This window comes from Lithobates pipiens, unplaced genomic scaffold (assembly GCF_037356315.1).
Source record: "Lithobates pipiens isolate NorthernLeopardFrog02 unplaced genomic scaffold, aLitPip1_a1.2 Scaffold_18, whole genome shotgun sequence".
NCBI lineage: Eukaryota > Metazoa > Chordata > Amphibia > Anura > Ranidae > Lithobates > Lithobates pipiens.
Window position 1 is genome coordinate 292,559,587 of NW_027507758.1, and position 126,432 is coordinate 292,686,018.

Sequence of the window (126,432 nt, forward strand, 5' to 3'; positions counted from 1 at the left end):
GCAAAGACAACCAAGTTTATAACAAAGTGGAATCATTTAAATATCAACAGTGTAAACATCTAAATGTTAGAATCAAAAACACATATGCAGTGTTTGCATTGCATGTGAAAAATATTGTGCAAACAGAAAAAAGTTCATATGCAGCCAAGTTTCATCAGAAAGAGTCCCATGGATGAAAGGTGCATTGGAAATGATGATCAAACACTTGACAGCGTGATACCAGTCACCACAAACAAAATGAAGGCTTACCAGAAAGCCAGCAACCCACCTGACTCAGGGAGGTCACAAAGCGCATGGTTGGTTGATCTACTGAAAAGAATTCCAAACTTCTCTCCCCAGCAGCCTTGGATAGTATACACCAGGAGGTTTATAGCTGATCAGGGCATGTTAATAAGAATCAAAGCCGGAGTGTATAGAGAAACAAAAAGACTCCACACAGTGTGATATTGTCTCCTCTTTGCAGTTTAATAAAAGTAGTGCGCTTACAACAGATTGTAAAGTTCAAGCTGAGATCATATCGCAATCCAAACGATTCCTTTATTAGTTATACTTGAAAGTCATATAGCAGATATTTGAAAAAGGATTTAATGATCTGAAATCCTATTCTTTCTGTATTGAACTGTATTGTAATGCAATTGCACTGTCCCCCTTTTAATTGTAAAGCTCTGCGTAAACTGTTGGCTCTAGATAAATACTGTAATAATAATATGCCAGGCATCACTAAATGGAGGACCGCGGTCTGGATCCAGACACGCGGTCATGCCATTTAGGAGCCCTTTCCCCCAGTCTCCATCACTGTCCCCCTTCACATCATTCCCTCCCACACACAGTCAGAGTAGTGTCCTCTGCCCACCTTCACTCTCCCACCTTAGACAGAGTGGAAAATGGGAGGCAGAGCATTTCTGGACAGAGTGTGGGAGGCTTAGTATAGCACTGAACGGAGCGCAGGAGGCAGAACCTTTCTGGACCAAGTATGGGATGCATAGCATTGAAAAGAATACAGGAGCAGGAGTTGCCAGGGTTAACTAGCAGGTGATTGGCTGCAGGGTGGTCCTAGCAGCCAATCACCTGCTGTTTAATAAGAAAGCTAATCCCAGCAGCTCCTGCACCAAGTGCGCCCCACACTCGGTCAAGAAATGCTTTGCCTCCTACTCTCCGCTCTGTCTAAAGTAGGAGTATGAAAGGGTCGTGGGACACTACTAATTCAGGGCAGTGCTGTGGGGGGGGGGGGGGGGGGGGGGGGATGTTAATATGAGGAGGGCAGAGCATACTATTGGTGGGGGGGGGGTGATGATGTGGGGGGGGGGAGAGTGCTGTGGGAGATGTAAAGGGGGGCAGTTCTGCTGGGGGGTGATGTACTGTTAGGGAGGGATGTGAAGGGGAAAGAGGACAGTACTAGAGGAAAGTACCGTGGCACGGGGGTCATGATTTGAAGGGGGGGGGGGGGGTTAAGGACTGCTGTGAATAAATGGTGTCTGTGTGTGTGAGAGTGATGTGAACAGGGGTTCAGTATATTATTGTAAAGGGGGCCCAGGAACACAATTGTGAAGGTGAAACTGATGTAAAGTGGGGGACTGATGTAAAGTGGGAGGTCACTGAATTAAAGGACCGTGATCTAGAAAGGAGGAGGTTGAACAAATATTCAATTCGGACCTTTGGTGGAAGAAAGATTTACTGGTTGAATTTTATTTCAATATCCTTGATTTATGCATTTATAATAGGTTTGTGGACCAGTTGCAGTGCATTTATGTGCCATTTGGTAAATGCAGCATGCTGTACAATTTTTTAACTGCACTTGAAAGTACCACAATTGTGTAAACTAGGCTTCCTAAAATACAAGTTTCTTGCATATGCATTCATACGCATATGACTGCATCTGATGCAAATGTGCCCTTAACCACTTCCCGCCCGGCCTATAGCAAAATGATGGCCGGGCAGTGGGTCAGTTATCCTGACTGGATGTCATAAGACATCTTTTCAGGATAAGAGCCGGCGCGCGCAGCGATTGGTGGTGCGACGTCAGTCTGATACACCGTAACACTGATTTTGGTAGAGAGTCTCTGATGGAGACTCTTTACCATGTATCAGCTTTTCCTCACTTGCATCTAACGGGTGTGAGTAGAGGAGAGACAATCTTGCTGCGACCACTAGGAATGACCATCAGTTATGCCACCCATGGCCACCAGGGATGCCAATGCTCATCAGTAATGCCTAACATAGCCTCCTTACAGCGATGCCCATCAGTGCCACCCATAAGTACCCATCAGTGCAGCCTTTCAAGTGCCCAGTGTCTCCTATCAGTGCCAATTTATGGGTGCCACCAATAAATCAATGCCCAGTGCCATCTATCAGTGCTGCATATTAGTGCCCATCAGTGCCACCTCATCAGTGCAGCCTCATCAGGGCCCATCAATGAAGGAGAAAACGTACTTATTTACAAAATTTAATAACGGAAACAACGCAAAACATTTTGTTCAAAATTGTTGGTCTTTTTTTATTTGTTCAGCAAAAATAAAAACCCCATTAGGTGATCAAATACCACCAAAAGAAAGCTCTATTTGTGGGAACAAAATGATAAAAATTTAATTTGGGTACAGTGTTGCACGGCCACACAATTGCCATTTAAAAAGCGACAACGCTGAAACTGAAAATTGGCTTGTGCAGGAAGGGGAGAAAGTGCCTGGTATTGAAGTGCCTAAACAGTTCATTGATAGAAACTCCCATGTTTTAATTCCTCCAGATTCACTTTATTTAAAAAAAATATCTTACATATTCTACCTTTTTAGCAATCTAAAGGTGTATGGAAACATTAAACAAAGGATATCAAATTAAATGGTGTCTGTACCATAATAAGAGTCACCAAGCACAGACTAAAGCAATGTAAAAAGACAAAATTAAAATTTATTATGACATACAAAAAATGAACAGTTTCTGTACAGGTATCTTCAGTAACGCACAGATATATAGAGACGATCTCTGAGTATAAATATACATGCAGCCATATTGCTGTATCAGATACAGGTCTAAAAATATCAGCTGAAACACTGAAGTCTTTCTTGCCTGAGCAGAATAATATGTATACACACATGGCTCTTTTTTTTACCACTATTCTAGTTTGGTATAAAATGGCAAAGATGTAAAAATATCAACACATAGAACAGTTGTTCTCTATACAGCAGCACAGTTCTTGTCCCAACCAGGTGAAGAGAAGTGAAAATGATGGGGAAGAATCGATGCGTAATGTTCTCTCTTTGCTTGGAATCTCATATTGGTTTCAGTTTGCGGGTTGTATGCTTTATCTCTTTCCCTGGTTTTTACCAAAGCCATCATAAAGGATACCCTGGTGATCACAGCCAAACATGTATATATCTATCTGTGTTATAAATTGAGTTCTCTAGGATATGATTTTCTGAAAAAAGTCTGGCTCAAGGAAATAAAAAAATAAGGAAATACATAGATACCGTTTGAGACAAGAAAATCCGGGAATATAAATAGCAAGGTTTTCATACTGAATGAGAAGAAGCAATGTCTGCACCGGAGAGGAAAGGCAATGATCCGGCACAAGTGTAATTCCTGTTAATCACCATCCCTTTCAATTGTAAAGTAGTCTGATCAACCATTATCTGGGTGCAAGCTCCATCAGAAGATAAAGTTCTTTACACATAAACATGGTCTAATCAACGTATGTCGATGATGAGCTTTTAGTCCCAAAGTTTGATGAGGCCATCCCATCCACATGTGATAACTTTAGATGTTTCATGTGGGTGCCATACTGCACCTATGCACACTTTATCATGAGCTTTCAATCTGCTGTACAGTTTAGTGGTCTTCCAATCCCAGATGTTCAGCTTTCCATCAGCATCACCGGAAACCACATAACTTAAAAAAAAAAAAAAAATCATGATTAAAAGACATCAATGCTATATTAGAAATCAGCAACTCAGCTACCATTAAAAGAAATTTAGCAAAACAGTATGTACTTATAATGCAAAAGTGAATATTTTTACCATCCTTTCACATAGCAAAAAATGTGACTGAACTGATGACGTCTAAAAATAAATAAAAAATTAAAAATAAAGATGAATACTGATTCAAGTTACATCAGTTTAAGGCCCTGTTCACACTTGCAAATGGGGCAGTTTGTGATTAGATGTGGGAGAAGACCTAGTAGTGGGGTTCCTTGCAATAAGCAGCAGATGTGAAGTCCCAATAAAAGCAATTGGAGGCTGACAGCTCCCACAGCTATTTGAGGCTGCTCACTTGTAATTGCTCATGGAGAGATTACCTGGGAATGGCTGGCTCTGGACAGAGACTGTCATCCATTTACATTCACAAGGTATGACTTGCAGTCCAGGTGAAAAAAGGATGAATGGAAAAGCCTGTGTGAAAGGGCCCTTGCAAACATAAAATGTCCTACCTGCACCTTGCGTTTTTAACCTGCATCAACGGTGCATTGATCATAAAGTTTAATGGCACCATTTGTTGGCCTGTACATACAGAATATAGTGGTGTAAATTGTCACATTCCTTTGTCAGCAGTTTGTGTTCAAATATGAGGCGTGCAGCATTGCACTGCAAAGGTTCATACATGGCCTCTGTCTGTATTCTAATGCCCCGTACACACAATTGGAATTTTGGTTGGAAAACACTCTGATGGTTTTCCCGACGGAATGCAGATGGGATTTCAATCAAGCGGTCTTGCATACACACGGTCACACCAAATTCCAATCATTAAGAACGCGGTGACGTACAACACATACGACAGGACTAGAAAAAGGAAGTTCAATAGCCAGTAGCTTCCGTCTTGTAGTTGAATCTGAGCATGCGTTGAGTTTTTGCATACACACAATTGGAATTGCCGATGGAAACTTTTTCAGTTTGGAAAAATTGATTACCTGCTCTCAATCTTTTGCCGACGGAAATTCGGCCAGTAAAATTCAGATGAAGCATACACACGGTCGCATTTTCCGACGAAAAGCTCTCATCTGTCTTTTGCCGGCTGAAATTCCGACCGTGTGTACGCACATAAGAAGTGTCACTGCCTGTGAAGAAACGACATATCCTTGGGTCTCTCAGTCTAGTGCTGGTCCAGGTGAGAGATAGCTACCAGTAGTTAGATCTGACAGCCATAAACACACAGAGCATTCACAGACACACAGAGCTCACTGATGCAGCTGAAAGATTTTTCTTTATTACACCAACACTCCCACATTTGTGATGTGATATAGAGCCGATGGCAACGCATGTACTGCAAGTGGTACATTCCAGAACAGGGAGGTTAATAAGGACAGGCTAGCTGTAGCAAACCATGGACATAAGGGAATTAATCAGTCATGATGTCACAAACCACAGGTAAGGCAAACCGCACAGGCAATAGAACTATATTAATACCTAGTAAAAACCAACAAAAATACAGTGCGTCCGTAAAGTATTTACAGCTGTTCAGTTTTACCGCATTTTGTTATGTTAGAGCCTTATTCCAAAATAGATAATATTCATTATTTTCCTCAAAATTCTACAAACAATACACCATAATGACAACATAAAAGTGGATTGTTTGAAATCTTTGCAAATATACTAAAAATAAAAGAAACTAAAAAGTACCATGTACTTAAGTATTTACAGCCTTTGCTCAATACTTTGGCACCAATAACAGCCTCAAGACTTTTTGAGTATGATGCTACAAGCTTGGCACACCAATTTTTGGCCAGTTTCTCCCATTCTTTACAGGACCTCTCAATCAGGTTGGATAGGGGAGTGTCGGGGGCAGTAATTTTCAGATCTCTTCAGAGATGTTCAATCAGGTTCAAGTCTGGGCCACTCAAGGACATTCACAGAGCTGTCCCGTAGCCACTCTTGTCATCTTGGTTGTGTGCTTAGGGCCGTTGCTCTGTTGGAAAATGAACCTTTGCTCCAGTCTGAGGTCCAGAGCTCTTTGGAGCAAGTTTTCAACAAGGATGTCTCTGTACATTGCTGCATTCATCTTTCCCCTCGATCCTGACTAGTCTCCCAGTTCCTGCTGCTGAAAAACATCCCCGGCAGCATGATACTGCCACCACCATGCTTCACTGTCATGGTATTGGCCACGTGATGAGCGGTGCTGGTTTCCCTCAGACATGATGCTTGGCATTCAGGCCAAAGAGTTGCACCTTTTACAGAGGAGTGGCTTTCATCTGGCCACTCTACTGTACAGACCCAATTGGTGGAGTGCTGCAAATCGCTCCCACTGTTAATCTCCAGCAGCTCAGCAGCACACAATTTGTTCAGGAAAACACTGATGTTGGATCTTTCCTAGTTTGTAGAGAAAAAAAAACCCTGCTTCACCTCCAAACTGCTTGCTGACAGCAAGCAGTCTGGACATTAGGAGATATCCCAAGGTTCTGTTCTTGGATCTCTCCTATTTTCAATCTACACCTCCTCCCTGGGTCAGCCGATAGCCTCCCATGGCTTCCAATATCACCTCTATGCTGATGACACCCAAATATTTTTCTACTCTTCAGCTCACTCCCTCCCTCTCCTCATGCATCACTAATTTACCATCGGATAGATCAGTCTGGATGTCACACCACTTCCTCAAACTCAATCTATCCAAAACCGAAATTATAATGCTTCCTCCCGCTGATCTCTGTCCAAAATCGATGGCACAACTATATGCCCATCCCCCGCATGCCAAGGTCCTAGGTGTAGTCCTGGACTCGGAACTCTCCTTTAAGCCCCATGTCCAATCACTACCCAAATCTTGCCGCCTCAACCTCCCCAACACCTCCAAAATACACCTCTTTCTAACCAATGACACAAAGCTCTTAATTCACTCCCTAGTCATCTCTCGCCTTGACTACTGAAACTTCCTTCTCATTGGCTTACCTCTACATAGCCCATCACCCTTTCAATCCATCATGAATTCTGCTGCCAGACTCATCCACCTTACCAATCGCTCTGTGTTTGCTACACCTCTATCAACACCTTCACTGGCTTTCGCTCGCCCAATTAACTAAGTTCAAAATACTAAAAACTACTTACAAAGCCATCCACAACTTGGCCCCCAGCTACATCACTAGACTAGTCTCTAAATACCAACCTAATTGTTCTCATAGTTTCTGGTTGTTGGCACTGCAGCTTTTAACCAGGACACTGGCCATCTGGTGTACAGCCTTTTGACTACAAGAAATCTGTTTTTCAACCAGGCATATTTCTCGGCTTGTGCAACTTCAATGTGATATTCGACTTAAATATATCTCTGAAGAAGGATCGTTTTGAGGTTTAAACATGTAAGGCGTCCACGCCTGGAATGTAGAGTGGTTAGCCCCACCAACACTGTTCTTTTGGGCAACCACCGTTTACCATCCATTACCTGCATGTTGGGTACCTTACTGAGTGTTTTTATTTCCTGTCATTTGCATATGCTTTATGAGATATTTCATGCTTGTTAAATATTTCCTAATAAAATATTTTGTACTTTACTTACCTGGTCTGTTCCTTTGATAAATCCGTGGAGGTGTTTTGGTATGTGCCCTAGGGCACTACTAGTTCTACTTTTTTTTGATTACAGGGATTGGACAAGACCCAGTATATATCTATATTTTTATTACACATATATATATACACACACACACACACACACACACACACACACACACACACACACTCCTCCAAATACATTTTTCATTAATAATCACAATCAGCAAACCAGAATCCAGATACATAAACATATATTATAGCCAAATATTCACACTTCCTGCCCCTCCATCTCAGCAGCATCCCTACTGGTTATTTGATAAATGGCCTCAAAACTAAAGGGATGTGGGATAATTCTACTTGATAGACCCACTGAGCACCACCCCTCTCAATTGTAATCCAGAGCAAGGTGTACTGGCACAAAGTTACAAGATATTGATGGCCAGTATCCTCTCCTGTGGAGACCAAGTACACTGAACTGTAACCACCTTCAACTCAACTGGTGAGGCTGGCATCAGTGGTCATCTTCCAAACCCTTAAAAGGAAGAATTTCAACCTCTCCAGATTCTGAACCATCAGCCACCAATTTTGGCTCTGCAACACCCTTCCGACAAACCAATGCACAGAGCCTTCCGACAAACCAATGCCTGGATCTTCATGTTCCAGACAGAGAATGATCCTCTACAAAAGGCCTGGAGCAGGACTGTACATAAGGAACTTGCTTCAACCTAGATACAACTTCTTAATGCAGAATGTATTGAAAGAAAATCTGTAACGGACTGCTTCTCGAGCAAAGGTTATGGAGGCATATGGAGATGGTCACCCCCTGCGTCTTTAGCAAGTCCAGCACCGGGGGCTAGGAGCTTTGTGAACAGTCGGAAACTGTGGCCAGCCTGAAGGACAGTCACAAAAAAGAAAGAAAAAAAAAAAACACAACCTCCTACTGTGATTGCAGAAATCTTTGATGAGCCTGGAAAAAAATAGCACATGAAGATATGCATTATTGATGACTACGGATCTCAAAAACTACCTCTTGCAGAGGAGTCATCATTGAATAGACTGAGCTTATCTGAAACAGAAGGATGCCCAGCGGTTTGAGATCTGAAGATAGACCTCATGTCCCAATTTAGTTTTGGAACTGCTACCATTCAAGTATATCTGTGTGCAAACATGTATAAACCTGTATCTTTATGCAAACATGCGTTTAAGCATGCTCTTACTAAACTGCACCTGGCCCCATACAAGTTTAGCCAAGTACATAGGCATCCAGTGCAGCTTCTATGCTGCAGACCAAATGCACGCTATTCTGGAGACATAACTCCTTAAAAGTGCAGTGATACTTGTACTTTCTTGGGTACATGGGTGTATCAACAGACAGTTGTACAAGCCCCCAGGATTAAGTAGTAAATATACCTTTATGCAGTATATAACCATGACTTGTCTGGTCACATAGTTCTCCCATAGAATGTTTACATTTCATTATGTAGCTATGAGCTGAAGCTACGTCTCAGAGGCCAGCTCTGCCTACAAAGGAGTAGGCCATATAGAGCGAACCAGCACCCTCTAGTTGCTGGAGGAGACAATGCAGCCAAATACTCCAGAGAAGTACACAGAGCATGAATAGCACACTGTTCCCAGTGGCCACTGGGAGGACAGAAAGTCAGATTTTTTTTTTTAAAGATAAACTGCAAAATGCAGACTTGCCATTCCCGCTGCAGGGCTCTGAACATAAGGAGTCCAACCTTCATTCCATCACGGTAGCCTTAGTCATAAAAGACCTTCAGAAACTTTGTCCCCCTCAATCTGAGGCCCACTCAACTGGACCTGTATAGCACCCTGCAGGAAAGCATCCTGGTCAGAACAAACACTGCACAGGGTTCAATTACACAGGGTCCACCGCCATAAGGCTGCATTACAGGCAAACCTTGAGGAATCTTCTCTCTCATCCAATGAGGCTCGGGTACCATCCATTTTGGCTGACAGCTTTGTCAAATGTATCGAAGTCCTTGATTCTCAATAGAATCATTCCAGACCTCCAAGTAGCACATGCATCACACCTTACAGACACTGAAAAAGAAAAATCTGAGGTACTTCATGTGTGGGAGGACTTGCTTTTTGATTGATCTGCCAGTGTCCATTCACCTATAGGTGGCGTATAAACCACATAGTAATTACTGTGGCTGCTCTATGTCTCGTGATGTACGATAAAGAAAAATATTTTAAATACACCACCATGAGAGCCCTTTTTCCTCTCCCTATATAGCACCATTGGAGTTTAAAGTACAGTCTTTACATTGAATGATGTCAGCAGTGACTTGGATTCCACATTTTAGACCCAACGTGGGATATTCTTGAGATTCTCTCTCCACTTATGCGCATCTGACTGCCTAAATAAGGGGTATACTGAATCTGGTGAGTGTGTCTGCATGCTGGTGGAGAGAAGAACTTCCTATACTCACTGAGGACGATATTTGCACTTGGGGTTACAGGGTTGTATATGGACTTCACTATATATTCAGTTTTTGAAATTGTTGCTGTTCAATGTACTTTTTTGTCACAGTGGTGATATATGATCAATATACTTTTATATTCACAGGAGCGCAGTTATTTTTATTTTATCTATACTGAGAGGTGCTTATACACTTTACAATGTGCAGCTCAATACACATAGATCTGAAATGGCATATAGAGGAACCCATGCTCTCCATTTTCCTCCTGCAGCATGTGAAAGCCTGCTTCTCCTTCTCTCCCTCCCGTGGCTTCAGGAAGGATGGAGGGTGTGGGGGATGTGTCAGGATGGAGAGGAGGAGCCAGTAAATAAAGTCATTTATTGACCCTTCCTTTTTTTGAATAGACAGTCAGTGATCGGTACCAATCACTGACTCTGTCCATTAATAACTGAGGCATTGTAAATTGTGTTTACTATGCTTCAGTATAGGAATGAACGGAAAGCTCTGTACAATCTGCTTTGTCCCCCCCCCCCCCCCCCCATGGGACTCCTAAAATGCTGTTAAATATAATAAAAAACTATAGGCACTAGTGGGGTGGGGGGGGGGGGGGGGGAAACTACCAGGGTCATAAAGGTTGCACTTGTGGCTGGACCCTGTTGTTCCACCACTGTGGGGGCACTGCAAAAGATGTGAAAGGGTCCTGCTGTGAGACTGTAATAAAGGGTCCTGTGACAGGAGTAAAGGGTCCCTGGGATCAGTGGGAAGGGTCTCTGCTCTGGGAGATATCTGCACCCCTATGCCAGCCTAACACCGGGACAGTATATGTTAAAGATGTAAAGCCTAACTGAATGACATTAAGTTTGCTAAAGCACTGTGTATCATTTGCCATTTTTAAAGTGCAAGTCCATCCTAAGATTTAAATCCCTGCATCTGCAAACATCCACATTCGAACACTAACCTATCTAGTCCTGTAAAGAACAAATCTGTATAAATAATTTTTCTGAGGCAGATCCAGTCTCCAGCGACAGCAGCTCTGCAGAGGACATGGCCAGCAGCAGCTGTGAAATGAATATTGACTGACGTCACCCTTAGACTTACTATGGGGCTTCCGTTGTCAGACATGTCCTCTGCACCCGCCCTTACAGAGAAGCTGTGGCTGACAGCTCAGTTTGGGATCGGGTCGGATTGACTGCAGAAAGGCAAGTACACTGATTTCTTCTTTACAGGGCTAGATAGGTTAGTGTTAGATCATGGGTGTCTGTAGATGCAGGGATTTGAGTTTTAGGGTGGACTTCTACTTTGTTTTCATCTTCCTTTCTTATCCTTTACTGCATCTCAGTGGTGCTGATCTGTAGCCACTTCAATTCCGGTCTACAAGCTTTCACTTCAGTGATGGCTACTTGTACTACCAAAACAGGTTTTCCCATAGTGACAACCATAATAGAAAATAGTCTTTAGCAGCAGGTCTGTGTGGCAGGGTGAGAGCACAGCAGCACATTTGGGAACAAGACCGGATTACCGGGTATTAACATAATGTTAAAGTGATACTAAAGTTTTTGTTTATTTTTAAAGGAGGAAAAAAAAAACATTTTATACTTACCTGCTCTGTGCAGTGGTTTTGCACAGAGCAGCCCAGATGCTCTGCTTCTCAGGTCCCTTGCCAGCACTCCTGGCCTCTCCCTCCTGTCAAGAGGCCCCCCAGAGCAAGCAGCTTGCTAGGGGGCACCTAAAACTGCAGCGCTAGGTGTCCATTCAGACACAGAGCTGCAGTTCGGCCCCGCCCCCTCTCTCCTGATTGGCACCTGCTGCTCTGTCAGCTAGCCAATGGCGCTGCTGCTGTGTCTCAGCCAATCAGGAGGGAGGGTCCCGGACAGCCGAGGCACTTGTGCACATCGATGGTTAGAGGTGGGAATCAGGTAAGTATTAAGGGGGGCTGCTGCACACATAAGATTTTTTTATCTCAATGCATAAAGATAAAAAAACTTATGCCTTTACAACCACTTTAAAGCTTATATAAGATATGGGCGAGTTTATAAATGCTTTAGGTCCTGAGAAAAACTGCGTTTTGCATAATATAAACTAGTGAAGTCAGATGTTAGTGAACGCAGCCTCTATACTTCCTATAGCAGAGTTCTATTATTTGGTAAATAATTTAACATAAGATGTATTCATTAGTTTCCATTTTAACAAACTGATTCTTAAATTGTCCCAGTAATCGTTGGAATGTAAAATAAACATAGTATGCAATTCAAGATGACAGGCCTGCAGAGACAACTAGATACAAAAAAAACACAAAAACAAAAAGTAACAAAATTACCTCATGTCTGGTGAAAAGTCTACTTGACAAGCATAGCCTGCAACCATATGACCCTTAAAAATCTTCTTTTTATTCAGCCTGAACCTATTTTGTGCACCAAATATTAAAATTTGGTTGTCCATCGATTGACATGCCAGCCATTTACCTGTAAATGAATTTGAACAATACAGTAAGACAACCAAAACCATAACCATCTATTAAGAAGCAATGCAACAATTATAAAATAAAAAAATATATGCATATCAAAAAACTTAAACTAGACTACAGAACCCAGGTGTGGTTAGATGTGACATTGCTGTGTGTAGCACCCTCCTAGTCTAGGTGCTGGGATTTTAATATTTAGATTAATGTAATTTGCTCTTCTGACTAACAGTGGGCTAGAGGCAAATCCATCTGCAGCATTCTGCCTAACCGAACACTGCAACACATTAGTTAAGATTGCTCATTTCTTTTTGGCTACCCCTTTGTGCTAGTACAGTCAGGCAAGGGTTCAAACGAAAGGGATCACTGGATAGTGATCGGAAGAGCTTTGTCTACCTGTCCTTCACTACAAGTGACTTTGCTTATGCTCTTTATTCCTGGACTGCTACACAGGAAGTCTGCCATCTGCTCCCCGCAAGAGACTTCACCTACTACTCAATTCTAGATCAGCAAGAGTCCTTAAGTTGTGCAAAGCTTTGTTCTGGAGTATCCTACTACAAATCCCCTACCCTATCCAAGTTCATACAAACTAAATCTACAAAAACACCCCTAGACTGGTATTTGACTACATTGAGATCTGGCTGCAGAAAATACTTTCTACCTGGCTGCCAGTGAAGAATTGAGGACTGTCTGGGTAATACTCAAGCAGTTCCTACAGTCGTAGTGTTACATGTATTCATGTACTGTGAAAGTGTGAACCCAAAAGTTGCCATTGGAAAGGGGATCCCCATTAAAAGTTCTCCCTTGCATTTCAGTTCTGGTGGCAAAATATTTTGGATTTCCCATCATTCTATTTCCGTAGAAATGGTCACCAAGACAAATACAAATACAGTGGGTGAATCTTGCCAGTGGGGGCACAGACAGCGGTAAAAAAAATAAAAAAAACTTGACAGGGGTTTTAACCCTTCTGTACTCTATTAAAAAGCAAAACATTTCAGCTGTATTTACTGTACATTCCCATTGTTTCTGCTATCTCATTGATGGGTTTGTTTGGTGCCCTAATGCCCTTTTTTACATGCACGTCAGCTCATTGGATTACATATGAAAAGTTCACAGCGACAGCTTCCAAAACCAAATTTCACACTTTAAATCAGTAGCTGATCTTTTAAAGGCTTATTGCTTATGTTCTCAGTGATTACAGGCACCTGCAGCTTTAACTGCTTCCTGGGCATCCCTTTGCTGGGCTAGTTGACAATCTGACGCTTTTAGGTACTGCTAGAGCTTGCCTATTTCTTACCACTCCCCCATATTCCTAATGGCCCATTACAATGGGAAAAAAAGGAAATCCACCGCTCCAGGCTGATCCACCGGGAAAACTGAATGCTCTTCCTCCAAACAGGTAGAGGTCCCAGGTGCAGGCTAATTGCAGAAGAACTCTGGATAGCCGCACTCCGGATCTGATAAAGTGAATTGTGCCTTTATTGTTTCAACTAAAAAACCTTGCATCACACAAATCGCAACAGCAAAGGAAAAAATTCATAACAAAAAATACTGAAGCGTTTCACGCTAAAATTAGCGCTTACTCCACTGCCTCACTGGACTATATGAATGCCTGGAAAGGGGCAATAAAGCTTCGCCAAAACGATTGACTGCAAAAGTTTTCAGAGCAACCTGGTATTTTGGCCTGCGTGTTATACCAGCCGGCAGTTCTATTATTATAATTTTTTCAAAGTAATAAGATAGGGGGGTAAGTCAGTGTACCAAACGTAGCTTGGGATTTACTAATGTGTCACTTTCCCAAAATCTGCCCACTTTACCTTGAATTATACTTACCATTAGGAGAAAGTGTAACAGCTGGCATTGAGTGCATACTTGGCTCTGCTATGTATTTAAAATCCACAGGGATATCCCTAAAAAAAAAAAAAAAAAAAAAAAAAAAAAAATTATGAAAAAAAAAAAATGGAATAGTGGAATAGTCAAAAGGGTATACAAAATTCATAGTTTTATATATTGTATGATCTGACAAGTTGACTTTTGTCATTTTTGTTAAACATTTTCATATCTGGCATGTCATTCAAAGAAAGGAAGTCACTGTAACCTGACCGCAATTAAAAATGCTTAAAATATTGCAGTATTGAAAGCAGCCTTATGTTATTGGAAGTAAAACTGACAAAATTAAATTGCTGAAGGAACAGAATCCAACTCCGAAAATGAGCTCAAGCTGTTTCAAGTGTAATTACAGATGCAAATGCACACAACACTGGAATGGCAAAGAAACAAAATCTAGTTTGTGCAAATGAAAAATAAGGACCATATGCTGAAGAAAAGCATATGTTTTGAAAGAAAAAAAAGGTGAGAGTCCCAATGATAATACATTTTTTAAAAACTGTACCGATAAACCATGCAATCATTTGTATAACATATCTCTCTGGATTTCAGAAATTATTTCACCATGAGACTTACCATTCCCAAACTCTCAAGCTTTTATCATCAGAGGTGCTTACAAAGCGTCTGTTCTCATCCACAAACGTAATGGTGTTGACAGCTCCCAGATGCCTGTCATACTCTTGGACAATTTCTCCTGTCCGAATATCCCACTGGAAATTTAACAGACAGTCATTACATGAACATAGATTAACGAAGTCCTGATAAAGCCAACACAAACAAAATCCATGTTTTTTTTTTCTAACGAAGAAAGCATTTGCAACATACACACACCTTAAAATAGTTAAATGAATACATTTATACTTTGCAGTAAATACAAATTAAGGATTGTTATACGTTTATCCCCCATAAGCATCTAAATGACACCTGAAGCTACATGGTAGTTAGTACAAAAATATATATATATATATATATATATATATATATATATATATATATATATATATATATATATATATATACACACACATATACACACATACACATACATAGTAGGTGAGGTTACAAAAAAGGACATAAGTCTGTCAAGTCCAACCAATGTGTATGATTATATGTCAGTATTACATTGTATATCCCTGTATGTTGTGGTCGTTCAGGTGCTTATCTAATAGTTCTTTGAAACCCTCGATGCCCCCCGCTGAGACTACCGCTTGTGGAAGGGAATTCCACATCCTTGCCGCTCTTACAGTAAAGAACCCTCTACGTAGTTTGAGGTTAAACCTCTTTTCTTCTAATTTTAATGAGTGGCCACGCGTCTTGTTAAACTCTCTTCCGCAAAAGAGTTTTAGCCCTATTGTGGAGGTCACCAGTATGGCATTTATAAATGTAGATCATATCCCCTCTCAAACGTTTATTCTCCAGAGAGAATAAGTTCAGTGCTCGCAGCCTTTCCTCATAACTAATATCCTCCAGACGCTTTATTAGCTTAGTTGCCCTTCTTTGTACTCGCTCCATTTCCAGGACATCCTTCCTGAGGACTGATGCCCAGAACTGGACAGCATACTCCAGATGCGGCCGGACCAGAGTCTTGTAGAGCGGGAGAATTATCGTTTTATCTCTGGAGTTGATCCCCTTTTTAATGCATGCCAATATTCTGTTTGCTTTGCTAGCAGCAGCTTGGCATTGCATGCCATTGCTGAGCCTATCATCTACTAGGACCCCCAGGTCCTTTTCCATCCTAGATTCCCCCAGAGGTTCTCCCCCCAGTGTGTAGATTTCATTTATATTTTTGCCACCCAAATGCATTATTTTACCTTAAACCTCATTTGCCATGTAGTTGCCCACCCCATTAATTTGTTCAGATCTTTTTGCAAGGTTTCCACATCCTACGGAGTAGTTATGGCTCTGCTTAGCTTAGTATAGCCTGCAAATACAGAGAATTTGAACTATTTACCCCATCCTTCAGGTCGTTTATGAACAAGAAGAAAAAAAAAAAAAAAAAAAAAAAGAAGGATTGGTCCCAGCACAGAACCCTGGGAGACTTCACTACCCACCCCTGACCATTCCGAGTACTCCCCATTTATCACAACCCTCTGAACTCGCCCTTGTAGCCAGTTTTCAATCCATGTACACACCCCCTATGGTCCATGCCAACGGACCTCATTTTGTACAGTAAATGTTTATAAGAAACTGTGTCAAATGCTTTTGCAAAATCCAGATACATCACATCTGCGGGCCTTCCACCTCCTCATAGAAGGTTAATAGATTGGTTTGGAAAGGACGATTGTTCATGAATCCATGCTGATTACTGCTAATTATACCGGTTTTGTAACTAAAATCTTGTATATAGTCCCTTATCATCCCCTTCAAGAGCTTGCATACTATTGAGGTTAGGCTAACTGGTCTGTAATTCCCAGGGATGTATTTTGGGCCGTTGTTAAATATTGGTGCTACATTGGCTTTTCTCCAATCACTTGGTACCATTCCAGTCAGATTGTCAGTAAAAATTAGGACCAATGGTCTGGCAATTACTTGACTGAGTTCCCCAAGTACCCTCTGATGCAAGCCATCTGGTCCCGGTGATTTATTAATGTTAAGTTTCCCAAGTCTAATTTTAATTCTGTCCTCTGTTAACCACGTAGGTGCTTCCTGTGATGTGTGATAAGAATAAACACTGCAGTTTTGGTTACTGAAGCCCCCCCCCCCCCCCCCCCCCCCGATTCCCTCATGAAGACTGAGGAGAAGAATAAATTAAATACCTTGGCCATCGCCCATCCTTTGTAACCAGATGTCCTTCCTCATTCTATATGGGGGCAATATGGTCTGTTCTTCCTTTTTTACTGTTTACATACTTAAAGAATTTCTTGGGATTTTTTTGCTTTCCTCTTCCGCTGTGTCTTTCGTGTTCCATCTTAGCTGCCCCAATTGCACCCTTACATTTCTTGTTGCATTCTTTATAATGTCTGAATGATAATGATGATCCCTCAACCTAGTATTTTTTGAAGGCCTTCTTCCTTTGCTTTTTTTTTTTTAAACTTTCTTTATTTAGATCACATAAGTCCAGAGGGGTGGAACAACAATTACAGGGAGCAACAAAGACATTCATTTCTCACATAGATATATCTTATATCCTATAAAGCATATTCCATTTTCCTCTTTTATATAAATAAAACCAAATTATTTAATTTACACATTGCATATTCCAATTTATATATATTATCTATCTATTCCATTCTTATCCATTATAATTCTTATTTCCCCCAGTTATAACTCCCCCAGACTTCCCTCATCTTATCTTTTTTCCCATTGCCCCAACTAACGAAAAAAAAAAAAAAAATTATTATTATTATTATTTACCCCCTTCCCCCACCCCTCCCTCTCCCTCTATCCCCTCACCCCCCCCCCCCCCCCACAAGAGACAAGTACTTCCCAGCCCCCATAGGGGGGTTCAAACGCATTCAAGTACGTGCGGACTCACTCCTCTGCTATGTTCCCCATCAGATTCTTCCCTTCCTCAGAATTCATAAATGAGTTCCAAGATCTCCAAGTTTCATCATATTGATCCTTTCTATCTTGGGCAGAGAGAACTAGGTCCTCTATGGCACCTACGTTTCTTACTCTATTTAGCCACATTGCAATTGAAGGTGGTCTGGGGTCTTTCCATCTGAGTGCAATTCCTACCTTAGCTGCATTAACTAGATGGCATATCACCGATTTCCTATATGTTTGTAAAGGTATTTCTGTGCAATGAAGCAAAAAAAAAGGCCGGATCTTCTGGGATCTGGTATGATGTAAATTTTTGAGAGATCTTTTGTACTTCTAGCCAATACTGTCTTATCTTAGGGCATTGCCAAAATATATGCATCAAAGTCCCCCATTCCTTTTTACACCGCCAACAACGGTCAGAAGCCTCTGGAAAGAACTTACAGAGTTTTGACGGGGTATAATACCACTGAGTCAATATCTTATAATTAGATTCCTGAGTCCGCGAATAGATCGATGAGTTCAATGCCAGATATATAATCTTCTGCCGTTGTGTGGGTGAAAAAGTCTTTCCCAGGTCTTTCTCCCATTTCTCAATTCCAGGCATTTTAAAACCTTCTGGAGGGGCAATCAGCAATTCATATATCTTAGAGATTACCCGAGAAAGGGGCTCTTTCTCCTCAAAATATATCTCAAACTTTGTCAGTTGTCTTTGATAGTTCGTCGCCGGTCCTAACGATTGAAAAAAATGTCGCAACTGTAATGCCTCCCAAAAATGTATTTCATATCGACCTCCTTGTTGCGTCAATGTGGCGATCGAAGGCCATGTTTCCAATTGTAGAAAGTGCGATGCTTGGGTATAGCCCCTTTCTATAAGTCCCTGAAATGCTCCTGGTTCCATTCCCGGTAAAAAACTAGGATTACCCAGAATGGGAAATAGTGGTGAGTTTGTTGTAGAGAATTGAGGATTTCGACAGATCTTAGCCCCTATCCGCAACGTTGGACCTATAAGTGGGTGTTTTTTAAGCAATTCTGGTAATGTTGTACAACACCAGATTGCTCTGCGTAGGGGTATTGAACTGCATTTTTGTTCCATTTCTGTCCATAATTTAGATTCTGTATGTCTACACCAGTCTATCACTCTGCCAATATGTACTGCCTGGTAATATTTAAACATATCTGGTACTGCCAGGCCGCCGTAACGTTTAGGAGCTCTCATGATGTTTCTATTGATCCTTGGTCGTTTGTTTGCCCATATAAATTTAGTGAAAAGAGTATCTATCTAGCGGAAAAAAGGTGTTGGAATATCTATAGGTAAGGTCTGAAATAGATATAACAGTTTTGGCAGTATGTTCATTTTTATAATATTACATCTGGCAAACCACGAATGTAATCCCTGTTTCCATTTGTCGAATAGTACCCAAATTTCCTGTAGTAACGGGGGGAAATTTACTGTAAAAGTCTTTTCCATCTTATCTGGTATATATGTACCTAAATACTTAAGTGCTACATTCACCCATTTAAAGCTATAATTAGGCCGTATAGTCTGTTGTACCCCTATGGGCAGAGCTACCCCCATTGCCTCCGATTTTGTATAATTTATTTTTAGATTTGATATCTCCCCATATCTTACAATTTCCTCTATAAGGTTTGGTAAGGAGATGTTTGGTCTGGAAAGGGAAAACAAAAAGGTCATCCGCATATGATGATATTTTGTAGTTATGCCCCCCTATTTGGAGTCCCTGGATATCCGGGTTTTGTCGGATTTTATTCAATAGTGGTTCTAATGAAAGGACAAACAATATGGGTGAGAGAGGGCAGCCCTGGCGGGTTCCATTTGAGATCTGAAATGGTTCTGAAAAAACTCCATTTACCTTCACTAAAGCCTGTGGGGAGGCATATATCCCAGAAATCCACCGTAGCATACCCTCTCCCACCCCCATGTGTCTTAATACCGCGAACATAAATCTCCAATTGACTCGGTCAAATGCCTTTTCTGCATCCGTACTTAAGACACTCTGGGTTTTTGTTTGGTTGGAAAAGTGTACCAAGTTTAATACTTTGATTACGTTATCTCTCGCTTCACGCGAGGGGATAAACCCTACTTGGTCCAAATGTACCAGCTGATGTAAGTGCGATTGTAGACGGGAGGCCAATATTTTAGTGAAAAATTTTAAATCCACGTTTAGCAATGAGATCGGCCGGTAACTGCCGCACTCCGTCGGATCCTTCCCCTCCTTTGGAATAACCGAAATATGTGCCCCAAGCATATCCGGAGGGGGTGCGGCAGTCCGGCCGAGCGCATTGAAAACCTTTACCATATGTGGGCCTAATATTGAAAAGAAGTTCCTATAATATTGTATTGTATATCCATCCGGACCTGGTGTCTTCCCTTTTTTGACTGATTTTATTGCTACACTTAATTCTTCAACAGTTATTGGGATTTCTAAGCTGTTACGGACCGGAGAGGGCAATCTATGAAGACCTCCCGAGGCTAAATAGTCCTCCACTTTGGCCATGGGGAAGGAAGGGGATGTCAGATTATAGAGGGCCGCATAGTATTCTTTGAACCTCTGCGCTATATCTTTAGGCATTGCAATTAGCTGTCCATTTCTTCCCTTTATATTGGGTACATAGATTGTCCTCCCCTTCTCCTTAAGCTTCCCCGCCAACACTCTACCACACTTATCTCCCAGTTCATACCCTGTTCTCTTCCCTGCCTGTATCACCGCTTTCGCCTTATAGCGGAGAAGGTCTGTCATCTGCCTCCTCAAATGTGCCAGATCTTTCCCTAGGAGTGGTGTCTGTACTTTCTTATGTTGCGTTTCAAGTTTTTGAATTTCTTCCGATATTTTTATTATCTGCGCTTCTCGTGCTTTTTTCATTTGGGAGCCATGTTTAATCAAAATCCCCCGCATGACCACATTATGTGCCTCCCATATCATGCCCGGGTCGCTCCCCGGGGTGTCGTTGGTCTGAAAGTATGCCATCATTTCCTTTGTAATAGCCTCCTGTATATCTGCTTTCTGTAGCAGACTTTCATTCAAAGGCCAACTACGTCCCGAGGAGCGAGCCAGGCTAGACAGGGAGATCTGCAATGTAACCGGTGCATGGTCTGTCCAGGTTATATTTCCTATCGTCACCTCTATTACTGACGTGAGTAGATAGTGCGGCACAAGAAATAGATCAATACGGGAGTATTGTTGATGCGGGTTGGAAAAAAAAAGTATAATCCTTTTCTCCTGCGTGAAAAATCCGCCATACATCTACCAACTGCATCTCCTGCATCTCCCGTTTGACCCTCTTCCTAACACCGTCTGGGGTTGAGGATGATCCCATAGAGGTATCCATTCCGGGGTCCAAGGAGACATTAAAGTCTCCTCCCAGAATCAACTTTCCTTCTACAAATTCTGCTAGTTTTCTCAAAATTTTATTTAAGAAAGCATCTTGTTGTGTGTTTGGTGCATATATCGTAGCCAAAGTTACTTTTACTCCATCAATATGGCCTTTAAGAAATAGGAAGCGTCCATTCCCATCCACTCGTTTGTCCAAAAGGGACCAAGATATCCGATTAGATATGAGAGTGGACACCCCCTTAGATTTTGCTTCTTGATTGTGTGCATGATAAAAACACAGGGAAAAAATTTGTTCTGAAGTAAGGGGAGTCCACCTGTCCTAAAATGCGTTTCCTGTACAAATGCTACATCTGTACGATGACGTTTCAAATCATTTAATAGCATCCTTCTTTTTTCAGGGACATTAAGTCCCTTAACATTCATAGAGGTCACCCTTATCCCCTCCATCCGGGGGGAGGGGGAGGGGAGGAGAGAGAGGGGGAAAAAAAAAAAGAAAAAAAAGGGAAACCCAAATACCCCTGAGAGAGACACCCCCCTCTGAGCCTCCGACCCTCTGGCTCAGGTGGGTGTAGACCTAATTTGGGGTTCGGCCTGGATTTGGCACAGAACCGAGAGCTCTGTTCCCAATCCCCTCCACCCGGTCCTAAAGCCCCCATCTAGGGCTTCCTTTCCATGTTACCTCGCCTTTTTACCTATACCTACATGCCTTCCTTCCTTCCCCTCCTCCCATTGCATCTTCCACCCCACCATCCCCCAAGGGGTAGTGATAATCTTCTCCCACATTCCTCTTTCTTACCCTTTCCCATTTCTAACCCTCTCTTGCTTCCTCCTAATTACAGTTACCGTAATTACAGTTCTAGATTCCCTAGAGTTCCCATCTTGTTTAAGCTGTCGGTATGAACAGATCTGGTATGTTCTCCCCTTTCCCTCTTATTTATTATTTATATCTTCCCTCCAGATTTTCCTGTTTTTCCCGTTTATTCCATATATTTCAAAACTTTATCAGAATATTCCCCCTAGTATTCCATATACACATACCAAATTGTATAGTGCCACCTAAATTATGCAAAAAAAAAAAAAAAAAGAAGAAGAATACAGTGCTAGTTTCCTTATTTCATAACATAATTACAATCTAATGATATAATTACAATAGAAACAATAATACCACTCCTCATATATTCCATTGCACTCTGGAATTTTTTCTTTCCCCGTGTATATATACAAACCTATCCGTTCCTATAAACACACATCTGTGTGTGCGTACACACTGACATCAATAATAAAAAAATAAAAAAACACCACCCCTCTTTACCCATTGCCTCCCCCCCCCCCCACCTCCTGAAAAAAAAAAAAAAAAAAAAAAAATGATACCACAGTAATATAATATTACTTTTCACAGCAAACACACACCAAAAAAAAAACCCCATTCCTCTATTGTGTCCCTGTTTATCTTCCCCAAATACCCCATATACTCCCCCTTCCAGTGTAACCACCTCCCACCCCTTCCTCCCTCTTATAACTCTGTTCGCCTACTACCTCCATTTTCCTGCCCCAAATGAACCAAACCCCCCAAACCAAAACAAAAAAAACCCAAAACAAAAACAAACCAAACCCCCCCCCCCCCAAAAAATAAGGAAAAAAGGGGGGGGGTAAAGATAGAGACTAACCTCCCTCCCCCCTTGGAAAGGGGAAAAAAAAAGGGGTTGCTTCCTTCTTCTCGGGTATATAAAGGGGTGATATCTGAATTCTAAGGTCTGAAGCATTAACGGGTCAACTATCCATCTCCCCACTCAGGGAGAGCCCGGGTGAACACCCCGAGTGCCCCCCTGGGGGGGGGAGACAAAGGAGAGAAAACCCCCCCCCCCTTAACCCCCCTTCCGGGGAAACAGGAAAAGGGGAAGTAAAAAAAAAAAAAAAAAAAAAAAAAAAAAAAAGGGGGGGGGGGGGGGAGTCCGGAGGGAGCAGCCCCTTTTAGCTAAAAAAAAAAAAAAAAGGAGACCATAATAGAGAGGCATCCCGTCCGAATCCCATATCTTCCCTTCTATTTAAAGCGAGATTGTCCTTTCTCTTGTCAGTCCATCTTTTTCTGGAATACATGGTCTCCCTTCTCTACTAGCGACCTTATTTCTTAAGGTGTTTACTATTGGCTGCAACCAGTTCTGTATCCCAAACGTCTCCACTTCAAGGAAGGCAAATAACTCTGGGAGTTCCGACGGGTATCGCAAGGTAAATGTCGTTGAGTTTTTTTTTTTATAATTAACGCAATGGGGTAACCCCGCCTATAGGACCCCCCCATCATCTTGATTTTATCCAAAAGTGGGCGCAACATTGCCCTACGCTGCAGGGTGGCCCGTGAGAGATCAGGCAGTATTTTCACCAGGGCCCCGTCCTGTTCTAAATCTCCACTTTCCCAAGCCTTACGGCTTATTAACTCCTTCTGTGCAAAACGGAAGAAACGACATATCACATCCCTTGGTCTATTTGCGTTTGTCACCGGGGGACCCGGGGCTCTATGCACTCTTTCAAATTCCAAAGGTTGAGAGAGGGGACCGGCTAATTTTTCACATATTGAAGAAATTGTAGCCTGCAGCATATCCCGTCCTATAGCCTCCGGGACCCCCCTAAACCGTAAGTTCTGACGTCTACTACGGTCTTCTAACTCTTCCAGCCGTAATTGCATAGCAGAGACCTGGGAGGTTTGTACATTCTGTACCTGTTCTAGATGGTAAACTCGGTTTTCCAGGGAGGACCATGCGGTCTTCCCACTCACCAGTCTCTCTGTCAGCTGCTGAACTTCTACCTGTACTGCCTTGAGCTCTCTGCGGTGCATCTCCTCCAGACGAGCCACCATCGCATCCATGTCCGTTCGAGTTGGCAATGCCAGCAGGTCTGCAAGGGTAGGGAGAGCTTGTAGTAATGTTCTCAGGTCCAGCTCTCCCTCTCTCCCTCCTTTTTGTCCCTTGTGTTCAGCATGTTGTTCCTCCATGTCACACTCTGCTGATACAGTGGAGGAAGACCACACCGGCTCTCACTTCCTGGTGTGTCACGTGCACCGCTCGTCCCTCAGCGTTCTCTGTATCAGGCTCTGCTTGTCTCCGTGAGGCTCATGTACGGGGGAAAAACAATTCGATCTCAGGCTGTGCTGTCTCCGCTGCCTCTCTTCTATTCATCCCCGTGCAGGTTACCGCATGTAGGCTACCGCCTCATGGCTTAGCATCCCAGGTAATCAATCACCGTCTAATGACCAGGTGGAGGGTCAGGGCTCCCAGAGCGTGTGTCTCACTCCTCCACCATCTCCAAGCTCCGCCTCTCCTTTGCTTTTATATGCATTTTTATATTGGAGTTAAGCCATCCAGGGCTTTTGTTCACTCTTTTAAATGTATTACCCAATGTGATGCATTGGCTAATGCTCTTAACGCAAACCCATTTCTCCGCCATGTTCTTGGTTCCTAAGATTTTATCCCAATTTATGCCTTCTAACAAGGTTCGTAGTTTAGGGAAGTTGGCTCTTTTGAAATTCAGTCTTTGTATTCCCCTTATGTTTCCTTTTTATGCGATTTATACTGAAGCCAATTGACCTGTGATCACCATTTCCTAAATTGCCCCATATTTCCACATCCGTGATGAGGTCTGTATTGTTGGCAATCAGCAGATCCAATAACACTTTATTTCTAGTTGGTGCGTCTACCAACGGGACCATGAAATTGTCCTACAAGACATTTAGGAACTGGCAAGCCTTAGACAAATGCATGGTTCTCTCCACCCAGTCTATGTCTGTACAATTAAAATCCCCCATTATGATAACACTTCCAATCCTTGCTGCTAATCCAACTTGTGATAGGAGATCCATCTCCCCCTCATCCCTCAGGTTAGGGGGCCTACATCCTACTCCCAGTAAATATTTTTCCCTTAGCTTCATCCCTTTGGAGCTCTACACATAAGGATCCCACCTCCTCCCTAGCCCCCTTAGTGATGTCATCTCTGACATTCACTTGTACATTATTCTTGAGATATAGACATACCCTTCCCCCTTTTTTACCCTCTCTATCCCTGCGATCAAGGGTATACCCTTGAATGGTTGTCAGCCAATCATGAGAGCTGTTGAACCAAGTCTCTGAAAGTCCCACAAAATCCAAATCCTTCTTTTACAACAGTATCTCTAGTTCACCCATCTTGTCTGCCAGGTTCCTGGCATTGGTGAATATGCCATGTAGTTTATACCGGTCCTATACTATCCTCTTATTGGGCGTTCCGAGATTGCAACTAAGACTTGTTACTATACTTACCTTGGGTTTATGTGCTTTAGTCAAGCTACCACTAATATTGCCCCCTGGAATATGTTCCGTGCTGACTATCTCCAACTCTTGCCCCCACCACCAAGCCAACCCCTCCCCCCCAGTTTAAAAACCCCTAAAGTAACCGCAGGCTTTTTAGGGTGAAGTAGCTGTATATCTGTATTTTACTAGTAAAATCCAGCATCCCAGTTCCTGTAGAGTAGACCAAGATGCAGTAATTTTAGGGAAGTCCTATTGTCTTTAGTCCACATATTTTTTTCAAATATGTTTTTTGGAACTTTAAGTGTGGGGGGAGCAAACACATTCCTGAACTCTGCCCCCCTTCTTTGGTACCCCAAAAGGTGCAATTCGTGAATCCTCCTAACGTTCATGAAGGAGGTCATCAAAGCTGGAAATTAGTGAAAATGAAAAGAAAAAAAAAAAAAAAAAAAAAGACACTGAATACCTAGAGCAGGGAGGGGGTTATATGCTGACTGAGGATGGCCCATGGGGCTTAGCCAAGTTTTATGTTCTCCCTAGTCCTACGACTGCAGAGGCGGTATAAACCAATAGTCAAGATTAAGGAGGTGCTGTGTCCGTCAATGAACTAAAGTAGAAATGTGCTTTTGATAACAGCTGCGCAAATATTGTGCCACAAATTACAACCAACATTTTATTCACCAGGGTCTCTGCTTTCAGAAAATACATACTGTTTGGCGATTATAAAGAATTCTTTAGTAGAAAAGTAAAAATTGCTAATTTTTATATAAATATGTGAAAAAATTCAAAATTGCCCTTGTAGGCAAATAGTTAAAATGGGCCCCTTTAATCCAAAAAACCGAGATCGGTAAAGTGAGAAAAAAATAATCTGAATTTTATTCCCATAGTTCATGCTGTGCTTTTACCATCAATATTGATACTTACTTGTACTATTTTCTTATCGGACATTCCAGCCACAAACAAACTCTGTTTATCTTCATCTGGATTGAATTTGACACAGTATGGAACTTTTCGGTTTGTAAACCTGGAAATACACTGACCTACAGAACAAAACAGAAGAACATCAATATATTTCAATCTACAAAATATCCTGTGTCTGATTACAGGGGTTCTCCATTTACTCTGATCCAACTGTGTTTGTGTAAAAAGCTTTAGGATTTCTACAGCAGGCTAAACTGCTTGGACCCTTTTATCAAAGGCAGCAATGAAAACACAAAGGCAAAGCATTTCAGAGCCTGGACCTGTGTTGAGACTAAAATGGGGCAGGAGTTCTGAGTACTCCTAGAACCTCAGAACATTTGTTTTACATACAGGAAACAATCTGCCTGGAAATAATCAGTGTAGCAACCATCCTAGACATCAACTGGCTCAAACCGTTTTCACCATGTGGGTTTGATAAGCAGCAATTGGTACACTATAGGTTTCACTTTACAATTTTCTTAAATCATGTGATATTTTTGCTGAATGATCTAGAATCCAAGAGGAAATTAGTTCTACCAGCTAGAAAAAGGAAAAGCCTCTGTGCAGATTACAACAAGATTTGTGTCAGTTGTACATCAAAGGTTAGTAAACAAAAGGAAGGTTTTGTAAGGCACTTTTCATAAATCAGACGCATGGTGTTTATACACAAAATGTGTACCCACAATTTCACCTATCAGGTGGGAAACATATCTGTACTACCAGCTACCCTTAAAGCCCATGGCTCTTGTCTCAAGTAATAGAAATATGTACAGGTAATCAGACTTCTAAAATAAATTGATATATTGGAACAATCCTTATAAACCTGTCCAGGACGACGATAGTCTCCAAAATTAATATAAAACACATGCAGTTTTTGCACCTACTGGAGACTACTTTAGACAAAGTGAAAACGTACCCATTTCTAAAACATTAGGGGCCTCCCTCACCAGCTTGTATGCCAATTCAATCTATTAGCACGGGACTATTCTGATTTACAGTGAGGTTCATAAATATTGGGACATCGACAATTCTAATCTTTTTGGCTCTATACACCACCACAATGGATCTGAAATGAAACAAACAAGATATGCCTTAACTGCAGACTTTCAGCTTTAATTTGAGGATATTTACATCCAAATCAGGTGAACGGTGTAGGAATTACAACAGTTTGTATATGTGCCTCCCACTTTTTAAGGGACCAAAAGTAATCAAACAGATTAACAATCATCCATCAAACTTTCACTTTTTAATACTTGGTTGCAAATCCTTTGCAGTCAATTACAGCCAGAAGTCTGGAACACAGACATCACCAGACTCTGGGTTTCATCCCTGGTGATGCTCTGACAGGCCTCTACTGCAACTGTCTTCAGTTCCTGCTTGTTTTTGGGGCATTTTCCCCATCAGTTTTGTCTTCAGCAAGTGAAATGCATGCTCAATCGGATGCAGGTCAGGTGATTGGCTTGGCCATTGCATAACATTCCACTTCTTTCCCTTAAACTCTTTGGTTATTTTCGCAGTATGCTTCGGGTCACTGTCCATCTGCACAGTGAAGCTCCATCAAATGAGTTCTGAAGCATTTTGCTGAATGCGAGCAGATGATATTGCCTGAAAAACACTTCAGAATTCATTCTGCTGCTTTTGTGAGCAGTCACATCAATAAATACAAGAGAACCAGTTCCATTGGAAGCCATACATGCCCACACCATGACACTACCACCATCATGCTTCACTGATTAGGTGGTATGCTTTGGATCATGAGCAGTTCCTTTCCTTCTCCATACTCTTCTCTTCCCATCACTCTGCTACAAGTTGATCTTGGTCTCATCTGTCCATAGGATGTTGTTCCAGAACTGTGAAGGTTTTTTTTTTAGATGTAAAACAAAGCAAAAAAGGAGGGCCAAAAAGGGCTGGGAACTACCAACCCAGGGATTTTTACCGGTATCAGATCAGTGGAATCTGCAATCGGATATTAATTGCTAAAAGTATTTTTATTTATCCAACATACATCAATAGTTAACAAAACTACATTATACAACCATAAAACCAATAGTGAGGCCGGATATATACATAATACATATATATATATACACATGAGGCCGGATATATACATAATACATATATATATACATGATACATAAAAGCATGAATGCTGGGCTGCGATTATTCAACATGTTTCGCTCATAGCTCGAGCTTCATCAGGAACTGGCGCAGCAGCAGATCATAACTAATAAAGTAAAAGGACAAAGAACAACGTATATTTAGTTCATAAACATTGTTTCCAAAATTAGAATACAAATTTCAAAAACATTATTTTCAAGGTAAGTATATATGGAAAAAAGTACAAAAAGTAATATTCATATTTAATCAATAATTGTAGATATATCAAATCACAAGTACCACATTCCATGAGATGATAATCAGCATATTCAATTAGATAGAGATAGTCGTGAAAAGTTGTAAAGATATCATATCATTTCTCTTACCAATTGGGTCAAAATCTCCCAGGTCTATGAGTGTATTTGCCAATAATAGTGAATAAAAAAGAAGTTGGAAAAAAGGTTCTCATTCCGGTATGGAAGAGGTATATAGATGATATTTTTTTCATCTGGACTGGGACAGAGGAAAAACTGAACACCTTTGTTGATTTACTGGGGGTCAATACATTTAATCTGAAATTTACCATGGAAAAAAAAGTCAAACTTGTTTGACTTTTCTTGACATTCAAATTTCTGTCAATTCCAAGGGTGAAACTGGAACCACCCTATTCAGAAAACCCCTAGCTGCTAACACGGTACTGCATGCCTCCAGCTCGCACCCTCCACCCCTAATTGCTAGTATTCCCTATGTGCAATATCTCCGCCTGAGGAGAAATTGCAGTAATGATACTGATTTTGAGCTGGAAGCAAAAAAATTACAAACACGTCTATGGTACCGTGGCTACAGTAATAAATGTTTTAAAAAATCTTACTTAAGGGCAAAGAAACAGAATAGGTCTACCCTTATACATAGCCAGAGACCCCATAAGACCAACGAAGGTGTTAGGTTAATTACACGCTTTTGCGGTCAGTACTCCCAAGTACGCAACATTTTAAACAAATACTGGTACCTCCTCAGAGGAGATCCAAAGGTATCCAAACACATAAAAGAATGTCCAGAGATCACCTTCAGAAGATCACGTTCCATGAAAGATACTTTAGTCAGAAGCCATTACACCTCTCAAACTCAAGTAATTACCGTACCAAACAGAGAGGTTCAAGATCATGTCACAAGTGCAAGACATATCTTTTCCTCTGACTCAATTTTGCTACCGAACAAGCGTGTCTATAAACCCAAATTCTCTGTTAACTGCCAATCGGTAGGAATCGTTTATATTACGATTTGTCAATGTGATGCCTTCTATGTGGGTAAAACCAAACGTCCATTTTTTTCACCGCATCAGGGACCATGTGTCCCTGGTCTGGTCCAAAAAGATGGAAACCCCTATTAGTCGTCACTTTGGACTTTTCCATAATTTTGATGACAGCTTGATGCATTTTTTTGCACTGGAACACATAGCCCCAAGGGACAGAGGAGGATGACTTCAATCAAACTTTATTACAGCGAGAGGCTCGCTGGATTTTTTACCTTAAAGTGGGGTTCCACCCTAAAGTGGAACCTCCGCTGATCGGAACCCTCCCCCCCTCCGGTGTCACAATTGGCACCTTTCAGGGGGGAGGGGGGTGGAGATACCTGTCAAAGACAGGTATTTACACCCACTTCCGGGCATAGACTCCCGTGGGAGTCTACGCCATTTCCTGTCCTGCCGCGCTGTCTGCTGGGACACACACGGGTCTCAGAGACAGCACGGACAATTCCTATTGCGCTGCGCGACTCGCGCATGCGCAGTAGGGAACCGGGAAGTGAAGCCGATTTGCTTCACTTACTGATTCCCTCACCTAGAATGGTGACGGCAGCAGCCGAGAGATCGATCGGCCTCGGCTGCCGGCATCGCTGGAACCTGGGACAGGTGAGTGTCCATTTATTAAAAGTCAGCAGCTGTAGTATTTATAGCTGCTGGCTTTTAATATTTTCTTTTTGGGTGGAATCCCTCTTTAAAGCAACTGAGGGTACCAAAGAATGTAATTTTATTTTTAAAAATAAGAGGGGAAAAAAATTGGCTTTTTTTTTGCCACTACTGTCAGAATCCCCCGGTCGGTAATATTTGAATATATGTTACTTTTCTATTCATTTTGGCCTTATTTATAAGAACTGCCAAACATGACGCTTCCCCTTTAATAAACTGGTCTGTATGGGCGTCCTGGGGACTACACTGGCCTGGCCCCGCTAATCAATCAGGCATATAACCAGTGTGTCCCCAAACAGTTCGGGAAAATAGCTCACTCCTGTATGTCGAATACCTATCCAAATTATTACCCATATACTGTGCAAGTCTCTACTATTAAAACCATCCATTTTGGGTTTAATTTAGTTTATTTTATTAATGCCTGCTTTTCATGTTTGTTTTTTTATTTACATTGACACCAGATTTTGAGACGAGGTCCCGCTGGTGTTGCTGACGCTATGGATCATTTACCATACACTATTTAAATTACAAATCATTACCTTAATACCATGCAATAGTCTATTATCAAACCGTTTGTTTCGTGTTTTTTTTTTTGTTTTTTTTACATGCCTTCTTATTTACATTGAATTTTGATTTGAAGATGAGGTCCTGCTGCTGTTGCCGACGCTATCTGTGTCATCTGACACCTGTGGGCTGGTCTCTAGGTATTCCTTATGAATACCACCCACAGTATGGGCATAGAGACAATCAAAGATGGCCGCGGGGCGGCCGCTGATGCGATCAGCGTCATCCGCGCATGTGCACTAAGATACTGGCGCTTGATTCGACACAGAGTGAGCCGCTTCCCCTCTGAATCTGCCCACAGCTCGGCGGTGACGTCAGACGCCGCCGAGCTGGAGAAAACGTATTATCTCATCCCCCTGTCAGTTGCCTGTTGGCAATTGACAGAAGATGAACTGCTGAACAGGCTATCTCTAAGCTGGTGCCACTGAACATCACATGACAGGTATGCTGGCTCCACAAACATACAACATTTGCCTACGATTACCAAAAGATAGATTCTTTATTATTTTCTTCTCCTTTCTGTAACTACTCAGCGTAATTGAATAGGCTTGTTCTCCTCAGCTGATGGAGTTTACCTTATCTGTTTATTACAGAGAATATTGAAGTAACTATCTGGCAACACCGATGTTTATTTTCATATTGCCCATTTGAAACTAGTATGTACTAATATTGATTCAACTATTCAGGTAATTTGATTCTTATATACCGTATATACTCGAGTATAGGCCGACCCGAATATAAGCCGAGGCCCCCAATTTACCCCCAAAAAAACTGGCAAACTTATTGACTCGTGTATAAGCCGAGGGTAAGACATGCCTGTCCATCCCTGTGTGTGTGTCCGTCCATCCCTGTGTGTCCGTCCATCCCTGTGTGTCCGTCCATCCCTGTGTGTCCGTCCATCCATCCCTGTGTGTGTGTGTCTCCATCCATCCATCCATCCCTGTGTGTGTGTGTGTGTGTGTGTGTGTGTGTGTGTGTGTGTGTGTGTGTGTGTGTGTGTGTGTGTGTGTGTGTGTGTCCAGCCTACCTGTGTCCTGAGCCTTTGTCCCGAGCCTCCGTCCCGTGCCGAGCCTCCTTGCCTCCGTGCCTCGCCGCCGTGCCTCGCCGCCATGCCTTGCCTCCGGTCCCGTCCCGTCCCGTCCCGTGCCGTGCCGTCCTGTGCCTTGCCTCCGTCCCGTGCCCTCTTCGTTCGTCGGCGGCCATTGTAAAATTCAAAAGCTGCGCCGCCGCCTTCGCCTGTGATAGGCGGAACACTGAATTTCCCAGCAGCCTGTGTTCCGCCTATCACAGACGTCGTATCATCCTCGTCCGTAGTACGAGGATGATACGAAGTCCGTGATAGGCGGAACACAGGCTGCTGGGAAATTCAGTGTTCCGCCTATCACAGGCGAAGGGGGAGCCGGAGGCGCGGCTTTTGAATCAGAATGGCCGCTGTCTGTCTGCTCGACACGCTGATCGAGCGGGCAGACAGCGATGACTCGAGTATAAGCCGAGGGGGGCACTTTCAGCCTCAAAAAAGAGGCTGAAAATCTCGGCTTATACTCGAGTATATACGGTATACAAAATCCCTTCCACTTTGAACATTATTAGGATCAATTATCATTGTCCAATATACCAAATATATTGTTTTTCTCTAGAGACCAAATTTTTGGGTGACGCGTCGCTTTTTGTTTGTGCACTTACTGGCCAATGGGTGCATTGATTGCACCTTTTTTCCAACTTCTTATTTATTCACTATTATTGCCAAATACACTCAGACCTGGGAGATTCTGACCCAATTGGTAAGAGAAATGATTTGATATCTTTACAACTTTTCACAACTATCTCTATCTAATTGAATATGCTGATTATCATCTCATGGAATGTGGTACTTGTGATTTGATATATCTACAATTATTGATTAAATGTGAATATGACTTTTTGTACTTTTTTCCCATATATACTTACCTTGAAAATAATATGTTTTTGAAATTTGTATTCTAATATTGTCCTTTTATTTTATTAGTTATGATCTGCTGCTGCGGCAGTTCCTGATGAAGCTCGAGCTATGAGCGAAACATGTTGAATAATCGCAGCCCAGCATTCATGCTTTTATGTATCAAAGTGGGGTAACCCTGGAGATGTTCTATACTATATCCGGCCTCACTATTGGTTTTATGGTTGTATAATGTAGTTTTAACTATTGATGTATGTTGGATAAATAAAAAAACTTTTAGCAATTAATATCTGATTGCAGATTCCACTGATCTGATACCGCTAAAAATCCCTGGGTTGGTAGTTCCCAGCCCTTTTTAGCCCTCCTTTTTTGCTTTGTTTTACACATAATTCTGGGATGTGGTATCCTTTTCATTCAATCCCCTCTTATTAATCTTGAAATTAGTTTTTTTTTTAGATGTTTGGCAAAATCTAATCTGGCCTTCCTGTTTTTGAGGTTCACCAATGGTTTACATCTTGTGGTGAACCCTCTGTATTCACTCTGGTGAAGTCTTCTCTTGATTGTTGACACATAAACCTACCTCCTGGAGAGTGTTCTTGATCTGGCCAACTGTTGTGAAGGGTGTTTTCGTCACCAGGGAAAGAATTCTTCAGTCATCCACCACAGTTGTTTTCCATGGTCTTCCAGGTATTTTGGTGTTGCTGAGCTCACCAGTGTGTTCGTTTTGAAGAATGTTTCAAACAGTTGATTTGGCCACACCTATTGTTTTTGCTATCTCTTTGATGGGTTGTTTTTGTTTTTTCAGCCTAATGATGGCTTGCTTCACTGATACAGACAGCTCTTTGGATCTCATAATGAGAGTTGACAGCAACAGATTCCAAATGCAAATAGCACACCTGAAATTAACGCTGGACCTTTTATCTGCTCCTTGTAAATGGGATAATGAGGGAATAACACACACCTGGCCATGGAACAGCCAATTGTCCAATTACTTTTGGTCCCTTAAAAAAGTGGGAAGCACATATACAAACTGTTGTAGTTCCTACACCGTTCACCTGATTTGGATGTAAATACCCTCAAATTAAAGCTGAAAGTCTGCAGTTAAAGAACATCTTGTTCGTTTCATTTCAAATCCATTTTGGGGGTGTATATAGCCAAAAAGATTAGAATTGTGTCGATGTCCCAATGTTTATGGACCTCCCATTGTTTTTGGACCTGACACAAGGTAACTGACTTTGGATCCCCTCCCTTCTCTAGATGCCACAGCCATTGAACACCTGGCAACATTTATTTCTCAAGAAATTGAGGCTACCATTTAATTATTGCCCTCTGGTAAAAGTACTGGCCCTGACATGTTTATAGATACTTTCTATGAATCGTTTGCCAGAGATCTCAGATCCCCTTCTCGAACATGTCAAGATTCACGGGATCCCTCTCGGTCTCCTTTCTGAAGATATCAACTTGGCATTAGATTAGATATAAACTATTATATAATCACAATGCAATAATAGAAAAATAGTGGCCGGCAGCGGGGGCAAGTGACACACTGCATCTGGTGGCCGGCAGCGGGGGCAAGTGACACGCTAAGTGGCTTCTACCGATTCTTCATTGGTTATTTTAACCATTTCAATATATATTACAGTGTAATAATAGAAATTGTGCACTCTAAATCATCCTGACACTATATCAACCATGGTGTCAGGATGATGGAAGTGCTAACACCAGCCATTACCCGACAAATCATGCCATTCTTCCCCCCTCCCCTCCTTCACTTGTCCCAGCAATAAAGTTTTAACTGGGAAGAAGCAATAAAAATCTGATGGAGTTTCTAGACTACCTAATAGACTACTCTAATAAACAAGTTTTATTGCTGTTCATTCTCTTTTTGGAAAAGATTTCCCCCTACTGCTTGTCCTGTGACAAAACTGCCATTTAAAAAAGAAAATGAGGAAAAATCTCCCGTACAGGGATGGAGAACTCTGTCAGGTCTACTAATACTTATCAACTTAGAAGGAAATAAGCAAAAACATCTGAATCTAAACCAACAAGCTTATAATACACCAATCTACAGCTTTTAATTTTAATAGTAATGTATATATTACCTGTTTCGGTGTCCCACAGCTTGAGATAGCGATCATAGGCTGCACTTAGAAACTGCGTCCCGCTATTGTTGTAACATATGTCCCGAACAGCTTTACTGTGGCCTGAAAAATAGAAAGCAGGTAAAGAGCCTTTATGTCATATCCAGAAACTGGCATATACATGATGTATGGAAAGGTGTCCCACCATTCGGGGTCCAAGTAAAATTAAAGGAATTAGGTGCTACTAAAAAAATGGATTTTTGTACTTCATAAAATTCATTTTTGGAGTTCATTGTGAGACACAGGAATTCTTAGAACTATTGGACTGTCAGGTTAAACTGCTGCCTGCAGGAAAAATGGACAACGCAGCAACAATGGATACGGACAACAAGACAACAAAATACAGAGGGGAGGGACCTAGGTCCTATATATGATTCCAAAAAAAAAAAAAAAGTTTCACGACGATTATAAAGATCAAATCCACTTTCTCAGCCATCAATGGACACTCAGACTGTCAGGACACCACAAAAAACACAGGCAAAAAAAAACAAACAAAAAACACAGAAAACTTGGGGGGGGGGGGGGGGGGATGTGCTATTTAAGCATGCGTACAATACCTATAAATGTCCGCAAACATCTTCTTTCATTATACACTTCCCAGATCTGTAACACAATTAAGAAGTGTGATCACAAATGTATCCATTTATCATATAACAGCAGCAAGAATTAAACTGAAAATTAATCATGGTTAGAAACTTTGTGACTGCCATCTGCAAGGAATATGCAGCAATGTCAAATGTCATAACTGGTACATGTGTCACATATACACTTGATATCTCTGGAGTAACCGATAATAGGTTTCAATAAACCAAATGTCAAGTTTACATAAAACAAGTAACAGCATGCACAGATACACTGTGTGCAGGTGGCTTGTGGCATTCCACTACTTGTCCACATCCTCTTGCCAGAAGATATGTAAAAAGCCCTGCCAGCCTCAGGGTAAAAACAGGTTTCTTTAGAAGGGGAGGTGAAATAAATATGTCTGAACACCAGTGCACATCTTGTAGACAAGTACTTAACTTTATGGTTGGAAAAAAGGAGTGATACATTTAGCAGAAAAAAAAAGGATTTGTCATGTAAGAGTAAAAGGCCAACATTAGGGTTTTATAGCGATGCAATTTTGTGCTTCAGTATTAGCAGCTAGGGTGACTGTAGAGTATGTTTATGGAAACCCTTTAACCTCCCTGGCGTTATGATAATGTCGGATTTTAGGTGCTGAAAGCGGTACAATGTTTTGGATGGAAATTTGGCGTTTTATATTGTAGGCCTGTAATTCTTAGGAATAACTACTTAAATCTCTCCAAACCAGAGTCTAGTAGACATCCCGGGTATGATAAAATTCGAAAGACAAAATCATAAAATTAAAATATAATAAATAACTATAAAGAATTATACCAAATAATAAAAATTATTCAATAATGTAATCAAATCAAAAACACTGAAATTTGCTCAGTTGCAGAATTGTTGCCATCATTACTTTTCAGTGTTCGATGACGGATCTCTTTACAAATCACTATCGCTCAATTCTGCGAGTGATTCTAATTTATTATCGCCGTTTTCTAGCTGGTCTAAAACCACTTTTGATGTAAAGGGACAGTTTTGGTTGCTATGGACAATCTCCAGTTTCCAGGCATAAAAGCAGTTTTTATAATATAAAACTACATGCAGGGCACTGAACAGACCACTAGGGACAAAAGAGATGTGAAATTACATACAGTAATCAATCTGTAAGATTACATTATACTGTATGTAATGCAGGGCTCGACAAACCCCGGGCGCCAGATCGCATTGGCGACTAGAATTTGTGATCTGGCGCCTGGGGCAGCACAGCGGGGGTATCCTGTCTCCTTCCACCCCCCCCTGGCGTGATTGTGTCGGGCCGCGCCGCCGCCGGCCTGTAATTGAGGCCGTGGCTTTGAGGCCTTCTGTGGTCCTATGTTTAGTTCTATAATCTGGCGCCATCTAGTGGTGGCTGTTGGTATGACAGCCAGCGATGCTAATGAAGCTTTCACTGCCCACCCATCTCACCTTTACTTAGAATAAAAAAAAAAAAAAAAAAATGTGTGTGTGTGTGTGTGTGTGTGTGTGTGTGTGTGTGTGTGTGTGTGTGTGTGTGTGTGTGTGTGTGTGTGTGTGTGTGTGTGTGTGTGTGTGTGTGTGTGTGTATATATGTTTAGGAGTTCTAACAACCTAGAGAATAAAATGGTGGTCGTTGCAATACTGTCTGTCACACCGTATTTGTGCAGCGGACTTACAAGCGCATTTTCGGGGAAAAACTCTTATTTTTTTAATTAAATATAACAGTAAAGTTGGCCCAATTTTTTTATATTGTGAAAAATAATGTTACACCGAATAAATTGATACCCAACATGTCACGCTTCAAAATTGCGTCCGCTCATGGAATGGCGACAAACTTTTAGCCTTTAAAATCTCCATAGGCGACGTTTAAAAAATTCTACAGGTTGCACGTTTTGGGTTACAGAGGAGGTCTAGGGCTAGAATTATTGCTCTCGCTCTACCGAACGCAGCGATACCTCATGTGTGGTTTGAACACCGCTTTCCTATGCGGGCGCTACTCACGTATGCGTTCGCTTCTGCACGCAAGCTTGGCAGGACAGGGCGCATTTAAAACATTTTTTTTTCTTATTTTAACTTTTTATTTTTTCACGGTGCTTTTAAAAAAAAAAAAATTGTCACTTTTATTCCTATTACAAGGAATGTAAAAATCCCTTGTAATTGAAAAAAACAGGACAGGTCCTCTTAAATATATGAGATCTGGGGTCAGAGAGACCTCAGATCTCAAATTTACACTAAAATGCAATAAAAAAAAAAAAAATTGTCATTTGAAAAAAAAAAATATAAAAATAAAAATGCCCCTCTAAGAGCTATGGGCAATGACATGGAGACAGGTGGGGGGGCCGCGCTATCCTCCCCTCACTCGTCTCCATGTCAGGTCAGGGACAGGTCTGGATTGCCGTTACCGACCTGGCTCCTAACTTTTTTAGCTGGCTCCTAGATTCCAAGCAAATTTGTCAAGCCCTGATCTATGTGAAGTCTAAAGGAATGACAGGGGCCCAAGAATGTGCTAACCTTTTTCTCTTCTTCCTTTTTTATTTTATTTTTCTTTTCTTAGAGGCTTTTCTCATAGTTTGATGTTGTGGTATATAGAGATAAGAAATCCAATGAGTATATTTGTTAGAGTTATGGGCAGAATGACATATTCCAGCACCTTAAGACATCACTTCTTATACAGAAATACTGATCTTATGTAAACAATCTTGTCTTGGAATTTGAGATGTACAATTTTCAATAAAAATTATTGGAAAAGAAAAACAATTTGAAATCTTTTAGAGCAGGGCTCGACAAAACCCGGTCGCCAGGTCGCATTGGCGACTAGAAATAGCGACCTCGCGCCTGGGGCAGCACAGCTGGGGGTATCCTGTGTCTGTGGACCCCCCCAGCGTGATCGCGTCGGGCCGTTCCGCCGGCGGCCGAAAATTTAGGCCGCGGCTTTGAGGCCTTCTGCGGTCCTATGATTCCTTATGGAATCTGGCGCCCTCTTGTGGTCGCCGTTGGTATGACAAACCAGCAATGTTAATGAAGATTCCTCTGCCTGTATTATATTACCTGCCTCTTCTTCCCTTTATTTAGAACCCCCTAAACATTATATATATTTTTTATTCTAACACCCTAGAGAATAAAATGGTGGTTGTTGCAATACTGTCTGTCTGTCACACCGTATTTGTGCAGCGGACTTACAAGCGCACTTTTGTTGGGAAAAATAATTTAGTTAATAAAAAAATAAGACAACAGTAAAGTTAGCCCAATTATTTTTTATATTGTGAAAGATAATGTTACGCCGAGTAAATTGATAACCAACATGTCACGCTCAAAATTGCACCCGCTCATGGAATGGCGACAAACTTTTACCCTTTAAAATCTCCATAGGCGACGTTTAAAAAAATTCTACAGGTTGCACGTTTTGAGTTACAGAGGAGGTCTGGGGTAGAATTATTGCTCTCGCTCTACCGATCACGGCGCTACCTCCTATGTGTGGTTCGAACACCGATTTTTATATGCGGGCAGGACAGGGCGCGTTTAAAAATTATTATTTTTTCTGCTTTATTTTAACTTTTTTTTTTTCCACTGTTCTTTTAAAAAAAATGTTGTGTCACTTTTATTCTTATTACAAGGAATGTAAAAATCCCTTGTAATAGAAAAAGCATGACAGGTCCTCTTAAATATGAGATCTGGGGTCAGAGAGACCTCACATCTCATATTTACACTAAAATGCAATTGAAAAAAAAATTGTCATTTGAAAAAAATAAAATGTCCCTCTAAGAGCTATGGGCAATGACTTGGAGACGGGGGGGCGGCGACGGCGCTGCTATCTTCCCCTCACTCGTCTCCATGTCAGGCCAGGGACAGGTCCGGATCGTCGTCACGGACCTGGCTCCTAACTTTTTAAGCTGGCTCCTAGATTCCAAGCAAATTTGTCAACCCCTGATGTAATGTGTGCGTTTCACTTTTTGAATTTGGCGCCGCTCTCCGTCCCAGTGCGTCGCAACGCATGCAGGGAACGTAGCTCGGCTCCGTGATAGATCGAGCGGAGGACGAGCCGCTCGCGCTGTGGGGAGACATCGCTGGATCCAGGGAATAAGGTAAGCACACTCATCCTGGATCCTGCGATGCGATCCCAATTCTGGCTCAGGGTTACCGCTAATGGTTCTGAATTTTCACCCGAGCCAGACTCGGGAACACCGTCGGGGGGGTTAATCTACGTATGACCAAAAACTGGAATAAGACTGGGAGTTAAAGCACTCTGAAACAGGTTCAATTAATTGCATGTTTTCAGATGCAGGAAGTGGTGTGTTTAGGCAAAGGGAGAACACCACAGAGGGGGTGATTTACTAAAACTGAAGAGTGCAAAATTTGGTGCAGCTCTGCATAGAAACGAGCTTTATTTTATTTTTTTGTCAAAGCTTAACTGAATAAGTTGAAGTTAGAAGCGGACTGGCTACCATGCACAGCTGCACCAGATTTGGCACTCTCCAGTTTTAGTAAATCAACCCCAGAGTGTACATCACCATCAGTCATTCACAGTACAGAAACATTACAAGCAAGGAGGGGACACAAGAAAGCTATGGGAGTATGGACTCTGAATAGCGGTTCCACTCTTGGCTACGCAGTGTGTAGGGTGTTGTGGAGGCACTAGGTAGTTCACAATATGTTGTTTTTAAATTTTCGGCTTAGTTACCTGTTTAAAGAGAATGCCGATTTCTACTTTTGAAAATAGTTTCAGTGATTTAAAAAAAAAAAAAAAAAAAAAAAAGCCTTTAGAACCACGTAAAACACAGCATTCTATACTTACCTGCTCACTGGTCCCTAATCTCCTCTTCTGGAGTACCCCACTGGTACTCTCCGCTCCTTCTCCGAGTGCCTCCCTTTAGCTAACTGTGTGCTGAGACACAGACTAAAGCTAGGCTGTGTGCATCCATAGACACATCGCAGCTTGGCCACACTCCCCCTCACAGCGTTTGACTGACAGTAGCAGAAGCCAATGGCAAGAGGGAGCAGATGGGCACAACACTGGATCAAGAGAGGATTCAGGGAAATGTTTAGGGAAGTGGGTTGACAGTTCCAGATCAGTAGTTCAAGCATTTTTTCTGCAGTCTTGTGGTATAAAAGAAAAACATTCATCAGTTTGCTAGGATTCCCAGTAAGACTGCCCACCCCAAGCAGGTCTCACGAGAGGACAGTTCAAATTAACATGGAGAGAGGGAGAGAGAGGGAGAGGGAGAGGGAGAGGGAGAGGGAGAGGGAGAGGGAGAGGGAGAGGGAGAGGGAGAGGGAGAGGGAGAGGGAGAGGGAGAGGGAGAGAGATCTCACGAGAGGACAGTTCAAATTAACATGTGCTGAGAGAGAGAGAGATTTTTTTTATCTCTATATATATATATATAGCGCGCGCAATAGTACAACTCACTTGTGTTTCAATTATTGGCTTTCATTTTGAAACATAAAATTTTTACATTGGGGGCTCCCAATACTTCCAGGTACAGGGCAGAGCAATGGGCAAATTTTGGATATATAGGTATAGAATCCTATGCACTACCAGTTAATATAAGAAATAGGAAGCAGCTGCTCACAATTCAACAATGTGTCCCCTCATCTAAAATCAAATAGCTTACAAATTTGAAGTGGCACTATGCTTCAAAACTACAGAAATAATTGCAAACAGTAATATTACATGTGTCTGATCTCTCAAGGTACATATTGAATAATGTGAATAATAATAATAATAATAATAATAATAATAATAGATCTACTGAGTTTGTACTCAAAGTACCAGTGCTGCAATGAACTTCCCATCAAGGTGTGCAAAATAAAAACAAATAATACTCTTATCACAACTCAACATTAAAATAACCCTACTGAGTATTGTAGACAAAACACCAGTCCAGCAAATAATTCAAAATTGTGCAAATAATAAAAATGGATTAACCACTTCAGCCACGGAAGGGTCAAGCCATTTTTTTTGCAATACGGCACTGTTACTTGTGACAATTGGGCGATCGAGCAAATAAAACTTTTTTCCCCACAAACAGAACTTTCTTTTGGTGGTATGTGATCCCCTCTGGGGTTTTTATTATTTTTTGCACTATAAAACAAGAAAAGACCAATAAAAAAAATAAAAAAATAAAAAAATCACAATAAGCGTATATTGATTGGTTTGCGTAAAAGTTATCACGTCTACAAACTGTGGGATATTTTTATGGCATTTTATGAACATTTTTTTTTCTACTAGGAATGGCAGCGATCTTTAGAGGGACTTCGGCATTGCGGCAGGCCAATTGGACACCTGACACTTTTTTGTGAACCAGTGACATTACAGTGATCAGTGCTAAAAATATGTACCATTACTGTACTAACGACACTGGCAGGGAAGGGGTTAACACCAGGGGTGATCAAAGGGTTAAAGGGGTTGTAAAGAGAATATTTATTTATTTTTTTAAATAAACATGTTATACTTACCTCCACTGTGCAGCTCATTTTGCACAGAGTGGCCCCGAACCTGCTCTTCTGGGGTCCCTCGGCGGCTGTCTCGGCTTTCCCCCCCCCCCCGCAAATACTTCTCACGTTCGTGCGAGCTCCCTCGCACGGTGAGAAGCACTTGCGAGTGAGCTCCCGTGATACAGCCGGTGGATATAGCCGCTCACTGTATCACTCGGCCCCGCCCCCCGGAGCGCCGCGTTATTGGATGTGATTGACAGAAGCGCGAGCCAATGGCTGCGCTGCTTTTAATCCATCCACTTTAGCCAATCAACGGCCAGGCTGAGTGGCGAAGAGTACGTCGGGGGCGAGCGCGGGACTTTCGAGGGGTCGGGCAAGTAAAACAGGGGGGCTGGCACTGTCAGATGTTTTTTCACCTTAATGCATAGAATGCATTAAAGTGAAAAAATGTTTACCTTTACAACACCTTTAAGTGTATCCCTAGGGGTTGCTTGCTAACTGTGTGGGGAATGGACTCTCTGGATGAGCAGAGAGAGCCGTGTTCCTGTTTAGCAGGAGCACAAGATAACTGTGTTCTTACCTGTTGGAATGGGGATCTGCATTCGCCAGACCCATTGATTGGCCTCTCCTCTGGCCAATCAGCATACGCCCCCCCCCCCCCCAATTAAAAACCAAAATCAGTGTGTCCAGTGATATCCATTGTGCAAATGTCATCAATTTGCGTTCTTTTGCACACCTTGATGAGACGATTGTTGCAGTACTGCCACTTTGATTACAAACACAGAAGATAATTTATTATTATTATTCACATTATTCGTAATGTACCTTGAGAGATCAGACACATGTAATATTACTGTTTGCAATTCTTTACTTAGTTTTATTATTCTTTTAGTTTTGAAGCATAGCGCCACTTCAAATTTGTAGACAATTATATTTTTTGGGATGTTGCCTTGTCTATGTACCTGTACTTTCATTACCTGGAGCAGCAAGCCATTTGTTTATTACCTGCTTATATTTGAATGCTTTTTATTTAAAATTCAAAGTCTTAGTCATGAGACTAAGTGAAGATTTCATTCTTTGATGTTCAGATTTTTGGAAAAATAAAGGAGGACGCTTTTGCCTCAACACTCTTGTAAACTTACTGCTGGGAATTCTATACTACATGCCAGCAGTGAAAATCCTGTCCTCCTGATAAAAAGCATCCCCTGCAGCCAATATTGATGTTTTAAACGCAACCGTTTAAAAAATCTGCAGAAACCAGACTTTTAGAAAGGGTTATAGCAAGAAGACTAATAAAAAACAAAAAAAAAAAAAAACAAACATAAAAACAGCCAAACTAAAGACTCAAGAGAAAGATATCATAAAAGTTATCAACTATTATGCTCACTAACAAAAAAATTAGGGGAACACTTAGTAAATGGTGGTATCTATTAAAAATCAATCCTTGAGTAATATCATATAAACTCAGATTATATTCAAACTACCTTTTTAACGATAAACTAGTTAAAAAGGCACTATACAAGGATTATGGGAACCTACCAATGTGGCAACAGTAGTTATGGGGGAGGGATACAGAGGGGAACAACTGTGCTCAAAAGGAAACTGGTTTGTCCCCCAAACACTATGAAGACCGCGTGAATATAGGCGTAATCTGCGTTATATTCCAATTCTAAATAAGGGCCTTTATTATTGGTAAGAAAAACCTCCTTTGGCTTAGAATTTATGACCATGCTTATTTCATTGTAAATGTGGTTATGATGAGCTGAACTGGCAGGCATATGACTTTATATCAATACAATCCTTGTAGTATTTATTTTTATTTATTTTTTACCCCTAGTTAGATCGACAATTATTACAATTAAATGGATCTATACTGTACTACTACAGGAAACTATTAAGCCAGGTTTAAATTCACCAGCTTCAAAATATTTTGATACAAAAAGACCAACTTTTGATACGGTTTTTGGATCTATATTGGGTACATTGGAAGTCCTATTTTTTTTTTTTATAATTTGTGCCAATTTTTTGGGGATAATTATATGGTTAAAGTGTTTCCACAGTATAATTTTTTTTTACCTTAATGCATGCCTTGCATTCAGATAAAAAAAAAAAAAAGAAAAAAAAGAAGGTTAGGCAAAAGTATCAGCCCCCCCTTACCCCTCTTTATATTTGCCTTAGGCCTCACTTAATCCAGTGTAGTGCCAGTCTGTAGAAGCTCTCTCCTCTTACTTCCTGTCACAAGCTTTGATGAGGCAGCAGGAGCTGTTGGCTCCCATTGCTATCAGTCAGCTCCTGTGATGGAGATGAACCGTGCTGTCTATGTTAATGGACACACGCAGTGAGGCTTGGGCTTGACCATGCAGGTGTGCCACAATAGGAAACAGATTGTTATGGTGGCACACTAAGAAGAGGAGCCAGAAGCCCCAGTGGGGGACCTGAGAAGGAAAGGGTCAGGGCCACTCTGTGCAATTCTATTCTAAAACACACAACTCTTGAGTTTATAGTCACTTTAAACAAGGGCTATTCTCTCAGGATCCATACATCTTTGTTCTAAAGTCTCTAGTAACAAGTACTACCAGTGATACCATGACCTTGATAAATGAGAACCCTCATAGACAATACTCTGATCTCACTCCTTTGCGGAATACAACACCATTCCCGATAAATAATTCAAGTCAGTCAGTAAACAGAGAATTCCAAAGTATTTAATGAACTAACTAGGAAAAACTAAATATGTTCACACATTAGTATGATGCTATAAGTATTCTTGGGATGGCTAAAAAGAGTTTTAAAAATGGGACTAAAATAATTAGAACTTTTACAATAAATGTTCACACAGTGAGAGAAAGATGCAGGGGACTGTGCTTGAGAGATATGCACACAGCTAAGAGAACATAAGCGATACTGTATAGTAGTGATGGCAAACTTTTGGCACGCGTGCCACAGCTGGCACACTGAGCCCTCTCGGTGGGCACGCCAGGACTCAGTTTCCGTGGCCGTTGCAAACTTTTTTTTTCTTCAAATTATTGATGTCTGATGACTCTGCTCGTCACTGCTGCTCAGTCTCTCCTCCTACCTAGGCTGTATGTAACTGTCTAGGTCCGGTCTCTGATCCACTCTTGTACTAGGTCTGCGGTCTCTGACCATCTCCTGTAGTATGTCTGATGGGAGAGCAGCAACCCTGCTCAAAGACGGATGGGGAAAAGTTCTGTCAGGGGACAGGAGGCTGAGCGTGAGGAGATGGAGGCTCCCTTTGACGTAAAATAAGGGATGGAGGCTGTGCTTGAGGTGACAGATGCTGTCAGAATACCACAAGCAGTCTTTATATAAATGTTATTTTAACCATATTTGTAATTGTAGATGTAGGCCAGAGAGTAGAGTGTTTTTTTGATAGTTTTAATTTGAAATGTACTTTGGTGTCCTTCACTAAGGTCTGTACTTTAAAAAAAATGTGTGCCACAGCCTTGGTACGTGCCCATCCCTGCACTGACCGGTGTATATACGTTTTTCATAGCACCGATCAGCACTTCAGCAGTTGGTTTTGCGTCGCAGTTTGGGCACTCAAGCTCAAAAAGGTTCGCCATCACTGCTGTATAGGCATTAGGATTTACATAAATGTGTCATCTTAAGGCCAGCATCTTATTCCATGGAGATGCTGACAGTGGATGATCCTTAACAAAAGATGTCTTGGGAGGAGAGCGAATAAGGAAGGTATGGTTAGAGGCCGTACTGTGATCTCTGTAAAAGTTGATACTTGTGACTATAACACATTGCTCACCATGAACTTAACATGAAGAAATATATCTCATGCAAGGCCTGCTTTATACTGGAATGAATTTTATACAATTTTATTAATATTAAAAGAGTTTAACAGATTAAATTCCTGATATGTACTTGCAGTAGCATGTACATGTATCCTGTTCTCTTTGTATTGCTTCCTTTGTATGAAATACCAGGTGTTCCTGCTAGTCCCCTTGCATTCCTATTAAAAACTGACCACACTAAGCAGGAGAAAACATAATGATCAGTTCTCTAGTAGTGATGAGCTCAGGCGTGTTCGCATGGACCACGTGCAGAGCTCGCCAGGAAGTCAGCGCTGCGCTAATCACAGGCAGCGAGACATTACCCGATCTTTGCAGCCGCACATCGGGACAATGTCTCACTGCCTGTGATTACGCCGACTTCCTGGCGTGCTCTGCACGTGGTCCATGGGAACACACCTGAGCTCATCCTTATTCTCTAGCTATGCTGGGAACTTTATGTACTCTCCTCCAATGCTCAGACTTGTCCCGACACACCCCTGCTGCACAGCCATTCACTGGATAACCGTTATGCTGCTGCTTCTCCTCCCCTAGCCCCTATGCAGCTGAGAACAGAGAGAATGTGATATTTTTTTTTCCCCTTTATTTTTTAATAAACTATGTATTTTTTTTTTTTTTTTTTTATAGTCATAAAAAATGTTTTGCCTTCAATTTCTATTCTAAACTGAACGGGTTGTTTTACAAGATGATCGTTTACAATCACTTTAAACTGCTTGCTGCACAAACTTTGGGAGGGAAGAAGAGAGGGGACAGTTGTACTGATGTGCCCTGCTTCCAATGCTTGCATTTATGAGCCTATGTGGCTATCTTGTTGGAGCATGTTTATTGGGACATGTATTGAGGCTGCAGCCCCCTTTTCCCCCCCTTTATCCAGGCTTTGCATACAAAAAATAAAAAAAAGGTTTTACTAAAAGCATAAACAAGTATATTACATACCATAAACAAACATACTTAATTACGTATTATACCTTTGAATCATTTTGAAGAATATACATCTGTAAAAGCTTATGTTACAAGGCAAGTTGTGTTTGCACAACTTGCAAATGTCTCCATTCCCCCCACCCACCCTCCTTGGCTTCCCATCCTCCTAAGCTCCCCACCTGCAATTCCCTCTCCTCAAGCTATCCACCTGCACGGTTGCCCTTTCCCTAGGATCCACTGCCTGCATGGCTTTGCCGCTTCCCAGACCCTCAATGTGGCATAACAAAGAGGTGTTAAAAAAAAAAAAGCCTAGGACAGCCTTGAGGAACAGTAATCAGGACATTATGCAAAAGCACAACTGGCAAAACTCCTGCATTTCAGATGGATGGTATGTATGTAGCGGTTTGTGTTCCATAAAAAGACAAGACTGCTTCTAAGCAGCATGCTATTGATTGTCCGCTTCAAAAAACAAGCATGCTTAAAAAGGGAACAATCATGAATACATTTTGTTAAATGACATGTTCTCAGACATTATTGTGCCTAAAATATTAAAGTCTTTCATTGTAATGTGAAGGTAAATAAAAAAGCCTTCTATTATTATTATTATACAGGATTTATATAGCGCCAATAGTTTACACAGCGCTTTACAACATTAGGGCAGACAGTACAAATACAATACAATTCAATTCAATACAGGGGGGGGGGGGGAATCAGAGAGCCCTGCTCGTTAGAGCTTACAATCTAGGAGACCTAGCTTATCTTACTTGATCTGGTACAGTTATGAGCATTTACTAACCTTAATCTTGCAGTCCATGGAACAAGACAGCAGTAAGTGTCCAGAGTGAGGAAACAACCTCACAGCACTGACTCCCTTGAAGGAAGAAAGGTAGAGAGGTGATTTAACAAAAGTTCATTTAAATGTGGATTTTTGAGTAGGTAATGCAAAAGAAAACACTGGCTATAATGTTGGTAAATTGCATTATTATAGGACCCCCCACCTCTCTATCAATCAGAGAATGCTTTGCCTTTAATGAGAAAAAAAAAAGTGATCTCTGCATGGCACCCCCTTGGCAGACAACCCCGTGTTCACAACGCAGCAGGGCAGCCAATCAGCATGGGACCCGGAACCCAGTGGCGATAACTGTAGCAGCAGTGTCTACTACAGTGATTTCCAACTTCTAGAGGGATCACAGGTATGTTTAATGCAAAGTTACACTAGTCCAAGCTGGACAAATGTAGCCAATGTGTAATTTTTCTTTGTTCTAATACAAGAGAATGTAGTGATTGCCGAGACTCCCACACAGACCAGTTGAATTATTTTGGGAGGTGTCTATGGTGGTGCCTGGCTTTATGTTAAAGCAGAAGTTGAAGGCCATTTATGGTATCTACAGGCACAACAAAAACAAACACCAATACCCATATATCCTACATTTAGGCGTGGTTCATACAGGTGGGATTTCAGATAGGACTTAGGACACACTGAATTGCATGACAATTTAAATAACATTGCTTCCAACGTTGCCTGTTCACATCAATGCATTACAGCTGCGGGTGGGACTCCCTGAAGATGGGACTTCAGGAAAGAGTCCTGTACTACTTTTGTGCAATGCAATGCAATTTTGTGGTCCATAGACTTCATTAGAAAAGCATCAAAATTGCATCTACATGCATTCTTGATGCAACTCTGTGTGCGATTTGTGCTGGTTGTTAGGAGCTAGCAACTGCCTGTGTCCTAACAAATGACTCAGCCCTGTTGTGAGCAGGGAGGAGTCAGGTTGTCCTTTTTTTCGTGCAGGTCAGTGGCCGGCTTTCAATGTGATTGACAATTAATTTTATTTATTTTTTTTAACTAAAAGACTTGTCAAAAACTCTTCAGTGAGTATGGGTCTAATCTGGGGGCTGTTAAGGGGGCTTCCAGATTCCGATAGCCAACACCGCCCCCCAATCAGCAGGGATGAGTCACTGGTTGTGATAATGCCAGCAGGTACTGGCTCCTTAGCAACCAATGATTAATCTCTGCTTGCCGCAGTAGTAAAACATGCATTAAAAAATTTAAAAAGTTGCACTGCAGCTGCACTACAAAATAGCATTGACAATCAGATCAAAATCACACTGCCCTAGTGGGAGCCTGGCATTAGTGACTTAGGAAATATATTTTTACACCCCTTTCACACCAGGGCGTTTTGCAGGCGCTATAGCGTTAGAAATAGCGCCTGCAATCCGCCCTAAAGAAGCTGCACCATTGTGTGTAGTGTGAAAGCCCCAAGGGCTTTCACACTACAGCTGTGCGCTGGCAGGAAGTCAGAAAAAAGTCCTGCCAGCAGCTTCTTTGGAGCTGTGAAGGAGCGGTGTGTTTACCGCTCCTCCACTGCTGCTCCCCATTGAAATCAATGGGGCAGCGCTGCAAAAACGCCGCTATTGCGGCGTATTGCCGGCGGTTTTAACCCTTTCGCGGCCGCTAGCGGGGTGTAAAAGCACCCCGCTAGCGGTCGAAATTCGTTGCAAATCTGGCGGTAAAATGCTGTTAAAAATAGCGGCGTTTTACCGCCGACGCAATGGGCAGTGTGGTGTGAAAGGGGTCTTACAGTAACTATTGTGGAGTGACTGCTGATATTAAGAAAGATTTTCTGTCACTGTTAAAGCCAAACTATATGCTCTACCTTAGTATGTCCAGACCAAACGTGGATCTGTTTCTTGGGTAGGTAACATTTTTCTGGAGCTTCTGTGGAGCGTAGATTAACATCCACATCTTGAGGAACGTGAAGATACGATCTGCCCTGGTAGTCGTACATTTCTTTAACTAAACAAAAAAAGTGTCAAGAATTGTCAGGTAAGGTTATCATGAACAAGAATAGCTTCACAGTTCACTAGATAAGACAGGTTTTTGTGATGATAGTGGCTGTTTGGATTTAAGGGTATCGATTAAAATAATCAGCATTCAACGGGTGGTATACAAAAGCTACAAACCATGCAATATGGTCTTCTCATCAGCAGGTTTCTCATCTTCTTGTTTGCCTCTCTTCTGTCTTTTTGCAGTTATCTCATCTAGCTCCTTCTGTTCTTCCTATAAATCAGAAAAACAAAAAACGGAATTTCAAGCAATCTTAGCAAATGCTGCACTTGTAATGAAAGAGCTATATGTATAAATGTTACCTCTGAAGGCTTGGCAACATCTTTTTCATCAACATATTTTGCCCATGGACCGAGGAAGCCATCTATGTTTGAAGCATCGCTACCTTTTATTTTTCTCCTCTTTTCAAGTTTTTTCTGACCAGATTCAAATACGGTTAACCCTAAGCAAAGGAAAAATACAATGAAGTACAAAGGTGGTTATATTTTAAATATTAAAATCATTCTAGAATATAATTTTATTTGTACTTTTACCCCCCCGCTAGTGGCCGAGAAAGGGTTAAACCCGCCAGCAATACGCCACAATAGCGGCATTTTGTCGGCGGTAATGCAGCACTGCCCCATTGATTGCAATGGGGAGCAGCGGTAAACACACCGCTCCTTCACCGCTCCAAAGAAGCTGCTGGCAGGACTTTTCCTGACGTCCTGACAGCACAACTGCTGCGGTGTGAAAGCCCTCGGGGCTTTCACACTGGAATGAATGGTGCCGCAGTTTGAGGGTGGAATGCAGGCGCTATTTCTAACGCTATAGTGCCTGCAAAATGCCCTTGTGTGAAAGGGCTCTTACGTGCATTAGAATTCGCATGACAGGAGAGATTGTGAGCGACTCTCAATAGAGTCAGTTCACACATCTTCGGGGGGGCTGTGGGGCGAATTGCACAGGTGACCTGTGTATCTCTGGCTCCATTTCAGGTTCGAATTTAGGCAAAAATTTGGGCCCTAGTCGTCCGTGAAATGGAGAACAGGGATGCACCAGATCCCTGCTGTCAGCTGCATCAGTCTTAGGTGTGAACCCAGCCTAAAAGTGATCCACCAGCAAATCCACCAACAAGATCACTTTTATCGGTTAGAGAATTGCCGGGGAAGGAAAAAAATAAAATAAAATAAATACTGGGGTAATGGCATATTGCTACAGTCATAACCCCGGTATTCCACCGTCGACAGAAGACGTCTTGTCTATGGTCCGATCGGCAAGTAGTTAAAGAGAACCTGGCACCAAAAAAAAAATCAAAGTCCCCTATGTGATGAAAGAAAATAAAAAGTTAAGAAATCTGTAAAATCTAAACGGATCACCTATAGGAGGCTTTTAAAGTCTCACCTATAGAAAATATAGGGTACTGAAGTTGGTTATCATTTCATGGAGGCACTCAAATTTAAGGTTTTATATGTTAGGCGTCTATTTACTCAGTGCAACTTCATGGTTTATATCTTAGAAAAAAATTGGGTAATTTATTGTTTTTGTGCACCAAAATTAACTTTTGTCTATTTTTTGTGTGTAACTTAGCATTTCCTAGACATTTCTGGTAATATTGTGTGACATAAAAAAAAAAATAAAAAAATAAAAAAAATAGGATCTACCACTATTTTACCTTCTGATAGGGTGCGAGTCTAACACAAAGACTTTCTCACACTAGTAAAATAAAAACTAGGATAATGCACACCCAAATTAGAACATTGCTACATAATTGTGGGTGCTAGAACCATAAATTAGGCAGTCATAAAAAAAATAAAAAAATAAAAAATAAAAAAAAACAAACACACAACACAGGAATAATACTGTAAAAAAATAAATAAAAAATAGGCAGCACTCCAAGACACACTAGCAAATTTTCAGGCATTTGAAATCAGGTAAAAGTGGGAATCACATCATTTCAGGTTAAAGACCAGTTTCTCAAGTGTGCATCTTTACTCATTGTACCTTTCACCTGATTTCTTCCCTCGCCTCCTTGTTTTCTAAATAGAGAAACTGTGAGGAGATCTTGTGTAAGTACTACAATCACCTCCATCTGATCATGAGTGTTCCCATACCAGTTCTTTCTGATATCTATCCATGTGTATTGATAGTTGTACTTTTTGCACGGCTCTCCTCAGGGTTCTAATGAAGATGTAAATGAAGCTTGTAGGCGACAAGCAGCTTCTGTCTATAATAAATACAGGAACTGTAGGGAGATCTTGCGCATGCACAACAATTTATTATGTCTTTATATGAGGTTTCCTTTCATAAATTCAGTGCAAATGTGAAATACTAGCTGTTTAGAGTGCTTGCCACTTATTGATTTGGAAGACTTCAGCAAGTGACATTAGTAATCGAGGCCGTGTTGAGACAGGACACAATAGGGTTAGCAATGCAGATATTAAACTGACTTTGCAAAGTTGAATATACACTTACCTTGGTTTTTCTCAGCCTCATCCACAGAACCAATGTATTTAGTGGCTGTATCCTGAACATCCAAAGATGGATCCAGGGCATAACCTAAAAAAAGTAAACACTACAGTCAGTGCTAGAGGCATGGTGATTCAATGAAACCCTAGCAGCAGCAATAGTAATTCCTGCAGTTAAATGCTTTCCACACAAACATCTCTGTGGACCTGGGCCACTGCACTCTGTGTGAAGTTCAGCTCTACAGTGTACTGCTGGCACGGTTTGGCTTCTAACAGCTTGGGGCAGATATACTGGTTAGATATAGAACAGAGAAGGAGTTATGCCATGTTCTTTGCTTGCTGAGAAGCTTCACGGCATGGAAGGTAGGAGACTTGGGGAGGCCAATTTTCAACAATGCAGCAGAGCGCACCACAGAGCATTTACATCTGTGCCTAGTGGTGCGCTATAGTGTGAATGTGTTTAGGTCTGCTGAAAAAGCAGATGTACTTTGTATACAATAAGGTTACAGGCCATGTCATACCAGCAACTTTGAGCCCAGGTTCACACGGAGCTGCAGGAATGAAGCTGTGCGAGTTCAGCTGAACACGATATCACTCCCGCATGTCAGGCTGCAATTTCAGAGAGATCTGTGCAGGTTTCTGCAGATGTCACTGTAAATCGCAGCGCGAAATCGCAAAAAGATGTAGTACGGAAACAACTTTTTGAAAATTGTCACAGAGCTGCAGATGTGGCCTCGCACCTATTAGGACGGTTGGCGGCAATTGCCACCGAATTGACATGTCAAAACGATCCAGTGTGAACCAGGGCTAAAGTAGACATTTGTAGCAGCTACAAATGTACTTGTTTGCTCTGCAAATTTGTAGGAGTTAATGCTGTAGTTGGTACAATGCTTATTTTGCGGTTACAAATCGCCAGCATGCCATGATCACTGGCAGCTCCATTAAACAACATGAATAGCTGCTGAAGCCGGCATCTTCAAAAGGCAGTGAAAACTTAATTTCAGCAATGGTGCTACAAAATCACTGGAATCAAAGAGGTTGATTTACTAAAACTGGAGAGTGGAAAATCAGATGCAGCTCTGCATGGAATGCAATCAGATTCCAGGCTTTATGGTCAAAGCTTAATTGAACAATCTGAAGTTAGAAGCCAATTGGCTGCCATGCACAGCTGCACCAGACTTTACACTTCCAGTTTTAGTAAATTAACCCCAAAGTGACACAGACAATTCATTGACTTTATTTCAATGGTTCCTAACACTTAAGGGTCCTTTCACACGGGGCGGATCAGTTCTGATCCGCCCCGTGGATATCCGTTTGCTCAGCGGGGATCACTCCGCCGATCCCCGCTGAGCAGGGAGATGACAGCTCCGTCTCTGCACACTGCGCAGGGACGGACCTGTCACAGCGCCGCTCTCCCCTATGGGAGATCGGATGACGACGGACCGCAGTGCCCGTCGTCATCCGATCCGATCCGCAGACGGATGGAAAAATAGCTTTTTCCTCCGTTACACTTTTTCGGATCGGAGCGGGTCGGATGTCAGCGGACATGTCACCGCTGACATCCGACGCTCCATAGAGCTCTATGGAGCACCCGTTCAGGTCCGCCTGAAAAACTGACAGGCGGGCCTGAACGGGACATCAGTGTGAAAGAGGCCTAAAAGGGATATTATGCTGTAAATTGCTGGTAAAATTTACATAGTCCTAAAGAAAAACTTTGGCAATGTTTAAAGGCCAGTTCATACCAGATGCAGTCCAGTGCATTATTAACCACTTTCAGACCGGACCATTTTGCTGGTAAATGACCAGAGGTCTTTTTACACTTTGGCACTGCGCTGCTTTAACTGGCAATTGCGCGGTCATGCAATGTTGTACCCAAACAAAATTTGCGTCCTTTTCTTCCCACAAATAGAGCTTTCTTTTGATGGTATTTGATTGCCTCTGCGATTTTTATTTTTTGCGATATAAACGTAAAAAGACCGCAAATTTTGAAAAAAAATGATATTTTCTACTTTTTGTTATTAGAAAAATCCAATAAACTCAATTTTAGTCATACATTTAGGCCAAAATGTATTCAGCCACATGTCTTTGGTAAAAAAAAAAGTCAATAATTGTATATTTATTGGTTTGCGCAAAAGTTGTCACATCTACAAACTAAGGTACGTTTTCTGGAATTTACGCAGCTTTTAGTTTACGACTGCCTATCTCATTTCTTGAGGTGCTAAAATGGCAGGGCAGTACAAAACCCCCCCAAATGACCCCATTTTGGAAAGTAGACCCCCTAAGGAAATTGATAAGTGGCATGTTGAGCCCATTGAATATTTTATTTTTTTCCCTCAAGCGATTGAATAATGACAAAAAAAAAAATTTTTTTTTTTTTTTTTTTTTACACAAAGTTGTCACTAAATGATATATTGCTCACACATGCCATGGGCATATGTGAAATGACACCCCAAAATAAATTCTGCTGCTTCTCCTGAGTACGGGGATACCACATATGTGGGACTTTTTGGGAGCCTAGCCGCGTACGGGGCCCCGAAAACAAAGCACCGCCTTCAGGCTTTCTAAGGGCGTAAATTTTTGATTTCACTTCTCACTACCTATTACAGTTTTGAAGGCCATAAAATGCCAAGATGGCACAAAACCCCCACAAATGACCCCATTTTAGAAAGTAGACACCCCAAGCTATTTGCTGAGAGGCATTTTGAGTCCATGGAATATTTTATATTTTGCCACAAGTTGCGGGAAAATTACAAACTTTTTTTTTTTTCACAAAGTTGTCACTAAATGATATATTGCTCACGCATGCCATGGGCATATGTGAAATGACACCCCAAAATAAATTCTGCTGCTTCTCCTGAGTACGGGGATACCACATATGTGGGACTTTTTGGGAGCCTAGCCGCGTACGGGGCCCCGAAAACCAAGCACCGCCTTCAGGCTTTCTAAGGGCGTTACAGTTTTGAAGGCCATAAAATGCCAAGATGGCACAAACCCCCCCCAAATGACCCCATTTTGGAAAGTAGACACCCCTAAATTTAGGGGTACACTAGTGAGACTAGGTAATAAATGGCGGGTGCCCTGAAACTATAAAAAAATAACTAACCAACCAGCGTCACCTGTAACAGTTATATGGTGATCACTGGTGAAAGGGTTAACTAGGGGGGCAATCAGGGGGCTTTATGCGGTAGTATATGGGGGTCCCTGGCGCTATAAAAAGCTGCGGCGAACCTAAATACCTACCTGCCTAACTAGCGTCACCTGTGACACTAATACAGCGATCAGAAAAACGATCGCTTATTAGGCTGGGTTCACACTGGAGCGATGCGGGAACGCCACGAATCCGCGGCGGGTTCCCGCATCGCATGCCTCCCGGCGGCAGTTCACACTGCCCTATGCGAACTGCTGGGAGTGTCAGTGAAATGTTAATGACACCCCCAGATCAGTTTGCATATCGCAGTGCGATCTGCAAACTCGGATCGCATGGTGTGAACACCCATGCGATCCGATTCTGCTGCGGGCCAAAAAAGGGTCCCGTGCGAATTTGCGGCGGGTGCGATGCGAATTCAGCCATACTATCTGTATGGCTGAACTCGAATCGCACAGAGATCAGATGTGATTTGCACTGCAGTGCGGTGCGAATCACATTCGTTCTCATAAACCACTGCAATGTGAACCCAGCCTTAGTGACACTGGCGACGGGGGGTGATCACGGGGTTAAACCTTTATTGGGGGGGTTAGGGGGGTACATTAGAACTAAAGGGGGCTAACCCTAACTGCCCTAACAGTTATTACAGTCACAAATGACACCAATGCAAAAAAAAAAAAAATAAAAAAAAAAAAAAAATGACATTGGTGTCACTGTGACTGGGGGGCAGGGGTAATTGGGGGGGTGATCGGGGGGGTGTGAGTTTGCCTGGCATGTTCTACTGTGTAGTGTCGTGTTGGTGCAACTCACCGATCCTCTCTCCTCGGTGTCGGAACGAAAAACACCGACACGGAGGAGAGATTACATCACTTCCTCTCCTGTGTTTACATTACAGGAGAGGAAGTGATGTGACGAAGGATTTCTATTCGTCGGGAGCCATCGCGAGGGGGTGGCCATGAATGAATGGCCGTCCCCTCATCCGGGATCGCTCCCGAACGAATACCGACCGCCGCAGGCACCGAGAAAAGAAGAGCAGGCTCCATTTTTTCTGCATGGAATGCGGCAAAAGCGCACATGTCCTAAAAGGAGATGAAGAAAAGGAAAAAAATAGAAGAAAAAAAAAAAAACACATCTGGAATGCATCAAAAACGTGCATGTAGAAACTCATCCAGAACACAGAAATTTTGGCGTTTACTGGCCCTGAAACAAGAGATGGTAAAATATGCTACTAATAGCGACACCAAAAAGAAACGTAAAGTGGTTCTAAAAGGAAAAAAAAAATAAAAAATCCCCAATCACACCTTCAGAATAGTACAGCGCCACTATGGTCATACTAAACTACAATGATGAGAGTTGAAAAAAAAAAATAAAAAAAAAATTTAAATAATTTTTTTTATAAAATTTTTTTTTTTTTTTTTTAACATACTGTCACCAGTCAGTTCTGATCAGCGCCACACCAATGAGATGAAAACTCACCATGCCTGTTACTAAATGCCTCAGACTGTCTACTCTCCAAAAAAGGGGAATTTGTACTGTTCTGGCATTTTAAAGGCCTCAAGAAGTGAGAGGCCGTCAGTACATCAGATTTGATGAATTTAAAGAAAAAAAAATTATATATAACAACTAATCGATTAAAATAGTCAGTAACATAATGGGGGTTAAAAAAAAAATAATAAAAAAAATCGCTACTGTAACTATTACTTTCACAGTTCTACAGTAAAAAAAAAAAAAAAAAAAAAAAATCAACCCCTTACAGTAGTGATTATCTGCTTTTTTATAAAAGGGCTCATTTTAGTTTTTTTAACCCCATTATGTTACTAAACGCCTTAGACCTAGTTCACATTCACATCTAGGTCTTTTTTTTGGTGCTTTTTGCAGAAACACACTACAGTTCATTTACATGGTCTCCTTAGGGACACGTTCACATCCTATGCTTTTTTTCAGCCGCTGAGTATTTGGAAACTGGCAGGGACTTTTTTTTTTTTTTAAACACAAAATGGTTCAATATACTTCAATGGAGACACTGCAGAAAAGCATGTAATGCGTTTTTACAGCAATTTGTGTTTTTTAATCTGCCCGACAACAAATTGGCCAAAAAAAAAAAAATAAATAAAAAAAAAAAAAGCTAAAAAATTCACGTGTGCAAAAGTCAAAATGCACAGCAAAAGGCATTGCAGAAACAGATCAAAAGGAAACTGCATAGGTGTGCACCGAGCCTTATGCTGGTCACATGGATATCAATTTTCAGACGAGAATATTCAGATGAAAAATCTTTGTACAGTCACTAAATGAATAATCTTGTTTGAAATTTTCACTTGTTTTTAAAACGAATGGAATTTCTGAACAAAAACCATATACACTGTCTGAAAATTCCTTTGATCAAGAAATTTTCTATTATTTCTAAATTTTCCTGTCACTGTGGTTGAAAATGAACGTCAATTTGACCCCACTAATAATTCGAGAATTGAACGAACGTCAAAAAATTTTTTTTTTTTTGAAGGAAGAAATTGTTTCTTTTTAAATAAAAAAAAAATTAGAATCTCTGAGTCTGAGATTTACCAGATTTACCCTTTAACCGCATGCCAACCAGCCACCGCAGTTGTACTGCGCCAACATGGCTCGGCATCATGGGACGTCAGTACCATAGACTGCCACTAGGGGGCACGTGCACACCCCCCAAAAGAAAGCTCAATTTGTAGGGAAAAAAAAAAAAAAGATGTAATGGCAAAAAAATGCCCTGGTCATGAAGGGGGTAAAAGCTTCCGGAGCTCAGGTGGTTAAAATTTAACACTTAAAAAAATGGTAAACAAATATATACGTAATATGTTACATGCAATATGTTATATTTTTATAATTACCTGCTCTGTGCAGTGGTTCTTCACAGAGCAGCCCGTATTCTCTTTTTAGGTCCCCTGCTGTCACTCCTGCCTTCTCCCCTTTGCAAAGTGCCCCCCTTAGCAAGCCACTTGAAAGGGGGAGATGCATACTGAGAGTTTTCATCTTGAAGCATAAAATGCATTTAGGCAAAAAACCTTCTGCCTTTAGAACCACTTTAATTGTTCTTTCAAAAGACGGTCGTTCTTTAAAATGTATGCATAAACACAAAGCAGTTTTGCAAACATAAGCCTTTGGTTTTACCTTGCGCCTTAGGGTAGCTGCACACTACCCCCGATTGGACTGGCTATGCTTTGGGCAAAGCTCAGCTAACTAGCAGTTTTCCCGAGCTTCCCCAAAGACTCCTATGATGTCCAATGGTTTTGGTGAGCTTTTAGAAACTGCAACAAAATCGCACGACCTCCTAGTAGTCTATGAGAAAGTGCAGCCAACCTGCATGAAAGCTGTGGATTAGCTGCGCTTCAGCAGAAGTGCAGCAGGGTAGTGTAAGGCTCGGTTCACACAGGGGTGGCACGACTTGCAGCGCGACTTACAGACGCGACCTGCACATGACTTCAGCGGCGACTTGCAAAACGACTTCTGTATAGAAGTCAATGCAAGTCGCCTGAAGTCGCCCCAAAAGTAGTACAGGAACCTTTTTAGAACGGTTCCATAGTACAGAACGGAGCGTGACTTGTCAGGCGGCTAAGTCGCCTGGACAAGTCGCCCCTGTGTGAACCGAGCCTGAAGCCACCCTTAAAGTGATACATAAGTCTATTTGTTGTTTTTTTTTTTGTTGCTAAAAATCAAACATGTTATACTTACCTCCTCCATGCAGTAGCTTTGCAGAGAGCAACCGAGATCCTCCTCTTCTCATGTCCCTCTTCAGCGCTCCTGGCCCCTCCCTCCTCTTGAGTGCACCCACAGAAAGCAGCTTGCTACGGGGGTACCCGAGCCAAGCAGCAGCTCCCTGTGTCTATTCAGACACGGGGCAATGACCCGCTCCTGCCCCCCCCTCACATTGGCTTGCTGACTGACTGACAGCAGTGGGAGCCAATGCCGCTTCACTGCTGTCTCGGCCAATGAGGAGAGAGAGAGAGTCCCGGACAACCTAGTCTTCTCCTGCAACATTGCTGGATCAGAGGGAGCTTATTTGGGGGGGGGGGGGGGGCTGCTGTAAATAAGGCTTTTAATCTTAATGCATTAGGATAAAAAAAACTTCTGCCTTTATAACCACTTTAAGGAGTGTTCAGTGTCAGCACAGTGTATGCATTCTTTAGCTAGAAGACCGCCTGTCTGCACTGAACAGGAGCTACCCATTTGCTTCAATCCACCTCAAGAAGCGTAGCTACAGTATGTTCTGCCCATCCACAATTCTAGGCTTGTGGGGAGAAGAATACACACACACACACACGTACATGTACGCAGGGACACTCCATGCCTTCCTTCTCAGTTTTACACTGCGGTAACGTGCAGAAGCTGAAGAGTTCTGACTGACTAAAGGAAAGCAATATTTAAACTGGCCTGTGGTCTTCGATGAAAAAATAAAAAAAATAATAGGCAAGTGGTTATTTGTAACGTTGCTTGGTTATCCCAGAAGTATAAAAATGAGCTATTATGTTTTAAAGTAGTTGTAAACCTCAGACATCAAATACAAACAAAGCATAGCCCTCTGTAGTGTGTACTTATTTCAATCCAGAGCACAGTGTCATTTCTGTCTGCCATTAGCATAGATGCGTGGTAGAGAGCTGTGGGCATAAAATCATCCCACTTTAAATAGAAACAAGAATAGGGCTGCAACTAGCGATTATTGTTTTGATTAATCGGTTAATAACTTAAAAAAAAAAAAAAAAAGTGTGGTGTATAATTTAGTCAATATGTAAAGTTTAAAAAAAAAGGCAATTTATTCTTAAATATCTCTATTCAGTGGTAAATATAAATAACCAACTATATGGTTAGGGAGAAAAATATCTAATCCACTCTGAGAATAACAGACAGAAGAGATATACTGTATATACAAGAGGGGATAAATACTGTATATACTATTAGAGAAGATATACTGTATATACCGGTACTATTAGAGAAGAGATATACTGTATATACTAATAGATGAGAGATAATGATATAATGTCATAATGTATACTATTAGGAGGGGATATATACTATTAGAGGGGGGATATACTGTATATACTATTTGAGGAATGATGTAGTATATACACTATTAGAGGAGATATAGTGTATATACTATTAGAGGAGAGATATAATAATATTAAAGGGTCAATCTAGTAAATATCATCAGACTCATTAACTTTAACCCCATTTTGTTACTGGCCGATTAATCGATTATGAAAATAGTAAATTGATTAATTTCATAATCGATTAGTTGTTTCAGCCCTAAACAAGAATACCCTCCGCTTGATCAAGAGAAACTATTATAGGCACAACAGACAATTGGGACACTCAAAAACACAAAAATTAAAAAAAAAAAAAAAAAAAAAAGTAGTACTTTATTACATATCAAAAAAATAAATAAAAAAAAAGACTAAAAATAGAGCCATTAAAAACTTGTGGCTTGTATATAACACAGTAATGGCAATTGCCAAAACCTTGACAAAAACTAACAAATTATAGAGACAATCAATTTTTTCTCCCCTGGGGGGTGCATGTAATCAGCACAGGGCCAATAAGCACTGTCCAGACAGAAGGTCAGGAGTCATGCTGCCTCGTAGGACAGTCAGATGAGAATGAAAACTCGGCAAGACACCAATAGAATGCACAAGACTGCTGATGAGAAAAGGGATTTAGCAGTTTATATTTACTAAAATAATTGCATTTACTTGTTCTGTATACTGTGGAAGACCAGATATAGTGAATGCAGGGCCCTGGGTTTAGTAACACTTTAAAGTAGAACAAGGTTTGAGGACATTAACAGATCAGGTATGTGTCTCATAGCTTGTACGCTGGTTTTACATACTCTTTGCTATTTGCAGCTATTTAAGAAAAACATTGGTTGCTGAATCCATTTCTAATTCAGAGCAGGGCAAGATGCAGAGACAACTCAAAATATAACATTTTCCAATACTCAGCCACATAATACAGTAAAAGGGATCTAATAAAAGCCATTTCTATCATTTAAATAAAAGGAGGTCTAACAATAGAAGGGAAAAAAGAAAAAAGTAATCACAACAGGTGCCAGTTACTATTTTTAAGTTCAACACTAGTGCCATTTCAGATGAAAATTGAGCCACACAGAACTCCAGGACAATGGAAATTACATTATGTTCAATGATGCTCAGCAAGGCATGATTTTGGAAAAGGCTCCGGATATATTTTTTGGTGCGATTCCAGCACGTTTTTTGGCCCCACAGAATATGCAAAACATGTCCAAATTGCACTACATAATCACACTGTAAAATCAGATCAAAGCAGTGTGAAAAAGTGCAGTTAAATATTCCAAAGGTCTGTAGAAATTGGGTAAAAAGATACTATAACTTTTTAGTCTTTTACAAGAAAAACTAGATAAATTCACAAAAATTTGAGCATAAAGGAGATATGAAGCATTTGTAGCCTATTCTAATTCTATGCACATACAAGCATTAACAATTCACAGAGGCCTTGGGATATAGCACCCCCTAATGGACACAGAAAAAAAACACAAGACAAACACTTCGTTTTGAAGACTATGCACTTCAGCATGTACTTTTTCCTGTCCTGTGATTTGTTTTCTAACTTTTCTTCTAATTATACTTATTAAACAAGATACATATGAATGGAATTCATTTAACCACTTGCTTACTGGGCACTTAAACCCCCCTCAGTCCCAGACCAATTTTCAGCTTTCAGCGCTGATGCACTTTGAATGACAATTGTGCGGGCATACAACCCTGTACCCAAATGAAATTTTTATCATTTTTTTCCCACAAATAGAGCTTTCTTTTGGTGGTATTTAATTACAGCTGGGAGTTTTATTTTTTGCTAAACAAACAAAAAAAGATGCAAAAAAAAAAAAACACAACATGTTTAATAGTTTGTTATAAAATTTTGCAAACAGGTCATTTTTCTCCTTCATTGAAGTGCGCTGATGAGGCGGCACTGGTGGGCACTGATAGGCACAGTTAAGGCGGCACCGATGGGCACAGATAAGATGGGCACGGATGGGTGGCACTAAGGGGCACTGATAGGTACCACTGATAGATGGGACTGATGTGCACAGATATGTGGCACTGGGGTGCAGCACCTTCGTTGAGGCAGATTGTGGGCACTGCTGGGTGGCACTGTGGGCACTGCTGGGTGGCACTGGCAGGGGGGGGGGACACATTTTTTATTGATGTGGCAAAGCAGGGGGCAGGTGGGCACTGGCAGGGGGCAGATGGGCACTGGCAGGGCTGGCCGTGATCGGGGCTGATGTCCCGATCACGGCCGCCGGTGATCAGCTCTTTTTTTTTCTCCTCGCGCTGTCAGCGCGAGGAGGAATAATAGCCGATTACCGGCTCCGTTGTATCACATGATCAGCTGTCATTGGCTGACAGCTGATCACATAAGGGGTCGGGATCGACCCCTTGCTCGGATCGGTGATCAGGCGAGTCTCATAGACTCGTCGATCACAGAGCGCGCCGCGCGCGCCCCTCAGGGGGCGCGCAGGCCGCTCGTGCACGGGACGACGTCAATAGACGTCGTCCCGGCAAAGGAGATCCGCGCTGTAGCCGTCATTCGGCTATAGCGCGGGTCTCAAGTGGTTAAAAAAAATCTCAGACTAAACTGTTTGTGACAAAAATCACAGCAAGCTATTTCCACTGTAAACACTGTTAGATTATTACAGTATAACTAAAAAGGCAAAACATTTTTTCCTGGACCTCCCCATGTCAGCCTACTATGGGTCAGCTCCGGCCCCTCAAGGACCACCTCAGCCTCCAGCTGATCAATCTGCTACTCTGCTCTGGTAAGCCTCCTTCCAGGACTCTCATTACTTACTGCTGTGTTACTTGTCTGTCAGAGTGTTTTTATTATCCTGTGCCTTATAGGTCTGGGGAATTTTGCCTGACTGCCTAGCTGCCTTAGCACTGAAGATTCAGAGATGGAGAAGTTTATTTTAATTGTATTTATTTTTTATAAAAAAAAAAAAAAAAAATTTATTTAGTAAAGAGCACATACTCTGTTTTACAGAGAGAAGGGCCCAGTGTGGGATAAACACCCGTAAAGAGGTTCCAAATCAGCATTCCAGCCTCAAAGGAGTAAAAAAGGGGACTAGACATGACAAATCGCAGAGTCTCATGCAGCTGGATTGACGCCTATTGTCACAGCATTCCAGATCTCTCTTGCCCTTAGCTCCCTTTAGTCACTCGAATCCAAGCAAAGAGGTCAAAACATCAGAAAGCCTCTAGAAAGCGCAAATCCGGGCGCAGACAGAAGATGCTCTCCTTCGGATAGGTCCTCATCTCCAGCCCAGGCAGAAGAAAGATCCTGTTGGGCCTGCTCAACTGAGGTCCTCAGAGTAATGCTGGTTTGTGCATCTTGCTTCAAGCAGGCGGCTCAGGACAATGCTGCGAAAGCATGCCAGGTTAAATCCTACATTAAGCATGCAGTCAAGGAAGGGTTAAAGAGTGTTTCAAGGAATCCTGCTGTATCTTCAGCATCTGCAGATTCAGATCATGTGTTTTCAGTGCGTTTTAACTCTGATGTCGATAGCCACTTGGAGCCATCTGAGGCTGAGATTGTCTCAGAATCGCATACCTTTGATTTTTGCACTGGTTCCCCCCTTGGTAGAGGCTGATAAGGATGCCATGAAGTGGCAGGAAAAAGCTTTGCCTCCAAGGAAACAGCAAAGATACTACCCGTATTTAAAGAAATTGTTACCTTCCTTCCCATTCATTTCTGAAATTAAATAAGTAATTGACGATGAGTGGGCAGGGCCTGAGAAGAAGCTCAATGTGCATAATGGAGTATCGAAGCTGTACCCCTTGGGATACTACACCTAAGATGGATGTTTCATTATGTAGATTAGCCTGCCACATTACACTTCCGCTGGAGGATTCAGTCTCTTTTAGGGATCCTATGGATCGCAGAATACGCGCAGACCTAAAAAGGTTGTATAGTGCCGGAGCAGAATGCAGACCAGCGGTAGCAGCACTTGGGTTGGATTCGCACCCGTTTTTGGTGCTTTTTGTGGATTTGCACTACTGTCCATTTGCCATTGTCTCCTATGGAACACGTTCTGTGGTGCGGGTCTGCGGAATGCAGGGAGCGCTGGGAGTGCATGGGTATGAATCCAGGCACAGAGTGTGGGTAGCGGAGCTAGTGGATGGATGTTCAGATGAAAGTCTGGGAAGTGGCAGTTGTTCTTCACAGTTTTCAAGACTGCTGTAGAGTTTGTGGCTGATGTGGCTGTTAACCAGGTCAAGATGACAGCAAAGATAATGCTTCATTCCATCACAGCCCGCAGAGCCTTTTGGTTTTAGCATTGGTTGGCCGATAAGTCTTCTAAGCACAGTCTGTGTTTGGTTACATTTGATGGGAAGCTACTCTTTGGGAAGACATGGAATCAGCAATTCAGCAGGTTTCCGGCGGCAGATCTGGCCTAATCCCGCAGAAGAGAAAAAGACAACAGCAGCCCTTTCGGTTTAACAAGAGATCCAAAAAAGGCTTCAGAGAGGCCAGCGCTTACAGACTGTTTTTCATACAGTGGAAAGGAGCAGGTCCAACCTTCCAGAAACCTTCCAAGACCAGGGCCAACGAAGCTCCTAAGACTTCAAATAAGTCCTTCTGAAGGGGTCTCCGCTTAACCCCCTCAAGTAGGAACAAGACTAGCCCAATTCTGAGAGGGTTTGGGCAGACAAAATTACAGGATGCCTGGATTGTAGCCATCATTTGATCACGTTAATCGCCTCGAGTTCAGAACAAGGCCCCCTCAGACCTTGTTAGTAGGAACCGGACTTCCGACAGATTTGGAAAGGAGGCAATGTTTGCAAGGATTTATAGAGGAGCTGTTGGCAACAAGGGCCATCCTTCCGGTTCGAAGGCACGGATTGGGTCAAAGAGTATGTTCCCCTTCTGTTTTTTGGTCCCAGAGGATTCAGACCAGTTTTTGACCTCAAGGTCCTGAATTCTTACATGAAGATTCCACCATTCAAAATGGAGTGATTGGAAACGATCACTTCGGCTGTGGAGTCAAGAGACTGGATGGTTGTCTTCATGTTTCCATAGACACATCTCACCATCACTTTCTCAGGTTTTCCGTAGAAGTATCTCATTTTCAATTTTAACATCTCCCATGCAGTCTCTGCACGGCTCCAAAAATGTTGTCGCGACTCAGGGTCAAGGGAGTGCAAATACTTCATTATCTAGACAACATGCTACTTCTGGGTCCGTCAAATGAACTCTTCTAGTTCATGTGAATTTTACCTACAAAACACTACCTCGTTTCGGTTGATCAACTTTTGGAAGAGCCAGATACATCCGAGCCAAATGTTGGAGTATTTAGGAGTAAAATTCGACACGGATCGGGGGGGGGGGGGGGGGGGGGGTGTTTCTCTTCCTCAGAGGAAGGTCCAGGAGATCCAGTCTCAGACAAAAGCAGTGCTGGCCAGGCCTTCTATAATGGTGAAGGAATGCATGCAGTGTCTGGGGGTTCTATCAGCCACAGTTCCAGTAGTCCTGTGGCGCAGGAGGTTTCAATGCAACTTTCTTCATCAGTGGGATCTTCACTCCTTGTTCCAGAAAATCTGCCAATTCTGATAATCGGGTCCCTGGTTTGGTGATGTCCCGCCCATTATGGTGTCACAGTCCCAGAGGATGCTGGGACTGACATCATAATAGGCGGGGACATCATCCGGTAATGTCCCTATATAAGTCGCCGCGCGCCCGGTCCCCGTCATTGTGAGCGGAGGGAGCGACGAGGCAACATCTGAAGAGAAGAACAGAAGAACAGAAGGCGGCGACGACAGCGGCGACAAAAGACCGGGCCACCGCCTGTAAAAGAGCTATAAGGCGGCGCGGTGGCCAGGCAGAAGAACCGAAGAGGGGGACAAGACCCCCGAAGTCGGAAGAAGAGGGCGGCGGTGAGGAAGAAAGCCGGGCTCCTCCGCTAGTAAAAGATCTAGAAGAAGATAGCGGATGAGTCCGGCAAGAAGACCCCCGAAGACGGAAGACCCCCGAAGCTGTGCAATAAACTATTTTAACCCTTGTGTGTTGTGTTTTTTTGTACTTTATTTTACAGGTGAATGGGTATGGGTACATTGTACCCCATACTCATTCACATAGGGTGGGGGGCCGATATCCGGGAGCCCCCTTATTAAAGGGGGCTCCCGGATTCCGATAAGCCCCCCTGCCCGTAGACCCCGACAACCAATGGCCAGGGTTGTCGGGAAGAGGCTCTTGTCCTCATCAACATGGGGACAAGGTGCTTTGGGGTGGGGGGGCCACGCGGCCCCCCCTTCCCCAAGGCACCCCCCATGTTGAGGGCATGCGGCCTGGTAAGGCTCGCTTGCCCCCCCTTCCCTGGCCGGCCAGGTAGCGTGCTCGGACAAGGGTCTGATGTGGACCTGGGGGGGACCCCACGCCGATTTTTTCGGCGTTGGGGTTCCCCTTTAAGTCCATACCAGGTGGCGGGGCCAGCGACGCATTCTTCGCAGGCCCGGCCTACCTGGAGACATGCTCAAAATTAGCTGACTTTTCTCCGGGCGGGAAAAGTCTGTTCATTTCAAAAGAACGGCGGACTGGCATACGCACGGCTGGATTGTCCGGCGAAATGCAAGTCTGGCGGGAAGATTGGAGTGTAAAACGACTTTCTAAGTCCGCCGTACTTTCGGGTAAAAAAAAAAAAAAAGTACGCCGGAGGCTACACACGGGGGATTGTCCGGCGGACTTGAGTTTGCCGGACTTTTCCACCCAATTGTTTGATCGTGTGTACGCGGCATTACACAACACTGTTCTGATCTGTCCAATGCAGATGAGGTTTCTGTTCAAGATGTCAAGCAGGCTTAACAATAATTAAAAACGTAAAGACTTAAAAATTAGCAGGAAATCAAAGTTCTGATAGATTGTCTCTTTTACAGGAAACTCAGTGGCATAATCCCACCCCCACCTTTCAAATTTATTTATCCGTTTACAAAAAAGAAAAGAAAGGGAAACTTTCTCATATGTTCAAGCTCATAAGGATCCCCCATTCTTGGCCCATCTATCAACTCACAACGTTGATAAACATTAGCATTAAAAATGCTAGCCAAGTGTATGTGGAAAAATACTTATTTTTTTTTGTGTATTCTTTATCACATACAGGACTCACATTCTATGCCTCATATTAGTCGACATCACATGGATCAGTTACAGGACTTTCTGGTATGAATTCTTGTCACGTATTCATTTTTCCTATTGTTTGGAACTATGGGGTGTGTCTAAAAAGTTTAGTGAACGGTCTGATATCTCAATGGCAAAATGGGCCAGGTGCGTGCATATGCCTATCCAGAGACACGTTGAGAAGTGCCATCTAGCATTGAGTACACTTGACCGTCAGGCTAAACCCACTGCGACCAGTTGAACGCAGTCAGTGTGAGAGGTAGGGTCACAGTGCAATGGAGCAATGAGTGAATATCATATAAATTGGAGAAAATGACGGAGACGCATTAAATGTTGGTGCACGTGAACGGGACGGAAGCCGTGAGCAGAGGAATTGTTTACGACTGGTTCAAATGCTTTTGCGGCGGAAAAGAAACGACTGATTAGCCAGGTTTGGATCGGCCGTCGACAAGGAGAACCCCAGACATGATTGAGTGCTACAAATGCTGGCATGAGATCGGTGACTGACACGATTGATGGCGGAGGAAGCAGGCATTAGCAAGGACACAGTGCACACCATAGATCGTAAAGATTGGGGTAAGCGGAAGATCTGTTCCCGGTTTGTGCCGTACAAGCCAACAGACAAAAAGAAAGCAAACTGGAAAGAAACCTCTGGAGATTTCATTACCATGTGTGACCAGGATCCATCTTGTGAACCACTGTCACTGGGGATGAGACCTGGTAATTACCCGCCACCCGGAAACGTCCTTTTTTGGACATCCCTGGACCTATTCAAATGTCACTAAATTCCTAGATTGTAAAAGAATGTACTAAAAAATTATAAATGCCTGCCCAAATAGTACACCACTCTGCGCTCTTGGAAACCAATATGCAAATATGAATGCGGTATTTATGTGGTACTCCACTTGCGTGAAATACCCACTTTAAAGCTGCTGCTTTTTTTAAAAAACACAGAAATATAAAAATACATAAAAAAATTGCAACTTAAAAAAAGTCCACTTTTTCATATATAGCAGCGCATGCACACTTTTTTTAAAAAGTGAGTTAATTAAAATTCTGATCAGTGTCCAGAAAAGAAGGTGCTTGTTCTATCCGTTCTTTATTGTGATTAAGATTCAGCTTCCACCATGTAGTTCACCATTAAAAAATGGTGCGACCTGACACAACCTATTAGTAGCAGCAAGCAAGCCTCCATCCCGGATATGTGTTCAACATTCAAAAAAGGGCAAATGGGACTTTAAATAAGGCGTGTTGCTGAGTAAAAAATATATATTATTTGTTGGGTATAAAACCATATCACAAAAAGTGTCGAAATCATATAGGACACAGTTAATTATAGTACATTTCTTTGAATACATTTGTTTAGATATACAGTCATTTTGCAAGGTACAATACAACATCAGTAGCAATGCAGATGTGTAGATATACTCATCCATTCATAAAACCAATAAACATTAGCCATTGCTTATAATAAGTCGAAATAATCTGGGCATCAGTTGGATATATACTCGACGCACGTTTCATGGCTCTTGCCAATCATCAGGAGTACAGATGCTCTGAAATTAGATCAAAAATGTCTATAAATATGGGATAACCTTTAAACGGAGAACAATCTCTCTAGAAAAGGGGGGGCTATACCTTACTGTCCGGCCCATAGGTGACACCAAGCATCTGTCCAGGAGATACAGAGGACAGGGATATCGATCTCCCCCGGGGCTGAGGTGAGGAATCGCACCCAAAACGAGGATAGCAGCTGTGTAAAGCCCAGGTGACCATGATAGTGTAGAATGTGTGCTTACCAGGGCATGCTATTCTGCAGAAATATAGAGATAAAGCCTATTGAAATTATTTTACTATTGATGGAACAGATCCATACTTGTAGGTAAATTAAATAAATGGTGTGCAATTAATGCAATCATTTTAAATGCAATAGTCTCAGTTACCTGGTGTATAATTCTATGGCTGCAGATATGCATGGAATCCTGCTTGTGTGGCTGAATCAAGGTGAAATGGTTAGCTATGGGCCGGACAGTAAGGTATAGCCCCCCTTTTCTAGAGAGATTGTTCTCCGTTTAAAGGTTATCCCATATTACATGTCCAGGATGCACTCTCTTGTTATTAGAAGGTCAGCTCCCCTATCAGCTAGCTGAGTGACCCCATAATTTTACAGAACTCAAAATGCCAGCACTATGATAGTCATTGAAGCTTATCAACTTATTAAGGTGGAGCCAGAGGATCCTGAGGGATAGACACAGATGAGAAAACCGAATTCCAATAAGGGAGACATCTAGTGGCCAAAGAAGGATTGTGGAATGGCAGTTTAAAGGCTTTTTGATCTCGGTTGTTTGGCGAGTGCATCCCCAAAGGGGATCGTTTGTGTCCCACAAGTGGTGAACTACATGGTGGAAGCTGCATCTTAATCACAAAGAACGGATAGAACAAGCACCTTCTTTTCTGGACACTGATCAGAATTTTAATTAACTCACTTTTTAAAAAAAAGTGTGCATGCGCTGCTAGATATGAAAAAGTGGACTTTTTTTAAGTTGCAATTTTTTTATGTATTTTTAAATTCCTAGATTGCCTTGCTTTGGATACATTCCAAACAGACTCAGAGGCTACATTGGGCCCTGGGCTTTCTTGGTTCCCTGTGACAGCACTGGGCCAATCACAAGGCACTTGAAACTTAAAAAAAAAAAAAAAAAAAAACACACACACACAATTATATGCACAAGGGGCGAGGAGAATTGGGTGACTTTTCTCCTTTCACTTGCATGGAACCCTTGTCAATAAACCATCTAAAGTTAGATTTTCAAGAGGCAGTAGAGGCACTGGCATAGAACATCCGCATGACAGGTGCTGTGGCCTAGCATCAGAAACAGGTGGGGTTTTTCTTGACTTGGACAAAAGCCTTGGTCCCACATTCAGTCTATTCATAGGATGAAAGTTGCTTCAAATCTAGATTACAAATGCTGAATTCGCCATTTTTTTCCTAGAGCAGGCTCAGAAGGAAACCATAATGCTACTCCTAGTACATCTTTGTAACACCTTGTATCACATCTCCGAACTTTGTAATCCTAATTGTCAGCTCTAGCATGTTGCAATGTTAAAATAAAATATGTAACGGTTGTGGGCTGCAATATACAAATGTAACCATTACCATCTGCCACTGGTTTTAGCAGTGTAATGTAGTGGTATATTAGCATATTCTTTGCACCTTCTGCTTAAACCCACCCCTTCCCTGGCATTTCTTCATTTTCTGGTTTCACAAAGAATTAAAAAAAAAATAATAATAATATAAATATATAAAATGAAGAAATGTAATATAAAATAAATCTATTAATCTATGAGGTTTGTTACGATGGCTCTAATTAAACAGAAACACCACATTGCATAATTTTTATACCTCTAAAAAAATGGTAGCCTCCCAGGTTTATTCTCCAAAGTTCACAAGTGCAGATTTCATGCTTTTGCCAACATTGTTAAGGTAGTTTTATACATTCACATTTTGCTTACCATATGTTGAAAACGTTCTTCTTTGCTGTTCGAACATAAAGTCATTAATGTGTGTTGGTTCTGCGTATCCTGAAAGCATGTTCCTTGGAGCAGCCATCTGCTGGGTTTTAAATGGATTGTTGGGTCCAAACTACAAATTATATAACAGAAGAGATAATTCAAATACGTTTCACCATAAAATGTATCTCAATTGTGCATGCTGTAGCCAACTGTTGAAACATGTATTAAAAAGTCTGTCTGCCATTAGAACGTCACCTAGGGTTTTTATCCCATACTTAGCCCATAGTTGGGGATAGGGGATGGTACGGAGATGCGGGAGATTGGGGTTCACCCACAGAGGAGTGAAGGGAGACCACCTGTTAAGGCAGGTAAACCTTGTTCTCGCCACAGCCCACACCTTGAGTGTGGTTTTTGTAGACTGAGGTAACACAATGTATGCTTTGGGCACCCGGTAAATTAGATTACCCAGTTCCTGTAGTGAGCCCAAAATAGCTGCTTCAAGACAAACTGCTGTGTTGGTTTGAGACCGCATGAACCACCATTAGACAGTGACCAGCACTGCCACCCAGAAGTAGACACGGGTAGCTTTGGCTATTCTAGATAGCTTCCCTCCCCAAAAAAAACAGTTCATACATTTTTCCACCTCTTTGAAAAGGGAGTTGGGCACCCAGATCGGGCAGTTCCACAACACAGAGGAAGGAAATCATTTTAAGGAGATTAATTATGTCCATAAGATTCAGAGGTAAGGATGACCAAGTGGCACATTTCTCCTTAAGTTGGGCAACTAGAGGTATGATATTGAGGTCAGAGTAGCTGGCCGGGTCTCTCCTAACCTGGATGCCCAAGTATTTAAATTGCTCCACCCACACCAGCTGGCTGTCTGGGGCTGCGGCCCATGAGTCAAGGGGGAAGAGAATCGACTTATCCCAGTTAATCCGCACCCCTGAGTAGTCCCCAAATTTGTTAAATAGATCTAGGGCCGCCTTGAGAGAACCATTTGCGTCTTGTAGCTAGAGCAGAGCGTTTGGCATTTCAAATTCCTCTGAACATCAGTCCTGAACACTTTTTTTTGCTTTCCAAAAAAAGCTACCAAACTCAACTGCGTACAAACCACTATAAACACTGTGTACATGTACTGATAGGATAACAGAGGAGAGGTCAGGGACAGTTAAGAAAAAATAAATAAAAACACCCAACTGCTCCAAAACGTCAGTTTACCAGCAGCAGTGTGATTACAGTAAAGTGTTTTTCCCCCTTTTTGGATAAAGGTTTTGCATGAATAAATAAAAGCGGATCATTGCAATCACCTCTGCCAGTGTTAAGTGTTTTGTCTCATCTAAGTAAACGGATGCACTCTGCTGTGAATCTTCTGCATTTGAAAATAGACTTGTTGGCTATATCACCAAAATGAAAATAGAAGCCCATTACAGCTAAGAATTGGTAAGCTGCAATATAATATAATAAAATGTTTGCTTTTGGGTTTAATACTGCTTTAAACTAATTATTTAGTTTATCCAAATATCTTTAAAAGAATAGACCTGCCCTCTTTTCCCAAGATCTATATTGTAATTGCAGAAGGAAAGGAGGCACAGTGGGGGAGATTTACTAAAACTGGTGCACACGGAATCTGGTGCTGCTGTGCATTGTAACCAATCAGGTGTTAAGGCTCTTTCACAGGAACGATCCGTTCAGGTCCACCTGTCAGTTTTTTAGGCGGACCTGAACGGATGCTCCATAGACCTCTATGGAGCATCGGATGTCAGCGGTGACATGTCCGCTGACATCAGACGCGCTCCGATCCGAAAAAGTGACACTGAGGAAAAACCTACTTTTCCATCCATCTGCGGATCGAGTGACGACGGACTCTGCGGTCTGTCATCATCCGATCTCCCATAGGGGAGATCGCCGCTCTGATAGGTCCGTTCCTGCAGTGTGCAGAGACAGACCTGTTATCTTCCTGCTCAGCGGGGAACGGTGCAGCGATCCCCGCTGAGCAAGCGGACGTCCACAGGGCGGATCAACACGGATCCGTCCCAGGTGAAAGAGGCCTTATTGTCAAAGCATAAATGAACAAGCAGAAGTTAGAAACTAATTGGTCGCTATGCACAGCTTCATCAGTTTTAGTAAATCTCCCTCAGTCTCTTACAGGAAAAGAAACAGAGAAAGTTTTGGTGCCTGAATACGCAGCAGAGATCCACTCAACTGCCCATACCCATCTAACAATCAGAGATCTCCTTGGAATGTACTTAAGTTGGAGAGAGTGAAGAGGAACCACCTCCTGTTTAAGGCCCCATGAACACAGGACGCTGCTAAACATACGTTCAGAAGCAATTGGACGCTTTTTCCAACTGCCCCTGAACTCATTCAGTGTTATCCTATGTGACCATGTACACAGTCTCGTTTATTGCCGTTTTTTAGGCAGTTGTGTTTAACCACTTGCCGACCGCCGCACGACGATGTACGTCGACAGAATGGCACGGGCAGGCATATGGGCGTACCTGTACGTCCCTGCCTTCCCGCGGGTGGGGGGCCCGATCGGGCCCCCCCCGGTGCCTGCGGTAGTCGGTATTCGTTCGGGAGCGATCCGGGATGAGGGGGCGGCCATTCATTCATGGCCACCCCCTCGCGATCGCTCCCGACGAATGGAAATCCTTCGTGACATCACTTCCTCTCCTGTAATGTAAACACAGGAGAGGAAGTGATGTAATCTCTCCTCCGTGTCGGTATTTTTCGTTCCGACACCGAGGAGAGAGGATCGGTGAGTTGCACCAACACGACACTTAACAGTAGAACATGCCAGGCACACTCACACCCCCCCTTTTTTATAGTTTCAGGGCACCCGCCATTTATTACCTAGTCTCACTAGTGTACTCCTAAATTTAGGGGTGTCTACTTTCCAAAATGGGGTCATTTGGGGGGGGGGGGGGTTTGTGCCATCTTGGCATTTTATGGCCTTCAAAACTGTAACGCCCTTAGAAAGCCTGAAGGCGGTGCTTGGTTTTCGGGGCCCCGTACGCGGCTAGGCTCCCAAAAAGTCCCACATATGTGGTATCCCCGTACTCAGGAGAAGCAGCAGAATTTATTTTGGGGTGTCATTTCACATATGCCCATGGCATGCGTGAGCAATATATCATTTAGTGACAACTTTGTGAAAAAAAAAAAAAAAAGTTTGTAATTTTCCCGCAACTTGTGGCAAAATATAAAATATTCCATGGACTCAGCAAATAGCTTGGGGTGTCTACTTTCTAAAATGGGGTCATTTGTGGGGATTTTGTGCCATCTTGGCATTTTATGGCCTTCAAAACTGTAATAGGTAGTGAGAAGTGAAATCAAAAATTTACGCCCTTAGAAAGCCTGAAGGCGGTGCTTGGTTTTCGGGGCCCCGTACGCGGCTAGGCTCCCAAAAAGTCCCACATATGTGGTATCCCCGTACTCAGGAGAAGCAGCAGAATTTATTTTGGGGTGTCATTTCACATATGCCCATAGCATGTGTGAGCAATATATCATTTAGTGACAACTTTGTGTAAAAAAAAAAAAATAATTTTTTTTTGTTGTCATTATTCAATCGCTTGAGGCAAAAAAATAAAATATTCGATGGGCTCAACATGCCACTTATCAATTTCCTTAGGGTGTCTACTTTCCAAAATGGGGTCATTTGGGGGGGTTTTGTACTGCCCTGCCATTTTAGCACCTCAAGAAATGAGATAGGCAGTCGTAAACTAAAAGCTGCGTAAATTCCAGAAAACGTACCTTAGTTTGTAGATGTGACAACTTTTGCGCAAACCAATAAATATACAATTATTGACTTTTTTTTTACCAAAGACATGTGGCTGAATACATTTTGGCCTAAATGTATGACTAAAATTGAGTTTATTGGATTTTTCTAATAACAAAAAGTAGAAAATATCATTTTTTTTCAAAATTTGCGGGCTTTTTTACGTTAATATCGCAAAAAATAAAAATCGCAGAGTCAGTCAAATACCTTTAAAAGAAAGCTCTATTTGTGGGAAGAAAAGGACGCAAATTTCGTTTGGGTACAGCATTGCATGACCACGCAATTACCAGTTAAAGCAGCGCCAAAGTGTAAAAAGACCTCTGGTCATTTACCAGCAAAATGGTCCGGTCTGAAAGTGGTTAACAGTGTTTTTTTTTTTTTAAAGCAAAAAAATTTAAATGGGTTCAGACCCCGAAGATTTCCACGTTTCAGATGCCAAAACGCGACTAAACGCAGTAATCTGCACTTCGTTTAAAGGCATTTTTTCCATTTTGGCCCATTAAAAAAAAAAAAATGCTTCTAAACACGCCAAAATGGAAGTTTTAAACGTGGGTTACTATCTGTCAAGTTAAATCGTTCAGGAGAGGTTGCAAAAACGTCCTGTATACATGAAGCCTAACTAGTTGCTGCCTGCCCACTGTCAAATGACGGTGTAAAAAATAAACAATAAATGATGATTTAAAAAATAAAAAAAACCCATCAGTGATTAAATACCACCAAAAGAAAGCTCTATTTGTGTGAAAAAAAGATAAAAAATAAAAATAAAAAAATTGGGTACAGCGTAGCACGACTGCACAATTGTCATTCAAAGTGCGACAGAGCTGAAAGCTGAAAAATGGCTTGGGTAGGGAGGGGGTTTAAGTGCCTGGTAGGCAAGCGGTTAAGGTGGAAAAAAAAAAAAAAAAACCCATAGGCCAAGTTTAACATGAGAAAGAAAAGTGCGCTTAGGTTTTTGTTTTTTTACAGCAGCCTGCAAAGCATTGCACCTGCAATCAGTCAATCACAGGTGCAAGACACTTTCTCAAGCTTTCTCACTGTACCTCTGTAAAGGCTTTCAGTTAGAAAGCAGATGGAAGCATTAACCACTTAAGCCCCGGACCAATTGTCAGCCTAAGGACCAGTGGTCTTTTTACAATTTCGCACTGCGCTGCTTTAACTGGTAATTGCGCGGTCATGCAATGTTGTACCCAAACGAAATTTGCGTCCTTTTCGTCCCACAAATAGAGCTTTCTTTTGATGGTATTTGATTGCCTCTGCGATTTTTATTTTTTACGATATAAAAAGGAAAAAGACTGAAAATGTTGAAAAAAAATAAAAAAATATATATTTTCTACTTTTTGTTATAAGAAAAATTTGAATAAACTCAATTTTAGTCATACATTTAGGCCAAAATGTATTCAGCCAAATGTCTTTTTTTTTACTAAAAAGTCAATAAGCGTATATTTATTGGTTTGCACAAAAGTTATAGCGTCTACAAACTAGAGTACCTTTTCTGGAATTTATACAGCTTTTAATTTATGACTGCCTATCTCATTTCTTGAGGCGCTATAATGGCAGGGCAGTACAACCCCCCCAAATGACCCCATTTTGGAAAGTAGACACCCCAAGGAAATTGCCGAGGGGCATGTTGAACCCATTGAATATTTTTTGTCCCAAGTGATTGAATAGTGACAAAAAAAAATAAAAATAAAAAAAAAGTTTACAAAAAGTTGTCACTAAATGATATATTGCTCACACATGCCATAGTTATATGTGGAATTGCACCCCAAAATATATTCTGCTGCTTCTCCTGAGTACGGGGATACCACGTGTGGGACTTTTTTGGGAGTCTAGCCGCGTGCGGCACCCCGAAAACCAATCACTGCCTTCAGGATTTCTAAGGGTGAAAATTTTTGATTTCACTCCTCACTGCCTATCAGTTTCGAAGGCCATAAAATGCCAAAATAGCACAAAACACCCCCAAATGACCCCATTTTGGTAAGTTATTTACCGAGAGGCATGTTGAGTCCATGGAATGTTTTAGATTTTGCCACAAAATGCGGGAATATTACAAACTTTTTTTTTTTTGCACAAAGTTGTCACTAAATGATATATTGCTCACACATGCTATGGGCATAAGTGAAATTACACCCCAAAATAAATTCTGCTGCTTCTCCCGAGTATGGGGATACCACATATGGGGGACTTTTCAGGAGCCTAGTCGCGTACGGGACCCCGAAAACCAAGCGCTGCCTTCAGGAATTAAATATAAAACGCTACCAAAAAAAACTGTTAGGGATCAGGCCTGACTCTGCGAACGCTGCAGTTATGTGTTTAGTGTTTTGTGACAGTGATCGATCGATACTGCACTTGGGTGGGCTGGGCAGAGGGGCAAAACGCAGGTGCTAGCAGGTATCTGGGCTGATCCCGCTAACAATGCGTTTTTTTGGAACCCTAAACTGCTGGGGGCGCTAGCATAGATCTGATCAGATCAGATATTGATATGTTCAGATACTATACCCCTACGGGAGGTGTATGCTTTGCGTGGGTGTTAGCGGTACTGGCACTAACCTAGCGCTGCCTGGGGCGACGCAGACCCTATCTGACCCTAAAAACGAATTGATATCACCCGCCGGGTGATCAGGGGGTTAAACCTTTATTGGCTAATAAATGGTGGGTGCCCTGATGCTATAAAAAGCAAACTAACCAGAGTCACCCGTAAATCTTATACGGTGATCACTGGTGAAAGGGTTAACTCTAGGGGCAATCAGGGGGTTCAAATCTTTATTAGGTAGTATATGGGGGTACCCAACACTATAAAAACCTGGTGGTGAACATAAAAAATAGCTAGCTACCTAGCGGCACCAGTGACACTAATGCAGCGATCAGAAAAACGATTGCTTAGTGACACAGGCAAAAGGGGGTGAAAGGGTTAACTCTAGGGGCAATCAGGAGGTTAAACCTTTATGGAGAGGGGGGGGGGGGGGTAGGGGGGTTACCCTGGACCTAACACTAAGGCTGCTTTCACACTGGGGCGGTATTCAGGCGTTACAGCGCTAAAAATAGCGCCTGTGTAGCGCCTGAAAAAAACCGGCCCCTTTCCCTCCAGTGTGAAACCTGGAGGGCTTTCACACTGGAGCGATGCGCTGGCAGGACGGTGAAAAAAGTCCTGCTAGCCGCATCTTTGGAGTGGTGAAGGAGGGGTGTATTCACCGCTCCTATACCACTCCTACCCATTGAAATCAATGGGACACCGCGGCAATACCGCCGGCAAGGCGCTTTGCGGGCGGGTTTAACCCTTTTTCGGCCGCTAGCGGGGGTTAAAACCACCCCGCTAGCGCCCGCAGACCGCCGCTAAAACGACGGTAAAGCGCCGCTAAAAATAGCGGTGCTTTACCGCCGACGCCGCTCCCGCTGCAGTGTGAAAGCAGCCTAACTGCCCTGACACTTTTTACAGTTACAAGTGACACTAAATGCAGTGATCAGTAAATAAATGATCACTGCAATCAGTGACACTGTGACTGGGAGCAGGGGGGGGGGGTATGGGTGATCGGGGGGTGGCAGTGTGCCTACACTACACAGGCAGGGGAAGCTTCTCATTCGCCAGGAGCGATCGAGAGGGGATGGCCAGAAACCAACGGTCACCCCCTCATCCCAGATCGCTCCTGAAGCAAAACGGACTGCCGTAGCCAGCAGGAGGGGGTCCGATCGGACCCCCCACCCGCTGGAAGGCAGGCACGTATGGGTACGTGATTGTGCCTGTCCGTGCCATTCTGCCAACGTATTTTTACATGTGGAGGTCCTTAAGTGGTTAATGAACTACAAAGGCCATCTGAAGGGCGTTCTTTATAATGCTAGAAGAATTAAGTTGTTTTGCTGCTCATATTCACACAGAGTTCTCACAAACTTATTTTTCATTTATTTATCCTGATCTCATAAATAATATTCTATTTTTTAAAAGTCCGATCTCCATAATAATGTTTACAATTTTTTATGGTCATCTTTTATCATTTTTATTTCATCAAGATTTTAGGATTACTTCAAAAAATTATTCAAACTGGGATTGCAACGGAGTCTTTATTCAGGTGCTATTTTTAGCGCTAAAGCGCCTGAAAAATGCCTCCAGTGTGAAAGGGGTCTAAGAATACTAGCTTGAACACACTCTTGCATTTTTGGGGAATTTCTGATGAATGTTTAGATTCCAGGTACTGGACTTCAGACCAAGACTTGGTCCATTTTTACACCTTTTCACAATGGGAGCCAAAATGAGGCTTGGCTTTAGTTTTCTTTATATAAAGCTATGGCCCAGCATGGCATCCATAACCCGGAAGATATATTGGGAAAAGCATCTTGTGAAGCAGATGACCAAGTGCAACCAGAAGAGACCCAGATGTTTCATGTTTTGCTGGCTGAAATGCTATTTTTAATGCGCCATCATTGTGAAGAATTATTTCGTGCAATATTCTACTCTAATAAAAGGTTCCATAAGGGTTTAATCTATATAGGGCATTTGCCTTTAGCTTTCTTTCTCAGTACATGTGGTTGATCTAAGGGGGAGATCCGAGCTACATCTGGTGCCAGGTGTCTCTGTGGAGGAGCGGAGAGAGACACAATAGAGGCCATTACCACTAAATATGCTCTAATGGCTTCTCTTTAATTAGGGGGTCATATCTGTTTGGTAAGCTAAGTTTTGAATCCATTGGTGATGGCTCTGGATCTTTCTTGGCACAATTTCAAGAATCTTTGGATGTTCAAAGTCCTGTCTTTACTTTGTAGACTTTTACAGCACTTGCTGTGTGGACTTTAATTTATTGATTCACTCTCTTTGTTATATTGCAGGTGATTCATTTTCATATACGATTAGCTGTAGGTTTTTTGTTTTTTTAAATCACATTTGAGTCCCTAGTCACTAATAGAGGTCATTTTTTGTGCAACACTTTCTTACAAGAAATCCTTTAGACCTAGCAAAGCCTAACATTGCTTTAAAACAAGCTATGGTTGCCCTGTGGCAGCAAGATGATGTTCAAGGTTGCTGTTTTTTGTTTTGTTTTTAAATCACAAGCACCACTATATGCACATCTGTGTTCTTTAAAAGGGTATTCTGTGAACACTTCATAACAAAAAACGTTAATAATAATAAAAAAAAAAAAAAAAAAAAAACTTGTAGAGCTGTCAAACCATGACCTGAATAAAGTGCAAAAAAAAAAATTACATTGCAATAAAGATGAAATGTGAAAAAAAAAAATAAAAAAAAAAAAAAAATGGGAAGAAAAATTGTTAAATAGTCCAAACATACCAATTCCACATCCATAAAGTGAACTTAAAAACATGTGCTGATCCAATGTTCAATCTGTGAGGACACCCGGTGCTCTCCACAGGATATACAGGGCAAGCATATAAGCTTACCAGATTTTAAGACCCTCCAGGACTTACTGCCTCACAGAAGAAGTCCCATTGGACAAAACGTACATCAGGCTAGGCACGAAGCAGCGGTGACATCTGAACACTCGTGGAGGGTGCTGGACAAATGTTTCCATTTTGAACCCAATTTTATTGTTTTTGTTTGAAGTACAACTTTTAATAAACTCCTGTGTGCTTTTATAAGAATGTTGCGTAATGATCTTCCTCTTTCATATGAGGAATGTATGACCAGATTCTAATGTTTCCTTGACTGAAGATAGCCGTGGAGTACCTGTGGAATCCAATTAAGCTGGCTGTGTAGCAGATGCGCACATAGACCCTGGAGGGTCTTAAAATCTGGTAAGCAGATATACCCGCCCTGTCTATCCTGTGGGGAGCACCGGGTGTCTTCACAGATTGAACAGTGAATCAGCGCACATTTTTAGTTCACTTTTATGGATGTGGAATTGGGACATTTGGACTATTAACAATTGTTGTTCTTCCCTTTTTTCATTTCTCACGTTTCATTTTTATTGCAATATACCGGAATAGATTTTCTTTGCACTTTAATCATTAAGGCCATGGTTTGACATCGCTACACATTTAGATTTTTTGTTATGACGTGTACATTGTTGTGAAAGCTGCTGTCTGTCATGGATCACCTGTGTCACTTATTCAATTTACTTACTTTACATGCACTTATCGACATTGCGCTTAATTTACTATTCTGTGAACAAAACCGATTCCACAAATTCTATTTTGCTTGGCTTTGCGCAGTTTTATATATCACAGCAGGCTGTACATTTAGAATCCATTGTGAAATTTCTGAAACAATTACAAAGTGTTGTTTTACCTCAGGTGCAAATAAGGTGTCATAGGTAGGGTTGTATTGTATTTCCTTAACATGTGGGTCAAGATGGACTCCGACATCAACAGTTTCCTGCAATAGAAATGATGCAAGACATTTATTGAAATCAATGTAAAATAGATCCTGTAAAAGAGCATTTCTGATGCATCTATTAAAATATATCAGCAGCAAGCACAGTTCAAAGTAATTCAAGTAGCCATAGAGCAGATGCTTGTATTCTGCATACTTTCAAACTGTGCAGAATAGCTTTCCAAATAAGAACTTTAAAAAAAAAAAAATGATGTGTATATATATATATATATATATTTTTTTTTTTTTTTTTTTTTTTTTTTTTTTTTTTTTGTTTTGTTTTGTTTTGTTTTAATAGCAGTCTTATGCCGGCCATACACGATGCGAATTCCGAACGAAAATCCGAGCGAAAGTAAAATCGACCGATTTTCGTATCGTTAGTGTGGTATGCGCGACATGCGATTTTCGTACGACAGGGCAAATTGACAAATCCAACATGTTGGTTTTTTTTTCAAAAATCGTATCGTTAATGGCAGAGTTGGACTATTTGACATAAGAAAATGAACTGCGCACGATCTCTGGAAAGTTTGAACCAGAAGGAAACCATATAAAACAACGAACGAATGGTCGAACGCAACACGGAATAAAAAAAACCCGTTAAAACATAGTGTTTTAACGTACGATTTTCGTACTTAATTGATGGCACATTCGCATGTTGTTGTGAGTGCCGCTTTCGTTTATCGTTCGACGGGTCGTTCGGAATTCGCATCGTGTATGGCCGGCATAAAGGTGTTCTTCTAACCTGTATAAAGTCTAGGGAAAAGCTTGTGTAATTTTATAGATGGATTAGCTTGAAACCACTGTAAATAGGTAAAGCATATATTCTGCTTGAATTATTTTTATTAAATTTTTCAAATGGAAGGTAAATGACTGCTTATCTTTTTTCCATTTTAATATGTTTGATAGTGAGTATATTCATGCCTTTTAAATAAACATACCGGTACATTATAAAACAGATCCACTTGATGCAAATCATATACATTTTATTTTATTTTTCTTAAAGCTCTTTTAAAGTGTGCAGTTTGTAATTATGTGTATAAGCAGCATATGTAAAAACAGTATGTTAAAAAAATATTTTAGTTTACCTTTAAAGGCCTGATTTACAGTCTCTGTGCTCACAAAGCAATATCAACGCTAGCTCCTATAAAAAACATTTTTACAATAAATTTGATATAATTCAATTATTATTAAAAAGTGGAACTATAGGCAAAAATCTTTCTTTTTTTCCACAATTTTAGATAGAGCAAGGAAAGGTTATACTCCATGTCATTTTTGATTTCACCATCTGTGTCCTATTGCAGGGATTTCCCTTCATTTCCTGTCCCATAGCCAAACAGGAAGTGAGAGGAAATCCCTGCAAAAAGGTGTACATATAGCAGCATGTATTCGTTCCTTGATCATCTGATCCAGGGCGAATACTGCTGTTCAAAATGTAAGCACATTGTTTCCCCCGGAAGCCCAGGTTCTGAATCTAGGGAAGCAACTGTCAGCACTGAGAAGACCCTCCTCCATACTAAAAGGAGAGCCAGGAACATACACAGCAGGTGTCAGCACAGAGGCAGGTGGAGACAAAGAGGTGCAGGCACTAGAAACAAGTAGATGGGTGACAGTCAGGAAGGATAGAGGGTGAAGTGCCAGGGAGGCTGATCCTGGGCTGGAGAATCCCAATAAGTACCCTCCATTGAGTGACATTGTTGAAACTGGTAAGGGACCAGCACTGCTGGAGCTGAGGGACTCTCCTAACTGCCAGTGGAAAAACTCCTTCAGTGAGGGGGGGGGGCACGTAAAAGGGAAAGGATAGACAGATTCTGGTGGTAGGGAACTCAATTCTTAGAAGGACAGAGGACAATCTGTCACAAAGACCTGAAGCGCCGAACTGTATGCTGTCTAGCAGGCACCCGGGTTCGGCACATCACGGATCTGGTGGACAAATTACTGGGAGGGGCTGGGGAAGACCCAGCTGTCATGGTGCACATTGGAACCATTGACAAAGTCAGAGGCAAATGGAGTGTCCTAAAGAACGATTTTAGGGACTTGGGAGCTAAATTGAGGAAAAGGTCCTCTAAGGTAGTATTCTCAGGAATACTACCGGTACATCGAGCCACACCAGAAAAGCAGAGAGATTTGTAGAAAAAAAAGGAACGCCAATTTTGTTTGGGTACAACTTTGCATGACCACGCTGTCAGTTCAGTTAAAGTGATGCAGTGCCAAATTGCAAAAAGTGCTCTGGTCAGGAAGGGGATAAAATCTTCCAGAGCTGAAGCAGTTAATAAGCATTTGACTATATAAAATGTATTGTAGAATTTTTTTTATAGGAGCGCTCCTAGTTACAGAAATTAGGAGATACAGGGGTACTTCTGCATTAAAGCAGTGTGTGGCATTCATATTTTTTGTGGCAAATGATCTCCAAGCGACTTCTTATATCCTTGTAAAACACACTAGGGAGAGGTTATTCTGTGCATAAAGACAATGCAAATGAATATTAATCAGTAAATATTTACTGGTTAGTCCAAGCTCAAGTGTGCCAAAAAGAAATAAAGGAACTGAAATGGAGGATTCTTAAGTGTGGATGATAATGACTAATTAACTGGAGGCAGATAATTACAAGTGAAAAGACAGCTACTTGAGTTCACTGTATTATTATATCCAGGATTCAAAAGAAAACAAAACGTAAGATTTCATACTACTTAATTACATTAAACCAGGGCACATGTATTTACTGTGTTAGTCAGCTGAAAAAGCAGGTATAGATTACAGATATGAATAGCTGCTTTATGAAAAAAAAAAAAAAAAATCTACCAAGGCCTCATGCGGTCCACAGGCTTGGCATTTTCCAGGTAATAAAAAATAGATCAAAGTCATACCTATAAAAAAGTAATTATTAGGGACTTATTCATGCGTGCATAAATATGGTTTATTTATGCAGCCATTTCGTTAGTAGAGATGGGCTGAACACCTCCCCTGTTCGGTGCGCAGCAGAACTCTCATACAGGGGAAAAGTTCTGCCTCTCAAACTCTATGGGAGCCGAACATGAGAAATCAAATGTGCCCATCTTGAAGGCTTATATACAATTGACCATAAAATAGGTATGGGGGTCCAGGTACTGCGCTGGGGGACATGCATCAATGCAAAAAACATGATTTTTTGCAACTAACGTTTTTTCAGGAGTGGTGAATATAATGATGCTTAAAATGCAGCAATAAAAAAGAAAGATTATTTTAAATATAGTGCCTGGGTCCTCTTAGTCTGCCTGTAAAGTGGTGCACCTGTAGCATGTATAGAACATGCTGCAGAAAAAATTAAATTTCTAAGACAAGAAAAAAAAACAACCAGTCAAATTTAAAATTGACTTGTGGTTGCAATTGCTGGCACCCAGCTATTTAAAAAAATTAATAAAAATAATATAAAGATAAAAATGACATGGGACATGGGGTCCCCACTCTGTAAAAAATAAAAAGTATCCTCCGGTGTAGAGCCATCATCAATCACAATGCCCGCCGCACCACTAAACTAATACATACATACCTATATAAAGAACTGCCAAACGGCAAGCCAGCCATTCGACGGTTTGCCTTCACGACGGGTGGTGCGTTTTGATTTTTTCTTTTTCAGGTTGCGATTGACTATGGATTTTACATCGGGGACACAGCAATTTTTTTTTTACTATTTTTACCAACAATTTTTTTTTCTTTTATTCAGCTGTCAGCGGGAAAGCCCATTGACAGCTGATGACTCATCGCTTGTTAAGGACGCCGTGGCCAAATTCCTGGGCCTTCTCCTGAACATCCAGATTTTACTGCACCCTGATTGTGCTAAGCTTTGCCCAATCAGGCCGAAAAGTGCACTTTGCAGCGCATTACAATGTGTTCGACAGGGTAAATACCCGTCGAGCACCCAGAAAATCCGTGTGTTCCCCCTCCGTGCCGCCGTCCCTAGGGGTGCAACGGATCGTCACCGATCCGTGATCCGAGCGCACATGCCGCGATCCGCGGTCTCGGCCTTAGGAGAGGCCGCGGCTTCGGCCTAGCTCCGAAGCGGCGGCCATCTTTCTACACCCAGGCATTTACAATGTGATCGCTCCGACGGAGCCGGTTTCTCTCTCCCCTCTTTGTACTGATCTGTGCAGTGGAGGGGAGGGGAGAGGTCGGATGGAAGCAGCCATCCCTCCATACCCAGCCTCAACTTGCTGTCCCATAGCCAAACAGGAAGCGAGAGGAAATCCTTGCAAACGAAGGGAATTCCTTGGGGATCACCAGAACCAAATTCACCCATTGGAAGATTTTCCCTCTATTACATTTCTGGGAACAACACAAAATTTGTGATTTTCTTTTACTTTCCTTGTCAATGATAATGGTAAACAGGACAAATAGAGAGTGTGAATCTCAGCACAGATAGCAATAGAAACTGACAGCTAACTTAACCACTTTCCGGCTGGAGCACGCCGATGTACGTCGGCAGAATGGCACAGACAGGCAAATGGGCGTACCTGTACATCCCTTTAAATTTGCCACGTGCCATCGCGTGCGTGCCGCGGGGGGGACCTCCGTGAATCGGATCACGGGTCCCGCGGACTCGATCGCCACGGGGATACCCACGATTGTTTCACGGGGAGATGCTAATGTAAACAAGCATCTCCCTGTTCTGCCTAGTAACAGTGTCACTGATATCTGTCATCGGGAGCAGAGATCAGTGATGTGTCACACACAGCCACACCCCCCCAGTTAGAAACATGCCCCTAGGACACACTTAACACCTAGTGGTTAACCCCTTCACTGCCAGTGTCATTTACACAGAAATCCGTGCGTTTGTATGGCACTGATTGCTGTATAAAATGACAATGGTTCAAAAAATGTGTCAAAAATGTCTGATGTGTCCGCCATAATGTCACAGTCACGATAAAAATTGCTGATTGCCGCCATTACTAGTAAAAAAAAAAAAAAAAAAAAAAAAATGAATAATAAAAATGCCATAAAACTATCCCCTATTTTGTAGACGCTATAACCAATCAATATACGCTTATTGCAATTTTTTTTACCAAAAATATGTAGAAGAATACATATCGGCCTAAACTGGGGGAAAAAAAACTTTTTTTTTTTTTAATTTTTTTATAGATTTTTGGGAGATATTTATTATAGCAAAAAGTAAAAAATAATGTGTTTTTTTTTTTCAAAATTTACACTTTTTTTGTTTATAGCGCAAAAAATAAAAAACCGCAGGGAGGTGATCAAATACCACCAAAAAATGCTCTATTTGTGGGGGAAAAGGATGTCAATTTTGTTTGGGTGCAATGTCGCACGACCGCGCAATTGTCAGTTAACCACTTAAAGGACCGGGCCTGTTTTTCAGACTTGGTGTTTACAAGTTAAAAACAATTTTTTTTTGCTAGAAAATTACTTAGAACCTCCAAACATTATACATTTTTTTTTCCAACACTCCAGAGAATAAAATGGCGGTCATTGCGATACTTTGTCACACCGTATTTGCACAGTGGTCTTACAAGCGCACTTTTTGGAAAAAATTCCCTTTTTTGAATAAAAAAATTAAGACAACCGTAAAGTTAGCCCAATTTTTTTTACATTGTGAAAGATAATGTTACGCCGAGTAAATTGATACCCAAAACATCACACTTCAAAATGATGCCCAACTTTTACCCTTAAAAATCTCCATAGGCAACGTTTAAAATAAACACTTCTACAGGTTGCATGTTTTGAGTTACAGATGAGGTCTACGGCTAGAATTATTGCTCTCGTGAATCGTGGCGATAGCTCACACATGTGGTTTAAACACCGTTTTCATATGCGAGCTCTGCTCACGCATTCGTTCGCTTCTGCGCGAGAGCTCGTCGGGACAGGGCGCTTTGAAATTTTTTTTTTTTTTCTTCTTTTACTGATTTTAAAACAGTTTAAAAAAAAAAACTTTTATTCCTATTACAAGGAATGTAAACATCCCTAGTAATAGAAAAAAAGCATGACAGGTCCTCTTAAATATGAGATCTGGGGTCAAAAAGTCTCCAGATCTCATATTTGGACCGAAATGCAATAAAAAAAAAATTGTCATTTGAAAAAAATGACCAAAAAATAGAAAAATAGCCCTTTAAGACGTATGGGCGGAACGGACATTTTGACGTTGCTTCCGCCCTGCTATGGAGACAAGTGGGGGCCATCTTCCCCTCACTCGTATCTATACCACGGAAGGAAAAGGACCCGATCGCCTCCACTTCTACTGACGGCTCCGCTAAGCGTTGGAGGGCGCGGGAGAGCGGCAGATGGGGTGGCCCCTTTCCTGCCACCGATAACGGTGATCTCGCACTGATTCCGCTGCAGAGACCATCATTATCGTAAACAGAACCGCCCACTGAAAAGATGGATGCCTTGGATGTGGCAGCAGCTGCTGCCATTACCGAGATATCCATCTTTAACGTGCCAACGTATATATACAGTGGGCAGTCGTTAAGTGGTTAAATCGTAGCGCAGTGCCGAATCGCTAAAAGTGCTCTGTTTAGAAAGGGGGGGGGGGGGTACAAGCTTGTGGGGCTGAAGCTGTTATAGCCTTTTTTTTTTTTTTTTTTTTTAAAGATTCTTTATTCATTGTAACATGGGGATTATTATGATTCAGTCTCATCTTTGGTCACTCACCAGGTTTCAGTAATATGCTGCCAGTTTCACTGCAAGATGTACAAGAGGAGAAGCAAATATCACCAAAGCTTATAGGCCGGTACAAAATAATTTTAGCATGCAAATAATCATGTTTGTTTTCCTTTTCATAAGAGGAGGAATAGCCCTTTGAATAAACACGTGCATATTAAACCTTTGCATAGGTTCAGATGAATAATTTGTGGTGGTATCCAGAGCTCATCAATGAATCTCTCAAAATAAACACAAGAGCTACTTAAATAATACCCTCGAATACAAAATGTAAGCCGAAGTTCCTTTTACAGGAAATGTACTGGTTAAATATGAAAGCACGACAGGGAGATATAGAAACAGCTTGACCAGTTTGTTCTGCAGCTCAACGCTGCTATTCTACTACCAATCGACAATAGAAAAAGGTGTCCCTAGGACTTGAAATTCATCAAATGTCAGCTATACAATAGATGTACTCCATAGCGATGAATTATCAGCCTCGCAAAGTGAAAAGCTGTTAACTGCTGAGCGTGGGAGACCGGCTTTTAACTTAGCAGCATGTTTCCAAGGTGACAAATTAAAATTACACTGTTCTATCAAGAACATTTTTCCAGTTGCAAAAAAGCTTTTCAAAGGATTTATCCCCAAAAAAACAAACAAAAAAAAAAAAAAACACCTTACCAGTGGCATTCAACAGCGCGTTTTCATTGTATGCGCGTTAAGCCACTAACATAGTCCCCAAATTTTAAGTACCTCTTGACATGTACCAACTATGTATAAACCTTCTCCAAACAACCCTTGCTAATATTGGCTTTAGATAGGATTCATCCTTTGCTGAAAGGGTAGTCACGGTTCACACTGCAGTGACAAGTCACGCTCCATTAAGTGCAATGGAACCGTTCTAATGCCCCGTACACAGACATTCCAGCGAAAAAATCTGTCTGATTTTTTTTCTACGGATTTTGGCCCAAACTTGTCTTGTATACACACGGTCGCACAAAGTTGTCGGGAAATCCAATCGTTCAGAACGAGGTGATGTAAAACACACACACACAAAACGGGACTATAAAAAGGCCAGTAGCCAATAGTTTTCATCTTGTAATTTATTCTGGAGTATGCGTGGCACTTTGTCCGTCGGAATTGTCTACACAGGATCGGAATTGAAACAATCGGATTTTGTTGGAAAATTTTAGATCCTGCTCTCAAACTTTGTGTGTTGGAAATTCCATCGGAAAAAAGTCAGAAGGAGCCCAAACACGACCGGATTTTCCGACAACACGATCCGATCGCATATTTTCCGTCAGAAAGTCTGACCGTGTAGGGCATTCGAGTCGCTCCGACTTAGAGAAAGGTTCCTGCACTACTTGAGGGCAACTTCAGAGCGGCTTGCATTGACTTTTGTCAAAGTCTTACGCAAGTTGCAATCAAGTCACGCCAGTGTGAACCGAGCCTTAACCACTTGCCGACCGCCGCACGACGATATACGTCGGCAGAATGGCACGGGCAGGCATATGGGCGTATATATAAGTCCCTGCCTGCCCGCGGGTGGGGGGCCCGATCGGGCCCCCCCCCGGTGCCTGCGTCGGTCGGCATTCCTTCGAGAGCGATCCGGGATGAGGGGGCGGCCATTCATTCATGGCCACCCCCTCGCGATCGCTCTCGACGAATGGAAATCCCCGGTGACATCACTTCCTCTCCTGTAATGTAAACACAGGAGAGGAAGTGATGTATTCTCTCCTCCGTGTCGGTATTTTTCGTTCCGACACGGAGGAGAGCGGATCGGTGAGTTGCACCAACACTCTACACACACAGTAGAACATGCCAGGCACACTCACACCCCCCTTTACCCCCCGATCACCCCCCCAATTACCCCTGCCCCCCAGTCACAGTGACACCAATGTCATTTTTTTTTTTGCATTGGTGTCATTTGTGACTGTAATAACTGTTAGGGCAGTTAGAGTTAGCCCCCTTTAGTTCTAATGTGCCCCCCTAACCCCCCCCAATAAAGGTTTAACCCCGTGATCACCCCCCGTCGCCAGTGTCACTAAGGCTGGGTTCACATTGCAGCGGTTTATGAGAACGAATGTGATTCGCACCGCACTGCAGTGCAAATCACATCCGATCTCTGTGCGATTCGAGTTCAGCCATTCGCCGCACCCGCCACACCCGCCGCAAATTCGCACGGGACCCTTTTTTTGGTCCGCAGCAGAATCGGATCGCATGGGTGTTCACACCATGCGATCCGAGTTTGCAGATCGCACTGCGATATGCGAACTGATCTGGGGGTGTCAGTAACATTTCACTGACACTCCCAGCAGTTCGCATAGGGCAGTGTGAACTGCCGCCGGGAGGCATGCGATGCGGGAACCCGCCGCGGATTCGTGGCGTTTCCGCATCGCTCCAGTGTGAACCCAGCCTAATAAGCGATCGTTTTTCTGATCGCTGTATTAGTGTCACAGGTGACGCTAGTTAGGCAGGTAGGTATTTAGGTTCGCCGCAGCTTTTTATAGCGCCAGGGACCCCCATATACTACCGCATAAAGCCCCCTGATTGCCCCCTAGTTAACCCTTTCACCAGTGATCACCATATAACTGTTACAGGTGACGCTGGTTGGTTAGTTATTTTTTTATAGTTTCAGGGCACCCGCCATTTATTACCTAGTCTCACTAGTGTACCCCTAAATTTAGGGGTGTCTACTTTCCAAAATGGGGTCATTTGGGGGGGTTTGTGCCATCTTGGCATTTTATGGCCTTCAAAACTGTAACGCCCTTAGAAAGCCTGAAGGCGGTGCTTGGTTTTCGGGGCCCCGTACGCGGCTAGGCTCCCAAAAAGTCCCACATATGTGGTATCCCCGTACTCAGGAGAAGCAGCAGAATTTATTTTGGGGTGTCATTTCACATATGCCCATGGCATGCGTGAGCAATATATCATTTAGTGACAACTTTGTGAAAAAAAAAAAAAATAAAATAAAAGTTTGTAATTTTCCCGCAACTTGTGGCAAAATATAAAATATTCCATGGACTCAACATGCCTCTCAGCAAATAGCTTGGGGTGTCTACTTTCTAAAATGGGGTCATTTGTGGGGGTTTTGTGCCATCTTGGCATTTTATGGCCTTCAAAACTGTAATAGGTAGTGAGAAGTGAACTCAAAAATTTACGCCCTTAGAAAGCCTGAAGGCGGTGCTTGGTTTTCGGGGCCCCGTACGCGGCTAGGCTCCCAAAAAGTCCCACATATGTGGTATCCCCGTACTCAGGAGAAGCAGCAGAATTTATTTTGGGGTGTCATTTCACATACGCCCATAGCATGTGTGAGCAATATATCATTTAGTGACAACTTTGTGTAAAAAAAAAAAAAAAAATTTTTTTTTTGTCATTATTCAATCGCTTGAGGCAAAAAAATAAAATATTCAATGGGCTCAACATGCCTCTTATCAATTTCCTTAGGGGGTCTACTTTCCAAAATGGGGTCATTTGGGGGGGTTTTGTACTGCCCTGCCATTTTAGCACCTCAAGAAATGAGATAGGCAGTCGTAAACTAAAAGCTGCGTAAATTCCAGAAAACGTACCTTAGTTTGTAGATGTGACAACTTTTGCGCAAACCAATAAATATACAATTATTGACTTTTTTTTTACCAAAGACATGTGGCTGAATACATTTTGGCCTAAATGTATGACTAAAATTGAGTTTATTGGATTTTTCTAATAACAAAAAGTAGAAAATATCATTTTTTTTCAAAATTTGCGGTCTTTTTACGTTTATATCGCAAAAAATAAAAATCGCAGAGGCAATCAAATACCATCAAAAGAAAGCTCTATTTGTGGGAAGAAAAGGACGCAAATTTTGTTTGGGTACAACATTGCATGACCGCGCAATTACCAGTTAAAGCAGCGCAGTGCCAAAGTGTAAAAAGACCTCTGGTCATTTACCAGCAAAATGGTCCGGTCTGAAAGTGGTTAAAGTGACATTAAACTATGGTTAAAAAGATAAATAAATAAAAAAAAAAAAAAAAAAAAAAAAACACACACCACACTATTAAAGTGGTTGTAAACCCTTACAAACCACTTTGACCCACAGGTAAGCCTAGATTAAGGCTTACCTGTAGGTCCAAGAAATATCTCCCAAACCTACACGGTTTAGGAGATATTTGCCCGAAGATGGGCACTGCTATCTACGGCGCATGCGCCGTAGACAGCGGCGCGCAGGCGCACTGAGCGGGGCATCTTCGATGACGGCAATGCCGCGAGTCTCGGCTCCCGTGCGCATGCGCGGGAGTGACGTCATCGCTGCTCCAGCGAATCACTGCGCCGGAGCAGCGAGACCCACGGAGACCCACCAAGAAGATGGACGCTCGGAACTACAGGGGACAGCGGTGACTTCGCTGGCTCCTGTGTCAGGTAAGTGACACATTATGGACTACTATGCGATGCATAGTAGTCCATTATGCTTTGCCTTTACAGGGAATGAAAGAGGAAGTAAACTCATCAGGGTTTACTTCCTCTTTAAAGTACATATTCTTAACTCAAAAAAAGTATTTTATATTGCCCTTTGCCTCCTCCAAATCACTTTTTTTAGTGCTGCGATCCAAATTCCTGTTAGAAGGCAGCTACATTTATTTTCCATGGTCCCAATGCATGCAGAAACATATCCATCCTCTTCTGACAACTCCTGGGATGGGCTAGGACAGGGCTCGACAAATCCCAGTTGCCATGGCGACTACAAATTGCTTCCTGGCGCCTGAGCTTTCGCCAGCCCATTCACTGTTGCAGGGATGCACAATTTGTATCGCCCGACTCCCAGGACATGCAGTTCCGGGCACCGGGCAGGTAGTTTTTGTCTACATTCGGGTGGCTCCCGGCCGCCTAATTGCTTCCACACAAGTGGGTAAAGTTCCCCCCCCCACCTTGTATCCTGAGCTCCACGTATAATTTTTTTTTTTTTTTTTTTTTTATTTAACCACTTCCATGCCACGCACTCTTCTCCTACAGTTAAAAAGCATTTTTTTTTGGCCACAAATTTACTCAGAACCCCCAGACAAAAAATGTAAATGCCAAGTAAATAGATACCTCATGTCCCCTTAAAATTGCGCACACTCGTGGAATGGCACCAAACTTCATTACTGTAAAATCGCCACAGGCAACGCTTTAAATTTTTTTTTTTTAAAGGTTACTGGTTTAGAGTTACAGAGGACGTAGACTAGAATTATTGCTCTAAAATTCACCGTGATACCTCACATGTGGTTTGAACGTCATTTGCATATGTGCATGCGACCTACGTATGCATTTGCTTCTGCATGCAAGCACACAGGGAGCAGGGCGCATTCATTTTTATTTTATATTGTTTATTTTTTCACTTTCCCTTTAAAAAAAATAAAATAAAAAGTTTGATCACTTTTATTCCTATTACAAGGAATGTAAACTTCCCTTAGTAACAGGAATACTGCGTGACAGGCCCTCTTTATGGAGAGATGTGGGGTCTATAAGACTCCACATATCTCCTCCAGGCTGAAAAGTTAAATAAAAAAATTTTTTTAAAAATATTAACGATCTCAGGCTTTCAAGCAGAGTCTCCGGCATTAACATCTGCTGGCCCAGAAGTGATGTCATAACAATTTCACCATGAATAGATTACAGTACCATTAGTAGTTGTGGATGCGTATAGATTAGCAGGGTTGCACTGATACTAATATCAGTGACGATACCGAGCATTTGCATGAGTACTTGTACTCGTGCAAATGCTCCGATGCTTGACCCAATACTCCAGCCTCAGGGGTGATCGGTGTGGTGGGGGATGAGAATTACAAGCCCTGATCTCCCTGTATATGAAAAACTTTTCTGACACCCGCTTTTCCTCCTCTCCCTCCTGAAACTGTCAGGGAAATCAGTGCTTGCAACACCCCCCCCCCCACCTTTGCACCAATTAACACCGCCCCCGGCTGTCTTCCTCTGTGCTCCCCGTGTCCCCCTGCATCCTCCCTGGCTCTCCGTGTTCTCCTCTGGGTCCGGATCCATTTTATGCTTCGGGTCCCCGCTATGTAATCCTCCGAGTCCCCCTGCAACCTTCCCGGCTCCTCCTCTGGTGCCCCCATGTCCTCCCCAGCTCCTCCACTGGTATCCCCCTGCCCCAAATCTTTCAGGATGGAGATTAGAGGAAGGAGACAGTAAATCAATCATTTACGGGTTCCTTCCTTTCCCGAATGCACAGAGTCAGTGATCGCTGACTTTCTACATTCATAACCGAAACATCGTAACCTGTGTTTATGATGCTTCAGTTTATGAATGAATGGAGAGCAGCCACTGTCTCCTGTCCATTCATCTTCCGTGCAGCTGGGGCTGCAGAGAAATGGACTTGGAAATCTGTCCTCATCTCCCCTTTGAGACAGGAAAAGGGACTATCAGTGGTCTGTTTAGAGCAGGGGTGTCCAAACTACGGCCCTCCAGCTGTTGCAGAACTACACATCCCATGAGGCATTGTAAAACTCTGACATTCAAAGACATGACTAGGCATGATGGGGATTGTAGTTCCTGAACAACTGGAGGGCCATAGTTTGGACACCCCTGGTTTAGAGATATCGGTGCTTATACTCGGTCTTAAAGTGCTATCTGAGCAACCCTAATTAGGAGAATACATTTTGGAGGCTTCAGAGGTAATAAAAAGGATATCTCCCATTTCATTTAAAGACGATTCATTTCCTTATATCTTGTTCTTTCCTTTCATGAAGATTGGAGCCTGCAATAGGAAATGCCTAAAGTAACTGTGGTTGCAAAACCTCTCTCTTAATTAGTGATTTTTTTTTTTCTTTGAAGGCCTAGACAAGATTTTAAGTTCAGGTCTAAGAAACAGATTGCCTTTCAAGGGCACGCAAGTACCCAACCATTGATATTCAGAGATCTTAGCCAGGAGACTAATGAAAGAGAGCACAACTTCAATCCATTCTTTGTGCCACAGTCCAGCACCCCCCCCCCCACCCCGGCAGATACAGTGACCGATACAATAAGTTCCAAAAAGAAAGATATGCACGCAGGATTAATAATTTTCACCCTTTCTGCAAAGTTAACCAGAGTTTCAGTCCATAGTCATAAAAACTGCTGTCGTAACTGTGCTGTCATATCTCGGTGGCAGCATGGGGGTTTTACATACAGGGTCCCGCAATGACACAGTGTAACAGGTGAGTGTCCTTATTTTAAGTCAGCAACTGCAGTATTTGTAGCTGCTGACTTAAAAAAAAAAAAAAATGAAAAAAAAAAAAAAAAAATGAAAAAAAAATTTGAGGGTCTCCCGCTTTAAATAGAAGCTGTCTGACCAAGCAAAGCACGCTAAAAGAACCCAAAAAGCAACACATCATGCTGCGAGCTAAACAAATTCAAGAACAGATGAGAAACAAAGTAATTGACATGCATCTGTCTGGAGGGGGTAACAAAAACCATATCCATAAATAGAGAAAAATTGGAACAGTGGTAAACCAACCCAGGAGTTACCGGCCTATCAAAATGACTCCAAGCACACAATGACGTCTCATCCAGGAGGTCATAAAAGAACCCAGAACATCGAAAACTGCAGGCCTCACTTGCCTCTGTTAGACCCCTTTCACATTGAGGCAGTTTCCATGCGTTTTAGTGCTAGAAACAGCCCCTAAAAAGCGCCTAAAAACTGCCTCCCATTCTGTGCAATGAGTGCTTTCACACATGGGCGGTGCACTTGCAGGACATTAGAAAAAGTACTGCAAGCAGCATCTTTGGGGCACTATAAATAGCGCTCCAAAAATGCCCAATGCAATGAATCCAAAGTGCCTTAAAAGCATCAAAAAAAAAAAAAAAAAAAAAAAAAAAAAAAGTAAAAATAATCCCCGCTAGAGGCCGAAAAGTTAAGCAAAAACGAACGGCGCTTTAGCGGCGCTCCAGTGTGAAAGGGGTCTTAAAGTCAGTGTTCATGAAGCAACAAGAAAGACTGGGCAAAAATGGCATCCACAGGAGAGTTCTGAGGCGAAAGCCCCTGCTAACCAAAAAGAACACAAAGGCTTGTCTCACATTTGTCAAAAACATCTTGATTATCTTTTGGGCAAATAGTCTGTGGACTGATGAGACAAAAGTTTAAACTTTTTGGAAGGGGTGTGCCCCGTTACATCTGGCGTAAAACGAATACAACATTTAAAAAAATAAAATGAATATCATACCAACAGTCAGACATGGTGGTGGTAGTGTGATCTGGGGCTGCTTTGAAGCTTCAGGACCTGGACCAATGTCCATAATTGACGGAACCATGAATTCTGCACTCTACCAGAAATCCTAAAGAAATGTCCGGCCATCAGTTCATGACCTCAAGCACAAGTGCACTGGGGTTATGCAGCAGGGGGTATAGGGGGCAATCACTTTTTCCCTTAAATTAAATCATTTAAAAATTGCATTTTGTATTTAGTCATGCTTTCTTTGTGCAATATTAAAATGTGTTTGATGATCTGAATCATAGTTAAGTGTGACAATTAAAAAAAAAAAAATAATAATAATAATAATAATAATAATAATAAAACACAGGAAGGGGGAAAATACTTTAGAGCACTGTAAGTGTTAAACAGTCGTCAACACCCCATTTTTTTTTTATTTCACCATTTGGGGAGATCTAAAATAATTTTTAGGAAATGATAGATGACATATCCCCTGTCCTACTGTGAATTCCACCAGGCTACAATTAAGGCGAAACTCATCATACATGGTGCCAGAAACAAATCCTGTTATTATCTAAGCCCTGGTTCACATTGGTGCATTTTGACATGCAATTTGACATGTCAAATCACATGTCACATCCATTGCAAGTGCCAGCAATGGCATCGTCCTAGTCAGTACTACACTGCATTTGGGGCGTTGCACCAATTTCAAAGTCGTTTCTGTAGTACTTTTTGAGATTTCGGGGTGTGATTTCCATTGACATCTGTGCAGAAACCCACACAGATGTCTGTGAAATCACCGCCAAAATCAGGACTAACATGCGGGACTGAAATTGTGCGAGTTCAGCTGAACTCACACGGCTTCATTCCCACAGCTCAGTGTGAACCTGGGCTTAAACTAGACGTTTTCAACAGGCCTAGCCAAAAACATAAAGGGAGGTGAAAACAAGGGAAACCACTCGCTAATGTCCTGGGAGGTAAGAAATCTACTTGTAACATCAGATTCAGTCGTGTAAGGAAAATATGGTTAAGGCAAACGAGATACATGATGCCTTTATACATTTCTACAATTCCATATATCGCATAACTGACAGGATTCATCTGAATATTAAAGCAATTCATAGGGATTTAACAACACACTATTTAACCACTTGGCGCCCATACTACGTCTATTGACGTCATGGGCTTTCGGTGGTTATATCTGAATGATGCCTGAGGCCACAGACATCATTCAGATATCGGCGTTTTCAGCCGGCGATTCCCTGCACCATTAGGTCGATCATAGCGGCTGTTCCGCCGCTTGATCTTTCTTACGGGCGGCGGGAGGAGACGCTACCCTCCGGTGCTTGTACTGACTCATCGCTTCCATTGGTGAGTCGGTCACAGGATCCGCCGGCCCCCGCAAGTTACCATAGAGATTTCCGGCGGCTCAGATCGTCCCCGGAGTCTCTATGATCGCTCGGAGGCCGGGCGCGATGTTATGACATCACGCCCGGCCTCTGTATTCAAATTAACGGCGCCGATCTGGCTAGCAAGCCAGGATCGTTTTTTTTTTGGATTTTATTCTTCCCAGCCTAGAGGTGAGATATGGGGTCTTATTGACCCCATATCTCACTGTAAATATGTCTGATCGTGCCATATTCCCATTACAAGGGATGTTTACATTCCTTGTAATAGGAATAAAAGTCATCAATTTTTTGTGTCAAACAAAAAAAAAAAAAATAATAAATAAAAAAAAAAAAAAAAACGTAAAGAGGCCCTTGTCCCTGTGAGCTCGTACACAGAAGCGAACGCATACGTAAGTCCCGCCCACATATGAAAACGGTGTTCAAACCACACGTGAGGTATCGCCGCGTTAGAGCAAGAGCAATAATTCTAGCTCTAGACCTCCTCTGTAACCAGTAAAAAAATGTAAAGCGTCGCCTATGGGGATTTTTAAATACCAAAGTTTGGCGCCATTCCACGAGCTCGTGCAATTTTGAAGCGTGACATGTTGGGTATCTATTTACTCAGCGTATCCTCCTTCACATTATGCAAAAAAATTGGGCCAACTTTACTGTTTTTTTTTTTTAAGCATGAAACTTTTTTTTTCTGAAAAAAACGTGTTTGAAAAATTGTTGCGCAAATACCGTGCAAGATAAAAAGTTGCAACGACCGCCATTGTATTCTCTAGGGTCTTTGCTTAAAAAAAAAAAACATATATAACGTTTGGGGGTTCTATGTAATTTTCTAGCAAAAAAATTAGGAATTTTACATGTAGGAGAGAAATGTCAGAATTGGCCTGGGTGCGAACTGATGAGAAAACCCAAGTATCCCACAAAACCACCACCAGAGCGAAAAAAAAAAAAAAAAAAAAATTATATATCTCAGAAAAAAAGCGATCTACAAAGTTTGTTGGGCTGGATCAGAGCCTTAGACCCCTTTTTCAGGCACTTTTGGCCTAAAATTATCGCCTGTAAAAAAAAAAAAAAAAAAAAAAAAAAACCTCCCATGCAGTCTCAGTATGAAAACCCGAGTGCTTTCACACTGGGGCAATGCACTGGCAGGACGTTAAAAGATGCCCTGCAAGCTGCATCTTTGGGGGGGATGAAGGAGCAGCGTATACACCGCTCCTGCCCATTGAAATGAATGGGCACTGCTGCTGAAGCACTTGCAAAGCGCCTCAGCAGCGGTGCTACACAGGCGCATTTAACTTTTTATTCAGCCCCTAGCAGGAGTTAAAAGCTCCCCGTTTGTGCCCAAACAGCGCCGATAAAAATTACGATAAAGTGGCACTAAAACTAGTTGCATTTTACCATCAACGCCCGCCCCAGTGTGAAAGGGGTCGTATACTCCTATAGCTAAAGTCTGTGTGAAAACCCCTATACTGACCGCTACAACAATATAGCAGTAAGCAACTAGGATGCCCCCTTAGCCCACTCCTTTTTGCCATATTGCAGAAACACTTCCTATATAAAATACATATCAATATGGACATATGCTGGCAAAAATTATATCTTATACTAAATTAAAATCCTTAGGAATAAAACTTCCCCACATATCATACCTATTTAAAACTAAACGGACAAGATGTGACCAATTGAGTCCAGCTCAACCACTCTTAGTCAAGGAAAAGAAATATAAACATGCACAGCTCTATTCTTGTTCCAAATGACACCCATGGGAGTCTGATCTACATATCACCGTCGGGAAAATTCTGCATTCCAAACTGAAATAAACTTGCAACTCTTCATTGCTACCTTTATGGGGACACCACTACTTTCTCAGAATATTACAAAACCAAACATTTAAAAAAATGTTCCCACAATATATGCCTGCTTTTACATATAGTACTGGTAATCTTAAAATTTGTAATCGATTTGAATACAAATTATGGGTGCTTTCCCTTGGGCCAATGGAGATACCATTTTATTCATTATCCAAGCTTTTATATTCCTCAGATCTAACTTTTAATGAGCTCTTAACAATTGTGATTCTGAAAGCACACATTACACACGTCTCCTCGTGTCGCGCATAGGGCAGCCCATTCACTTCAATGGGCCGTCCTATGTGTGCTTGTTGCCCAAAAGAGGCTCCCGCTAATTTTTGGGGCAACAAGCTTAGTGCGATTTTTAAACACCCCGTTTTGCCACGTGATTCTGTCACGCAACAATCATGGCAGATTTGCACTGCGTTCGGGGTGTCATTAAGAATAAAGGCACCCAAGCGCGTGTTGTGATTCAGAATCACTGCGATTCTGTCTGCAACTACAAATAGCGAACAGGGCTTACAAAGACTTTTATATACTCAAGATAACCCATCAGTATATTACCGGCTCTCCTACATAATCATCTTACACGCCAGATGGACTATTCATTACCAATTATGGAGGAACCAAAAAATACAATTCTATAACTTACCCATATCTCTTCAATGAATTCAAGAATCACAGAAATTTTATTTTAACCACTTAAAAACCAAGCCTTTTTGTGACATTTATAAAAAAAATCAGTACAATTACTTAGAACTCCAAACATACATACATACATACATACAGGGCTGCAACTAACGATTATTTTCATAATCGATTAGTTGGCCGATTATTGTTTCGATTAAATCGGTTAATAACCTTAAGAAAAAAAAAAAAAAAAGTGGGTCAAATTGACGTTCATTTTCAACTACAGTGATGGGAAATTTTTGGAAATAGAAAACTTCTTGGTCAAAGGAATTTTCACACAGTGTATGTTTTTTGCTCAGAAATGAAGTGAAAATTTCAAACATTCTTTCATTCAGCGAATGTACAAAGATTTTTCATCTGAATATTCTCACCTGAAAATTGATCCGTGAGGCCAGCATAAGGCTCGGTACACACCTATGCAGTTTTTGCTTTTGATCTGTTTCTGCAGTGCTTTTTGCTGCGCGTTTTGATTTTTACGTACGTGATTTTACTGCAATTTGCGTTTTTGCATTTTTTTTTTTCCGGCAGATTAAAAAACACAAATTGCTGCAAAAACGCATTACATTCTTTTCTGTAGCTTCTCCATTGAAGTATATTGAACCAAAAAAGCACCGCTTTGCGTTAAAAGTCCCTGACCCTTTCCAAATATGCAGCGGCTGAAAAAAGCACAGATATGAACTTGTCCCATAGGAAACCATGTAAATGAACAGTAGTACGTTTCTGCAAAAAGCACCAATAAACACATAGATGAGAACCAGGCCTAAGACGTTTAGTAACATAATGGGGTTAAAAAGACTAAAATTAGCCCTTTAGAGTACAAAAAAAAAAAAAAAAAAAAAAACCACACAGATAATCACTACTGGAAGGGGTTCATTTTTTAGTAATATTTACAGTAGTGATATTTTTGTACTATAAAGGGTTCATTATGAAAATAGTAATCGATTAGTTATTTCAGCCCTACATACATATTTTTTTTTTAGCAGAGAGCCTACAGAATGAAATGGCATATTTGTGCGTTACATGTTTTTTGCACAGCAGTTTTTCAAACTGCTGTGCAAAAAACGCAATTATTTTGTAAAAAATAAGCTTTGATGAAAAAAAAAGAAAAAAAAAAACCCCCACACAGGATTTATATATATATATATATATATATATATATATATATATATATATATATATATATATATATATATATATATATATATATATATATATATATATATATATATATATATATATATATATATATATATATATATATATATATATATATATATATATAAGATTTTACACATACACAGCAGTTTTTTTTTGTAAATAGATACCCAACATGATATACTTTATAATTGCGTACACTCGTGAACGCTACTAAACTACAGTACTTCAAAATCTCCATATGCGACGCTTTAAAAATTTCTACAGGTTACCAGTTTAAAGTTACAGAGGAGGTCTAAGGGCTAGAATTTTTGCTCTTGCTTAGACACTCACGACGATACCTAACATTTGTAGTGCAAACACCATTAACATATGTGAGCATGACCTACATACGCATTCGGAACTGCGTATAAGCATATGGGGCGCTTTAAAATTAATTTTATTACAGTTAATTTTTACAGTCTCTTTAAAAAAAAAAAAAAAATGGATGATCAATTATTGCCATCGTAAGGGATGCTTACACCCTTTTATAATTCTCACTTGGCTACTCTTATTCACTTTCTCACTGAGACTATTCAATTTATGGATATTACTTTTTATCCAGACAGACTCCTTGGCAGTTATCTCTTATATCCACCATTTCTGTTTTAACATCTCATTTTTACTATGTGCATCATTGTTGTGTATTGTTACACCCAATATGCCAACTAAATATACTTTCAAATTACTTCACCCCCACAAATCAACCTCATTTAAAGTGCCACTTTTCCCTTCTCCTAAACATCCGTTGTGACAGCAATGCAGCAAGACAGGTCCTCTTTATGGAGAGGTCTGGGGTTCAAAAGACCCCAAATCTCTCCTCTACCCTTAAAAGGAAAAGAACAAAAAAAATATATATAATAATAATAATAATAATATAAAAAAAATAAAAAAACACACACACCCCACGCATCATGTTGGCCCAAGAACCGTAAGTGACGTTAACCCGGACCTCCAAGGGCACAGAGATGAGCAGTGGCCATCTTGCCATCACTCATATCCATGAGAAAGCACTGCCGACACCAGATGGTTTCCGGGTTCAGTGATCGGCAACGTTAGCCCAGTAAACAGCAGGAGGGGGGCACCTCTACCGCCACTTCTAAAAGTGGTCCCATGGTGAATCTGCCGCAGGCATCACTTTTAAATCAGAAAACCGGCCACCTGAGGGAACAGAAGATACCGGGGTTATGGCATCTAGGTGCAGACATAACCCCGGTATTTAACATTTAAAGGGGCGTTCCGGCCATTTAAAAAACACTGTAGCTGCTGACTTTTATTAAAGGACAATTACCTGTCCAGCAAGCCCGCAATGTCGGCCGCCATGAGGCCAATCCGCCAAACGAATTGGCAGCCGGCGCCGCCACCCTAACTAAGGGAAACAGGCAGTGGAGCCTTGCGGCTTACTGTGCATGTGCGAGCCTCGCGGCGTTGTGAATGGCCCCCGTTGTTTCCTGGGACACACACACACGTCGCAGAAAGCAACGGGGCTGCTCGCCGAGGAGGAGAAGGAATTGAAGAAACAGCACCGCGAAATAGGAAGAGGCAGATTAGGAAGACTGCCTAGCAACAGGGGTTTCTGGTGAGTAAAAAAAAAAAAAAATAATAATAATAATTTTTATTTATTTGTTTTAGGGTGGCCCTCCACTTTAAGTAATGGCATATATGCCCTGTTAGGCAGTCAGCAAGTGACTTTTAAAACAATTTCCCAAAGGCACTGGGACCTTAAAAAAAAAAATCATTAAAAAATTAATAAATAAAAAAGCTATATATATCTTACAGCAGTGGTTCTCAACTCATGTCCTCAGGACCTACTAACAGGCCAGGTTTGCAAGATGACTAAAATACATCACAGGTGATATAATTTGCTGCTCAGTGATTGCAGTATTCTAGTCTGCATCTCCCAAAGGTAATACATAAAATCTGGCCTGTTAGTGGGCCCTGAGGACCAGAGTTGACAACCACTGTCAGAAAGAGGTTACAACATTTCAGGCTCTCTTGCCCATTTATGGTGGTAACAGTCTAAAATTCTGAAAAGTAGCGAATTATGTTCAATAAATTCTAGGAGCAGCTTCCCACTGAAATTAATGGCATTACCTTCTGCATTGCACAAATTGTCCAATAAGCTAGCCAATACAAGCAAAGACTGGCACCACACATTTAGTACAGCTAAATAACTAATGCCTCACAACTGAAAAAAAGAAAACACAATGATTCCATCTTAAATAAAATGGTTTTAAAAGATAGATGGTCATGCTTCATATGACCTGACCAATCATTATGTGTCTTGAGCTCAGAGCAGAACTGTAAACCCACTTTTAAAAAATTAGATCTCTTACCCTGCAGTTTTCTGTAACCCTTTTATCAATTGCTGCAGCAGCCACTGAAAATTTCCATGCTGAACCAGCTATGAGTAAGCACTAGCTTTAGTGATAAATGCGTCAGCAGTTAGCATCTTTTGCTGTGATGTCATTTGCTGTGTCCTAAATATCATCTGAATAAAGCATTGTTTTAGCTTTGGAGTGCAGCCGTCCAGAGTTCTGTAATTATCCACATTATCTGCATGTTGTGGCTGGCACCCGGATCCCTTCACCTGGAGCAATTATCTCTGAGTTCCCAGGACCTGCCTTTGAGCGGTGGTGTATATCTCTCTTGAATAATTCCCTCCTTATATTCACCTTTCCAGGGCTCACTCACTCACTCCTATTTTTGTTTCATAGGACCAGTGGCCGCTAAGCCCTCTCCATGCCCACAGACACCAGTTGTGTAAATGCCCCTCAGTGGAAGAATTCTGGCTGAACAAACTCTTGGTCTGTCTCACCCATCAATGACTGCAAACGCTCACTGACAGCCAGGAGACTCCTATCCAGTCCCACTTAGCTGCACGTTGGCAGGGCATGAAAACTATGTGATGTCAGCACCAGTCAGATCCCTCCATTAAGCAGCCAGGGCATCTCTGCACTTGACAAACAAAAAAAGATGATTTATAAGTGAAACAAAACTACGTGCTTTTATTGAAGAAAGCAAGTATTGGTGAAAAGTTAACAGTATCCTGGATACCGGGCCCCTGAAAAGATCATAACGTTCCACTCAGCAGCCAACCGTTGTGCTTGTAGCCTTCTGCGACCAAATACAGCACGTTATATTCATATAACTATAACCTGTTTGCTTTTTTGTACCATTGAAAACTTTCAATCAATATTCAATCAGAAAAAAAATGAAAAGGTGAATTAACCCCACCCCCCTTTCCTGTCCCCATCTCTTCCCTTTTTAGTTCTCATCTTGTTTACTATTGTAGCTGATGACTTAATAATCAGACACTCACCTGTCCCAGGGTCCAGCTATGTGGGCGTACGAAGCCTTGCTCCTCTCCCCGGCACCGACATTCTAACTGTGGGCACGTGGCTGTGGCTTCACAGCCGGGCACGCACTGCGCATGTGCGAGCCATGCTGTGACTGTCCGGGCAATCTTCCGGGACCTGTTTGCAGGGAGGGAGGGGGGAGAGGTGATCTTCTTTCCAGCGCCACTGAGCCAGGGGAAGAAGTGGGAGCTGGGTGCTCCCTGCCCCCCCCCCCCAAACAATTACAAGCCAAATGTGGCATATCAGGGGGTGACCAGTACTTAAAGCGGAAGTTCCATTTTTGGGTGGAACGCCGCTTTAAGTACATTACTTGGTCGCTTAAAGTGATTGTAAAACAACCCATTCAGTTTAAAAAAAGAAATGAAAGGCAAAACATATTTGTATAGATATAAAAAAAAAAAAAAAAATGTAAATGATCAGACTCTGTTCTCAGCTACATAAGAGCTGGGAAGAGGAGAAGCAGCAGTGAATGACTTTCCAGTGAATGGCTGTGCAGCAGGGGCGTATCAGGACAGGTCTGATTATTGGAGAAGAGCAGGCTGAGTTCCCAGAGCATAGCTAGAGAACTAAACACGGTTTCCTGTCCTTCTTAGTGTGGTCAGTTTTTAATAGGAAAGCAAATAGAATAGCAGGAACACTGAAAAAGGAAGCAATACAAAGAACAAGATATTCTCTCATAGAGTAAGAGGCTTTGTGCTGGGCTTTTTATTTTTTTTTAAACGGGGGGGCCAAAACCACATTAACATCTGACAGATGTTCTAATCCCTTGCCAATCTATCGAAAATGTTTTTTTTTTTTTTTATTGCCTTTGGTTACACATTAACGTGGAGATACACTGCATCTTAGGACCACAAACCAGAAGCACTATTTAATGTATTTTTATTATCCAAAAGCAAACTCCGACATCCATGTCTCAATGCTTTATTTTGCTGTGAAATCACTTTGAAAAAACAACTCCTAGTAATTGTGGGCCACGGCCAACTTGAGTAAATGCAGAAGATTCATGTATTATTTACTTGGAATCCATCTGCCCTGAAAACCCCTGGCCTGTATGACATCCTTTGCCTAGGCCTGGAAACCATGAGGTATCTAAAGAAATGTTAACCACATGCCTACTGGGCACTTTTACCCCCTTCTTGCCCAGGTCAATTTTCAGTACTGTCACACTTTGAATGACAATTTCTCAGTCATGCAACACCGTACATATATTATGAAATGTTATAAATTTTTTTCAAACAAATAGAGCTTTCTTTTGGTGGTAATTAAAAACCACTGGTGTTTTTTTTTTTTTTTTTTTTGCTAAACAACAAAAGATAGAAAAATAAATAATAACACACAGGAGGTGACCGATGTCCCTGTAACAGAAGCCTGTTAACGGCTGTCAGCGCGCGGGCGGGAGGGGGAGCTGATAACCGGCTTCTGTTTACTTCCGTGATCAGCCGTCATTGGCTGAAAGTTGATCACGTGGTAAAGGGCCACTGTGATAAAGCTTTCCCAAGGACTCAGCTATCACAAAGGGTGCACGAGAGGACGCCCATGAACACCCTCCTGGCACTTAAAACCCGCGCAGTAGCCATCTTTTGGATATAGTGCGGACTGGAAGCGGTTATTGAAAAAAAAAAAAAACTCTAACTTAACTAAATAATATGATATAGTTTCTTATCTATTTACCAATGCAGAAGATAAAAATCAATGTTGATAGACAGTGGTTCCACTAAGACCAATTTGTCATTTTTTCAGTATGCCAGCTAGCTCACGTACTTTTTATAAACGTGGCAGAAAGCAGATTCTGTACAAACCCCCAAAAGTGGCATATCAGTCAATGATGTTCAAAATCCAATAGACCTTTCAAACGTATACCAATGTCATTCTTTTGGCTGCATCTCATCACGACAAAAACAAAGCAAAATGTTGTCACAGCATAGACAGTGATGAGATTCACACACACAAAAAAAATAATATATGACAGTCGCTCCAGCGGTCTTCTAAGGTAAAGAGCAACAAAGGCATCAGTATTCCAAGACTAGGTGCATGCTGCCCTCCTCAGGGTAATCCGATGGAATCTACAAAAACAAAGCAAAATGGACAGCGCACACCTAGTGCATTACCAATGACATTTATTGAATAGTAAAACCAGTAAAAAATGGGTACTCACAAAGTTCAACTCTTAATGAGCCATAAAACCAGTGTAGAACAGCGTGAACATGTTCTGTAACACATCAAGTGGTAAAGCTGATGCATTTCATGGGCGCACCCCCTTCCCCAGAGCTTAGTTTAGCCGAAACACATCAGTTTACCCCTTGATGTGTTACAGCACGTGTCTGCACTGTTCTACAATGTGTGGTTTTATGGCTCATTGAGAAGCTGCACTTTGTGAGTACACATTTTATACTGATTTTATTATTCAATAAATGTCATTGGTAATGCACTAGGTGTGCACCTTGCATTTTGCTTTGTTTTCGTAGTTTCCATCGGATTACCACACCTGAGGAGTTCAGAATCCACCTACTCTTGGAATACTGATGCCTTTGTTACTCTTTACCATAGAAGACCTCTCAGTACTCGAAGTGATGTCTGTATTTTTTTGGTGTATCTCATCACTGCTTATGCTGTGACAACATCCACTACTCAGCAATGTGCCAGCCACAGGTATGTCTCCCAGAGGCATGATGGGTTTTTCTGCACAGCTGGTGCCCTACAGTGCTCAGGAGGCATCATTGCTGGGCAATAGATGTTATCTATCTATAGGAAGTGATAACATACACCAAGCATGCTGTCTGCAGATACTGCGAGCCAAACCCTGTCTACACATCAGTCCAAGGAATCCAATGTATAGGTGGAGTATGGAATGGAGCTCTTCATACACCTCACACCGTACTCACCTTCACTGCCACCTCAGGGGCCGAGTTTACCACCATCAGCGTCCCCGCCGCCACTGGTAATGGCTTCAGGTGAGTGACAACCCCTTTATCCTCCGCTTCGTTTTCAGAGTCAGAGCCACTGCTGTAAGAAACTAAGGTGGAGGCCATGATGGACCAGGAAGTACGTCAGACTACACCGCCGCAATGCGCGCTGGGAGAACGCGCCGTAAACAACGTGTGTGTTGTCAATAAAGTTTGTAGAGCGAGCAGGAAGATCCTGGCGTGCCTGGAATGTAGTCACGTGATACCGCGCTAGCTATGAGGAAGAGAGGCGTTAGTATTCATACCGATTCCATTGCACAAGCTCTCATTTTCTACACAGCATTTTCTAGAGATTCAAAAAAGGAACGTTGAAGAGAACATGAAGCAGAAAAAAGGAGACCGAGCAAATGGAGGAAGACACAATAATGACGCTATAGTCAGATGGGGAGATTTATTATTATTTTTTATTTTTTTTTAACCATGGAAAGCATCCCTATGTAAATCTGTATTGGCGCCATGCATGAGGCAGGCGTGTGTGCTCATTATACCAGCAGGAGATTTAAATCTCCATGTACACTGACTTCACCACTTCAGCCCCAGAAGGATTTGCCCCTTAATGAGCAGGCCATTTTTTGCGATACGTCGCTTTAACTGACAGTTGTGCGACGCTGTACCCAAACAAAATTGATGTCCTTTTTTTCCCCACAAATAGAGCTCTCATTTGGGTGGTATTTGATCACCTCTGCGTTTTTTTTTTTTTGCGCTTTAACCACTGGGCACTTAAACTCCCTTCTTAGGCAGACCAATTTTCAGCTTTCGGTGCTCTCACATTTTGAATGACAATTACTCAGTCATGCAACACTGGACCCATATGACATTTTTTTTTCACACAAATAGAACTTTCTTTTGGAGGTATTTAATCACCACTGTTTTTTTTTTTATTTTTGCGCTATAAAAGAAAGACTGAAAATTCTTTAAAAAAATACATTTTTTCTTTGTTTCTGTTGTAAAATTTTGCAAATTTATAATTTTTCTTCATACAGTTTGGCCAAAATGTATACTGCTACATATCTTTGGTAAAAATAACCCAAATCAGTATATATTATTTGGTCTTTGTGAAAGTTATAGAGTCCGCAAGCTATGGTGCCAATCTCTGCAAATTGATCACACCTGATGCGCTGATGGCCTATCTCATCTCTTGAGACCCTAACATGCCAGGACAGTACAAATATCTCCCAAATAACCCCTTTTTGGAAAGTAGACATTCCAAGGTATTTAGTAAGAGGGAATCGTGAGTTTTTTTTGAAGTTGTAATGTTTCCCACAATTTTTTACAAAATCAAGATTTTTTTTTCACAAAATTGTCATATTAGCAGGTTATTTCTCGCACACAGCATATGCATACAACAAATTACACCCCAAAACACATTCTGCTACTACTCCTGAGTATGGCAATACCACATGTGAGACTTTTACACAGCGTGACCACATACAGAGGCCCAACATTGAGGGAGCACCTTCAGGTGTCCTAGGAGCATAAATTATACATATAATTTCTTGACTACCTCTCACACTTTTAAAGGCCCTGGAGCACCAGGACAATGGAAACACCCCAAAAATGATCCCATTTTGGAAAGAAAATACCCCAACGTTTAATCTATGAGCCATAATGTGTCTTGTAACCATGTCATTTTTTTTCTACAAGTTTTAGGTAAATGTGGAAAGAAAAAAAACTTTTTTTTTTTTTACACAAAGTTGTACATTTATACAATAATTCTAACACATAGCATGTACATACCAAAAATTACACCCCAATATAGATTCTCCTTCTCCTCCTGAATATGGCGATACCACATGGGAGACTTTTCCACAGCCAGGCCACACACAGAGGCCTGACATGCAGGGAGCACCGTCAGGTGTTCTAGGGGCATACATTTCAAATCTAATTTGACTACCTATTACACTTTTGTGAGGCACTGTATTGGCGTGGATGACAACTGATGTGGCATGGATGAGCCGTGGATTGGGATGGTTGAGCCATAAATATGGATGGATGAGATGAATGAGTATGGTTGAGTACGGATGGCATGGATGGATGGCGGGATGAGTATGACAGATGGGTGGACAGCTGAATGAGTATGACAGAGGGATGGCTGAGCATGGCTGGATGAGTATGACAGAGGGATGGATGAGGCTGCAATGGGCACAGATCAGAGCTGAGGGCACTACAGATCCAGCCCACAGCGCTGCTGCACCTGATCTCTCCCCTCTCTGCTCACACTGTACCGATTGGTACAAAGAGGGAAGAGAGGAACTGGAGATGACGCTGGTTTGTTTACAAGTGATCGCTCCCTCATTTGATGGAGCGATCACGTGGTAAACGGCCGCTGTCAGTGGCCATTTACCATGATGCGCCAGGTCCTCCGGACCCAGCGGTCATGGATATTCCCGTGGGCATGCGATTCTGAGAGGACGTCAATGTACGCCCTCTCAGAGTTATAGAGCCGCGCTGTAGCTGTCATTCGGCTATGGCTCAGTTGTAAAGTGGTTAAACAAAAAAGACTGACAATTTTGAGGGGAAAAAAATAATATTTTTTACTTTCTGCTATAATAAATATCCAACTATATAAAAACCTAATTTATTAATCAGTTTAGGCCAATATGTATTCTACATATTTTTGTTAGAAAAAATCCCAATAAGCCTATTTTGATTTGGTTTGCGCAAACGTTAAAGCATCTACAAACTAGGGGAAAGATATGTGGCATTTTTTTTCTAGTAGTAATGGTTGTGATCAGCGATTATTTTTTTTAGCAGGACTGCAACATTGTGGCGGACAGATTGGACACCTAACTGATGTTTTTGACACTTTTTTGGAAACCAGTGACATTATAGTGATCAGTGCTAAAAATATGCACTGACATTGTATTAATGACACTGGCAGGGAAGGGGTTAACATCAGGGGCAATCAAGGAGGTTAACTGTGTTCCCTTTTTTGTGATTACTAACTATATGGGGCACTGTGTGACTGGGGAAACCCACAGATCCGTCTGAAGCAGGATCTCGGTGTCATTCCCCTGACATAACAGGGGTCTGCCTTCTGCCAGGCAGATCCCCGTTCTGTCTCTGTGGGGAACCATCACAGGCAGCGCGCCCACAAAAGTTAGTGTACGAATCCTCATACCGGTACAGCGATTTGTGCCACGAGCCACCTTTGCCACAGTGCATCTGCGGTAGGTGGTTGGCAAGTGGTTAAAATCATGGCTTCTACAGGTCGGGATAACACACTAAAGACCATTATGTTATGCCAAGAAGCCGTTAGACGGGGGACCCCCACGGTACTCATGTCAATTGATGCGGAAAAGGCATTTGACAGGGTGGGGTGGGGGTTCCTGTTTGAAGTCCTAGAAAGGTATGGATTGAAGGAGCGGATGAGGGGCTGGATAGAAGCCCTATATACCCACCCTAGGGCTAAAATAAGAGTAAACGGGACCCTGTCCTGTCCCCTTGAGTTGTTCAACGGGACAAGACAGGGCTGCCCGTTGTCCCCAATATTATTTATATTATCGCTTGAACCCCTGCTGTTGAACATTAGGTCGAACCGAAACATCCAAGGGATATGGGCTGCTGAGAGGGAGTTCAAGGTTGCAGCATTTGCGGACGACCTCTTGCTTTATATTGCCAACCCCGGGTCTTCCATACCAGCAATAATGGAAGAATTATCAAATTATGGGAAGGTCTCTAATTTTAAGGTTAACATATCTAAATCTGAAATTTTGAATTTAAATTTGCCCATAACTGAGCAGAGTATCCTTCAATCCAAACTCCCCTTTAGATGGTGTGGGAGGGAATTGGCATATTTGGGAATAAGATTGACTTCGGAGATGAGTGATCTCTTTGAGGCCAACTATATTCCCATACTAAATAAAATTAAACAACATTTGGAAAGGTGTCAACATAAAGCTCTATCATGGACAGGTAGAATAAACGTAGTCAAAATGTTCATTTTGCCAATTTTCACCTATACATGCCAAATGATCCCAATAGTTTTACCACAGGTCTATCTAAATAAATTAAAAATCTTGATTAATAGATTTATATGGAAAAAAAAAGCGGCGAGGGTGGCACGGAATTCCCTGATAAGAAGTAAAGATAGGGGTGGCCTGGCAATGCCGGACCTCCAAAAATATTATGAGGCTATAGCAATTTCACGAATACCAGATTGGATACATAATAAAAAGGGAAAGGATTGGGTTGAACTAGAAATTAAGTTAAGTAGCAGGGAATTAGGGGAAATAGTATGGATTCCTGCAAAACACAGAGAATTAGGTCTTAGCACAAACACACTCACAAAAAATTTATTTCAGATATGGGACATAATAAATAAGCGACATAACTGGGAACACAACTCACCATTAATGCCACTATTGGACACGAAATTTTTTATCCTAGGTCAAGAGGAATATTTATATTATAGTAGTTGGGTTAAGAAAGACAATATTAAATTACAGGAGGTGATGGAAGGTAATAGGATGTGCACATATGAGGAAATTATAGGGAAATGGGGTCACAAACCACTAGACAAATGGAGATATTATCAATTATATTATTTTATTCACTCCTTATCACAGCCACTACGGGGTAAGGAACAACTAAGACCATTGGAGAAGCTATTAGTGAACCGTCACTGCCTAGAAAAAAGGATTTCAAAACTTTATAAAATCCTAATAGAAAGAGTAGAGCAAAATTACCCCCCCTATCTAGAAAAATGGGAAAGTGAAATCGGGTCTCTAAGGGATGACTATCATAGAAATAGGATAATAAGACGAACCTATTCAGTGGCCGTAGATGCACAGACTCGAGAGATGTCATATAAACTTTTAACAAGATGGTACATAACCCCACAACAAGGAAATAAAATATGTAGCGCGACCTCTCGGTCATGCTGGAGAGGCTGCTTGGGGGTGGGGTCATTTGCTCATATATGGTGGTTGTGTCCTAAGATACAGATATTTTGGGATAAAGTAATTGAATTTATTTTTGAAATAACAGGGGAAAGGATCAGAAGGGATCCGTGGGTATGCTTATTTCATGATATAGATAAAGGAGAGAGAGAGTACGGGTATTCCTTGATTCCCTGTTTATTAAATGCTGCCAAATCATTGATACCGCTAAGATGGAAAAGATCTGACCCTCCCTCGATGAGGGAATGGGCGGAAAGATTAGAAAGGATACGAATTATTGAGGAGTCAATGTACAAACTGGATAATATGGAGGAAAGGTACCAGAATAAATGGCGTCTCTGGGTATTATTTGTTAAAACTGAAAATTATTTGAAGATGGTGGAATGCTAGTTGAAAGGATTCCCACGGAGGAGGATCGAGTGAGAGAGGGGGGAGGGTGGGTAAAGGGAGATAACTTTTATAAGAAATGATGTTGTTTCTAGGATCATGTGAAATGGTCTATATAGGAATTATAGCTGTTTGTAACCTTTTGAAAATTTCAAAAATAAAGAAATATGAAAAAAATCATGGCTTCTACAGGAGTTTTTTATTTAGCCTTTAGAATCGGCTTAGTGTTATCCTATGTGTCCATGCACATTCAACCCTTTGCGCCTAAAGGTAAAACAAATATAAATGCCTAAGCAGAATTTTGAAGGTGATAGTGATTGGTTTTCGAAAGCTGTGCACTAATGATCTGATTATAATACGATCACTTCAAAAATGTTATTTTTTGCCCAATTTTCTGTTCATGTGTACTAAGTTTAACTGTGTGTAATGTGTGCTGCTTTTACTAGCATATCTATTTCTTATCCCTGCTTTGCAGAGATGAGAAACAGAAATATTGTTTCCCTTGTTTAGAGCTCTGTGCTGTGATTGCACAAGGACGCAACCCCAAACTGGATACCTATATTGACAGTTTCAGGCTGTGCGTCACATCCCTGATATCCACCCAGCAAAAGAAAATATTATACAACCTTTCACCTTTGGAGCGAAGAGCTGTACATGATCTGTGCAATAATCAGGCCATAACCATCAAACCAGCAGATAAAGGGGGAGTAGTTGTTGTGATGGATACAGACAAATATATATAAGAGGGCCAGAGGCAGCTGGCAAATACTACTTACTACAAAAAACAGGATTATGATTCGACCCAGGATTTTACTAAGCAATTAAAAGGTCTCATTGTGACAATTCCAAGCCACCTACATTTAGAACTCATCAATGTGATTCCAGATTATCCAGAAATTTGAGACTTCTACATGCTGCCCAAGATTCACATGCCAGCAAATCCAGGCAGACCCATTATAAAAGGTATGAATACACTTACCAAACATATCTCAGGCCTTGTAGAAAACACATTAATACCTTTAGTAATGAACACTGCGAGTTTCCTGCAAGACACCACTGATTTTCTGAAAAAGCTTAACAATATACAATTTCCATCAAATACACTTCTAGTCACTATGGATGTAGAATAATCTGTACAGTAACATCCCTCACAAGGATGAGTTGGCGGCATGTCACAGATTCTTCTCATCCTCACCAAACCACAAATACACTGCTGTGGATGTAACACAGCTCATCTAATTCATTCTTACACACAACTAATTCACTTTCAATAATGACATCTATCTCCAGTGTATGGGTGCTGCTATGGGAAAATGGCCCCCCAATATGCAAACTTATTTATGGCTGATATGGAGAAAAAATTCCTGAACAGCATACAACAAAAGCCATACAGATATTATCGCTATATTGATGATATCTTCATAATATGGACTGAAGGTGAAGAAAATCTAGACCAATTCTTCTCATTGATCAACACTTTCACCCATCTATCAAACTAAAAATGGATTATTCGAACACACATGTCAACTTCCTAGACACTACAGTATACATCAGGGGTCACAAGCTTCACATGTCGATATACAGAAAACCAACTGACCAATGCAGCTATCTTCACAGTTCCAGTTTTCACCCCCAACACTAAACGGGCCATCATACACAGCCAGGCCATCAGATACCACTGAATTTGTTTAGACCCAGAAGACAGAGATAAACATCTCAGAACACTGGCAGACTCCTTCCATAAGAAAGGTTACAAAGACAAAACCAACAACAACAGCATAAACACAGCCTTGAAAACCCAAAGAGAAAATCTTCTCCAATACACAGAGAAAAAAACAAATAACCGAGTACCTCTAGTCACCACATACAACCCAGCACTAGAAGGGATCAAAAAGATAATCAAAGATTTACAACCCATTATAACAAAGGATGAAACTCTGAAAGGAATATTCCAACAACCCCCATTATTGGCTTTCAGACAACCACCCAACCTCAGACACAAACTAATCAGCAGGAAACTTCACTCTGATTATAAAGTCACAAATAATGGAAGCAAACCCTGCAATAAAAAGCGCTGCAAACTATGCAACCAGATCAATCTATCCAAAAGTGTCACACACACAAACGGGACCTTCAATATCATGGGATCTTACAACTGTACCTCCAGAAATGTTGTGTACCTCATCCAATGCAAAAGGTGCAGCAAAGGATCTTATGTTGGTGAAACAGGACAGAAGTTGCCAGCGAGGATGAATTTGCACAGACATACCATCAAGGAACATAAAGAAGACAGTTTATGCACACATGTGGGACATCACTTCTCACAACCGGACCACACTATACAAGACCTCAATGTTTTAGTTCTTAAAGGGAATTTCAGAACTATCCAGGAAAGGAAAACCTCTGAACTAAGAATGATAATTCTTTTTGACACAAAAAAAATAATGGCCTGAATTTAGATATTGGTTTCCTTACCCATTATACTAAAGTTTTACGACCCCCCTGTGACTAGCACCCCCCCCCCCCCCATTCTATAGCTCTCCCTCTGTCTTATCTCGCTAACTCTGCTGTTCTCTTCATTACCATTGATTTGTATGTGTTTGTTTTTCTCTTTTTTTTCTTTTTTCTCTCTCCTTTCCCTCAGATTTGTTTTTGTTTTTCAACATTCTGCTCAAAAAATTGTGAATCAGTACTGCTTGGATCTTGAAGAAGGGGACATATGCCGAAAGCTTGTCCTGAAAAATTGTATGTTAGTGCAAATAAAGTATCGCGAACAGTACTCAGTTTTCTCTTAAACCCCCAAACAAATGTTTATTTTTAAAATCAGAGGCCCTATAAAATAAATTGGTAATAGTTACCATTTTTTATTTTGCATATTTGTACAACTGTTCATCAGGTCTACCGTATTTTTTTTTTTTAATACTTTAACACAATCTTTTTACTTTCTGCTATAAAACATCCAATAATATAAAAAAAATCAAATTTCTTCATAAACTTAGGCCAATACAGTGGGTATAGAAAATAATCACCCCTTTAAAATAATCACACATTGTTGCTTTGCAGCCTAAAATGAAGACAGACACAGTTTTTGTTTTATCCAGCTGTATTTACTTGGTGAAACTTAAAACATCCAAGTGAAAGATATAACATGTCAAAAAAATAAAATAAATTCAAAAACAAAATCACTGAGTTGGAAAAAGGATCACCATCATTATGTCAGTATTTTGTTAAACCACCATTTAAATAAAGCCTTTAGGCTAAGTTTCCACTAGTGCGACTGCAAAGTCGCATGACAAGTCATACCCTATGATTTTCTAATGAGTACCGTTCATATCTGTGCGACTTCAAGTCGCAGCCCCTGCACTGCTTTGGTCCCATTTTGATCAACCCTGACCAGCTTCCCTGTCCCTGCTGAAGAAAAACATCCCCACAACATTATGCTGCCACCACCATGTTTCACGGTGGGGATGGTGTGTGCAGTGTTAGGTTTCCGCCACAAATTGTGTTTTGCTTTTAGGCAAAAAAGTAAAATTTTGGTCTCATCTGAACAGAGCAGCTTCTTCCACTTGTTTGCTGTGTCCCTCACATTTCTTCTCACGAACTGAAAATGGGACTTCTTATGGCTTTCTTTCAACAATGGCTTTCTTCTTGCCACTCTTCCATAAAGTCCAGATTTGTGGCGTGCGTGACTAATAGTTGTCCTGTGGACAGATTCTCCCACCTGAGCTGTGGATCTCTGCAGCTCCTCCAGGGTTTCCATGGGCCTCTTGGCTGTTTCTCTGATTAATGCTCTCCTGGCCCAGCCTGTCAGTTTAGGTGGATGGCCATGTCTTGGTAAGTTTTCCAGTTGTGCCATACTCTTTCCATTTTCAGATAATGGATGTTCAAAGCTTGGGATTTTTTTTTTAATAACCTAACCCTGCTTTAAACTTCTCCACAACTTTATCCCTGACCTGTCTGGTGTGTTTCTTGACTTTCATGATGCTGTTTGTTCACAAAGGTTCTCTAACAAACCACTGAGGGCTTCATAGAACAGCTGTATTTATACTGAGATTAAATTACACACAGGTAATTTAACCACTTCAATACAGGGCACTTAAACACCTTCCCACGCAGATCAGCTTTTAGTGCTCTCACACTTTAAATGACAATTACTCTGTCATGTGGCACTGTATCCAATCAATTTTTATCATTTTTTTTCTCACAATTAGAGATTTCTTTTGGCGGTATTTAAAGAGGAAGTAAACCCTGATGGGTTTACTTCCTCTTTGGTTCCCTGCAAAGGTAAAGCATAATGGACTACTATGCATCGCATAGTAGTCCATTATGTGTCACTTACCTGACACAGGAGCCAGCAAAGTCACCGCTGTCCCCTGTAGTCCGCAGCATCCATCTTCTCGGTGGGTCTCGCTGCTCCACTGCTGTCATTTGACGAAGCCGCAATGATGTCACTCCCGCACATGCGCACGGGAGCCGCCAATCGTGGCATATCGCCGTTCACAATGGAGCGCTCAGTGCGTCTGCGCGCCGCTGTCTACGGCGCATGCGCCATAGACAGCGGTGCCTGTGTTTTGGCAAATATCTCCTAAACCGTGTAGTTTTAGGAGATATTTCTTGGACCTACAGGTAAGCCTTAATCTAGGCTTACCTGTAGGTCAAAGTGGTTTGTAAGGGTTTACAACCACTTTAATCACTGCTGTTTTTTTTTATTTTTTGCGATATAAGCAAAAATGTTGAAAAAAAACACTTTTTTTTTTTTTTTTTTTTTTTAGTTTCTATTGTAAAATTTAGCAAATAAATAATTTTTCTTCATAAATTCGGGCCAGAATTTACACTGCTACGTGTCTTTGGTAAAAATAACCCAAATTAGTGCATATTATTTATATATATATATATATTTATATTATAATTATAGTCTGTGTAAAAGAACACAGAGTCTACAAGTTAGGATGCAAATCACTGAAAATTGATCACACCTGATGTACTGAATCTCATTTCTTGAGACACTAACAATCAAGGAAAGTACAAATGCCCCCCAAATGACCCCTTTTTGTAAAGTAGACAGTCCAAGATATTTAGTAAGTGGCATGGTTTTGAAGTTGTAATTTTTTCCCACAATTCTTAAGAAAATTAAGACTTATTATTATTTTTTTTTTACACAAACTTATCATATTGAGAGGTTATTTCTTGAACACAGCATGCACATACTTGCAACTACACCCAAAAATACATTCTGCTACTCCTGAGTATGGCGATACCACGTGTGAGACTTTTACACAGCCTGGCCACATACAGAGGCCTAACATCCAAGTAGCACCTTCAGGTGTTCTAGGAGCAAAATTGCACATATAATTTCTCACTTATCTCACTTTTCTTACTATCTCACTTTTGAAGGCCCTGGAGCACCAGGACAATGGAAACGCCCACAAAATGACCCCATTTTTGGAAGCAAACACCCCAAAGTATAATCTATGAGACATAATGAGTCTTTTACACAAAGTTGTCCCTTTAGAAGATATTTTCAACACATAGCATGTACATAGCAAAAATTACACCTCAAAATACATTCTGCTACTCCTCCTGAGTTTAACAATACCACATGTGTGATACTTTTACACAGCCTGGCCACATACAGAGGCCCAACATCCAAATAGCACCTCCAGTCGTTCTAGGAGCATAAATTACACATATAATTTCCTGACTACCGATCACATTTTTGAAGGCCCTTTATATTTCTAACACATAACATGTACATACCAAATAAAAGAATACCTGTGGTTTTAGTAGTGCAGTGGTCCACAGAGGAGAGCATTGGTCCAGACAGTAGGCAGGGATGTGGTCAGCGACAGCAAAAGCAATAGTCCAGGCAGCAGGCAGGAATACTGTTCATAGTTAGTACAGGCAGAGATACTGTCAGCACAGCCAAAGCATTGGTCCAGGTAGCAGGCAGAGATGTATAGGCAGAAATACTGTCCATAGTCAGTAGAGGCAGCAGGCTGAGATATGGTCAACACAGCCAAAGTATTGGTCCAGGCAGCAGAAAGAAACACAGTCCATAATGTCCTGGGTCATTACAGGCAGCGATATGGTCAGCACAGCCAAAGTATTGGTCCAGGCAGCAGGAAGGACTATCAAGCTTAGGGCCAGGGGTAGAGGCTTCTCCCACCCAAATCTCTTTGAAGCCTCAGGGCAACCAGACCTTGCTCTGGGAACACAGAAAACCAAAAACGGATTTTCTCTACTCAGAACGCTATTCTGAAGACCCTCCCATATGTGAGAGCCCTGTGCCCTGAAGTAGAAGGGCAAAAGATCAGTCCAAGTGGTAGGCAAAAACATGGTCGATTTAACAGGCCAAGGTTGGTGCACGTGGAAGTCAAAACCGTGGTTAAAAGGGCAGGCAAAGGCATCGTCGGTAAACAGGCTGAGGTTGGTGCATGTGGAAATCAGAAACATGGTTAAAACGGCAGGTAAAGACATTGTCGGTAAACAGGCCAGTTAACATGGAAGTTAGAAACATGGTGGCAGGCAAGTGATCCACACGGGTATTGAAATGGGGAAATGACAGTCTGTTACTAATAAGGGTAACTAATATCTGATGGATGTGTGATAATGTTTGAAGCAATCACCGATACACAGGCCAGGTTAGGAGGGACAATAATAACTTGTATCTCTTCTAGCTCCTCCACTTGAGCATACATGACATTTCTTTGGAGTCTTCTTCCAGATTCTGCAGGGGGAATGTTATAGGGAAAATGTTGCTCATGAAGTCGACTCACACTATCAGAGCGAACGCTTCCTGGGGTGGGTCCTTGCTGGTAAATTAGGTCAGTGACAATGTTTTCAATATATTTGAGGTAGGTGATGGGTTGGTTTTCAGGTGATTTTTGATAGCAGACAAATGAATTGAACATGGCCATATGAAACAGATGAAATGCAACTTTTATATACCAATAATTGGTAGCGGGTTGACAAATATGGTTGCAGCGTCTGATCATTTAAATCCACGCCCTCCTCCCCCATATACAGATTGTAGTCATGGACACATTCAGGCTTTACTACGGGGCCACGTCTTCTCTGAACCTCCACCAAGGTGTCATTGTGAATGGTAGTCATCATGTGAACATCCTTCTTGTCCCTCCACTTCATGGCCAACACCTCCTCATTCCTCATGAATGTGGCTTCCCCCTTTTGTAGCCATTTTGATAGTAAATTCTGTGGAAAATCCTTCCTATTTTTTCGGAAGGTACTGAAGGCTAGGGTTTTTTCACGATACAGGTGATGGAAAAGGGGCAAGTTGCTGTAGAAATTATCTACATATAAGTGGTAACCTTTTTTGAAGAGGGGGTATGCAAGGTCCCACACAATTTTACCACTGATTCCTATATATGTGGCACTCACGGGGATAGAGCTGGGAGTCTGCCCTCATAAATAATACGAAATGAGTACATGTATCCAGTGGTTTGATCACATAATTTATTCAATTTCAACCCGTACCTGGCTCTCTTACTTGGGATATACTGCTTGAACTGCAGAAGGCCAGTAAAGTGGATAAGGGATTTGTCTACACAAATACTTTGGTCAGGTATAAACACTTCAGAAAATCATTTGGTAAAAGAATTACTTTGGTCAGGTATAAACACTTCAGAAAATCGTTTGGTGAAAGTGGTTAAATATACTCCCATGCCTAATCTAGCTAGACCTGTAAAGAAAAGATCACTATACTTGCCTATTCTGAAGGTCCGGTCCCAGGCTGAACTGCCAGCGGCAGCTTCGGCTTGTAGGAGAGGCAGCTGACAATGGAAGCCCCATAGTAAGCGTTGCATCATGGGCTGAGGGAAGTATTTTTTTTCCTCCGGTTTGTTTACAAATTGCTTTTTAAATTGGGGGCTTACAAAAAAACAAAACCATCTTTTAGGCATTTACATTGCTGGGCTTTCAGTGATTGTACAGGGAGAAAGCCTGCAACTGCAGATATTACCCCAGTATGTTTTTTCAGAGGCAGCTGTTGCCTCTCTTGTAAAAGCAATCGGAGTAGCTCACCAGCCGCTCGATTGCTATTACAAGCAGTGGGAGGGGACATGTCACCCTTCCGATGCCTTCTGTGGCTCTATTGGACTCTCCAGTTCCACTGGGAGACCCGAGCAACCAGTCGGCAAGTCAGCAATTGGTTATGATTGGCTGTTCGTAATTGTAATCCAGAAGCAATGACATGACATCACTTCTAGTTGGAACCCATTTTTTGAAAATCAAAAGCATTCAGAAACACCAATCTTGGTGTTTTGAATGCTTTTAACTGCAGAGGAGGGATTTTATAGACCCCAGATCTCTTCAAAAACAGGACCTGTCACAATGATGTTTACATTCCTTGTGACAGCAATAAAAGTGATTATAAAAAAAAAAATTAAAAAGCAACAGTGTAAAAAAATATAAATAAAATAAATTATTTATTAAAAACATTTTTTATGTCATTTGTGCCGTTAGATGGGCAAACGCAATTTTTAAAATTTTACTTGGCATAACTTCATCTTTTATATCTTACAAATTGAGTTATGTATTGTGTTTTTCTGCATTAAAAACTTTTCAAATCTTTCTAGCAAAAAATACTGATTGTTGCATGTGAACAAAAAGTGCCAGAAATGTCCCGGACTGGAAGTAGTTAAAGACCATGAACGTGCAGAATAATACATGTTCTGCCAGACATGCACTCAACGCCTCCTGTCCTGTTGTGGGTTGACATCAGATGTCTTTCTAAACTACTCAAACCTACCCCCTATCCTGTTCTCTGCAACATACACTCTAATTATTCCATAGTCCCAAGATAAGATCTGGGAGGCTAATTAAAGTGGTTACAAAGCCTAAACTTTTTTTTAGCTTAATGCATTCCTTGCATTATGGTAAAAAATGTTTAGGCATCAGTACAGATCAGCTGATAGTGGAAGACAGACAAATGTTGAATTCTAGGAGTTATGTAATAGCACCCACAGACAACTTCACCCAAAGTGGTAGATAGAATGCAGGGGCACCGACCCCTCTGTCCATGCCTCCAGCCCCTTGCAGGACGTTGGATGCATGAGTTCCAATGGTCGGGGTGTTTTTTTTGAAGCACATAATAAGAGACAGGGGCTCAAATAGGCTTCAAAATAGGGTGGATTCGGGACGCAGAGCACTGCAAACTGAGCCCACCCAGTTGCGTGAAAATAGCAAATTAATATTTGCTATTTTTACACTAAATCTCCTCCCCACCCATCAGGAAGCGGGTCTGAGACCGTTTCTTGATTGACCAAAAGGAGAAGCGTTCTGTTGGAGGAGGGGGAGGGAGGAGACAGAGCAGGGGAAGGGGAAGCTGCCCGTGATGCCCGCGGAAGAGAAAAGGAGAAGCCGCCCATGATGCCTGTCGCCCGTGATGCCTGTCATAGATGAGGTAAGTGCTTAGGACCCCAACCAAACGGGGGGGGATGTGGCTGTGGGTGCACTGTTTGCCGCCCCCCCCCCCCAAAAAAAATGGCCACCACTGGTACAATGCTCCCTTACCAACTCCACAAGACCTCCTAAGTAGGGTGGTCCAAACACACTTAATATGTTTATTTTTAGTCCTGATAAAAAGGAAAGCAGATTCCCAAAATGCAATGGATCTTCTTGGATCTTACTTTCTGCTATAAAACATCCAATAAAAATAATAAAACAAAATCAAATTTCATCATACATTTTTTGCCAAAATGTATTCTGCTACATGTCTTTAGTAAAAAAAAAAAAAAAGCTCAATAATTGTATTTTAATTGGGCTTGGTGGAAGTTATAGCATCTACAAACTATGGTGTATACATAAATATATAAAGAACAATCAGCACAAACAATTGGTTAAACTAAACGGAAAATACAAGCTGAACACTACAGGCTAATCATATTACCTTTAATGAGTATACAAAATAAAGGAATTAGTGCAGCGCAATATAAGTAAAAGAAAGTGCATCCATAAATGTAAAATAACTACAGGTCCTAGAACGGAACATGAGACCCCTTGTGAGAGCCAATCCACTGGTGATTCTAGGTGACAAGCCCTCGACCGGCAAACAAATGCTTTTACCAGAAAAGGTGGACCCCTGATAAGACAGAAGGTCAAACACACTTGTATCCACAGTGGGATGATAGTATTCTCCAACACAGCAGTGGAACTGGAACATCCAGAGCAAGTGTACACCCCTCAGATTTTTGTAAATATTATATATTTTCATCTGAATTGACACTTTTCTACAATGTAAAGTATTGAGTGTACAGCTTGTATAACAGTGTCAATTTGCTGTACCCTCAAAATAACTCCACACACTGTCAATAATGTTTAAACCGCTGGCAACAAAAGTGAGTAAGTAAAAATGTCCAAAATGGGCCCAAAGTGTCAATATTTTGTGTGGCTACCATTATTTTCCAGCACTGCCTTAACCCTTTTGGGCATGGAGTTTACCAGAGCTTCACAGGTTGCCACGGGAGTCCTCTTCCCCTCCTCCATGATGACATCACAGAGCTGGTGGATTTTAAGGTTGAATATAATTTTATTGTTACAAATCAGGTAACAGTATAATACAGTAAGAGTTGAGGGGGGAAGGAGGGTACAGAATAAAGAAGGTTGGGGAAAGGGGGAAGGGTAGGGAGTGCAATTCTTACAAAACAACTTACAGGCATCTGCAGAGTTTGTTTATCAAGTTATACAGCAAAACCCACATACAAAGGGATTGATCAAAGACCCCTCTCTACGGTTATGTCCATACAAAAACTCTGTGTGGGAGGCCTATGCAGACAGGGGGCCCGTGAATCTAAAGTAGTTGCTCACAAGGCATGAGGCAGTTCCGCCGTTTGCGTGACCTCTTGGTCCGCCTAAGTAGGGGAGGTAGGATGGCACTAAGAGGGGTTCAGTGAGAGCGGTCCCAGATAATTCACCTGGGGGTCCGTTGTAAGCTCTGTGATTCGTGAGACCACTCCGAGCGGTCTGCCCATGCCCCATGTCTGCACGGCAGCTGGTGGATTTTAATGACCTTGCTCTCTTCTACCTTGTGTTTGAAGATGCCCCACAGAGGCTCAATAGGGTTTAGGTCTGGAGACATGCTTGACCAGTCCATCACCTTTACCCTCAGCTTCTTTAGCAAGGCAATGGTCATCTTGGAGGTGTGTTTGAGGTCATTATCATGTTGGAATACTGCCCTGCGGCCCAGTCCCTGAAGGGAGGGGATCATGCTCTGCTTTAGTATGTCACAGTACATGTTGGTATTCATTGTTCCCTCAATGAACTATAGCTCCCCAGTGCCGGCAGCACTCATGCAGCCCCAGACCATAACACTACCACCACCACCTCAGATAGTTCTTTGCCATGGGGTGCCATGTTGAACTGTCAGTGACCAGTATGAGAGAGTGAGAGCGATAACACCAAATTTAACACACCTGCTCCCCATTCACACCTGAGACCTTGTAACACGAATGAGTCACATGACACCGGGGAGGGAAAATTGCTAATTGTACCCGGTTTGTACAATTTCAGTTAGGGGCGTACTCACTTTTGCTGCCAGCGGTTTAGACATTAATGGCTGTGTGTTGAGTTATTTTGAGGGGACAGCAAATTTACATTGTTATACAAGCTGTGTGCGAACTTTGCAGTCCCACCCTTGCCTCCCTCACCTCCCATGCCTCCTGGTACCGAGTCGGTCTGTGAAGATAAACCCATGCACTTGGGCTTCACGCGTCTCTTTACGGATGAGAGAACCCTTAGGAGGAGGGAGAGATTGTGGCCAGGCAGGTCACTTTTTTAAGTCTTGTCCTACCCATCCAGGGAACGCCCGAACCTTGAGGTCCTGTCATGGACACATCTTAGGTGGCGTTGTTTTGTCCCCAGTTATCCAGAAGGATAAGCCCCTGGTTTTCGTTACCCTTTCTTGGGCTGAGTCATCCGTCGAGATACAGGCTCTAATTAACTCTGGGGCTGCAGGCCTGTTAATTGATGCTGCCTTTGTATTGAAGCACTCGATTCCACTGAAGTTGCGTGACACTTCACTTGCCATTGAGGCTCTTGACGTGAGACCTCTACAGCCAATGTGACTCATGAGACTCATGAGACTGAGTTTCATTGTCCATGGCCGTAGGGGGTTCTTCACCATGAGATAATCCAATTCCAAATTATTTCCTCACCTAAGTTTCCGCTGGTTATTGGTTACAGAGACACAACCCCTCTTTTGATTGGCTCTGTGCTGAGGTTCTCTCCTGGTCGCCACAATGCAGTAAGACATGCTTCCAGAAGGAAGCCAAGGTCCTGTGACCTCTTCACTCTCCTCCCTGTTGGAGGAGCACCGTGATTTTAGCGATGTCTTTGAAAAAGGTCAAGCCGGTAGTTTGCCCCCACACCAGTCGTATGATTGTACAATTGACCTTCAAACTGGTGCCATACCTCCTCGTGGCTGGATTTACCCTTTGTTGGTCTTGGAGAATAAGGCCATGGAGGAGTATGTTGCAGACGAACTTTCTCGAGGTTTCATCCACAAATTCTTCTTTGTGAAGAAGAGTGGCAAACTGAGACCTTGTATTGATTATAGGGGTCTCAACTGTTTCATGGTTAAGAATGCCTATCCAATTCTGTTGATCACAAAGTTATTTGACTGCCTCAAGGGAGCAATGGTTTTCACAAAGCTTGATTTGAGAAGGGCATGCAATCTTGTGAGGATTAAGAAGGGCGACGAGTGGAAAACTGCGTTTAATACCAGAACAGGCCATTATGAGTACCTCGTAATATCTTTTGGCCTTTGTAATGCCCCAGGAATTTATTAACGATGTCCTACAAAATTTGTGCTTCAGAAACTAAGAGAGAACAATCTCTATTGTAAATTGGAGAAGTGCGAATTCCATCGTGAACAGGTTAAACTCCTGGGTTATGTCATTTGCACTGCTGGTTTTTCGATGGACCCAGACTTTCAGCAGTCCTACAGTGGCCCGACCTGTGGATTTATGTCCTCTTCAGCGTTTTCTTGGCTTTGCCACTTATTATTGGAAGTTTATTCGCAACTTCTTGTCTCTGGTCAAGCCCCTGACTGATATGAGTTGGTCTCCGGAGTCCATTAACCACTTGCTTACTGGGCACTTAAACCGCCCTCAGTCCCAGACCAATTTTCAGCTTTCAGCGCTGATGCACTTTGAATGACAATTGCGCGGGCATACAACACTGTACCCAAATGAAATTTTTATCATTTTTTTCCCACAAATAGAGCTTTCTTTTGGTGGTATTTAGTTACAGCTCGGAGTTTTATTTTTTGCTAAACAAACAAAAAAAGATGCAAAAAAAAAAAAAAAAAAAATCATGTTTTAATAGTTTGTTATAAAATTTTGCAAACGGGTCATTTTTCTCCTTCATTGAAGTGCGCTGATTAGGCGGCACTGATAGGCTGCATTGGTGGGCACTGATGGGCTGCATTGGTGGGCACTGATGGGCTGCATTGGTGGGCACTGATAGGCTGCACTGGTGGGCACTGATAGGCATAGTTAAGGCGGCACTAATAGGCACAGATAAGGCGGCACCGATGGGCACAGATAAGGCGGCACTGATGGGCAAAGATGGGCACAGATAAGATGGCACAGATGGGTGGCACGGATAAGTGGCACGGATGGGTGGCACGGATGGGCCCTGATAGGTACCACAGATAGATGGGACTGATGGGCACTGATAGGTGGCACTGATAGGTGGCTCTGATAGGTGGCACTGCTGGGCACTGATGGGCGGCACTGCTGGGCACTGATGGGCGGCACTGCTGGGCACTGATGGGCGGCACTGGGGTGCAGCACCTTTGAGGCAGATTTTGGGTGGCACTGTGGGTGGCACTGCTGGGTGGCACTGTGGGTGGCACTGTGGGCACTGCTGGGTGGCACTGTGGGCACTGCTGGGTGGCACTGTGGGCAC

The 126,432-nt window shown here is 41.8% G+C and overlaps 1 protein-coding gene and 1 long non-coding RNA gene across 2 annotated transcripts; both read right to left on the reverse strand.

Moving 5' to 3' along the window:
* Window positions 1–2,876: 2,876 nt before the first annotated feature.
* On the reverse strand, window positions 2,877–107,323 carry CDC40 (cell division cycle 40). The gene is made up of 15 exons (XM_077487124.1): window positions 107,138–107,323; window positions 80,899–80,985; window positions 70,892–71,021; window positions 52,076–52,159; window positions 49,930–50,069; window positions 49,744–49,840; window positions 49,437–49,576; window positions 47,573–47,647; window positions 35,581–35,626; window positions 34,985–35,086; window positions 26,284–26,399; window positions 14,826–14,959; window positions 14,196–14,272; window positions 12,222–12,366; window positions 2,877–3,879 (listed from the first exon to the last, which is right to left on the reverse strand). The coding sequence occupies exons 1-15, from the start codon at window positions 107,282–107,284 to the stop codon at window positions 3,702–3,704; spliced, it is 1,698 nt and encodes a 565-aa protein (XP_077343250.1). The 5' UTR covers window positions 107,285–107,323; the 3' UTR covers window positions 2,877–3,701.
* LOC143990144 (uncharacterized) lies at window positions 68,708–69,382 on the reverse strand. Its single transcript, XR_013277178.1, has 3 exons — window positions 69,322–69,382; window positions 69,017–69,191; window positions 68,708–68,934 (listed from the first exon to the last, which is right to left on the reverse strand). It is a non-coding gene; the product is annotated as an uncharacterized LOC143990144 (long non-coding RNA).
* Window positions 107,324–126,432: the final 19,109 nt, after the last annotated feature.

Excerpts from the sequence above, each read along its gene's own strand:
- CDC40 (XM_077487124.1), bottom strand. The coding sequence starts at position 107,284 with ATGGCCTCCACCTTAGTTTCTTACAGCAGTGGCTCTGACTCTGAAAAC. Across the intron at positions 80,986-107,137 it reads CCCCTGAGGTGGCAGTGAAG|GAAACTGTTGATGTCGGAGT; the intron begins GTGAGTACGGTG and ends TTTCTATTGCAG. Across the intron at positions 47,648-49,436 it reads TTTGGTCTGGACATACTAAG|GGAGTCAGTGCTGTGAGGTT; the intron begins GTAGAGCATATA and ends TCTTCCTTCAAG.